The sequence below is a fragment of the Salmo trutta genome, chromosome 16 (assembly GCF_901001165.1).
Source record: "Salmo trutta chromosome 16, fSalTru1.1, whole genome shotgun sequence".
Classification (NCBI taxonomy): Eukaryota; Metazoa; Chordata; class Actinopteri; order Salmoniformes; family Salmonidae; genus Salmo; species Salmo trutta.
The window spans coordinates 18,355,353-18,499,531 of NC_042972.1; the positions used below are offsets into that span (position 1 = coordinate 18,355,353).

At 43.3% G+C, this 144,179-nt stretch overlaps 3 protein-coding genes, 2 non-coding genes and 1 pseudogene across 7 annotated transcripts; 2 read left to right on the plus strand and 4 right to left on the minus strand.

Moving 5' to 3' along the window:
- The first annotated feature begins 414 nt into the window (after positions 1-414).
- LOC115150212 (DDB1- and CUL4-associated factor 12) lies at positions 415-18,126 on the plus strand. 2 transcript variants are annotated; one of them, XM_029693282.1, is made up of 10 exons: positions 415-877; positions 7,493-7,783; positions 7,979-8,254; positions 8,373-8,433; positions 8,569-8,762; positions 8,891-8,956; positions 11,959-12,121; positions 12,288-12,299; positions 13,040-13,218; positions 15,743-18,126. In XM_029693282.1, the coding sequence occupies exons 1-10, from the start codon at positions 812-814 to the stop codon at positions 15,899-15,901; spliced, it is 1,467 nt and encodes a 488-aa protein (XP_029549142.1). In that variant the 5' UTR covers positions 415-811; the 3' UTR covers positions 15,902-18,126. The 2 variants fall into 2 exon arrangements, with proteins under 2 accessions (XP_029549142.1, XP_029549143.1); XM_029693283.1 differs by lacking the exon at positions 12,288-12,299.
- A 250-nt stretch (positions 18,127-18,376) lies between these two features.
- On the plus strand, positions 18,377-53,455 carry LOC115150213 (ubiquitin-associated protein 2). 2 transcript variants are annotated; one of them, XM_029693285.1, is made up of 27 exons: positions 18,377-18,475; positions 20,057-20,194; positions 20,392-20,469; positions 20,995-21,105; positions 28,200-28,368; positions 30,337-30,471; positions 30,569-30,635; positions 30,744-30,841; positions 31,138-31,190; positions 31,474-31,544; positions 32,009-32,159; positions 32,336-32,627; positions 33,025-33,290; positions 38,279-38,466; positions 38,784-39,057; positions 39,372-39,408; positions 39,505-39,673; positions 41,325-41,373; positions 41,476-41,869; positions 42,071-42,162; positions 49,157-49,207; positions 49,310-49,400; positions 49,585-49,953; positions 50,062-50,166; positions 51,811-51,881; positions 52,132-52,314; positions 52,685-53,455. In XM_029693285.1, exons 2-27 carry the CDS (start codon positions 20,099-20,101, stop codon positions 52,778-52,780), a joined length of 3,756 nt encoding a protein of 1,251 aa, XP_029549145.1. In that variant the 5' UTR covers positions 18,377-18,475; positions 20,057-20,098; the 3' UTR covers positions 52,781-53,455. The 2 variants fall into 2 exon arrangements, with proteins under 2 accessions (XP_029549145.1, XP_029549146.1); XM_029693286.1 differs by having other exon boundaries at positions 30,337-30,420.
- A 6,730-nt stretch (positions 53,456-60,185) lies between these two features.
- Positions 60,186-66,294, minus strand: LOC115150214 (nucleolar protein 56-like; annotated as a pseudogene).
- Positions 60,884-61,015, minus strand: LOC115151226 (small nucleolar RNA SNORA42/SNORA80 family). Its single transcript, XR_003867243.1, has one exon. It is a non-coding gene; the product is annotated as a small nucleolar RNA SNORA42/SNORA80 family (small nucleolar RNA).
- LOC115151225 (small nucleolar RNA SNORD57) lies at positions 61,241-61,307 on the minus strand. Its single transcript, XR_003867242.1, has one exon. It is a non-coding gene; the product is annotated as a small nucleolar RNA SNORD57 (small nucleolar RNA).
- A 58,170-nt stretch (positions 66,295-124,464) lies between the features above and the next one.
- LOC115150215 (retinol dehydrogenase 12) lies at positions 124,465-139,910 on the minus strand. Its single transcript, XM_029693287.1, has 6 exons — positions 139,619-139,910; positions 138,111-138,350; positions 130,352-130,441; positions 127,443-127,631; positions 126,705-126,814; positions 124,465-124,732 (listed from the first exon to the last, which is right to left on the minus strand). The coding sequence occupies exons 1-6, from the start codon at positions 139,779-139,781 to the stop codon at positions 124,553-124,555; spliced, it is 972 nt and encodes a 323-aa protein (XP_029549147.1). The 5' UTR covers positions 139,782-139,910; the 3' UTR covers positions 124,465-124,552.
- Positions 139,911-144,179: the final 4,269 nt, after the last annotated feature.

Consider the following 144,179-nt stretch of genomic DNA (forward strand, 5'->3'; position numbering starts at 1 on the left):
CTGCGTGTCGTGATTGCGTTTGGTGTGGGGGGACAAATTACATTTTTGCACGATGGCGCACGGGCGCAGCCGGTTTGGGTTCAGTGTTAGCCCTTGGCAACGCAGACGCTCGTTGGCGCAATAATTGAGTAATATAGATTTCTAAATTTATGTTGCAACGGGTGTAGTCAGCATGTTACTTCACTATCGTTTTTTAGGGGGATTCCCTGTCCAGGAAATATTACAATATCTTCTATGTGATGCACGATCAATGTAATCTGTTAGTCTCATACATTTGATGTTTGCATGAAATCTGAACTCTTGAATTGAAAAAATATTGTGCTTTTTCAAGAAATCATTGGAGCAAAGAGTTCGGAAGCATAAATATGACGCCAATGACAAATGGTTCGCGCACGCTTTAGCGTAAACATGCACGTTCGACCTTGTTTTTGTTGATGTTTAACTTGACTGCGGCTGCGCGCGGCAGAATGTTGTTGCCGTTGGTGACGCGATTTGTAAAGAAAGAACAATTGGATAAAATATAAAAATCGATTTGTACTGTAGGGAGTCGCATATGTTGGCTCCTCGACCGAAACACAGTTTAGTAGGTTACAAACTAATCTACGCGCGTAGCTAGAGTTTGAGTTTCGGAGGCCGGAGTGGAGGGGAAGCCAGCTAGTCAACCTCACCCTTATGTGATCGTCCTTCCACGTCGCCGGGCGCTGCTACACTCAGAGCAAGACAACAAAATAGCTTATCGCCATTATATGACCCAGTACTTAGCGTCATTATTTGGCCTCCATGTGGGTGAGGGATTTGTGTGTGTCAGATTATGGCGAGAAAAACAGTTAGCAGGAAAAGGAAGGCAGGGGAGTCCAAGGACCAACAACAACAACAGGTATGAGGAAACAGACTGGTGTTTCAGTCAATTGCCGTTAGCCATTCGAGCAAATCTTGGTTAGCCTAGTTGGCTAGCTAACGTTACCATTTTGCGTTGACTGGTTGAGCTAGCTAACTACTAACATATTCGTAGCGAATTTAACTCGTTAGCTAACGCCACGCAGATAAAAAGCACGGTCGTTTTTACAGTAACTAGATAACTATTAGTAACGTTAGCTTCCTACGGAACTCGATCCGTGTTACTAGCTAGAATGCCATGGTTAACGTTAGCTAGCTCACTGGCTAGTGTGCTTAGCCTATGTTAGTTCATGTTTCTATTTTAAGTGTTTTATGTCGTTTGACTGTCCTTTTTTTTATTACATGGACCGTTTTTCTAACTGGTTAGCTAGCTAATTTAGTTAGCTGGTTAAATTAGACTTGTGTGAGTGTTTCTGGTTAGGACCTAGGCCTACAACTACTGTTTTTTTCCTAAGCACCGGATGTACTATTGGATCGTAGGGGATGGATGGAAAAAGATATAGAAAAGTCATTCTGAGAATGGAATACAATTTCAGTAGCTGTGTAAAATTAATAGGAATTTTAGCTAGTTTATGTCCTATTCGACTGGTTACGGGTGGTTAAGTCATGTGTTGTATACCGACTGCAGTTGCCTTCAACTCAATTTCAATTCTTATTTTAGACTATATCCATTTGGTTGGTTAGGCAAAACATTTTTGTGAATTAAAATGTATGTAAAAAAGAGAATTGTTAAAGTATTGCCCCCAAATTCAGTGCCACATCCGGCATCGTGTTCCAATGTTGATGTACCACGGCCATATACAAAGCCCCTACTGCAGAAATGTCCAAGTAATAACACCGGTAGTTCCTATGTTACAATGCAAGTATGAATTGACGACCCAGAAATCCAAAGGTGATATGTTAATTGAATTAAGCAAATATATAATTGGCCTGCACAAATGACTCCTGTTTTTATTTAATTTTAAATGGTATTTAACTAGGCAGGTCAGTTAAGAACAAATTCTTATTTACAATGACGGCCAACCCCGGACGACGCTGGGCCAATTGTGTGCCGCCCTATGGGACTCCCACTCACGGCCGGATGTGATGCAGCCTGGATTCGAACCAAGGACTGCAGTGACTACTCTTGCACTGAGATGCAGTTCCTTAGACTGCGTCACTCGGGAGCCAGAAGGAGCTAGCAAGTTTAATAGATAGCTACAGTAGTTGTCATGGTAACCAAACAGACTTGCTAGTTTAGCTAACCAAACCATCGATTTTCATGTCAGTAATGTTTTCAATTTTACTTTTGCTTTCAAAAGCAGCTCAAACATAGAACATGTAAGAATGAACTATAGCTAAAATACTCAAGACAATCAGGAACAAGTATTCAACAATGCCATGGTATAAAGACAATTATAAACTGTGTGGTTCAAGCCCTGAATGCTGAAAGCTGTGGTATATTAGACCGTATACCATGGGTATGACAACATGTATTTTTACTAGGGATGCACCGATATGAAAGTTTTGGCCGATATATATTTTCCTTGCCAAAAAAATGATAACGATATTTACAATTTTACTGGCCTTTTAAGCATTCTAGGACAGTTAAATAGTTGACACACACTGACCAAAAGGTTATTTTGTTGGCATTTACGTATTTAAAAATTAAACTTAAAAGTAACCTTTATTGAACTAGGCAAGTCAGTTAAGAACACATTCTTATTTTCATTGATGGCCTAGGAACGGTGGGTTAACTGCCTTGTTCAGGGCAGAACGACAGATTTTTACCTTGTCAGCTCGGGGATTCAATCTTGCAACCTTACGGTTAACTAGTCCAACGCTCTAACCACCTGCTTTACATTGCACTTCACGAGGAGCCTGCCTGTTATGTGAATGCAGTAAGAAGCCAAGGTAAGTTGCTAGCTAGCATTAAACTTATCTTATAAAAAATCAATCAATCATAATCACTAGTTAACTACACATGGTTGATGATATTACTAGTTTACCTAGCCTGTCCTGCATTGCATATAATTGCTTGGGTACACGTTGCTCCAACCATAAACATCAATGCCTTTCTTAAAATCAATACACAGGTATATATTTTTAAACCTGCATATTTAGTTAATATTGCCTGCTAACATGTATTTCTTTTAACTAGGGAAAATGTGTCACTTCTCTTGCAAACAGAGTCAGGGTATATACAGCAGTTTGGGCCACCTGGCTCGTTGCGAACTGTGAAGACTATTTCTTCCTAATAAAGACAGTCGACTTCGCCAAACGGGGGATGATTTAACAAAAGCTAATTTGCGAAAAAAGCACAATCGTTGCACGACTGTACCTAACCATAAACATCAATGCCTTTCTTAAAATCAATACACAAAAGTATATATTATTAAACCTGCATATTTAGCTAAAAGAAATCCAGGTTAGCAGGCAATATTAACCAGGTGAAATTGTGTCAGTTCTCTTGCGTTCATTGCACGCAGAGTCAGGGTATATGCAACAGTTTGGGCCGCCTGGCTTGTTGCGAACTAATTTGCCTGAATTTTACGTAATTATGACATAACATTGAAGGTTGTGCAATGTAACAGGAATATTTAGACTTAGGGATGCCACCCGTTAGATAAAATACGGAACGGTTCCGTATTTCACTGACAGGAAAACGTTTTGTTTTCGAGATGATAGTTTCTGGATTCGAGCATATTAATGACCTAAGGCTCGTATTTCTGTGTGTTATTATGTTATAATTAAGTCTATGATTTGATAGAGCAGTCTGACTGAGCGATGGTAGGCAGCAGCAACCTCGTAAGCATTCATTCAAACAGCACTTTCGTGCGTTTGCCAGCAGCCCTTCGCAATGCATTGCGCTGTTTATGACTTCAATCCTGTCAACTCCCAAGATTAGTCTGGTGTAACCGATGTGAAATGGCTAGCTAGTTAGCGGGGTGCGCGCTAATAGCGTTTCAAATGTCACTCGCTCTGAGACTTGGAGTAGTTGTTCCCCTTGCTCTACATGGGTAACGCCGCTTCGAGGGTGGCTGTTGTCGATGTGTTCCTGGTTTGAGCCCAGGTAGGAGCGAGGAGAGGGACGGAAGCTATACTGTTACACTGGCAATACTAAAGTGCCTATAAGAACATCCAATAGTCAAAGGTATATGAAATACAAATCGTATAGAGAGAAATAGTCCTATAATTCCTATAATAACTACAACCTAAAACTTCTTACCTGGGAATATTGAAGATTCATGTTAAAAGGAACCACCAGCTTTCATATGTTCTCATGTTCTGAGCAAGGAACTTAAACGTTAGCTTTTTTACATGGCACATATTGCACTTTTACTTCCTTCTCCAACACTTTGTTTTTGCATTATTTAAACCAAATTGAACATGTTTCATTATTTATTTGAGGCTGAATTGATTTTATTGATGTATTATATTAAGTTAAAATAAGTGTTCATTCATTATTGTTGTAATTGGCAATTTTACAAAAAAAATATCAGATTAATCGGTATCGGCTTTTTTTAAATCCCCCCCAATAATCGGCATCAGCGTTGAAAAAGCATAATCGGTCGACCTCTAATGCTTACTGATATATCGTGCATCCCTAATTTTTACTGCTCTAATTACGTTGGTAACCAGTTCATAATAGCAATAAGTCACCTCGGGTTTTTGTGGTATATGGCCAATATACCATGGCTAAGCGCTGTTTCCAGGCACTCCGCATTGCATCGTGCTTAAGAACAGCCCTTAGCCGTGGTGTATTGGTCATATACCACACCCCTCGGGCCTTATTGCTTAATTAACACAGGTCTCATAAACAATATCTCAAGCACAAGCCCACATGCTAGTGAGTAGCCAGATAATCATTATATTTCAAGTTTAGCCTTCTAGGATCTATTTTCTAACTTACAAGGCAGAACAGTTGAATTGTTATGAACACACCCTTCTGTCAGTTTCCAACTGTTTGAACAGCATGGTAGCCTGTCCATGTTGAAATCAAGTAGCCTACCTTATTTCTCAGAATGAGAACAAGTTGACAATTCTGTATATAATTGTGCTTCATGGTTATTGCACATTTAAAACATGCAGACTAAACAGCAAGTATAGCAGTCTTTGGCTAAAATGCTTCTACTGGTACCGCAATGCAGAGTGCGACAAACTGAGGAATTATTTCCCAGAATCAATGTTCATTGATACTCCCATTTTAGTAGTCTGCTCTGCTCGCAATTTGAGTTGAGATATAAGAAGGGTATCGTTAGAAAGGTTATCTTCTCAATAGCTAGGTTTCCATCCATTTGGTGACAGATTTTCATGTGAATATTCTAAAATCTGCATCAAATCAACATGCGCATTTTCTCACCAGAGATGTTTCCATTAAATAGAGTTGTTGCAGGTAAATGGCAGTGCGTGATGACATAGTGCACATAAAAATACCTTTTGCGGTTCAATTCCCATCTACTGAATAAAAAATACAACTTTTCAACTCTACTGATGTTTGTCTCACGTAAAAAAATTGCTTTATATAGCATGTGTCCCCTCTGGTATTGGCACGTGTGCTCTAGTTGAAAGCGTGCAGGTATTTGACTAGAGCGCATGTATAGCCTACATAATGAGATTAAAAAGAGCAAGATTGTTTATTTGCCAAAAGGCAGCCAAGCATCGATGATTTCACCAGAATAAGTCCCTCGATCTTTATTGGAAAGGAGCATCAAGCTCATCACCATGCACTTTCACCACCCTGTGATAACTTATTTCATCTGTAGCCTAATAAACTGCATGCTTTCCTGGCAAGTAGTTGTGGGAGGACCACACGTGATATCAACAGAAAGGTATAAAAGTTCCAGTATATAGTGTATGAGGTCATAGAATAAGTTTTGTAGTGATTCCTTTGTTGTTGATGTAATTAATATTTGTTGGTCTGTGGTGTGTAATGAGGAGCAAGCAGACACTGCACTTGACATATGACATTTCTTATTCCAGTCACTAATAAGCATGCACCCATTTAAGAAATTACTATTGATGAGCAATTAAAAAATTGTATGGTTGAGAGGGATGAGGCAAAATGAATGGCAAATAAGTCTGGCAGCACAATCGGTTGGCAAACATACTGCAAATTGAGAAATTATGAGACTAAGCTGAATAAAAATAATAAACTATTCTATGAAACAAAGATGAATGATAGTAAAAGCTTTGGAGCACCTTAAATGAAATGTTGGGCAAAAGGGCAAACTCATCTGTCATTCATTGAATCAGATGGCTCATTCATCACAAAACCCACGGATATTGCCAATTACTTACATTTCTTTCCCGTGGCAAGATTAGCAAACTTAGGCATGACTTAATGCGGCTTTTGACATTATCGATCATAGTCTGCTGATGGAAAAACGTATGTGTTATGGCTTTACACCCCCTGCTATATTGTGGATAAATGGTTAACTGTCTAACAGTACAGAGTGTGTTCTTTAATGGAAGCTTCCAACATAATCCAGGTAGAATCAGGAATACCCCAGGGCAGCTGTTTAGGCCCCTTACTTTTTTCAATCTTTACTAACGACATGCCACTGGCTTTGAGTAAAGTGTGTCTATGAATGTGGCTGACTCAACACTATACACGTCAGCTACTACAGCGAGTGAAATCTCTGCAACACTTAACAAAAAGCTGCAGTTAGTTTCAGAATGGGTGGAAAGAATAAGTTAGTTCTAACTATTTCTAAAAATAAAAGCATTGTATTTGGGACAAATCATTCACTAAACCCTAAACCTCAACTAACTACTTTAATAAATGTGGTAATCCTGGATTGTTAACTGTCATGCTCAAAGCATGTTGATACAACAGTAACTAAAATGGGGAGAAGTCTCTCCATAATAAATAATTTCTTTGCCCTTTTAACAAGATCAGCAAGGCAGGTCCTACATGCCATATATTTGTCGCACCTGGACTCCTGTTCAGTTGTGTGGTCAGGTGCCACAGAGGGAATTACAATTGGGTCAGAACAGGGCACCACAGCTGGCCCTTAAATGTACACGCAGAGCTAACAATGATATGCATATAAACCTCTCATGGCTCAAAGTGGAGCAGAGATTGACTTCCTCACTACTTGTTTTTGTAAGAAGTGTTGACATGCTGAATGCACCGAGGTGTCTGTTTAAACTACTAGCACGTAGCTCGGACACACATGCATATCACACAAGAAATGCCACTGAAGGGCTCTTCACAATCCCCTAGTCAAGAACAGACTATGGGAGTCGCACAGTACTACATAGAGCCATGGTTATGTGGAACTCTATTCCCACATCAGGTAACTGATGCAAGCAGTAGAATCAGATTTAAAAACCAGATAAAAATACACCTTATGGAACAGCAGGGACTGTGAAGCAACACAGACACATGCACATAAAGTCAAACTGTCAAAGATACGTTCTCTAGCCTAAAATACAATTTTGTTTATTGAATTGCAGGAGCATAGGAAATTTAATGAACATTTTGTTCCATATTCACTTGGAATGACCCTGTTCTAAATAGTCAGTGTTCTTGATTTACTTTGTGCTGTTCATTTCATTTAAACATTGTACTAACCTTTCTCCTTCTCTCTTTTTCTCTCTCCTCCGTCAGGTGGCCTGGTGCCAGTCGGCGAGCAAGCGGACGCGTGTGTCCTCCTCGTCCCGGCACGCTCAGCAGTGGTGGCGTAGTCAGTGCTCGGTGGTGTGTGCGCTCCGGGGCCGAGAGTTTCGGCCGCAGCAGCAGCATGAGTGGCGGCTCCAGCGTAGCCTGCGGGGCTTTGCTGCCGGCCGCCTCCCGGGCATCCTCAAGGAGCGGGAGTTCTCCCTTGGCCGCCTCAACAAGGTGTTTGCCTCCCAGTGGCTCAACCACCGTCAGGTGGTGTGTGGAACCAAGTGCAATACTGTGAGACATTGGCCTCTTGTTTTACTCTACTTTGCTTTCTTCTTTCAAAAAACGGAAAAAAAGTGTATTAACATTTGCTGTTAACCGGAAAACCTTGAACTGACCTATTATGAAGCAAAAAATGCGACCCCCCCCCCAATGATTCCAGACCATTTAACTTTTTCGCTTACCAGATTTCTTTCTTCCTCTACCCAGCTATTTGTGGCAGATGTTCTGACAGGGCAGATCACCCGCATCCCAATGCTTAAGGACCGACATGGCGGAGGAGGGGCCCCCGGGGGGGTTGCGGGGACAATAGGGGCCCCCTTCCTCCCTGGTAGTGGCTCAGTGTCTGGGCTGGACCAGCAAGGCTGTGGGATCCATGCCATAGAGCTTAACCCCTCCGGCACTCTGTTGGCCACCGGCGGAGACAACCCCAACAGCCTGGCCGTCTACCGGCTGCCTACCCTGGATCCTGTCTGCGTGGGGGACGTGAGTGGTTCCCCTCTCTTCTTGGTACTGAGCTACACAAAGTGGGACAGCACTGGTGGCTGAGACAGCCTAAGCAAACCTGATCATACATTGAAACAAGTTGTTCTCTGTTTTTCAGGATGGCCATAAAGACTGGATCTTCTCCATTGCGTGGATCAGCGACAGAATGGCTGTGTCAGGTGGGTGTTAAGTGACACACTGCTAAGCCATAGGAAGACCTTCACACTATTGTTCATCTGCGATAGTTTTTTTATGTGTGTAATATTGTCTCTGTATAAAATCAACCAACCAATCAATCTGCTGCTATTCTACAGGGTCCCGGGACGGTTCAATGGGGCTGTGGGAGGTGTCTGAGGTGGTTCTGAGCCACTCCATGAGACAGCAGGATGAAGAGGGGGTCCCCTGCTACTCCCACATCTCCCACCGTGCCCTGGAGGACATCCCCAAGGAATACACCAACCCGTACAACTGCAAAGTGCGCGCCCTGGCCTTCAACAACAACCACAAGGTCAGACATACCTCCCTCCTAGACCTCTGAGACAAACCACAGCCTGTGTTCTCTAGTAAAAATCTGTGTTGTACTACAGCCCTGTACTTACGGGGACCTACACACTATCTTGTTTTGCCTTCTCTCAGGAGCTTGGTGCAGTGTCCCTGGATGGCTATTTCCACCTTTGGAAGGCAGAGCAAAACTTGAGCAAGGTATGTTTGAGTATATCTGTTTCTGCTCTGCATAGCAGTTTGTTTGGTTCTGTGACTGTGTACTTTCTTGGGGACATTGAAGATTATGAAGACTTGGCTGGTGTCGTCATGAGTCAATATTAAACAGTACTGTATTTTTGTTGAATGTCCTCGCATACCAAACCTTTCTGGTCAAGACGATTGTGTAAATAATATATTTCTGTTTTTTTATTTGAATTTCTAAAAACATGTTTTCGCTTTGTCATTATGGGGTATTGTGTGCAGATTGATGAGGAATTGTATTTATTTAATCCATTTTAGAATAAGGCTTTAATGTAACAAAATGTAGGTTATGCATGCCATAGCAAAGGAATAGGCCATTTGTCGGGGCCTGCTGTGGGCTGCCCGGTCAGCTCTTTACTGCGTGGTACAGACAATTTGAAATTGCCGATGCATCGATGGCTGTCAATCATCTTCGATATCCGATACCATTGTAACATCGCCAAACCCTAACGCACATAGTTGTTCAGTACCTTTGTTATGCGACTCGAATTTGAGCTCAGGTACATCCTATTTCCAGAAACCTGGCACCATCCCTACGGTGGTGGGGTGGAAAAAACTATTTTCTTTAATGTAACAAAGTCTGTAACGTAACAAAATGTGGAAAAAGTCCAGGGGTCTGAATACTTTCCGAATGCACTGTATTTAAATATGTTATAACAATTTACAGAATGCAACTTATTAACAATGTAGACAGAGCTAAGATTTTCACCAAAGCAGCGCAGAATGTCCAGTCAGATAACATTTTTCTCTCAATGTCGGTTGATCTAAAGCCTATTTTAGTTTTTATAGAGGACACTGGTGTCTTATTTTAAAATCCACATTTGGTATTTTCTCTCCATTTGATATGAATATGACTTAATTGTTTATGCATGCTGTCTTTCTCCCGCCGTGCTATTTCATTATTAATCAATGAATTTATCTAACCGAATTCTAGGCTATCTCAAAGTTTGAAGTTGTTTTTGAATAACCTAAAAATATGATAGGCCTAAGGGAATAATGAGAGGTGGATAGCAAGATAGAAAAATCAAACTAGTAGTTTGAACAAACCTTAGTTGGGCAAGGCTTAAGTCTATTATAAAATAAAGGATGCATGCATCCCTCCTTCCCGTTGCGAACCAAACAGCCAAAAGCCAAATCCTACTGATAGCCTATCAAAACCATTAAGACAAGTTAGTTATTTAGAGTATTTCCCAAATAGGCTAATAGTGTCATGTCCAAACATTGCAGCTTTCAAATGGGAACAATTAGAAAATTGCCTATAGACTGGCTTTGCATCACAGCTCTATTTTGAATGGAAAATATTAGGGTGAACAATAAGTGAAATTTAGCAAAAAATATCAAGATGGAACATTTTTATGAGAAGTCAAAAGAACTTACAGTTGAGCAAAGCTTATGAAAGCAGCGACATGTAGAGTAGGCCTATTTAAATAGGCTACATTTCTAATACCGTAATTTCCGGACTATAAGCCGCAACTTTTTTCCCACGCTTTGAACCTCGCGGCTTAAACAATGACGCGGCTAATATATGGATTTTTCCCGCTTTCACATTTTTTTTCTAAAAAAACCCACATTCTGTGACGTGCTCAGTTTTTTGGTGGCATGAAGCTTTCATTAGACCAATGAAATTGCCTAACGGGTTAAGGTCAAACAACTTTTTTGTTTTACTGTTTATATTAAATCGAGCGCTCTCAAACTTCCCATCATTCTGATTATGGTAGTCATTTTGTCACCCTCTTGTCACCCTCATCAGACGATACGAAAGAGGTTGAACAGGCTAGTAATAAGGGTTGCAACAATTTCAGCAGATCATTTTAGAAAGAGAGGGTCCAGATTGTCTAGCCCGGCTGATTTGTATGGGTCCAGATTTCCAGCTCTTTCAGAACATCAGCTATCTGGATTTGGGTGAAGGAGAAATGGTGGGGGCATTGGCGGGTTGCTGTGGAGGGTGCCGGGCTGTTGACCGGGGTAAGGGTAGCCAGGTGGAATGCATGGCCAGCCGTAGAGAAATGCTTATTGAAATTCTCAATTATAGTGGATTTATCGGTGGTAACAGTGTTTCCTAGCCTCAGAGCAGTGGGCAGCTGGGAGGAGGTGCTCTTATTCTCCATGGACTTTACAGTGTCCCAGAACTTTTGAGTTAGTACAACAGGATGCAAATTTCTGTTTGAAAAAGTTAGCCTTAGCTTTTCTAACTGCCTGTGTATATTTGTTCCTAACTTCCCTGAAAAGTTGCATATCACGGGGGCTATTCAATGCTAATGCAGAAAGCCACAGGATGTTTTTGTGCTGATCAAGGGCAGACAGTTCTGGAGTGAACCAAGGACTATATCTATTCCTAGTTCTACATTTTTTGAGTAGGGCATGCTTATTTAAGATGGTAAAGAATAGCCAGGCATCATCTATTGATGGGATGAGGCCAATGTCATTTCAGGATACCCCAGCCAGGTCGATTAGAAAGGCCTGCTCGCAGAAGTGTTTTAGGGAGCGTTTGACAGTGAACTCCCGTACGGACTCGGGAGAGGCGAAGGTCGAGAGCCATGCGTCCTCCGAAACACGACCCCGCCAAGCCGTGCTGCTTCTTGACACAATGCTTGCTTAACCCAGAAGCCAACTGCACCAATGTGTTGGAAGAAACACTGTACACCTGACTACCGTGTGAGCCTGCATTGCGCTCGGCCTGCCATAGGAGTCGCAAGAGCGCGATGGGACAAGGACAACCCGGCCCGCCGGCTAAACCCTCCCCTAACCCCCTGGGCCAATTGTCGCCTCATTGGAATCCCGGTCGCGGTCGGCTGCAACACAGCCTGGGATTGAACCAGGATCTGTGTGACACAGCTAGCACTGCGATTCAGTGCCTTAGACCGCTGCACCACTCGGGAGGTCCCGGTGTGTGCAAACTTTTGACTGGTACTGTACATGTCTATCCCCATCTAACAAGCCTGTGTATCTGTTGTACATAGCTGCTGTCCACAAAGCTGCCTCACTGCAAGGAGAATGTATGTCTGGCATACGGTCAGGACTGGTCGGTGTATGCGGTGGGCTCTCAGGCCCATGTGTCCTTCCTAGACCCCCGGCAGCCCACTCACAACATCAAATCAGTCAGCTCCCGGGAGAGGGGAAGTGGTAAGGAATTGACACCACACTACAATGTTTCTCACACACACACACAGGGTGTATTGGTGAATATATATATATATATAGAGAGAGAGAGAGAGAGAGAGAGAGAGAGAACACTATAGCATATATTCTGTAAACTTTCTGTAACTTTCATTTCATTCCATTTTTCCAGAGGCAACACGAGGTACTACAAACACATTCCATCAAGAAGCAAAACAAAACCCAAACATACGCCAAGACCTGCTCTGCACTTATGCTGCCTTCAAGTGGTGTCGGAATTATCGGAAATAGGAGTTACCGACTCTGAAATTTCACTTGAATGGCCCTCCATGTCGGGATTACGAGTTGGAAAGGCGGGAGAAAATAATGAAATCCTAATTTACGAGTTGTGCCGTTTTATCACTGTCCTTTTCAACCAAAAGATGATTAAACAAATCCATTTACATTATTTGTACATTATTTTAATGTGAATAATGTAGCTAGTTTGGCTATCTTGTCAACGTTAGCCAGCTAGCTAAAATATTATTAGGGACGTTAGCTAGCTAGATTTATTATTAGCAACATTAGCCAGCTAGCTAAATTATTATTATTATTATTAGCAACGTTAGTCAGCTTGCTAAATTATTATTATTATTATTAGCAACGTTAGTCAGCTTGCTAAATTATTATTAGCAACGTTAGCTAACTGGCTAAAATATCATTGGTTGAAGGGTTGTTCCGAATCCAAAAGCACTTGGACACACTGTCGTATTTACGACTTCACCAACTGGGAAATGCGAGTTTCCGAGTAGCATTTGAACGCAGCATTACAATGAAGTGCAGAGGCAGTACTTTTAAAAGGAACATTTATTACAGCTTTTTTTAAAGACGTTTTAAAGCTATTAAAGGCAAGTTATTAACTTGTTTGTGTGTGCTCGTTCACAGGCATCCGCTCGGTGAGTTTCTATGAACACATAGTGACTGTGGGCACAGGCCAGGGCTCCCTGCTGTTCTATGACATCAGAGCCCAGAGGTTCCTGGAGGACCCTTCCAGCCCGGCCGGCGGGTTCCGGCAGCGCCCAGGAGAGGGCATCCTCAAACTCACCACAGGGAAGGGCTGGCTGGTACGATTCTTTTATTGATTATTCCCCTTTTGTACACCCCTCTCAGGAACTTTTAACTTGAAGTGTCCTGCTATTACTATATACACTACATGACCAAAAGTATGTGGACACCTGCTCTTCTCATTCCAAAAGCATGGGCGTTCATATGAAGTTGGTCCCCCCTTTGCTGCTAATACAGCCTCCACTCTTCTGGGAACATACTGAGTATACATACTGGACCTCTGAGACCCTGAAGCGACATTTGTCTGGATTTAGTTTGAGATTAAGAGCTTTTATCCTGTCCGTGATCTGGCGGAGGGGCTCGTCGTGTTCCTGACCAGGATGTCGACCATAATGATTTTGACAGGGTTGTTCTGCCAAGAGCTGCTCCATGCACCTCCTGAAACACTTCACTTCCTGTAGAGATTCCACAGGGCGTGAGTAGGAAGTGATATCTGCCCCCTGGGGTCATGAAGGTGGTGAGCTTTGATGCTTCATCAAGTGTGCTCTGCCAGAACCAAAACTTGGCATTCAACATGAACATCAGGCACGTCTGAGCTCCCCTGCTCCACTGTTTTCATGGGATGATGTGGCCTGAGGAGTGCTTTGTTGAGATGGACTGGATCAATGCATATTCTCACTCTTCTATCCTTTTTCTTTACAGCCACCATGGATGGCTGAGACTAATTCCATGGCCTCTTCTCTCGAGATGAGATCTTGTCCTTCCATTCGGTCCATCTCCTTGATCACTTTTTCCTTCAAGTCAAATTTTATTGGTCACATACATATTTTTAGCAGATGTTATTGCGTGTGTAGCAAAATGCTTGTGTTCCTAGCTCCAACAGTGCAGTAGTATCTTCATGACGAGTGGCACACTTCTGGGAGACCACGCTGTGGGGTAAACAGTCATCCAGCCGCATGTGGTAAACGGCTGGTAGCTTACCCACTGTGCTGCAGTCAAACAGGTCTCTGTATTCAGTCTGCTCAGGGGCTTCATTCTGGACTGCATGCACTTCAGGTTGGAGATGAACTAAGCCCAGTCTGATACTGTCAGAGAGGGCAATGAGTGGTTTGACTTCACGATACACCACATGGAATTGTAATTTTCCACATGTGAAGTCCAGAGTGGCAGTTAGTCTTAATCACCTGTCCTCTATAAGCCACTAGATTCACTGTGTTTGAGTGGTCAACAGGAGCGCTTGGGTCAACGTGTTGTAGCCCCAGTGTACATTTTTTTGTTTAATGTTCTCACTGCTATTGATGGTTGAGAGATCTGTGAATATCTTTCCCCTCTCTGATGTTATATCCACATTTTCACAGTTTAGTAGATCTGCTGGTTCAGGTGTCTCCTGTGTCCCCAGTTCATTAACCCTGTGTGAATACCTGCCTCTGCATGGATTGGGAGGAGCAGCCTGTGCTGGTCTGTTTGTAGTACACTACCTGACCAAAAGTATGTGGACGCCTGCTCTTCAAACATCTCATTCCAAAATCATGGGAATTAATATGGAGTTGATCCCCTCTTTGCTGCTATAACAGCCTCCACAATACTGGGAAGGCTTTCCACTAGATGTTGGAACATTGCTGCAGGGACTTGCATCCATTCAGCCACAAACGCATTAGTGAGGTCGGGAACTGATGTTGGGCGATTAGGCCTGGCTCGCAGTCGGCGTTCCAATTCATCCCAAAGGTGTTCAATGAGGTTGAGGTCAGGGCTCTGTGCAGGCCAGTCAAGTTCTTTCACACTTATCTCCACTAACCATTTCTCCTAGAAGTTACTCCTAGAAGTTTCCACTTCACAATAACAGCCCTTACAGTTGACCGGGGCACCTCTAGCAAGGCAGAAATTTGACGGACTGACTTTTTGGAAAGGTGGCGTCCTGTAACGGTGCCACGTTGAAAGTCACTGAGCTCTTCTGTAAGACCATTCTACTGTCAATGTTTGTCTATGGAGATTGCATGGCTGTGTGCTCAATTTTATACACCTGTCAGCATCGGGTGTGGCTGAAATAGTTGAATCCACTCATTTGAAGGGATGTCCACACACTTTTGTATATAAAGTGTATCTCCTTAATGCTGTTGTAAGAATGACATGAAATACTGGTTACTCCAGCATTTCTAGATTGTGACTATTGACAACACTATCATGACACGGAACATATTTATGAACAGCTGACTTTAGAGTACACTAAAATAAACTGTGATTCAGTGATGCCTGACCTCATGTGTTGGTAGTCTATCTTGGACCTGCCTTGACAAGATGCTAGCACAAGACAAGTACCATTTACCCCTCTGTTCTTTCACCCTTGTTTTCAGCAGCGGTGTTGGGTCTCAAAAAGGATATTTAAAAAAAATAAATATTGCTCCATTATAATTTTTCGACATGCTTTATATCTGGTTTTAGTCGTTAAAGTTTACACTGGAAAACTTTTTACCGTCCTGAAAATATATTCCCTCCCCCCCAGTGGAGGCCACAATTTAAATGCATATAGGGGAAACACTGATGTCACCCCTTCCCCTCACAACTGTTTCTCTCGTTCTCCCTCAGAATCACGACGAGACGTGGAGGAGCTACTTCTCGGACATCAACTCGTTTCCCAACGCTGTGTACACGCACTGCTATGACGACTCCGGCACCAAGCTGTTTGTGGCCGGCGGACCGCTGTGCTCAGGCCTTCACGGCAACTACGCAGCCCTCTGGAGCTAGCCTTCCCTTCTCCTCCTCCTCTGTCTCGCTATTCTCTCTTTACCCCACTACCCCCCCCCCCCCCCCCCCCCCCTTCCTGCTTTTAGCGTTTCACTCACTGTTGTCCCTCCTTAGTGGACTCAGGAGCATGATCTTGGCCCCCCCCTTTTCTTAACACGGCTTCCATATTGCCACTGTGTATCTCGTCAACACCTCCTTGTTGCATCCCTCCATCCTCCCTTGCACTTTGCCCTGTTTATATTCAGTTCTTTCATCTCTGCTCCCTGTTTTTTTTATATAGATGATTAACCAGTGATGATGTAATGAGCTGAGAGGTCCGCTTTTGAAAAACTCAAATGAAAGTTTAACGTTTTATTACAATATTTTTGTCTGTTTTTGGGAGTATGTCATACTGGCATAGACCGTTCCCTTGTGCGGACATTGGCGACACTCTCCTTACTGTTCCCCTTCTCTCTCTCTTTCTCTCTCTCTCCGAAACTGATGGCAATATAAAATATTGAGGATGGGGGGAACATAAGAGACAAAGTTCTGAAGGAAGGAACAGGAGTATAGTTAGACTTTTCTAAGAAACTGAAAAAGGACATGGTCATTGGTTGGTAGCGTACCACCCTGTGCCATAGCAACCAATAAGAGCCGTAGCGATGGAAAAACTACCCAAACAGACGCAAGGTGAGAAGAAGCAGAGGATGAGTACAACCAATCAGACAGCGGCAGCCACTTGTTTTTTTGTTTTTCCCTGACTGATGATGTAAAGGAGTGATGACTGTAGATGCTAAATGCCGTAGGTATTCTGCAATGAATAATAATCCTGAAGAATGCTTATTTTATTTTGATTCTGACTGTGATTTGACATAAACGTACACTTGTTGATATTACTATCTTTATTATAATTTATTTTCCCACTATCACCCTTAGTTATGGTTTACGGCCGGGGCATTCAACGTCAGGGCCGTGCGGAATGCAATGTCTGTTGGTTCTCTTTCTTCCCAGTTACTGGTCCATTCATGTCAGTGGTTGTGTATATCACAAAGCACGATCATTAAGTCAGCTAGCTAACTTGGATAAACATTCATACATGGCTGTTGATGTTGTGGATCATCCCTTACTTAAACCATTTCAAGTTCAACACCCTCTTGCTTTTTGAACTAGGAAATATGGAGTTGTTTGAGGAAATTTTTGAAACATTATCTTGATAACTCTTTGATCCTGCTTTGTGACATAACACCGTGGTTAACATGTTCTAAACCAGCTGCTGATTTAAAAACAAGGATGAAAACCTACAGACATTGCTGACCTTAAGTGCCTGAATCCCAAATCAGACCCTTGCCCTTTCCTCCTAGGCACTTGTGTAGATCTGAGAGAATTTAATAGGTGTAAGCAATATGGTGACAGCTCCATCAATGCCCTCTGATAGGCCAGATGGCATTGTTGCCATTTTGCCAAGACTTTCCCAATACTAACAGATCTCAGGTGTATTCACTAGAAGCCAACAGAAGCAAGCAGAATGAAGCAGGGAGAGACTTACCTGAATTGGTCCAATAGAAACTCTTGTTTTCATTGTAAAGGTTTTTTTGTTTGGAGTAAATGGTTTCCATTGCAAAACAGTTTGCTAAGGTCATGGTCTGAATGAATACATCCCTGGACAAGCGCATAGGATGTAGGGCAAGGGGTTGGAGTTGAATACATCTGGAGGTACCATAGTTTTTGTCACTGTTGGTTCTAATACACTTTTTTTCTCTTTTTTCTTTTTTCTATCAAGGGATGAGTGTAGCTGCTCTTTTCCTTGTGTGCAAAGGCAGGGTATATTTGAGTGACTTTGTTGCCTTTTCTATAGTCTTTCTGTGAAAGACTTGTAGGCTGACATAGTTTTGCTTTTTGGAACTTTGAGAGTTTTCATGATAATGCGAGAACAAAAAGAGACCCAATTAAGACCATAAGTTGAACAAATAACCACTTTTAAAGTGTATTTTATAAATGTGTATGTGTGAAATGCATAGGGACAAATGCATACATTTTTATGTATATGTTCCAGGAAGTGTGTGAACTGACCCTTGTCTTTACTTTGGTGGTGACCTATTTTATACCTTTACACACCTCATGAATGTTTTTAGAAATTATTGAACCTGGGGATATTGTATGATGTCAACAACAGCCGAAACCAACCTATAAATCTTTAAAATGAAAATAATGATAAATTAAAAAAATGTAATATTTCTCTTATTTCATATTGCTGTTTGTGTGTGGTTTATTTCAAATTTGTGCCGTAGTTAAATCACTCAAATTGCTCATTGAGTGATGCTGTAGGCCTTACAGTACTTACGAAGTTCAATTCATTGTACGGACAGGGTTACTGACAAATTACTGATAGACATCATAGGTGACCCTGGCTGTACTCTAAAACGTTTACTTATATCAACGACACTTTATGGCTTGCTGTGAATATCGATTACTCCAAGAGGACGACGCGCGTCTGCGCACTTGTCTCCCACCGAGGAAAGCAACGACGACAGCTACGCCGTATATCACGTGACCTTGTCTGCTGCTGACTGAGTAGAGCGTGTTAGCGGTTAGCAGGTAATACAAAAAACAAATCTCGTTCAGGCACTCAATATTTATCTTTATACTTGAGCTAATTTAAACCCTTGTATAGTCTTGTCCCTCTTTAAGTGTAATATCACCGAATCATTCGTCTCTTTAAACCAGCTTTTCACTGTTTATTTCGTTATTTTCTATTGGCTTGTTCCCTGGCAAGTAATGTCGGAGCTTGGATCATACGCTGTGGCCATTTTCGTCAGAATTGAATTGATAAAGCTTTGTGGTTAGCTAGCAAACTAGCATGATTTGATACCTGAAGAACGGTTGTTTATTATTGTCACTTGGGGAGAACCCCCGTTGGTCAACATTCAATAATGTATGAACAGGAATTTCCGTTCGTCGTGTTTTGGTATATTTCTTTGCAATAAATAGCCATAAATTGCATTGCCAGCTAGCTAGTTAGCTACTTAGCTAACTAGGACAAAGGGGTCCCACTGTCTGTCACTGTTGTGTATTATTTGGCAGCTAGGACTAGAATCCATATTCGTGTATTTGAAACGCTCGCGCTTGCATTTGAGTTAACGTATCGAACGTGTGAAGACAAACGGAATTTAATATATTTTTTTACATTTTACATTTTAGTCATTTAGCAGACGCTCTTATCCAGATAGGTATGCATTATTTTTTAATTCTAACTTAATTATGGCAAGCTATCAATAACAAGTATTGTTTGCGTTGCACCCATTTGATGGCCGTGATTATATTGGCTAACAGTTCTATATTTTTACCGTTCGAGTGTGTCTATGTCATATATTGTGTAGCTAGATTAATGATTTATGAGTAGCCAGCTACTATTAGAGGTGTTGAGGCCAAATTCGATAGCTGCGGTAACTTGTTTTGTTGTTGCACACCAGCAGTGAAATCTCTTGGCGAGTGATATGATCCAATATCTCATTAGCTTTCATGATATTGAACTCGTATGGGCTTTGTAAATACAAATATAGGCCCTGGCAGACTATTTGCTAGGTATCCGAGTCCACTGCTTTCGCAAAGGCAAACTGATGTGGCTGCTCTAAATAATCATGTTTTTGGATGAATTATTGTGAGTTGCCAATGGTAGCCACTGACCTGCAGCTGCATTGTCCGAAATGAACCAAGCAGTGTAATGTGTGAAGATCTCACTATTCAATCTCTGTATTCAACGCTCAGTTTACACAGTCTAGTTTATAAAGTATGTCTAGGGTTACTGTTCACCGTAGATTTATGCCAATACAGTCAGATCACTGTGTGTGTTTAGACTTGGTGTTGCGCAATCCCATCCGACTTTGTTGATGTGTGGATGTCTGATACAGGTTACTCGTGTCCACAGACCAGGGAATGCATTTCAGCTCAAAAGAAACTGCAATAAAATAAAATCAGGTCTATCCTAACAACCTAGGCCTAAATTTAAAGTGTTTGTCTTATACCTGTAATTTATTTGTATTTATTTTTTATTTAACCTTTATTTAACTGTCTACAGTGTGTAGGGAAAATACTTGCGTTATTGGTGTGACTTTATATCCACATTTGACCTTTGTTCCCCCCCACCCAATCCCTCTTTCTCTCTGTTTTGTCTTCCAGATTTTTCTATTTTGTACATACATTGTTTTGTATATACTGTATATGATGACCTCGTTGGGTGGCGACAAAGCCCGGGGCACTCGGGATAAAGTGCTGCCTGCTGCCACCCACACAACTCAACCACAGAAACAGCTCCAGGTGAGGGACACACACACAGTACAATTCACTTGATCATACTTAGCAGGTCTTCCTTCAGGTGTTAATAAATTTCTTCAAAACATTACTTCTCCTCCCTTCTCTTTTCCTCCTCCCCCACCTTCTTCTTTTCCTCCTCCACCACCATCCTCTTTTCCTCCTCATTCATCCTTCCTCGCTCTACCCCTTCTCGCCTGCAGGCGACCGCAGAGCAGATCCGGCTCGCCCAGATGATCTATGACAAGAATGATTCTGATTTTGAGGACAAAGTGAACCAGGTGAATGGGCGGGCATTGCCGAGGCCATTGTGTCAGTACTGAATGCTGGCGTGTTTCTGTTGGGGTGTTTGTTGCCCATTAAGAGGCCTACCTTAATTCCACTTGAATCATCAGGAATGAACACACTTGTGCTGTGCTCTCCTGGTAACTTTGGAAACTATTCTAATCCTGTGAGTGTGTTTGTGACTGCATGTACTAGAAAAAGAGGGTCCGAACTAATATAATAAAACAAAATATATAATATATATATATATATATATATATATATATTATGCAATTTTAGAATAAAATATCCCCCCCCACACACCTCAATTCTAAGAGTGCAGACCTTTTCCTTTTCTAATACTGTCTATGCAACTAGAAGTGACAAATATTTCCTTCTGTGATAGACACACACAAGCTGTACATACTATCAACATACATCAGTATACATAGGGTCCTTGTATATTCTGTCATGTTTTGTTGTGGATTCAAATGAAGCACTCGTGTATATTTGTGTGTGTGCCTGTGTGTGTACGTCCATAGCTGATGGAGGTGACCGGAAAGAACCAGGACGAGTGCATGGTAGCGCTCCACGACTGCAACGAGGATGTCAACAGAGCCATCAACTTCCTCCTTGAGAGCACCTCTGACACGGTAGGGCACAGGGGACTGAAGCTAATGCTACCTTTCAATTTCCTTCAAACACTTTCCTTCCCTCTCTGGGTGATGGGCAGCTAGTCGTAGCTAGCTTAGTTTTGCACAGTCGCCTCAAAGGCTCATTTTTGTTTTCTGGCACAAAACAATGTGCTACATTTTCATGTGTTTTGTGCTCTAATGAATATGACCCTGAAGTAGATGTCTCCCCCGAAACATAACAGCTGAAATCAAATTTTATTGGTCACATGCAGATGTTATTGTGAGTGTAGCGAAATGCTTATTCTTCTAGATCTGACAGTGCAGCAGTATCTAACAGGTAATATCTAACAATTCCACAACAAAACGTAATACACAATCTAGTAAAAGAATGGGATAAGAATATATAAGTATAAAATATATGGATGAGCAGTGACAGAGCGGCTAAGATGCAAAAGATGGTAAAGAATACAGTATACACATATGACATGAGTAATGCGACATATGTAAACATTCTTGAAGTGGCATTTTATTAAAGTGACTAGACATTTATTAAATTGGCCAGTGATATCAAGTCTGTAGATAGGCTGCCACCTCTCTGATAGTAGTGGCTGTTTAACAATCTGATGGCCTTGAGATTGAAAAAAAGCTTCCATCTCTCTGTCCCAGCTTTGATGCACCTGTACTGACCTCGCCTTCTGGATGGAAGCGGGGTGAACAGGCAGTGGCTCGGGTGGTTATTGTCCTTGATGATCTTTTTTGCCTTCGTGTGACATCGGTTGTTGTAGGTGTCCTGGAGGGCAGGTAGTTTGCCCCCGGTGATGCGTTGTGCAGACCGCACCACCCTCTGGAGAGCCCTGTGGTTGAGTACGGTGCAGTTGCCGTACTAGGCGGTGATACAGCCCGACAGGATGCTCTCAATTGTGCACTTGTCAAAGTTAGTGATCGGTGACAAGCCACATTTTTTCAGCCTCCTGAGGTCTGTGTGTGTGGACCATTTCAGTTTGTTGGTGATATGTACACAGAGGAACTTAAAACGTTCCACCTTCTCCACTGCTGTCCCGTCGATGTGGATAGGGGGGTGCTCCCTTTGCTGTTTCCTGAAGTCCACGATCATCTCTTTTGATTTGCTGAAATTGAGTGAGAGGTTATTTTCCTGACACCACACTCCGAGGGCCTTCACCTTCTCCCTGTAGGCTGTCTCGTCGTTGTTGGTAATCAAGGCTACCACTGTAGTGTCATCTGCAAACTTGAGGATTGAGTTGGAGGTGTGCATGGCCACTCAGTTGTGGGTGAACAGGGATTACAGGAGGGGACTGAGAACGCACCCTTGTGTGGACGCAGTGTTGAGGATCAGCGAAGTGGAGATGTTGTTTCCTACCTTCACCACCTGGGGGCGGCCCATCAAGAAGTCCAGGACCCAGTTGCACAGGTCGAGACCCAGAGTCTCAAGCTTAATGAGTTTGGAGGGTACTATGGTGTTGAATGCTGAGCTGTAGTCAATGAACAGCATTCTTACATAGGTATTCCTCTTGTCCAGATGGGATAGGGCAGTGTGCAGTATGATGGCGATTGCATCGTCTGTGGACCTATTGGGACGGTAAGCAAATTGGAGTGGGTCTAAGGTGACCGGTAGGGTGGAGGGGATATGATCCTTGACTAGTCTCTCAAAGCACTTCATGATGACAGAAGTGAGTGCTACGGGGTGATAGTCATTTAGTTCAGTTACCTTACTTTCTTGGGAACAGGAACAATGGTGGCCATCTTGAAGCATGTGGGGACAGCAGACTGGGATAGGGATTGAGCGTGTCTGTAAACACACCAGCCAGCTGGGCTGCGCATGCTCTGAGGATGCGGCTTGGGATGCCGTCTGGGCCGGCAGCCTTGCGAGGGTTGACATATTTAAATGTTTTACTCACGTCGGCCACGGAGAAGGAGAGCCCACAGTCTTTGGTAGCGGGCCGCGTCGGTGGCACTGTATTGTCCTCAAAGTGCGCAAAGAAGTTGTTTAATTTGGTTGGAAGCAAGACGTCGATGACCGCGACAGGGCTGGTTTTCTTTTTGTAATCCGTGATTGTCTGTAGACCCTGCCACATACGTCTCGTGTTTGAGCCATTGAATTGCGACTTCACTTTGTCTCTGTACTGATGCTTTGCTTGTTTGATTGCCTTATGGAGGGAATAACTACACTGATTGTATTCGGCCATGTTTCCAGTCATCTTGCCATGATTAAATGCGGTGGTACATGCTTTCAGTTTTGCGCGAATGCTGACATCAATCCACGGTTTCTGGTTTAGGATGGTTTTAATAGTCAGAGTGGGTACAACATCTCCTATACATTTCCTTATAAACTCGCTCACTGAGTCAGCGTACACGTCAATGTTATTGTCTGAAGCTACCCGGAACATATCCCAGTCCACGTGATCGAAGCAATCTTGACGCGTGGAATCCGATTGGTTAGACCAGCGTTGGATAGACCTAAACATGGGCGCTTGCTGTTTTAGTTTCTGTCTATAGGAGGAGAGCAACAAGATGGAGTCACGGTCGGATTTGCCAAAATGAGGGCGGGGGAGGGCTTTGTATGCATTGCAGAAGGCAGAGTAGCAATTAGACGTCGACCGATTAATCGTAATGGCTTAATTAGGGCCGATTTCAAGTTTTCATAACAATCGGTAATCGGTATCTTTGGCCACCGATTTGGCAAAAAACTATTTTTATATATAATTTTTATTTATTTAAAAAATATATATATATTTTTTAACTAGGCAAGTCAGTTAAGAACACATTCTTATTTTCAATGACGGCCTAGGAACGGTGGGTTAACTGCCTTGTTCAGGGGCAGAACGACAGATGTTTACCTTGTCAGCTTGGGGATTCAATCTTGCAACCTTACGGTTAACTAGTCCAATGCTCTAACCACCTGCTTTACATTGCACTCCACGAGGAGCCTGCCTGTTACGCGAATGCAGTAAGAAGCCAAGGTAAGTTGCTAGCTAGCATTAAACTCATGTTATAAAAAACAATCAATCAATCATAATCACTAGTTAACTACACATGGTTGATGATATTACTAGTTTATCTAGCCTGTCCTGCATTGCATATAATCGATGCGGTGCGCATTCGCGAAAAAGGACTGTCGTTGCGCCAACGTGTACCTAATCATAAACATCAATGTCTTTCTTAAAATCAATACACAAGTATATATTTTTAAACCTGCATATTTAGTTAATATTGCCTGCTAACATGAATTTATTTTAACTAGGGAAAATGTTTCACCTCTGCAACAGAGTCAGGGTATATGCAGCAGTTTGGGCCACCTGGCTCGTTGCGAACTGTGAATACTATTTCTTCCTAACAAAGACAGCCGACTTCGCCAAACGGGGGATGATTTAACCTCTCTAGGGTAGGGGGCAGTATTTTCACATCCGGATAAAAAACGTACCCGATTTAATCTGGTTATTACTACTGCCCAGAAACTAGAATATGCATATAATTGTTTGATTTGGATAGAAAACACCCTAAAGTTTCTAAAACTGTTTGAATGGTGTCTGTGAGTATAACTGAACTCATATGGCAGGCCAAAACCTGAGAAGATTCTGTACAGGAAGTGCCCTCTCTGACCATTTCTTGGCCTTCTATACCATCTTTATCGAAAACAGAGGATCTCTGCTGTAACGTGACACTTTCTAAGGCTCTCAGAAGGCGCCAGAACGTTGAATGATGACTTTGCAGTCCCAGGCTGAAAAACAGTAGCGCATTTGGATAGTGGTCGATCTGAGAACAATGAGACGGGTGCGCGTGTGCACGTGAAGAGTCCATTTTAGATTTTCAGTCTTTGAACGAAAAAGACGTCTCCCAGTCGGAATATTATCGCTTTTTTACGAGAAAAATCGCATAAAAATTGATTTTAAACAGCGTTTGACATGCTTCGAAGTACGGTAATGGAATATTTTGACATTTTTTGTCACGACATGCGTCCGCGCGTCACCGTTCGGATAGTGTCTTGAACGCAAGAACAAAACAGAGGATATTTGAACATAACTATGGATTATTTTTAACCAAAACAACATTTGTGGATGAAGTAGAAGTCCCCTGGGAGTGCATTCTGACGAAGAACAGCAAAGGTAATCCAATTTTTCTTATAGTAATTCTGAGTTTAGTGAACGCCAAACTTGGTGGGTGTCAAATTAGCTAGCCTGTGATGGCGAGCTATCTACTCAGAATATTGCAAAATGTGCTTTTGCCGAAAAGCTATTTTAAAATCTGACACCGCGATTGCATAAAGGAGTTCTGTATCTATAATTCTTAAAATAATTGTTATGTTTTTTGTGAACGTTTATCGTGAGTAATTTAGTAAATTCACCGGAAGTTTTCGGTATGTTTGCTAGTTCTGAACGTCACATGCTAATGTAAAAAGCTGTTTTTTGATAGAAATATGAACTTGATTGAACAAAACATGCATGTATTGTATAACATAATGTCCTAGGAGTGTCATCTGATGAAGATCATCAAAGGTTAGTGCTGCATTTAGCTGTGGTTTTGATTTTTGTGACATTATATGCTAGCTTGAAAAATGGGTGTGTGATTATTTCTGGCTGGGTACTCTCCTGACATAATCTAATGTTTTGCTTTCGGTGTAAGGCCTTTTTGAAATCGGACAATGTGGTTAGATTAACGAGAGTCTTGTCTTTAAAATGGTGTAAAATAGTCATATGTTTGAGAAATTGAAGTAATAGCATTTCTAAGATATTTGAATATCGCACCACTCGATTCCACTGGCTGTTGACTAGGTGGTACGATTTTGTCCCACATACCCTAGAGAGGTTAACAAAAGCGCATTTGCGAAAAAAACACAATCGTTGCACGACTGTACCTAACCATAAACATCAATGCCTTTCTTAAAATCAATACACAGAAGTATATATTTTTAAACCTGCATATTTAGCTAAAAGAAATCCAGGTTAGCAGGCAATATTAACCAGGTGAAATTGTGTCAGTTCTCTTGCGTTCATTGCACGCAGAGTCAGGGTATATGCAACAGTTTGGGCCGCCTGGCTCGTTGTGAACTAATTTGCCAGAATTTTACGTAATTATGACATAACATTGAAGGTTGTGCTATGTAACAGGAATATTTAGACTTAGGGATGCCACCCGTTAGATAAAATACGGAACGGTTCCGTATTTCACTGAAAAAATAAATGTTTTGTTTTCGAGATGAGTTTCCGGATTCGACCATATTAATGACCTAAGGCTCGTATTTCTGTGTGTTTATTATATTATAATTAAGTCTATGATTTGATAGAGCAGTCTGACTGAGCATTGGTAGGCACCAGCAGGCTCGTAAGCATTCATTCAAACAGCACTTTCGTGCGTTTTGCCAGCAGCCCTTCGCAATTCTTCAAGCATTGCGCTGTTTGACTTCAAGCCTATCAACTCCCAATATTAGGCTTGTGTAACCGATGTGAAATGGTTAGCGGGGTGCGCCCTAATAGCATTTCAAACGTCACTCGCTCTGAGACTTGGAGTAGTTGTTCCCCTTGCTCTGCATGGGTAATGCTGCTTCGAGGGTGGCTGTTGTCGATGTGTTCCTGGTTTGAGCCCAGGTAGGAGCGAGGAGAGGGACGGAAGCTATACTCTTACACTGGCAATACTAAAGTGCCTATAAGAACATCCAATAGTCAAAGGTATATGAAATACAAATTGTATAGAGAGAAATAGTCCTATAATTCCTATAATAACTACAACCTAAAACTTCTTACCTGGGAATATTGAAGACTCATGTTAAAAGGAACCACCAGCTTTCATATGTTCACATGTTCTGTGCAAGGAACTTAAACGTTAGCTTTTTTACATGGCACATATTGCACTTTTACTTTCTTCTCCAACACATTCTTTCAGTGAAATACGGAACCGTTCCGTATTTTATCTAACGAATGGCACCCCTAAGTCTAAATATTGCTGTTACATTGTACAACCTTCAATGTTATGTCATAATTATGTACAATTCTGGCAAATTAATTACGGCCTTTGTTAGGAATAAATGGACTTCACACAGTTCGCAATGAGCCAGGCGGCCCAAACTGCTGCATATACCCTGACGGCTTGCACGGAACGCAAGAGAAGTGACACAATTTCCCTAGTTATAAGAAATTCATGTTAGCAGGCAATATTAACTAAATATGCAGGTTTAAAAATATATACTTGTGTATTGACTTTAAAGAAAGGCATTGATGTTTATGGTTAGGTACATAGGTGCAACGACAGTGCTTTTTTCGCAAATGCGCTTGTTAAGTCATCACCCGTTTGTCGAAGTAGGCTGTGATTCAATGAGATTAACAGGCACCGCATCGATTATATGCAACGCAGGACACGCTAGATAACTACACATGGTTGATGATATTACTAGTTTAACTAGTGATTATGTTAAGATTGATTGTTTTTTATAAGATAAGTTTAATGCTAGCTAGCAACTTACCTTGGCTTGTTGCTGCCCTCGCGTAACAGGTATTCAGCCTGCCACGCAGGCTCCTCGTGGAGTGCAATGTAAAGCAGGTGGTTAGAGCGTTGGACTAGTAACCGGAAGGTTGCAAAAACTAATCCCCGAGCTGACAAGGTAAAAATCTGTCGTTCTGCCCCTGAACAAGGCAGTTAACCCACTGTTCCTAGGCCGTCATTGAAAATAAGAATGTGTTCTTAACTGACTTGCCTAGTTAAATAAAAATCTGCAAATCGGTGTCCAAAAATACATATTACCGATTGTTATAACTTGAAATCGGCCCTAATTAATCGGCCATTCCGATTAATCGGTCGACCTCTAGTCACAACCACATGTACTGGTATGTCGATTCCATAAATACATTCTCACATTGACTATTTTGTACTTTGAAGTTCATGGGAAAGGAAGAAGTTCAAGCAGTTGTAGGATCTGACTTGTAGCCTTTTAATCTGTCGTTCTCTTTCCCTTCCTCTACTCTTATCACTCCCTCTAATTCCATCCCTCCACCTCTTGCTCCCATTTCCCTATACACCCCCCCCCCCTTTCAAAGCAAGTGAGGATGTGTCAATAAGGAGAGATCCAACTTTTTAAAACCTCTCTCTCTCTCTCTCTCTCTCAGACCTCATGGGAGACAGTGGGGAAAAAGAAACCCCTAGCGAAGGACGGCCCTGCGGAGGGCAAGGAGAACCGGGAGAAGAGAGGAGGAGAGAGGGAGGTCAGCAGGGGCCGCGGGGGAAGCAACCGGAGAGGCAGAGGGGCCAGCAATCGCAGCCGCCAGGGGGATAGAGGTAGGGGGCCACGGAGTCTCTCAAATCCTATCCATATGTTAATAAACAATGCATTATAACACTGCCTAATTGATCACCTAAGAGTCAGGGTGAATGTTAAGTCAAACTCTGCAGCTCTCTAGGATTTCAGTTGTTTATTACAGGTCTACATCTTTCAAACCAATATGTTTTCCCGCCAACTTTAGCATCCCACCAACTTTTTCCGCCTTTTCTTTATATCTGAATGGTGTTGCCGGTATCAAGGCCTAAACTTTTATTTCCGCGAACTGACCTAGTCATGATTGCGGTAAAGGCCTGCCTTCGGCTTAGTATGAAATGTAGCCGTAATGTTGAGATGGGATTGGCACGCACTATGCTCTTAAGGTCTTGATGGTTGCTAGGCAGTGGCTGTTACTACTATCCTCTAAACTTTGCGAGGCATGTCACCTCACCTATTTCTTTGCATAGCCCACCACATGCGCTGTTTTCTTAGCTACAACCGGATGGCTCCATAGAGAATAACTGGGAATGAATATGACAGAATTACGAAAAATATGGGGATAAAGTAGGCTAATGTCATTGAAGGCATCGAATTGTTGCTTACTGAAACTCAGTCTTCCAATTATTATAATACATTTGAAGCAATAGTCTGACGTGTGGTCAACTATTTGAGCACTGTTTCCTGCCGCTTTGAGACAAGCGTGGGGTCTTGATAAATCAATACATTTCAGATTTTTCTTTTCACTGATTCGCTGTTTGGCTATTGGTTAGGCTACAATTAGGCTGTGGAAATGTTAGCTAAGTTGGGGTGCGTTCTGCTCATGATCATCTTGTCTAGTTGGCTCATTCATTAGCACTGATCAGAACATTTTGCCAGCATGTTATGTAGCTTAACAAGTGGATAATTTTGCTCTTGACTTGCAGTCGTAACCTAGGTCTACTCCCAACCAAAAGCCTGTGACTTGTCTTAATCAACCAATGGGATTTTGTTTAACTGATTCTCCATCTGTATATTTGGTTAAGTCTCTGGCTGAGCCAGTAAGTGGAGGTGGTTTACCTCATCTATAACTGATCAGAAACATTTAGCATTCAATAATGTAGCCTAAATAAAGTTTAGACCTATTATTTTTGCTCGATCGCATATAGTTAACTCCAAAAGCCAGCGGAGGTTGTGAAATGACTTGCATGCTTTTGAAAGTATAGATTGATGATGAAGATACTCTCAATGTAAGACCCTATGCCTGCTCCAGACAAAGTGGAGTGAGGGTAGGAAAGAGAGAAAACGTGTATCAAAAAAGCGGAAGTTGTGTGGGGAAAATATTATTTGTATTTTATTCTGTTACATTATATTCTTATGTGTTGACTGTGATCAGGGTAGCCTAAGTGAGTACTGTTAAAATAACTATTGATTTCATGAGCATGGCGTAGGATGCATAGACCAGTAACATAATTCAACTCAAAATATGCCTTTCTATTCTTTTGAAAATACATTTTTATTAGTCTTATGTTTCTTAGGACCTGCCTAAAACACCATTAATAATGGGTTTCTTTGTGATGGCGTATATTTAATGGATGTATTAAAATAGACGTCCACCCACATCGCTCATGCCTACTCCCATTCCTGAACTTGCCGGCATGTGCATGGGCGATATAAAAGGCTTATCCCAGCAAGGATGTGGTAAAATTGGGACTGTATGGTTTGGGCTCTATAAAACATTGACAGCATTTTTTTATAGCCAACATACCATATAATCTGTCTGTAAAGGGTATTAGAGTCTGTGTGTTTATTTCATTGGCCATACCTTAGATTAGGGAACACTGCATGGAGCATTTACTAAGAATTATTGGCAGCCTATTTGTCACTAAGCCATTATTAGTCATTGATGCACTATTTAGCAGAATTGGTTAAAAGGCAACACATCGTTTTACCCAGTTACTAAGTCCTGTCCCTTCCCCTCTCTCCCTTTCTCTTTCTGTCTCTCTGAGCAGTGCGGCCAGAGGAGAATGGTGTGGAAGCGGTCCCTGTGGACAGAGGGTCAGAGCGAGGCCGCAGGGGGGGGAGAGGGGGTAGAGGTGAGTGTCATTTAGTGGCACTTTCTCATATGTTCCAGTCAACACTCCCAGGTAACTTGTGGCATCTTAACTACGCACAATTTGTTTGGTTCCATGCTTTCTGTGTGTTGACCTAGTGTGTGTGTGTGTCTGTCTGTGTGTGCTACAGTCGGATCTGGAGGCAGAGGAAGGGGCAGGGTGCCAGCGGGAAGCAGGTTCTCAGCCCAGGGAATGGGGTGAGTTATGGAATGCACACACCTACACACACACCAACTCTTACACACACACCTGTCTGGTTCCTCGTACACTGCTTTTTCTTACACCTAGACCCCTCCTCTCCTCAGGACCTTTAACCCAGCAGACTACACTGCAGAACAGAGGACAGGGACCACACAAGATGACTCCTGGGAGTCAGGAGCCATCAACAGCACAGACGGGACAGGTGAGTCCAGGACCGTGAAACACTGGGCTTTCAAAAAATTGTGTGCACACATCCACCAATTTCCTCAGGTGCGGAGTTGAAAAAATATCACATCGTTTTGAACGTTGGTCAGGATGTATTCATTGGTCAGGATGTGTTCATTGTTTTTAATGTTTCTTGTAGACTGGTGCTAGGGAAATGTCCCTGGACTTCAGTTCATATTCTAACGCCTCTCCATAAAGCCTCTGTGTTTTTCCCCCTTCATCTCTGACCTGTATTCAATAACCTCTAACACCTCACTGGTGTTCCCCATGCAGTGGCCTGGAGGAGTACTCTGGAGGACTGGGCTGCTGAGGACTGGAGCGAGGATGTGAGTCTGAGCACTGGGGAGTAGTGGTCAGGGGGTGGAGGGAGCTGTGAGTCTTATGTTCACGTTTTGGAGATTTATCTTCAGATGGAACAAATCCAATATACTAGTTATCATACAGTGTTAGTTGTTTGTTAAAAAGGTTTATGCTAGTTGATATGGAGCTTTTCTTGAAGTGGACAGTTAGATCGGCCATTTTGGATTTTAATTTAACAAAACTATAGATTTGCTTGCATCTCACAACTTTTGTCACCAACTCAGTAACCCTCTCTCTGTCTTCCCTCAGCTCTCTGAGACCAAAGTGTTCACTGCCTCAAGTGCACCGGTACCTCAGAACCACATCACACCTGGGCAAAAGTAACTCCCTGCTCAACATCCGCACAACCAACTAGGGCACATTTCAACACTGATTTTGGTATTGTGTTTGTATATATATGGGCTCCCGAGTGGAGCAGTGGTCTAAGGCACTGCATCTCAGTGCTAGAGGTGTCACTACACACCCTGGTTTGATCCCAGGCTGTATCACAACTGGCTGTGATTGGGACTCCCATAGGGCGGTGCACAAAATATAGGACAATACTAGTGCCCAGTGGTGCACAAAACAACAGTTTTACCTCTTTGCCAGGTTTATTCCATGGAGTGATATGTTTGGCCCAGCTCTATACATGCACAATATCCTGGATGTATGGATCCTTGACCTGTAGACAGGGTTCTCATAGTGGCTGTGATGTGTATCTTTAAAGCAGGTCCCCATTCTGACTGTGTATGTGTATAATAGATACAATTATTACAACATAATACTATATGTGAATCTCCTGTAGCCTGGACCATGCGTCTATGCTGCAGAAGCCAGTGGGAGGAGAAGAGGCCCCCTCCTCTCAGAGCCTGGTCTTCACAAACTCCCACCATCACCCCGCCCGCAATGGGTCGGCCATCGGCACAGGCAGTACCAGCTACGCACATGCCGCCCTGGTGAGCCATACCCTCCCACACACTCGTTTCCTTTACAGTTTTCAGATACATGTTTTCTGTACATGATCGCCATATTTTTCTTGTATTATCATAGCGCCCCATTAATTCTGAAAATATGTCTTAAACAATTTACGAGCACCCCAATCTAACTCTCTGTCTCGCTCGCTCCCTGCCAGTCGTCAGTGCTGGGGGCAGGTTTTGGGGACCTGGGTCAGTCTAAGAGGAGTCAGTCCAGTCCAGGGGCCCAGATCTTGGAGCAGCTGAAGGGCCCAGGCCTGGGTCCTCTCCCCTCCTCCCAGGCAGCCCCCCCCCCCAGCACACAGGGGACCAGCAGCACCTCTCTGGGGAGTAGACTCCCAGGGTTAGGAGTAGCACCCCCGGTCCTCCCTCCGCCTTCCACTTCCAGCTGGGACATCAAGACCCCAGAGCCTAGCACCACCACCACCTCACTCACCTCCCACTTCAGCCGTGAGACACACACACACACACTTGTTTTTCTATTTTCGTGGGGACCTAAACTTTATTTCAATTCAAAATCCTATTTTCTCTAACCTTAACACCTAACCGCTAACCCTAATTGTAGCCCTAACCATAAACCTAACCCCTAAGTTTAAAATAGCCTTTGTCCTAGTTGGAAGAATTGAGTGTGTGGACTTTTGGGGATTTCACATCCCCCAGGAAGATAGAACAACACCCACCACACACTCAAACACTTTTTATCAGATTTAATTAGAGATTTATCAAATTCACCTATCATTTCAAATACCTGGCATATGGCTTCAAAAAATAAATGACCATATGTCTTCATGTGGTGTTTGTGTCCAAATGCCTGGCTGATCTGTGTTTGTGTGTTTTTGCCCTCCAGGGGAGTTTAGGCTGCAGCCTGAGCCGTCCCTGGTGCTGAGCCATCTAATTCAGAGACACGGCACCCCCTCTCTGCCCCTGGCGCGCCAGTCCAGCCCCCCGCCAGCCCAATCCCCCTCCCCCAGCCAGGGACCCCCCCTGGCCGCCATCGGTGCCAAGCCTGCCCCCAGCGCAGGGCCGGACCCTCAGGGCAGCAGCTCGCTGCAGCAGCAGCACCGCGTTCCGCAGCTAAAGGCTCAGAAACGAAGGATACCTCCCACCTCCAAGGTAAGGAACCAAAGTCAAGTCTTTCCTCGATTCCCTGTGTGAAGTCAAGGAATCAAAGAAATACTTTTTAGATTCACCCAGTGTGCAGGTCAGTAATGGTCAACCTTTGCTATTAAGGCTCTTAGCCTAAATTTTATTAGTCACATGGGATGAATACACCAGGTGTAGACCTTACAGTGAAATGCTTATTTACGAGCCCCTAACCAACAATGCAGTTTAAAAAAAAATACAAATAAGAATAAGAAATAAAAGTAGCAGGTAATTAAAGAGCAGCAGTAAAATAGCTATAGCGAGACTATATACGGGGGGTTACCGGTACAGAGTCAATGTGCGGGGACACCGGTTAGTCGAGGTAATTGATGTAATATGTACATGTAGGTATAACACGCCTCTTATAGAGAGTTATTAATGTGACTATGCATAGATGATGATAACACAGAGTAGCAGCGGAGTAAAAGGGGGGAATGCAATTAGTCTGGGTAGCCATTTTTATTAGTTCAGGAGTCTTATTGCTTAGGGGTAGAAGCTGTTTAGAAGCCTCTTGGACCTAGACTTGGCGCTCCGGTACCACTTGCCGTGCGGTAGCAGAGAGAACAGTATATGACTAGGGTGGCTGGAGACTTTGACAATTTTTAAGGCCTTCCTCTGACATCGCCTGTTAGAGGTCCTGGATGGCAGGAAGCTTGGCCCCAGTGATGTACTGGGCCGTACGCAATACCCTCTGTCGTGCCTTGCGGTCGGAGGCCGAGCAGTTGCCATACCGGGCAGTGATGCAACCAGTCAGGATGCTCTCGATGGTGCAGCTGTAGAACCTTTTGAAGATCTGAGGACCCATGCCAAATCTTTTCAATCTCCTGAGGGGGAATAGGTTTTGTCGTTTCCGCTTCACGACTGTCTTGGTGTGCTTGGACCGTGTTAGTTTGTTGGTGATGTGGACACCAAGGAACTTGAAGCTCTCAACCTCCTCCACTACAGCCCCGTCAATGAGAATGGGGGCGTTCTCGGTCCTCTTTTCCCTGTTGTCCACAATCATCTCCTTTGTCTTGATCACGTTGAGGGAGAGGTTGTTGTCCTGGCACCACACGGCCAGGTCTCTGACCTCCTCCCTATATGCTGTCTCGTCGTTGTTGTCGATCAGGCCTACCACTGTTGTCATCGGCAAACTTAATGATGGTGTTGAAGTCGTGCCTGGCCGTGCACCCCTGAGGGGCCCCTGTGTTGAGGATCAGCGTGGCGGATGTTGTTACCTACCCTTACCACCTAGTGGTGGCCCGTCAGGAAGTCCATTATCCAGTTGCAGAGGGAGGTGTTTAGTCCCAGGGTCCTTAGCTTATTGATGAGCTTTGAGGGCACTATGGTGTTGAATGCTGAGCTGTAGTCAATGAATAGCATTCTCACATAGGTGTTCCTTTTGTCCAAGTGGGAAAGGGCAGTGTGGAGTGCAATAGATATTGCATCATCTGTGGATCTGTTAGGGCGGTATGCAAATTGGAGTGGGTCTAGGGCTTCTGGGATAATGGTGTTGATCCGAGTCATGACCAGCCTTTCAAAACACTTCATGGCTACAGACGATAGTTCTACGGGCTGGTAGTCATTTAGGCAGGTTACCTTAGTGTTCTTGGGCATAGGGACTATGGTGCTCTACTAAAAAAATGTTGGTATTACAGACTCAGACAGGGAGAGGTTGAACATGTCAGTGAAGACACTTGCTAGTTGGTCAGCGCATGAACGCAGTACATGTCCTGGTAATCCTTCTAGCCCTGCTTCCTTGTGAATGTTGACCTGTCTAAAGGTCTTACTCACATCGGCTGCGGAGAGCGTGATCACATAGTCTTCCGGTACAGCTGGTGCTCTCATGCATGTTTCAGTGTTATTTGCCTTGAAGCGAGCATAGAAGTAGTTTAGCTCATCTGGTAGGCTCGTGTCACTGGGCAGCTCTCGGCTGTGCTTCCCTTTGTAGTCTGTAATAGTTTGCAAGCCCTGCCACATCCGACGAGCGTCAGAGCCGGTGTAGTACGATTCGATATTAGTCTTGTATTGACGCTTTGGCTGTTTGATGGTTCGTCGGAGGGGATAGCGGGATTTCTTATAAGCTTCCGGGTTAGAGTCCCTCTCCTTGAAAGCGGCAGCTGTAACCTTTAGCTCAGTGCGGATGTTTCCTGTAATCCATGGCTTCTGGTTGGGGTATGTACGTATGGTCACTGTGGGGACGCCGTCATCGATGCACTTATTGATGAAGCCAATGACTGATGTGGTGTACTCAATGCCATCGGAGGAATCCCAGATCATATTCCACTCTGTGCTAGCAAAACAGTCCTGTAGCTTAGCATCTGCTTCGTCTGACCACTTTTTTTATTGATTTAGTCACTGGTGCTTCCTGCTTTAATTTTTGCTTGTCAGGAGGATAGAATTGTGGTCAGATTTGCCAAATGGAGGGCGAGGGAGAGCTTTGTGTGTGGAGTATAGGTGGTCCAGAGTTGTTTTGTTTTTTTCCCCAGCATTTAACATGCTGACAGTTTCCCTGCATTAAAGTACCCGGCCACTAGGAGCGCCAGCTCTTGGTGATCGTCTTCCTGTTTGCTTATGGCGCAATACAGCTCATTTAGTGAGGTCTTAGTGCCAGCATCAGTCTGTGGTGGAATGTAGACCACTATGAAAACTCTCTAGGTAGATAGTGTGGTCTACAGCTTATCATGAGATTACCTAGCTCATGTGAGCAAGACTTCCTTAGATATTGTGCACCAGCTGTTATTTACAAAAAGACAGTCTGCCGCCCCCCTGTCTTACCAGACGCCGCTTTTCTATCCTGCCGGTGCAGTGTATTACCAGCCAGCTGTATGTTGATAACGTCGTCGTTCAGCCACGACTCTGTGAAGCGTAAGATATGAGTTTTGAATGTCCCGCTGGTAGTTTAATCTTCCGTGTAGGTCATTGATTTTATTTTCCAAAGATTGCACGTTTGCTAGCAGAATGGAAGGAGGTGGGGGTTTATTCAATCGCATACGAATTCTCAGAAGGCAACCCGCCCTCCGGCCCCTTTTTCTCCGCCTTCTCTTCACGCAAATGACGGGGATCTGGGCCTGTTCCTGGGAAAGCAGTATATCATTCGCATCGGGCTCGTCACTTGTTAACCTCTCTGTGAAATGTGGGACACTAGCCCGCCAACAGCCAGTGAAATAGCAGAGCGCCATATTCAAAACAACAAAAATGTCATAATTCAAATTTCTTACACATACAAGTATTATACACCATTGTAAAGATTCACTTCTCGTTAATCCAACCACAGTGTCCGATTTTCAAAAAGGCTTTACGGTGAAAGCATACCATTAGATTATGTTGGGACAGCACCTAGACAAGAAAAACCACACAGCCATTTTCCAAGCAAGGAGAGGCGTCACAAAAAACAGAAATACAGCTAAAATTAATCATTAACCTTTGATCTTCATCAGATGGCACTCATAGGACTTCATGTTACACAATACATGTATGTTTTGCTCGATAAAGTTTATATTTATATCCAAAAACCCAAGTTTACATTGGCGTGTAATGTTCAGAAATGTTTTGCCTCCAAAACCTCCGGTGAATGAGCACATCAATTTACAGAAATACTCATCATAAACTTTGATAAAAGATACAAGTGTTATGCACAGAATTATAGATGAACTTCTCCTTAATGCAACCGCTGTGTCAGATTTCAAAAAAGCTTTACGGAGAAAGCACACCTTGCAATAATATGAGTACAGCCCTCAGCCATCAAAACAAGCCATACAGATACCCGCCATGTTGTGGAGTCAACCAAAGTCAGAAATAGCATTATAAATATTCACTTACCTTTGATCTTCATCGGAATGCACTCCCAGGGATTCCAGTTCCACAATAAATGTTAGTTTTGTTCGATAAAGTCCATATTTATGTCCAAATACCTCCATTTTGTTCGCACGTTTAGTCCAGCATTCCAAATTCACTAAACGCGCGAGTTGTCCAGACTAAAATTCAAAATAGTTTGTAGAAACATGTCAAACGATGTATAGAATCAATCTTTAGGATGTTTTTATCATAAATATTCAATAATATTCCAACCGGACAATTCTTTTGTCTTTAGAATTGAAAGGAAAGGCAGCTCGCTCTCACGGCTGTGCGCATGACTGAGCTCATGCCAATTTTCCAGACACCTACAATCAGCTCTTATTCTCTCCCCATTCACAATAGAAGCCTGAAACAACGTTCTAAAGACTGTTGACATCTAGTGGAAGCCGTAGGAAGTGCAATATGACCCCACAGACACTGTATATTGGATAGGCAATCACTTGAAAAACTACAAACCTCAGATTTCCCACTTCCTGGTTGGATTTTTTCTCAGGTTTTTGCCTGCCATATGAGTTCTGTTATACTCACAGACATCATTCAAACAGTTTTAGAAACGTTTTAAAGTGTTTTCTATCCAAATCTACTAATTATATGTATATTCTAGCTTTTGGGCCTGAGTAGCAGGCAGTTTACTTTGGGCACGCTTTTCATCCAAGCTACTCAATACTGCCCCCCTTTCCCAAAGAAGTTAAAGGAAAAAAAGGATTCTGCCAGTCCGTGGTGAGTAATCTCAGTCCTGATGTCTAGAAGTTATTTTCGGTCATAAGAGACGGTAGCAGCAACATTATGTACAGAAACAGTTACAAACAATGCCAAGAAATGAACAAAAAAACTCAATTGGATAGGAACACGTAAAACGTCAGCCTTCTTCTCCGGCGCCATCTAATACACCTGATTGATCTAATCAATGTCTTGATGCTTAATTGATCAATGCCCAGCATTGTAGAGCACTGCTCTCAACCAAGAAGCTAAGGGCGTTTGAGGGTATTGGGGATCAAGATAGGCAAATCTTTGTAGATCCTTACACAGGCTGATTCTTCTCAGATGCAAAGGATTGTAAATGATAATGTTACCAACAGTATGCCACTCTGAGTGAGAGCTTTCCCTCCCCTCCTGTCCAGATCCCATCGTCGGCGGTGGAAATGCCCGGCTCTGCCGACATCCCTGGTCTCAACGTTCAGTTCGGAGCGCTGGACTTTGGCTCGGAGGCGGCTCTGCCGGACTTTGGCCCCGTGGAGACATGTGTCAGCGTGGCCTCCAGGGCCCCCGCCCCACAGAGCCAGACCAACCTCTACTCCAAACCCCTCAGGTGGGTCACAATTTCCACCACAGGTGTATTCAGTTAGGTTAAATGTTGCAGATAGAAAAGTAACAAGTTTACATGATTCCCCTTTGTGCCTGATAGGATTATCTATCTGTTCTGCACAACATTTCTATGTTGTTCTATGTCTAGCTATATGTATTCTGTTATGTTGCACTCTCCTGAACAGATCACAGGGGTGGCCAACAGACTGAAGACCATGCAACCACACCCCTTGGACTAGAAGTCTATTTGAATACTTTATACTATGTACTTGTGCTTATGGCATGTTTATAACTAAAATCTTCTTCTCTGTTTGTCACCAGTGAATCTATGGGCACCCCTCTCTCCATTCCCCTCCCTCTGTCCTCCTCTGAGCCCATCTACCACTCCCCGTCGGTGGCCATGCCCAGCCTCGCCCCCTCCGCTATGGGTATGGTCAGCTCCTCCACTCCCTCCTCCTCCATTTCCTCCTCAGTGCCCTCTTCCTCCTCCACTTCTCCCTTCGTCTCACTGGGAAGCGGTTATGACTGTGGGCCTGTGGCCCCTCACTCACGCCTGGCCTTCTCCCAGAGCAAAGAGGCCCCCGGACCAATCATGGTGAGTCAATGTTTAGGTTATCTATCTAACATTGAAGGCCACCGGAGTCGTATTCGTTCGGCACCAAACGGACTGAAACATGGAGGAACGACCTGAACTTGTCCAATAAGAAGCGTTTGTTTTTATTTTCCATTGCAAAACGTTTTGTAATGACGTGTGCAGTAATGAATAAGACCCTCCCACACAGTGTCATGGCTTGTGTAATTGTGAGACGCACCAGTTGTTGTTGTTGTATGATAAAATAATTTCCCACTGTCGGATAATAAAGATAAGTTGACTTGAGTGAAGAATACAAACTTTCCTCGTCTCAACAGAACGGTCTGAATGGTGTGAGGACATCTGCGATGGACAGTAAGTAACACATTTCATTAAATCATTCATTAATTCAGTGCTGCTACTTTTGTAGTTAAATTATGTGATTGTTTCTCCCCCTCTCTTTCTTCCCAGCTTCATCAGCCTCCTCCACGCCAAAGCCAGAGTCTCCCTCTCCGAGCATCAGTACCAGCAGTGCTCCTGCCCCCTCTGCCCTCATGCCCTCCTCCATACCCCCCCACAGCTCAGCAATTCCCAGTCTGCCACACGACATGCCCTCTGCCAGCTTGGCAACACTGAGCAGGTAACACACACACACACCTACTCACTTTTCCCTTGACGTCTTTGGATATGTGCTTGTATTCACGTGAGTGAGAGGCAATTTATGCATACAGAATTCAAGTGTGCCACTATTGGCTACAAATGCAGTTACCTTCTAGTATCTATTGAGATGAATATACTTGATTGTGAATATATCTAAATCAAGAGCAGAAGGCAAGTGGTGGATATATAAATGAATGAATGTCCTTTATACAGTGCATTCGGAAAGTATTCAGACCCCTTCCCTTTTTCCACATTTTGTTACATTACAGCCTTATTCCAAAATTGATTAAATCGGGGGGGGTTTTCTTATCAATCTACACACAATACCCCATAATGACAAAGCAAAAACAGGCTTTTAGACATTTTTGCAAATGTCTAAAAAATGTAAAACTGATATCACATTTACATAAGTATTCAGACCCTTTACAGAGTACTTTGTTGAAGCACCTTTGGCAGCGATTACAGCCTCAAGTTTTCTTGGATATGACGCTAGAAGCTTGGCACACCTGTATTAGGGGAGTTTCTCCCAATCTTCTCTGCAGATCCTCTCAAGCTCTGTCAGGTTGGATGGGGAGTGCGGCTGCACAGCTATTTTCAGGTCTCTCTGTTTGATCAGGTTCAAGTCCGGGCTCTGGCTGGGCCACTCAAGAACATTCAGAGACTTGTTCCGAAGCCACTCCTGCGTTGTTTTGGCTGTGTGCTTGGGGTCATTGTCCTGTTTGGAAGGTCTGAGGTCCTGAGCAATCAGGAGAAGGTTTTAATCAAGGATCTCTGTACTTTGCTCCGTTCATCTTTGCCTTGATCCTGACTAGTCTCCCAGTCCCTGCTGCTGAAAATCATCCCCATAGCATGATGCTGCCACCACCATGCTTCACCATATGGATGGTGCCAGGTTTCCTCCGGATGTGACGCTTGGCATTCAGGCCAGAGTTCAATCTTTGTTTCATCAGACCAGAGGATTTTGTTTCTCATGGCCTGAGTCCTTCAGGTGCCTTTTGGCAAACTCCAAGTGGGCAGTCATGTTCTTTTTACTGAGGAGTGGCTTCCATCTGGCCACTCTACCATAAAGGCCTGATTGGTGGAGTGCTGCTGAGATGGTTGTCTTTCTGGAAAGTTCTCCCATCTACACAGAAGAACTCTGGAGCTTTGTCAGAAATTTCCCTGACCAAGGCTCTTCTCCCTCGATTACTCAGTTTGGCTGTGTGGCCAGCTCTAAGAAGATTCTTGGTAGTTCCAAACTTCTTCCATTTAAGAATGATGAAGGCAACTGTGTTCTTGGGGACCTTCAATGCTGCAGACATTTTTTGTTACCCTTCCCCCGATTCGTGCCTCCACACAATCTTGTCTCGGCGTTCTACAGACAATTCCTTTGACCTCATGGCTTGGTTTTTGCTCTGACATGCACTGTCAACTGTGGGACTTTTTATATAGACAGGCGTATGTCTTTCCAAATCATGAATTATGTTTTTTATTTTTAATCAATTTGCAAGAATTTCTAAACCTGTTTTCGCTTCGTCATTATGGATTATTGTGTTTAGATTGTGGGGGGAAAAATAATTTAATCTATTTTAGAATAAGGCTGTAACAAAATGTGGAAAAAGTTAAGTGGTCTTCTTCTCTCTACATTGTAGTCATGGCAGCAGTAGTCATTCCTCAGTGCTTGGCTCCAGCTCTCTCACTGTGAGTATGGCTTAACACACACTCACACGCACATTTATTTTAGAGAGGTCTATGCAGAGTACAACCTCCTCCTTAACTGTCTCTCTATCCCTCTCTTTGTAGTACACCAGTGTGGACAGTAGTGTGAGCTCTCCGGCGCCCTCGTCTGGCTCCTACTCAACTGGCCAGGCCCCGGCCCAGTCGCTGCACCAGGCCCAGTCGCTGCACCAGGCCCAGTCGCTGCACCAGGCTCAGTCGCTGCACCAGGCCCAGGCTCAGTCGCTGCACCAGGCTCAGTCGCTGCACCAGGCCCCGGTCCAGTCACTGCACCAGGTCAACAGCAGCATGGCTCACATCATGGGCACCATGAGCCACATGAACAGTATGGTCAGTAGCATGGGTGGCACCAGCGGGCTACACGCCAGCCAAGCACTGGGGCTCAGCGCCAACGGAACCACAGCCCAATCAAACCTTTCCTCGGCCCCCAGGACCGCACCGCTGCTCTCCTCTTCAACTGGTACTCACAAATATATTTGCACACACACACAAATATATTTGCACACACACACACACACACACACACACACACACACACACACACACACACACACACACACACACACACACACACACACACACACAGAGTTAGCCAGAAACATGAAGCATACAAGTGGAACTGTAGTTGTCTAGAAGCAGTGTGTGTCCTTGTATTATCCAGGTAAAGCTCATCCTAACCTGTCCCAGGGAGGGCCCCCACTACTGCCCAACCAGTACATCATGGGCCCAGGAGGCCTGCTGCCAGCCTACCCGGTAATGAGTGAGTGTGTGTGTGTGCGCATTAGTGTTGCACGGCATACCGCAACTTCGGTACTTTTTCAATACTACGACATAAAAAACAGTTTGGAACTAGATTATTTTTTACTTTCAGTACTTCTGTCAAATGTGTCTCATGTCATATACGGATTGAGAGGATCGTGTATGTCTAGTAATTTGTCTGAATCTTCTTAAGGGGGCAGAAGTAAGCTAGCCAGGCTTCTTGAGAATGTGCCACTTTTGAAAAGCAAGCGACGGCATGCCTTCTAATGAAAACATCATACCTCCACGTCCCACAACTTGACAGAACTGGCTCCAGAATGAAATGGAAATGCTTACAGAGCATATGCTGGCCAGCCCACCAAAGAAAGTATTCAAAAGGTGTTGAAAAACAGTGCAGTGCAAGTCTGGTTTATTTGTAAAACAACAAACTATTTTACACATGACATTTGCATTGTAACGCTATTCTACTAGCAACTCAACTGAAATAATTTTTGAGTGACAACATGAACAAATATTCAGCATGACGTTCATGTGAGCATTATAATATGATTACAACCCAAAAGTAATGTAAAATGCACTCATAACTTAGCTATGACGGCAATATATTTAGGCTACTTAGCTTTGCCTGGGCTTGCTAGCGGTAGCCACTAGCCAGCCAGCAGCCCTGGGCGGACCATTGCCCCTGGGAGTTGAAATGCACTCTGGGAGTTGTAGTATGCTGTGTAAAATCCATTGTATTCCAATGGTGTGTAGACTATTGCAATATAGAAGCTATAGAAATTAGCTTCAAAGTGTTTTTATGTAATTTTGGAACTAAACTATTCATTTAATACATTCAATTATTTAGCTATAATGAATCATAGGTCTAATGAATGTAATTTGATCCAATATTATGTTCATAGATGAGCAAATTAACCCTGATATGTATTAGGGCTGACCCCGACAAAGTGAATTCTTGGTCGACCGAAAGTCATCTGTTCTTTTGAACTATCGATTGGTCAAAATGTTTAACCGTGTAGCCTATTTTTCTATATATAGACACACCCTGTGTTTTAATAAAACCAACTATATATGCATTGAGCTTGTCTGATGCTTTAAGCTCACTGTTTGATGAAATGAGACAAAATGACTCACGATAACCAGAAGAAAAAAACCTTAACCTGTCCCGACCATCCTCCTCCAGCTCCTACTGGCTTTCCCAAATTCTGCCAGTACTCTCCTGAAGTTGCCGGTAATAAGCTATACGAGGAGTCGGTGAACTTTCTCATGTGGAATGCCAATTTATCTTACCATTTCTACCGATATGAGTGCCAGTTATGGTTTTCATATGCACATTTTCATGGAACAGTTTTAATTTATAATTATATCTTTGTATCTCAGTCATTAATCTGGTTGATCAAAATTCTATCTAAATGAAAATGATACAAACCAAGAAGTAACTTCTACTGCCATTGCCAACTATATAAAAATAGCGTATGAAGACAAAAAATTAAAACATTGCAGCCTGCAGGTTGAGAATATCCAGATAAAAATAAATATCCTATGAATTATATTGGCTACGCATGTCCTGTCTGCAACAAACTTGAAACATGGTATCAACTATTAACTTGGGTCTGGCCTGAAGCTCCTTGCAACATTGTATAAAATATTCTGGGCCCACAGTGAGCTTGGGAGAGACACAGCTGTAGGCTATTTGTGTTTCCACTGGATCAGAGCATGACTTTTCTGTGGTTAACATAAAGGGATAGAGCTGGAAAGATGTTTCATATACATTGAATAATTATTGTCATTCTCAATGGATGTAAAAATGGACTTTGTTTGTTTGCTGTTTGTGGTGAAGAAAACATTACTTTGAAAAGCTCCACAGCTCATTAGTGGTGGTGCATTAAACCAATCAAAAATACTATCAGATCCCCAAAGATTTATATGGTACATATGCGCTCAGGCCAGGTAGCCTATAAGCCTACTTCTGTGTAATCGGGTGCGCATCCTTACTCAACATTGACAGGAGCGCTCCAAACAAAAGACAATGATTAAATTGACAAAACCCGTTTCTCACAAGTGAAGCGTAGGTTGTTCGCTATGCAAACAATGTGTCCACTCTGACAATGAGAACAGTAAATAATAATATATTGAATGCATTAACAGCCATTACCGTAACCAAACAAACATTGTAGATTAGAAATTATAGGAATTAATGGTAAATGTACTACTGGTGATATATGTAATGGGGAATTGATAGACACTAACAATCAAACAATTCACACAATGAAGTTATGAAACCAGGAAAGTGCACAAATTGGCCGGAGAGAGTGCATTTTGGAGAGAGACGTGCTTTGTGCAGCCACACTCCCCTTAGACTGTGCCATCCCCGCAGCCTCTGCAATGGCTTTATCTCGGCCTCTGCATTCACATTAGTTCACTGAGATGGGTGCGAATAAGACAGGTGTCTCGTGTGCCATAAAAAAAAAAAAAATTATATATATATATATACATATACAATGCATTCATGAAGTAGTACATAAGTAAATGAAATTGATTGGACATGATTTGGAAAGGCACACACCTGTCTATATAAGGTCCCACAGTTGATAGTGCGTGTCAGAGCAAAAACCAAGCCATGAGGTTGAAGGAATTGTCCGTAGAGCTTCGAGACAGGATTGTGTCAAGGCACTGGGGAAGGGTGCCATTTGAAGGTCCCCAAGAACACAGTGGCCTCCATTCTTAACTGGAAGAAGTTGGGAAACACCAAGACTTTTTCTAGATCTGGCTGCCTGGCCAAACTGAGCAATCGGGGGAGAAGGGCCTTGGTCAGGGAGGTGACCAAGAACCCGATGGTCACTCTGACAGGGCTCCAGAGTTCCTCTGTGGAGATGGGAGAACCTTCCAGAATGACAACCATCTCTGCAGCACTCACCAATCAGACCTTTATGGTAGTGGCCAGACTGAAGCCACTCCTCAGTAAAATACACATGACAGCCCGCTTGGAGTTTCAGAAACAAGATTCTCTGGTCTGATGAAACCAAAAATGATCTCTTTGGCCTGAATGCCAAGCATTTGGAGGAAACCTGGCACCATCTCTACGGTGCCAAGTATGGAGTCAAAAGTACATTATTTTATTTCGGAATGTAGTGAAATAAAAGTTAGCAAAAATATAAATAGTAAAGTTCAGATGCCCCAAAAAATGACTTAAGTAGTACTTTAAATTATTTTTACTTAAGTACATTACGCCACTGGACTTAGTGAAAAGCTTACGGGCCCTTCCTAACAATGCAGAGAAAGAAAATGGAGAAATAATAGAAAAGTAATAACATGTAGTAATAAATACACAATGAGTAACGATAACTTGGCTATATATTTGTTATAAGTGTCCGGATTAGTGTCCCACTCCTTTAAAGTGGCAGCTCTAGCCTTTAGCTCAGTGCGGATGTTGCCTGTAATCCATGGCTTCTGGTTGGGATATGTACGTAGTCACTGTGGGGATGACATTGTCAATGCACTTATTAATGAAGCCAGTGACTGATGTGGTAAACTCCTCAATACCACCGGATGAATCCTAGACCATATTCTAGTCTGTACTAACGCAACAGTCCTGTATCTTAGCATCCACTTCATCGGACCACTTCTGTATTGAGCGTGTCATTAGTTTTTGCTTGCAGAAATCAGGAGGATACAGTTGTGGTCAGATTTGCCAAATGAAGAGCTTTGCATGCATATCTGCGTGTAGAGTAAAGGTAATCTAGATTTGTCCTTTAGTTGACAGGTGACATGCTGGTAGAAATTATGTAAAACATATTTTACTTTCCCTGTATTAAAATCACCGGCCACTAGGAGCAATGACTCCTAAGCTACGGACAACAAACACAATGGAATTTTTTGATGGCAATTTGAATTCACAGAGATAAATGTGTGGAGATCCCGAGGCCCAATGTCATGCCATTCATCCACCGCCATCACCTCAGGTTTCAGCATGATAATGCACAGCCCCATGCCGCAAGGATCTGTACACAATTCCAGGAAGCTGAAAATGTCCCAGTTCTTCCATGGCCTGCATACTCACCAGACATGTCCCCCATTGAGCATGTTTGGGATGCTTTGGATCTACATGTATCACAGTGTTCGAGTTCCCGCCAATATCCAGAAACTTCGCATAGCCATTGAAGAGGAGTGGGACAACATTCCACAACCAACTATGCTAAGGAGATGTGTCGCGCTGCATGAGGCAAATTATGGTCACACCAGATAATGACTGGTTTTCTGATCCACCCCCCTACCTTTTTTATTTATTTAAAAAGGTATTGTATCTGTAACCAAAATATGCATATCTGTATTCCCAGTCATGTGAAATCCATAGATTAGGGCATAATGAATTTATTTCAAATTGACAGATTCCCTGATATGAACTGCAACTCAGTAAAATCTTTGAAATTGTTGCATATTGCATTTATATTTCTGTTCAGTGTAAAAAAAAATCTTCAATAAAACACCTTTTTAAACAACAATATACTGCTCAAAAAAATAAAGGGAACACTTAAACAACACATCCTAGATCTGAATGAAAGAAATAATCTTATTAAATACTTTTTTCTTTACATAGTTGAATGTGCTGACAACAAAATCGCACAAAAATAAATCAATGGAAATCCAATTTATCAACCCATGGAGGTCTGGATTTGGAGTCACACTCAAAATTAAAGTGGAAAACCACACTACAGGCTGATCCAACTTTGATGTAATGTCCTTAAAACAAGTCAAAATGAGGCTCAGTAGTGTGTGTGGCCTCCACGTGCCTGTATGACCTCCCTACAACGCCTGGGCATGCTCCTGATGAGGTGGAGCATGGTCTCCTGAGGGATCTCCTCCCAGACCTGGACTAAAGCATCCGCCAACTCCTGGACAGTCTGTGGTGCAACGTGGCGTTGGTGGATGGAACGAGACATGATGTCCCAGATGTGCTCAATTGGATTCAGGTCTGGGGAACGGGAGGGCCAGTCCATAGCATCAATGCGTTCCTCTTGCAGGAACTGCTGACACACTCCAGCCACATGAGGTCTAGCATTGTCTTGCATTAGGAGGAACCCAGGGCCAACCGCACCAGCATATGGTCTCACAAGGGGTCTGAGGATCTCATCTCGGTACCTAATGGCAGTCAGGCTACCTCTGGCGAGCACATGGAGGGCTGTGCGGCCCCCCAAAGAAATGCCACCCCACACCATGACTGACCCACCGCCAAACCGGTCATGCTGGAGGATGTTGCAGGCAGCAGAACGTTCTCCACGGCGTCTCCAGACTCTGTCACGTCTGTCACATGCTCAGTGTGAACCTGATTTCATCTGTGAAGAGCCCAGGGTGCCAGTGGCGAATATGCCAATCTTGGTGTTCTCTGGCAAATGCCAAAACGTCCTGCACGGTGTTGGGCTGTAAGCACAACCCCCACCTGTGGACGTCGAGCCCTCATACCACCCTCATGGAGTCTGTTTCTGACCGTTTGAGCAGACACATGCACATTTGTGGCCTGCTGGAGGTCATTTTGCAGGGCTCTGGCAGTGCTTCTCCTGCTCTTCCTTGCACAAAGGCGGAGGTAGCGGTCCTGCTGCTGGATTGTTGCCCTCCTACGGCCTCCTCCACGTCTCCTGATGTACTGGCCTGTCTCCTGGTAGCGCCTCCATGCTCTGGACACTACGCTGACAGACACAGCAAACCTTCTTGCCACAGCTCGCATTGTTGTGCCATGCTGGATGAGCTGCACTACCTGAGCCACTTGTGTGGGTTGTAGACTCCGTCTCATGCTACCACTAGAGTGAAAGCACCACCAGCATTCAAAAGTGACCAAAACATCAGCCAGGAAGCATAGGAACTGAGAGGTGGTCTGTGGTCCCCACCTGCAGAACCACTCCACTATTCCATTTGCACAACAGCATGTGAAATTTATTGTCAATCAGTGTTGCTTCCTAAGTGGACAGTTTGATTTCACAGAAGTGTGATTGACTTGGAGTTACATTGTGTTGTTTGGAGTTACATTGTGTTGTTTAAGTGTTCCCTTAATTTTTTTGAGCAGTGTATTTAAAATGTTCCTTCGGCAAAACCATATGTGACAATTTTTATCATCTAAACTATTTTAAAATGTAATTTGATACATATTAGGGCTGACCGCAATTATTCAACTTGTCGATTGTTTGTTCGATAGGCTGTTGGTCGACCAATATTTTTTTAGTCGAGCAGTAGCAAATATACAGTGCATTCGGAAAGTATTCAGATGCCTTGACTTTTTCTACATTGATGATGCAGGTTTAGAAATGTTTGCAAATGTATTAAAAATAAAAAAACACTGAAATATCACATTTACATAAGCATTCAGACCCTTTACTCAGTACTTTGTTGAAGCACCTTTGGCGATTACAGGGTATGACACTACAAGCTTGGCACATGTGTATTTGGGGAGTTTCTCCCATTCTTCTCTAAAAATCCTTGCAAACTCTGTCAGGTTGGATGGGGAGCGTTGCTGCACAGTTATTTTCTTACTAAACACAAATGCATCATTTTGTAAATGATGTTGGAGTGTGCCCCTGGCTATCCCTAAAATGTAAAATGAAGTATATTTAAAAAAAAAATTGTATACTTAAGTGTATTTTAGCAATTAGATTTACTTTTGATACTTAAGTATATTTAGAACCAAATACTTTTACTCAAGTAGTATTTTACTGGGTGACTAATTTTTACATGAATAACTTTCAATTAAGGTATCTATACTTTTACTCAAGTTTCACAATTTTTCCACCACTGACTAAGTCAACACCTGTTGTTTACGAAGCATGTGATGAATAACATTTGATTTGAATATTGTGATAATAAACCTGTGATAATAACACTACTGTGCATGCGTGCAACTCTCTCACCTGTCCCATAAACTACTTTGAAAGCATCTGTCTTTTGTTATCTGGATTTACGATTCCTTCAATTGACTGTACTTGCCCTGTGTATTCCACAGCAGATTTATGGCTATGAGGACCTCCACATGCTACAGTCCAGACTGCCTATGGTGAGTCTCAACCCTTTACCCTTCACTAATCAATGGGAGTGTTTGTGAAAAGACAGGACAAGCATTAGGATGTCCTTTCTGATCCTGTGTCTCTGTGTAAAGCCCTCTTTGCAGGATTATTACGGAATCACATTCCCTGGCCCCACAGCACTCTCTGGCAGAGATGGGAGCATCGCCAATAACCCTTACTCAGGTAAGCAACTCTGTCAGCGCTACTCTCAAACTCGTCGGTCAACTTATTGGAATCAGCCTATTGAAATGTTCCAGAGAAACAAGGTCCTGTAATGTTTTTTTATTAGTTTGAAAATAGCATCTGACGCAATCACAGACACTTAGCAGACACCTCCATGTCTCCCACCCTCCCACCCCTTCTGCAGGTGAAGTCACAAAGTTTGGCAGGGGTGACTCCACCTCCCCTGCACCCCCCAGCAGCTTGTCAGCCCAACAGCAGCCACAACAAGGCCAGACCCAGGCCCAGCCTCAACCTCCCCAGCCTCAAGGCCAGCCCCAGCCTCAGGGCCACCACAGCAGCCAGCAGCAGCAGGCCTTCCTCCCGCCGGGCTACAGCTACACGGGCCTGCCCTACTATCCCGGGATGCCCGGCGCTGCCTTCCAGTATGGCCACACCATGTTCATGCCCCAGGGACAAGGGCCAGCCAAACAGCACGGTGTGGGTCTGGGTAACCCCTCAGCAAGCCCCTTCCAGCAGCAGCCCAGCGGCTACGGCCAGCACACTTTCAGCTCAGGTCGGTTACAGTGAGATGGCGAGCGAGACGCACACAAACACCAACAATCTAGTCGACCTCTGAGGAAAGGACAGAGTTGATGTCAGTATGTTGTTGTGGTGTCCTCAGGGTATGAGGACCTGACCCAGGGCCAAGCAGGAGTGGACTACAGCAAAGGCTACAGCAACTCATCCCAGAGCCAGGCCAAATCTGCTGCTACAGGTGCTGGTAAAGGTACATCACCCATCACTTCACTGTCATCTTACCTACCATCTGTCCGTCCCCCTATTGTTACCATGCTTGAACTATTTTGTCTCTTGAGTTGTCCATATTTGTCTTTTTAATTTTTTAAAATTATAACTGGTTCTCAGCTAACTTGCCTGGTTAAATGAAGGTTAAATAAATACATAATATTGTCAGTAACTTGTCATTTCAATAACATCTGATACATTATTTTGAAAGTATAGTGTCATAAGCTGTCATGGTGTGATTTATGAGGCATTATAAACTAGGTAGTTCGAGCCCTGATTGGCTGAAAGCTTTGGTATATCAGACTATATACCATAGGTATGACAAAAATTACTTTTTACTATTCTAATTAAGTTGGTAACCAGTTTATAATAGCAATAAGGGGGGGTATTCAGACCCTTTGCTATGAGACTTGAAATTGAGCTCAGGTGCATTCTGTTTTCATTGATCATCCTTGAGATGTTTCAACAACTTGATTGTAGTTGTGGTAAATCAAGCCATGAAGTCGAAGGAATTGTCTGTACCTCGAAACACGATTGTCTCGAGGTACAGATCTGGTGAAGGGTACCAAAAAATGTCTGCAGCATTGAAGTTCCCCAAGAACACAATGGCCTCCATCATTCTTAAATGGAAGAAGTTTGGAACCATCAAGACTCTTCCTAGAGCTGCCGCCCTTCCAAACTGAGCAATCAGGGGAGAAGGGCCTTGGTCAGGGAGATGACCAAGAACCCATTTTTCCTCTGTGGAGAAGGGAGAACCTTTCAGAATGACAACGATCTTTGCAGTACTCCACCAATCAGGCCTTTTATGGTAGAGTGGCCATACGAAAACCACTCCTCAGTAAAAGGCACATGACCACCCACTTGGGGTTTGCCAAAAGACATCTAAAGACTTTCAGACCATAAGAAACAAGATTATCTGGTCTGATGAAACCAAGATTGAGCAAAGTACAGAGAGATCCTTGATGGACCTGCTCCAGAGTGCTCAGGACCTCAGACTGGGACAAAGTTTCACCTTCCAACAGGACAACGACCCTAAGCACACAGACAAGACAACACAAGAGTGGCTTCGCGACAAGTCTGAATGTCCTTGAGTGGCCCAGCCAGAGCCCGGACTTGAACCTGATCTAATATCTTTGAAGAGACCTAAAAATAGCTGTGCAGCAATGCTTCCCATCCAACCTGACAGAGCTTGAGAGGATCTGCAGAGAAGAATGGGAGAAACTCCCCAAATACAGGTGTGCCAAGCTTGTAGCATCATACCCAAGAAGACTCGAGGCTGTAATCGCTGCTTCAACAAAGTACTGAGTAAAGGGTCTGAATACTTATGTAAATGTGGTATTTCAGGTAATTCTTTTTTTTTTTTTTTTTACATTTTATAAAGCAGCAAACATTTCTAACCCCTGTTTTTGCTTTGTCATTATGGGTTATTGTGTGTAGATTGAGGGGGGAAACAATTTCATCAATTTTAGAAAACGGCTGTAACTTAACAAAATGTGAAAAAGGTCAAGGTGTCTTAATACTTTCCGAAGGCACTGTACCACACCCCCTCAGGCCTCATTGCTTAAGTAATTCTGTGATTTGAATGTTTGTTTTCAACTATAGTATTTTATATTTTGTCGTACGCTAGGTGGCATTTCTGTGACGTCAGGCAACACTGGGATCCCAGAAATCAGTGGCAGTGTTTACAACAAGACCCAGGTGAGATCTTTGACGTAGTCATGTTTGTATTTCTAATTTTGTTTAGTTCATTACGATACCCATTAGTCCACCAGGGCTTATTTTCCTAGGATAAGATACACCAACACATAATAATCTCTTGTCAATTAGGATTGAAATTCAAGTCCTTGCCAGAGCTTAACAGTGATGGTATTTGTTTCTCCACGTTTGTTTTCCACCAGAGAAACCTAATCGCTGACCTCTACTTTGCTCTCCTTCCGTCTTTCTCCAGTCCTTTGATAAGCAGGGTTTCCATACGGGGACTCCCCCTCCCTTCAACCTGCCCTCAGCTCTGGGGGGTCCTGGAGGGGCCCCGGGGGGCTATGCTCCTGCCCCCTTCCTCCACATCCTGCAGCCTGCCCACCAGCAACCCCACTCCCAGATGCTGCACCATCACCTGGCTCAGGACGGACAGGTAACACACACTCCTCTCAAACACTCAGCCGCCTGTAGTGTACAGGGTACTGTATAAACTTGCTTTAACATGCCACACAACGGCACTGGTTAGATGGTGGTGGACAATCCTACATGTGCTGGTGCGGTTGCAGGCTTTTGTTCCAGCCAAGCAGTATCACCTGATTCTACCCGTCAAGTCTTCAATCAAGACTGATTTAGGTCAATCAGATATATTGCTGCTTGAACAAAAGCCTGCACTCACACAAGCCATCACATAGCCCACCTCTGGTTTATATTCCCATTACGTCTTTGTTGTGTATCAGTGTGGTACCTTACTTGTGATGGTTATGTCCAGTTTGTGACGGTGTCCTCGTCTCCTCCGTTTGCAGGGAGGTCCTAGCCAGCGAGGCCAGTCTAGCAGCATCCAGCAGAAGAGCCAGGTCAACAAGTCCAGCTACGGCAGCTCCCCATACTGGGGCAACTGACAGGGCTGTGTGTCTGAGTGTATATACTGCAGCGTGCCCACCTATCTTGACTGATCAGACCATCGAAGGACAAACCATTTTACAGCACCGAGCTAAAACACACTACCACCCATCCCCCCCTACTCAATATTCCCCTTTTCAAATTTATGGCTGTTGTATGTAAAATATATTTATGTATGTATTTATACAGTATATATGTATTGGTAGGACATGAAATGTGGTTTTCTGCATTTGTTTTATTTTTTTGAAGGATGTTTTGTTTTATTTCAAAATGTCAGGAAGATGAGCATCAAAGATCATGAGAAGTAATTATGAAGTTGATGGTGAATATACTTGAACCAGAACAAGCATCATGTGGCGTGGACGATTTTTGTATGCATACATGACCCTGATGTACATTACTGCTAAGCATCATTTTTTTCATGGTGAAGCCTTTTTTTAAAAGCTTTTTATTTTATTTTTTTGTAACTTCGGTCTCTCCCATCTGAGCTCTTTTCTATTGAGGGTGACTTAAGTTGATAGCTTGAGTTTTTTTTATTTTTGGCCCTTTATCCCACCATTTGATTCCCACCTTTAGTTGGCTGACGTGTGACAGCCAGGCATTGGATGTCAATAACATTGGTTTAATCTTCATTGTCCAACAAATAAAAGTTCTGAACAGTTATGAATTATAAATGTATTTTATTGGATTATTATACAAAACATTGCCGGTCCACATGATACCGTACTGTAAACCACTCATAGCATATTCTTGTGATTCACCACATGTACTCAACCATTGGTTTAGTCACTCAACTCACAGGGTGAAATAAACTCCTTTCCCACTTTGAAACTAAGATACAAAGGTTTGATCTTTGGAAGCTTGCTTACATGTAGTCACAACATGCCTTGTACTTTGTTTTGCTATTCAAAGTTCCATTAGCTGTGTTCGGGAATTGTCTACTCCGCATGACACCCCATTTACCTGGCAACAATCTCAAGGATAAGCAAGCAGGGACTGTCCATGATTTGATTCATACATTTTTTTCCCATTAAATTTGCAATCGTTGAGTTTCATGAATACCATTATGCAGAAGGCAGGCTCGTAAAATGTATATTTCCAGTTGTAAACTATTGTTGTAAACAATTCTTATCCCAGTCTGTTGTCCCCACATGCTTCAAGAGGGCCACCATTGTTCCTGTTCCCAAGAAAGCTAAGGTAACTGAGCTAAATGACTACCGCCCTGTAGCACTCACTTCTGTCATCATGAAGTGCTTTGAGAGACTAGTCAAGGACCATATCACCTCCACCCTACCTGACACCCTAGACCCACTCCAATTTGCTTACCAACCCAATAGGTCCACAGACGACGCAATCGCCATCACACTGCACACTTCCCTAACCCATCTGGACAAGGGGAATCCCTATGTAAGAATGCTGTTCGTTGATTAAAGCTCAGCATTTAACACCATAGTACCCTCCAAACTCGGCATTAAGCTCGAGACCCTGGGTCTCGACCCCGCCCTGTGCAACTGGGTCCTGGACTTCCTGATGGGCCGCCCCCAGGTGGTGAGGGTAGGTAACAACATCTCCACCCCGCTGATCCTCAACACTGGGTCCCAACAAGGGTGCGTTCTCAGCCCTCTTCTGTACTCCCTGTTCACCCACGACTGCGTGGCCATGCACGCATCCAACTCAATCATCAAGTTTGCAGACGACACTACAGTGGTAGGCTTGATTACCAACAACGACGAGACGGCCTACAGGGAGGAGGTGAGGGCCCTCGGAGTGTGGTGTCAGGAAAATAACCTCTGACTCAATGTCAACAAAACAAAAGAGATGATCGTGGACTTCAGGAAACAGCAGAGGTAGCACCCCCCTATCTACATTGACGGGACAGTAGTGTAGAGGGTGGAGAGTTTTAAGTTCCTCGGCGTACACATCACAGACAAACTGAAATGGTCCACCCACACAGACAGCGTGGTGAAGAAGGCGCAGCGGCGCCTCTTCAACCTCAGGAGGCTGAAGAAATTCGGCTTGTCACCAAAAACACTCACAATCGAGAGCATCGTGTCAGGCTGTATCACCGCCTGGTACGGCAGCTGCTCCGCCCATAACCGGAAGGCTCTCCAGAGGGTAGTGAGGTTTGCACAACGCATCACCGGGTGCAAACTACCTGCCCTCCAGGACACCTACAGCACCCGATGTCAAAGGAAGGCCAAAAAGATCAAGGACAGCAACCACCCGAGCCACTGCCTGTTCACCCTGCTAACATCCAGAAGGTGAGGTCAGTACAGGTGCATCAAAGCTGGAACCGAGAGACTGAAAAACAGCTTCTATCTCAAGGCCATCAGACTGTTAAACAGCCATCACTAACATTGAGTGGCTGCTGCCAACATACTGACTCATCTCTAGCCACTTTAATAATGTGATAATTGATGTAATCAATTTATCACTTGCCACTTTATATTATTTATATTAGATAATGTTTACATAACCTACATTATTCATCTCCTATGTATATACTGTATGCTATACCATCTACTGGATCTTGCCATCTTGATGTATTAGATGTATCACTAGCCACTTTAAACAATGCCACTTTATATGTTTTCATAATTTACATTACTCATCTCATATGTATATACTGTACTCTATGCCATCCTGATGTAATGTATCACTAGCCACCTTAAACAATGCTGATTTATATGTTTTCATACCCTACAATACTCATCTCATATATGTTTGGCCCTGTCCGGGGGTATCATCGGATGGGGCCACAGTGTCTTCTGATCCCTCCTGTCTCAGCCTCCAGTATTTATGCTGCAGTAGTTTATGTGTCGGGGGGCTAGGGTCAGTCTGTTACATCTGGAGTATTCTCTTGTCTTATCCGGTGTCCTGTGTGAATGTAAATATGCTCTCTCTAATTCTCTCTTTCTTTCTTTCTCTCGGAGGACCTGAGCCCTAGGACTACCTGGCATGATGACTCCTTGCTGTCCCCAGTCCACCTGGCCATGCTGCTGCTCCAGTTTCAACTGTTCTGCCTGCGGCTACGGAACCCTGACCTGTTCACCGGACGTGCTTGTTGCACCCTCGACAATTACTATGATTATTATTATTTGACCATGCTGGTCATTTACGAACATTTTAACATCTTGACCATGTTCTGTTATAATATCCACCCGGCACAGCCAGAAGAGGACTGGCCACCCCTCATAGCCTGGTTCCTCTCTAGGTTTCTTCCTAGGTTTTTGGCCTTTCTCAGGAGTTTTTCCTAGGGAGTTTTTCCCAGCCACCGTGCTTCTTTCACATGCATTGCTTGCTGTTTGGGGTTTTAGGCTGGGTTTCTGTACAGCACTTTGAGATTTCAGCTGATGTACGAAGGGCTATATAAATAAATTTGATTTGATTTGATTTGATTTGATTTATATACTGTACTCCATACCATCTATTACATCTTGCCTACGCCATTTGGCCATCACTCATTTATATATTTTTATGTACATATTCGTATTCATTCCTTTGCACTTGTATGTACAAGGTAGTTGTTGTGGAATTGGTAGATTACTTGTTAGATATTACTACACTTGCATTAACACCTGCTAACCATGTGTATGTGACAAATACATTTGATTTGTACACAACCCAATTACAGAAAAGCAACAATACAGATTGCTAGGGATTCGAGTTGACATGATGCAATGAGCGCGCAACTAGCTGCAGTCATTCCTGGCTCATGGAACTTCAAAGGTAACTATCCCCTTTTACAAAGCATTAGCTGCAGTTCTAGCCACATGGAAATACACTGAACCAAAATAAATGCAATTTGTGACAGATTTGACTGAGTTAGTCAATTGAAATAAGGTATCTGTATTCCATAGATTAGGGCCTAATTTAAGATAGGGGTGTAGATCATAAAAACAGTATCTGGTGACCTCTTCAATGGCTGTGCGAAGTTGCTGGATATTGGTGGGACCTAGAACATGCTGTCGTACACGTATACCCGTCTGCACATTATGCCCTGAATCTATTCTACTATGCCCAGAAATCTTTTATTCTTTGTCCCCAACGCTCCAGACGACCAGTTTTGATAGTCTTTAGCCGTACCCTCATCCTACTCCTCCTCTGTTCCTCGGGTGATGTGGAGGCTAACCCAGGCCCTGCATGTCCCCAGGCACCCTCATTTGTTGACTTCTGTCATACTTTCCAGGTCTATACCCAAACAGTTCGAACTTCTCATTTTAAAAATGAATCTCTCCAGAAATAAGTCTCACTGTTGCCTCCTGTTATCGACCCCTTTCCGCTCCCAGCCTTGCCCTGGACACCATATGTGAATTGATCGTGCCCATCTAGCTTCAGAGTTCGTTCTGTTAGGTGACCTAAACTGGGATATGCTTAACACCCCGGCAGTCCTACAATCTAAGCTAGATGCCCTCAATCTCACACAAATCATCAAGGAACCCACCAGGTAAGACCCTAAATCTGTAAACATGGGCACCCTCATAGACATTATCCTGACCAACTTGCCCTCCAAATAAACCTGCTGTTTTCAGTCAGGATCTCAGCGATCACTGCCTCATTGCCTGCATCCGCTATGGGTCCGCGGTCAAACGACCACCCCTCATCACTGTCAAACGGTCCCTAAAACACTTCTGCGAGCAGGCCTTTCTAATCGACCTGGCTCGAGTATCCTGGAAGGATATTGACCTCATCCCATCAGTCGAGGATGCCTGGTCGTTCTTTAAAAGTAATTTCCTCACCATCTTAGATAAGCATGCCCCTTTCAAAAAATGTAGAACTAAGAACAGATACAGCCCTTGGTTCACTCCAGACCTGACTGCCCTTGACCAGCACAAAAACATCCTGTGGCGGACTGCAATAGCATTGAATAGTCCCCGCGATATGCAACTGTTCAGGGAAGTCAGGAACCAATACACAGTCAGGCAGGAAAGTAAAGGCTAGCTTTTTCAATTAGAAATGTACATCCTGTAGCTCTAACTCCAAAAGGTTTTGGGACACTGTAAAGTCCATGGAGAACAAGAGCACCTCCTCCCAGTTGCCCGCTGCACTGAGGCTAGGTAACACGGTCATCACCGATAAATCCATGATAATCAAAAATTTCAATTTCAACTCCATTTCAAATTTCAACTCCAACCCCGGCCAACAGCTCCGCTGGTCACGGGTGCACCTCAGCCATGCTCAAGGTACTAAACGATATCATAACCGCCATCGATAAAAGACAGTACTGTGCAGCCGTCTTCATCGACCTGGCCAAGGCTTTCGTCTCTGTCAATCATGGTATTCTTATTGACAGACTCAATAGCCTTGGTTTCTCTAATGACTGCCTCGCCTGGTTCACCAACTACTTCTCAGACAGAGTTCAGTGTGTAAAATCGGAGGGCCTGTTGTCCGGACCTCTGGCAGTCTCTATGGGGGTACCCCAGGGTTCAATTCTCGGGCCGACTCTGTTCTCTGTATATATCAATGATGTCACTCTTACTGCGGGTGATTCCCTGATCCACCTCTACGCAGACGACACCATTCTGTATACATCTGGCCCTTCCTTGGACACTGTGCTAACTAACATTCAAACGAGCTTCATTGCCATACAACTCTCCTTCCGTGGCCTCCAACTGCTCTTAAACGCTAGTAAAACCAAATGCATGCTCTTCAACCGTTTGCTGCACGCACCCGCCCGCCCGACCAGCATCACCACTCTGGACGGCTCTGACCTAGAATATGTGGACAACTATAAATACTTAGGTGTCTGGCTAGACTATAAACTCTCCTTCCAGACTCATATTAAACATCTCCAATCCAAAATCAAATCTAGAATCGGCTTTCCATTTCGCAACAAAGACTCCTTCACTCACGCCGCCAAACTTACACTAGTAAAACTGAGTATCCTGTCATCTACAAAATAGCTTCCAATACTCTACTCAGCAAACCGGATGCAGTCTATCACAGTGCCATCCGTTTTGTTACCAAATCACCTTATACCACCCACCACTGCGACCTGTATGCTCTAGTCGCCAGACCCACTGGCTCCAGGTTACCTATAAGTCTATGCTAGGTAAAGCTCCGCCTTATCTCAGCTCACTGGTCACAATAACACCCACCCGTAGCACTCGCTCTAGCAGGTTCTCTGCTGCCAGTGACTGGAACGAATTGCAAAAATCGCTGGAGATTTATATTTCCCTCACTAACTTTAAACATCAGCTATCTGAGCAGCTAACCGATCACTGCAGCTGTATAGTCCATCTGTAAATAGCCCACCCAATCTACCTACCTCATCCCCATAGTGTTTTTTTTTTTTTTTTACTTTTCTGCTCTTTTTTGCACATCATCTGCTCATTTATCACTCCAGTGTTAATCTGCTAAATTGTAACTCTTTGCTACTATGGCCTATTTGCCTACCTCCTCATGCCTTTTGCACACACTGTATAGACTTTTTTCCTACTGTGTCATTGACTTGTTTATTGTGTTATTGGCTTGTTTATTCCATGTGTAACTCTGTTGTCTGTGTCACACTGCTTTGCTTTATCTTGGCCAGGTCGCAGCTGTAAATGAGAACTTGTTCTCAACTAGCCTACCTGGTTAAATAACGGTGAAACAAAAATAATCCAGAGCATCCCAAACATGCTCTGGATTCTTGGTTTTACTAGCGTTTAAGAGCAGTTGGAGGCCACGGAAGGAGAGTTGTATGGCATTGAAGCTCGTTTGGATGTTAGTTAGCACAGTGTCCAAGGAAGGGCCAGATGTATACAGAATGGTGTCGTCTGCGTAGAGGTGGATCAGGGAATCACCCGCAGTAAGAGTGACATCATTGATATATACAGAGAACAGAGTCGGCCCGAGATGGCTAACGAGTATGCGGACCATGGAGGAACTGGGACATTTTCAGCTCCCGTGAATTATGTATAGATCCTTATGACATGAGGCTGCGGATCAATGGCACGATAATGGGGGCTCAGGATAAAATGCAATTGTGCTTGTCTGCCCATACTATGACCCCATGATGGGGCACTGTTGACATCAGCAAACCGCTCACCCACAACGCCAGAATTCAATTGCAGAAGAGCTTCACTGAGAAAGTGTGCGTAGAAATTCTTTGGTTGCGCAAACCCAGATTCATCAGCTGTCCGAGTGACTGCTCTCACAACCCCGCTGGTGAAGAAGCCAGATGTGTTCTGGGCTGGCACAGATACACGTGGTCTACAGTTGAGGCTGGTTGGACATACTTCCAAAATGACACCTGAAGCAGCTTATGGTGGAGAAATGAACATCCCTGCAGTCAGCATGCCAATTGCACACACACTCAAAACTGCACATTTTAGTGGCCTTTAAACACACATGGCGCATCTGTGGAATAAACATGCCATTTAATCAGCTTCTAGATATGCCACACCTGTCACACAGATTGCATAAATGTTCCAGCATTTCTAATCTTTTATTTCAGCTGATGAAACATGTTGCGTTTATATTTTTGTTCAGTATATTTCAGACACATCAGGTAGGTTGCGTATATATTTAGTTGAAAAACTTGCTTTCAACCATTTACGGCGAACAGATTTGATAGAGAAAAATGGACATGAAAGTATTTACACAAGGGGGATGTATAATTACATTAACGTCAAGGCACTGAGCTGAATATTCACTTTCAGTGTGAAGTGTGTTGAGGATAGGGAGGGGAAGGTATAAAATTGAGACAAACACTGATTACACAAGTCAATCTGCTTCCAACCTCATTGGGTGGTTTAAGTAAAAAATAAGCAATACATTTATTTTATTTTTTTAAACTGTACAAAACTAAGACATTTTCAGTCTCATCCAAATCCCCTATTCAACATTTTTCATATTTTTCTTCTCAGTCTGGGGGGTCTCTGGGGCCACTTCAGCCACCCCCTCTATTGCCTCACTTTCGTTCTTTTTGTCTATGGGGTCTCCATTCTGTTGCTGGAGCCTCTTCCTTCATTTGAACAGCTTCCTCTGCTGCATGCTTCTTTATCACAGCGACGTCACCTTCATTCACCCTATTAGCATAAACCCATAATAGAAAACACATTAGGATGTTTCATAATTTCTCCATGGCATAAGTTTTAATTGCAGTATGACAAGAGCTGTAATGTCCGACTCACTTCAGTGATTTGGTCTACAGGAGAAGACCAGCCAATGGTTCGGAGTCAAGTTAGTTTAGCATGTTGTACACTGAGAGAGAACCATGTAGAAGGGTCAAATCCCAAATCTAAACATGCTTTCAGTTTCCAGACAGAGCTAAAGCAATACATACCTCTTCATCCCCTGTGGAAAGGGCTGCCAGCTTCTTCTCCCGCATCCTACATTTCTTCTCCTTTTTCTCCAATTTGATCTTTATCTCAGCTGCCACCTCTCCTGCCTAGGAGTGGTAAGCCAAACAGGATGGTTAAACAGCACATACTTCTAGAAGACTAGGTGCTAGTGGCACTGATGTGTTTGGAGCTGTGTCAGGCTCATTAAATCAGTTAAACCCCCACGTTTGAGTCGGGGAAAGTGTCGTCATCACTCACAGCAGATTAGCTAAACATCTACAAGGAAAGAGTCCTAAAAGCAGGGTTCATACACATTGACAGATGGAATTTCATTAGTTGTAACCAAATTTTCCATGACCAACGCATACAAAAGTAGACGTAATGTATTGACACTGGTCTCTGATCCCATGCTTAAAATTACATTAACAGAAATGTCCATTACATTTCAGATTTGACGATTTTCTAAAACTCTTCCAGGCCTAGAAATCACCATTTTCAAATTCCATTACTTTGCTCTGATTTTTATGACCGTACAAACGCTGTAAAATCATGCTCACAAACCCCAGAAAATTAATCCCATGTCAGTGACATAGCCCACCTGTATCACAACCTCTTTCATGACATCCAGGTTCTTACGAGGCGCCTCGCCCGTCTCGTAGAATGACAGGCGCTCCTCCACCTGGTCACGCAGCTTGTCGCCAAATACACAGGTGGGCACCTCTGTCGGAGGGAGAGGAAACGTCAATACCACTGTAGGAGCACGGGGCAGCAGTAGTCAAGAGACCAAAGCTTTGCTCAGTATTTAGCTAGTCACCATCATCTACCCAGAGGTGGATTACTGTTGACGAAAAATAAGAACATCATTGCAAATAATCCAGAAGGGTCATAATAAACAGGACCCGAAACAGAACGCTGAGGAGGACCTTGATCTACGAGGCCCAAGCGAAGTTTGTCTCTGCTCTCCCCATGGGTAAACAGACATCTTAACACTCACCAGAGAAGGCATCGATTCGTGAGGCGATTGTGCACTTGTTGGCGAGGTACCAGGAGATACGCCCTTTGTTCTTGGCAGCAGCACGGCCGATGAAAGTTGAGTGAAAGATGAGACTGTACTTAGGAGTGTTGCCACGGGTCTTCAGAGCCCTGTGTGTGGGGAATGGATGTAGGGTTTCCAGTGAAAGACACTTTGGAAAAACAGATGTTCCAACCGTTGTTTGTTGATTCTTCTACACAAGAATGTATTGGTTGAGTACGGCATGTAGGTGTTACAGTATCTACCTCTGCACACTAGGCAGCTGCTCAGACTGTGGGGGTGAGTAAGGGAAAGGGATGACTCTGAGGGGGTCACACCCCCAGTCACCGTTCTCTGCTTAGCCCCAGCCCTGCCATCACAGTAGCTGCCAGTTTCCCCAGCAGGGAGTGGGTGCCCCAGTACCTGAACAGGGCCTTCTCAGCACCCAGGATCTGCACGGTGGAGGCTGGGTACTTGGCCAGGTTGGTCAGCATGGGAGATCAGACGTGCTCCCACCTAAAGGAGGAAGAAACACCACGTCAGAGGTTGGCCGATGAACATTTCACCATGAGCTGAGGTGTCAGGGACTGTCAGCACCGATGGAAGACTCAACACAAAGAATTCAGAGGATTGACAGATTTGGTATAAACATCATTCGGTCCCCTTAGGAAGAGTATGTAGATTGGACATTTGCTGAATCTAATTATTACACACCACATCTCCTATAAGGGCAGCCAGGTTGGGGGCCACCTGGCTCATCTTAGAGCACAGGAACTCCTGTAGTTCCAGCCTGTAGGCAGCTAGCGAGACCACACGGTTGGAGAACCTCTCAATGTTGATCAGGTTGATGGGAGAGATGTCCATGCCTACAGAAAGCCAGGGGAAAACAGTTTCAGCGGCAGTCTCGATACCCAGACACAGGAATTCAATGTACAAACATCTCCACTGTGAAGACAAGGGAAGATGACTGAAATATACGTTTTGTATCTCCTGACAGGATCCGCAGGGAGGATTTGAGCCTACACTACAGGTTTATGAGAAAACTATCATACTCTTCCCCTGTGTTGGTTATATAGGACACTTAAAGTCCCAGATGGGCAAAAAAGGGGTTGGTTTTATAAGTGTGTATAATATACTGTGTGGCTTGACTACTGACCCATGGAGCTGCGGGATGCCTCCAGGACAGCCTGGGCCTTAGCACTGTCCATCACTACCTCCTCCAGGCTCTCTAGACTCTCCTGCCTCAGCTCCTTTCTGTTGCCGATCAGCTGGGCCATCTTGCAGAACGTAGAGTTGTCAGTCACTATCTTGATCAGCTCTGGGAAGTGGTAGCCATACCACTCACTATAAAGCAGAAGGGGAGTGGCGAGCAGAAGTTTGGAAATGTTAGGATAGTCTCAACCAGGTTGAAGGCATACCTGACATTTCTACTGCGGGACTGTCAGCACTGATGGAACACTCAACATAAAGAGTTCAGGGGATTGACAGATTTGGTATAATCATCATTTGGTCCCGTTAGCAAGACTGCCGAGTGGATGGTTGTTGGGTCTACTACTACGTACCCTATGAGGGAGACTTGACATTCACTGCAGCTGTACGCACACGCATGGAGAACGTGTTGATGTCCTTGTCCAGCTGATCCAGGAGGGCGATGGACTGGATGATCATGTTGTCGGACCTGTTGACGTTGAACTTGACCTTGGCTCTGGAGTAGCTGTGGCCCAGACCTAGTTGAGCCTTGGAGGCAGCCCCTTTACCAAGGAGTGGAAGTGGAGACGCACACCTTCAGGGGAGAGACGGGTAGTGACGTTGAGTATGACGGTGGAGGCACTTTCACGGCCCTAGGTCATTCGCCCTGGCGGCCTTTCAGATTTTCAGTATAAACCATCACGAGAGTCAGGGGTTGATTATATTGACATCACCACAGGCCAGGTTTCGCCAGCTACAAACAAGTTACTAGTCACAACATAAAAGACGAGATGACAACACCCCCCCCCCCAAAAAAAATTACTTTTACTGTAGTTCATGTGAGTCCTCACCTCTCAGTATCTCTGACACCACTCCACCAGTCTGGATAGACAGGCCCAGCTCCTCCTGCAGAGCTCCTCCTATCTTGGCATCACCCACCCCCAGCATCGCCTTCTTCTTACCCCCTATGGGCAGGTTAGTCTCCAGGAACAGCTTCAGGTCAGTGTGGACCACACCTGAAACAAGTCAGGGTGTCATGAGGAAACGTTTTAATTATTTATAATCGACTAAGATAAGATAATCAGTTGGGGGTGTGTTGAAACATACATACTGACTAATGCCATCTGGTATCATAAAGATAGCCAGGCCCAGATGTTCAGGTTTGATGATGTGTCAGCACAGTGATTCAGTGGATTGACAGATTTTTGATACATCATTACATCTGAGCAAGGACTAGAATGGAGTAAATTAAAGCAAGCAACTCACCTTCCGATATGGCGTTATGTTTTCTAGTGCAGCCTGAGCAGACTTGAATGGGAAGAAAGCGGCTAGGCTCACCATACCATGGAATTTCATGTTTAGAATGCAGTCTTCAACCTGTGGAATATGTGTAATTAGTAACTTGGCCCAACGGTCATCAATTATGGGTAAATCCTAATAAAAATGTACATATTTGGAAGTGGTTATTCGTACCTGAGGCAAAAGCATGCCAACTTCTTCCACCTCCTTGACGACAAAGAGTGCATACCCTACTGCATGCTCAAAGAGCACGTGCAACAGCACCTGCAGAAGACACAGCAGGTTCAAATGTTTGTACAGTATAGAATGTGGCTAACAGTGACAAACAAAACGATGGAATCACAATGCAAGTAGTGAAACATTATGGGGCTTGGGCAATAACGCACCGCTTGCATTTAGCTGAGGAACATGCAACTCAGTTCACACACACAGGCAGTCAAGTTTTGACAACGTCGTTGCCCACACATCCCGCTACCAGGTGAGTTACCATCAGTCGATTTGAATAAAAAATTTAATTCTGAAAACATTTAACTGTACAACTTCAGTCCTTCCGTGGTGTTGAAATTCATACTTTTATTATTATTTTGTAATAGCGAATAGACTTTTCCCCCTCGTGTGCACCTACTTAAACTGAGTCAGTTGGGTCCATGCTATCTGGAATCCTTGTGACAACCATTTTTATTTTAACTAGGCAAGTCAGTTAAGAACAAAATCCTATTTACAATGATGACCTAGGAACAGTGGGTTAACTGCCTTGTTCATGGGCAGAACAGATTTTTACCTTGTCAGCTCAGGGATTCAATCTAGCATCATTTTAATTACTGGCCCAATGCTCTAACCACTAGGCTACCAGCCGCCCAAACCATACCACCCATTGAAGATGAAATAAATGGTTAGAGTAAGGGTATGGATGTCCCAAGGATTCTTTGAATGGGCAGACCGATTGAATTAGCACATGCTGACAAACCGTACAGGTAAGCGTTTTCGGAATCAACCGAAGACAATGCTGCTGCTAGCAAATTGCGCGACCATTTATCAAAACCCATCTCCGCCAGGATATGCCCTCAACTATCACCAAGCCGGTATACTGCCATGATGGAAATAGCCACGCGGCGCAGATAATGCCAAGTGGACAAGAGAAAGGATGTTTAGCGAGAATAAAGTCACATGCCAGAAGTGGACTATGGTCAGCGCAGCCTACGGGTCGTGTGACGTGATAATGTCTACCCAACAAAAATAAATGCAACAAGTTACAGTTCATATAACAAAAATCAGTACATTTAAAGAAATTAATTATGCCCTAATCCCGCCTTTCTTAAAGTATGGGTCGCGACGTGTCAGTGTACATTTATAATCGTTTCATTATTTACTGGAACTGATTTGGCCAAGTGCATCTGCACTCTCTGCTCAGTTTGGCAGCTGTGCGAGTGGGATATGCCCGTGTGCTTCGCAGTTTACCGGATCTTTTTTCTGCATTTTCTTGAAGATCACTCCGTGACACACGATGCAGCGCTGTCGTCCAGGCAGCAGATGCGCTGTCAGCCATTGACTTGTCGTTCCCACTCGCCGGTCATCAAATGGACTCATGCTAGCCACAAGTTCTGACTGACCTCAATTGTCATGAAACACATATACAGCGATGAGTTTCTCTTTCATACAAACTGATAACGAGGAGCGCCCACAATGTGTTTTGTGTGTGGAAGTGCTTAGTAATGAGACTCGCATAACGAAAAAAATGTATAAAAACGACACGTCCTGATCAAACATTCACAGCAACCTGATGGTAAACCCAGGGAGTTCTTTCAGAACAGGGCAGAAAGCGTCAGGAAAGTGCTTCGACAGTGGAAAAGTCAGCTAGCAAGGCATTGGCATTTTATAACTGGTGATAAGGAGTAATAAGGGAGTACTGACTGACTCATAGTAGATGTGAGTTTCTCTTTCAAACAATTCCCTGGCCTTGTACACAGCTAATAGCTAACATTTACCAAAGCAAGCTAGCTACTGATAGTGTAACCCTAGTAACAGTACAGATGATGCAAAGCGATCAGGCCTACTGTACAGCTACTGTAGAAATTATTTACAACTAGTCTAGGTTGGAACTGTTGCTGTTAAAATACAATAATTTTTATTCTTAACTGGAATAAACTGATTGAGGCAAGATGCTTTTTGAGGCAAACACCCAGTTGTGGGTTGTTGATCTACAGCAGGAAGCAGTCTCCTACCTGACTGAGAAAGCAGTAGATGTTCTGGTCCAGTTTGGCACCACATACCTATGTGAGTTAGGGTTCACAACTCTGACATACTTAAAAAACAAGTACAGAAACAGTTTCAAGGCTTAGCATGACCTCAGTGTTGTACTGACAAAAACAGAGCCCAGAATAGACATGCTCTCATTAGGACTGTGTCTGTTTTCTGGTCTACAGAGGTGATCAATCACTTTATTCCAGGTCAGAATAAAACACATGTTGTATTTTAACAGCAACAGTTCCAACCTAGACTTTCTTTCAACAATTATTTCTACAGTAAGATGTACAGTAGGCCTGAACATTTTATCTGTACTGTTACTTAGGGTTGCACTATCAAAAAGCCTGTGTGTGTTCTGTTATTCATCTGTGTGATCAATCTGTTTATTCCAGTTCAGAATGAAAATTATTTATTGTATTTTAATAGCAACAGTACCAACCTAGACAGATATGCAAGAGTGTTTTTAATGGGGGAAAATAGGCTGAAAAAGTTTAAGAACCCATGCCCTAATCTATGGATTTCACATGACTGGGCAGGGGTGCATCATGGGTGGGTCTTGGAGGGTATAGGCCCACCCACTAGGGAGCCAGGCCCAGCCAATCAGAATTAATCCCCGGGTTTATTACAGACAGAGACCCCAATGAGGTGGTCCTGGGCTGGCATGGTTTGTCTGCACTGCAAAATTCTCTCAAACGAGGTAGTTTATGGCAGACACATGAACATTTAATTCTCTGGTAACAGCTCTGGTGGACATTCCTGCAGGCAGCATGACAATTGCACACTCCCTCAATTTGAGACATTTGTGGCATGGTGTTGTGTGACAAAACGGCACATTGTAATGACCATGCTGTTAAAACAGCTTCTTGATATGCTACACCTGTCTGGTGGCTGGATTATTTTGGCAAAGGAAAAATGCTCACTAACTGGGATGTAAACACATTTCTATTCAATTTGAGATAAACTACGGTTAAGGTCTACGGTTAATTTCGGTGATTTTCTATTTCAGCTCATGAAACCAACACTTTACATGTTGCGTTTAGATTTTTTTCAGTGTAGGGACTAGATAGTATTTCTCCAAAATACTGTAACGTGCCCCTATTTGAACTTGCGCATCATTAAACCAAGACTGTCACCACGTGTTGTGGGGATCAATACACAGAACCCATAGCATGCACATTGTAAAGATATTTAAACCTGTTTAGGATAGGGGGCAGTATTTTCACGGCCGGATGAAAAAAACGTACCCGATTTAAACTGGTTACTACTCTTGCCCAGAAACGAGAATATGCATATTATTAGTAGATTTTGATAGAAAACACTCTGACGTTTCTAAAACTGTTTGAATGGTGTCTGAGTATAACAGAACTCATATGGCAGGCAAAAACCTGAGAAAATTCCAAGCAGGAAGTGGACTGTCAGAATTGTAGTTCTTTTGATTCTCTATCGAAACTACAGTATCTGTGGGGTTACATTGCACTTTCTAAGGCTTCCATTAGCTGTCTAAAGCCTTCAGAAAGCAGATTGAGCCTTCTCCTGTCTCTGGGCAGAGTATAGTAGCTCAGTGGTCTGCCTGGGGACGAAGAGATTGGATATGCGCGTTCACACTTATCTTTTCCTCCTTGAATGAATACAATATTATCGCTATTTTACGAGAAAAATACCATAAAAATAGATTTTAAACAGCGTTTGACATGCTTCTAAGTACGGTAATGGAACATTGACTTTTTTTGTCTCGAAATGCGCTCGCGCGTTACCCTTTGGATAGTGACCTGAACGCACAAACAAAATGGAGGTATTTGGACATAACTATGGATTATTTGGAACAAAAACATTTCTTGTGGAAGTAGCAGTCCTGGGAGTGCATTCTGACGAAGAACAGCAAAGGTAATACAATATTTCTAATACTAATTCTGAGTTTAGTTTGCCCCGAACTTGGCGGGTGTCAAAATAGATAGCCGTGATGGCTGAGCTATGTACTCAGAATATTGAAAAATGTGCTTTCGCTGAAAAGCTATTTTAAAACCTGACATAGCGATTGCATAAAGGAGTTCTGTATCTATAATTGTTAAAATAATTGTTATGTATTTTGTCAACGTAATTCACCGGAAGTTTTTCGTGGGAATACATGTTCTGAACATCACACGCCTATGTAAAAAGCTGTTTTTGGATATAAATATGAACTTGATTTAACAAAATATACATGTATTGTATAACATAATGTCCTATGAGTGTCATCTGATGAAGATCAAAGGTTAGTGCTTTATTTAGCTGTGTTTTGGGTTTTTGTGACATATATGCTTGCTTGGAAAATGGCTGTGTGATTATTTTGGTCTATGTACTCTCCTAACAATCTAATGTTTTGCTTTCGCTGTAAAGCCTTTTTGAAAATCGGACAATGTGGTTACATCAAGGACAAGTGTATATATAAAATGGTGATAAATAGTCGTATGTTTGAGAAATTGAAATTATTGGATTTTTGAGGGTTTTGTATTTCGCGCCACGCTGTTCCATTGGATATTGGCTAGACGCCTAGATGCAACAGGTTTTAAACTAGTCCATTACCTACTTAACAGTTATAGCAAATGTTTACCAAATTAGGCTGTTATCAATAGCTATGTTAAATGTGTTCATTAAATCACATGTATGCTTTCCTTTCGCAAATCTGGCTTTTTAACGAGACTGAGGCCTAGTCGAGAGGCCGCCAACACATTTCCAATCTTTGCTGAGAACGCTAACGTTGGGTAATGACCGTCAATTTGGAATAGAACGCTAATTGCATGCAGTAAATGTTTTATTCTGATATGATAAATCAAACACGTTTTTGTAACTATTAACTTGCTAACTCTTCACCTTTCGAACCTGAAATGGAATCTATGCCATATAAGTTAGCTAGTTGGGTAAACTAACGTTATTTTCCAAAGCATGTTTAATCATGAGTAGTTATTTTTTGGTATTTCAAATGCTGAAACGTATAACAAAAAATATATCTTACCATGACTGCACAATCTCTGATGCTATGCGTGTCCTTTCCTCTGCTTCACGAATGTAGAAAGACTTTTAGTTTTCAACACGCGGCTACATGACCGTATTACCGTGGGGTCGACTTTGTATCGCGAGATTCATGAACTCTGCGTCATGTCGTGCACTACCTGTTGATTGGTGAATGATGAGCTCAGTTGGGAGGGACAGAGAAGATGGAAAGGATGCTGTGAGCGAGGCTTATGATGGGCTTTAGGCAAATTATTGCAATGGGGATTTCTATGGAGTATCACAGCCATAATATCAGCCTATATAAATACCTATAGATCTGCAAATGAATACAATCTTTAATAAGTATTTAGCTTAATCTGATTTGAATGTCATTCATTAGTCAGTCATTCAAATTGTATTCTATATTATTATTTGAAATCAATTTTAAATGAGTAATGTCAATGGAGTTATCTTCTGCAATTCAACACTGCTCACACATTGTCAGTACTTGAAATTCATTCACTTTCTATCTTCTTTAAAACATTTACAAGCTAACTGTCAGTGATAGAAAAAACAATGCCCCCTTCAACTTTGTCATGAAAATGTAATAGCAAAAGCAATATCCTCCAACGGTGCTTAATTTGGAAATTGGAGGTGCCAGAATAAAAAGTGAGCCAAGAGGGGGGTGACATGGGTGGTTCTGAGGTATCAGAATGCATTAAAAAAAACTAAACTTTATAATAAAGCTTTGCATGCATTAGCATCGCTTTTGTGTGCTGGCATAGAGCAATAGAGTAGAGGCACTTGGAGAAGTTGCACAGATGAGGAATTTTTTAACGCCTTTTAGGCCTTTTATAAACACATTTCATGTGATACTACATCATTTTAGATGACTGGAGATTTTAGCAGAATCTTGTTTTAATACCTCACAAATAATCGAAATGACAGGCTACTTTGACACTGACAAACTGAGAATCTGAGATCAATAAAAACAACCTTGTCTTGAATCCGTCAATAGCCTTTTGGCCTAGGTGTGTGGAGACACTGTACAATATGAGGAGGGAATTTGGAGCAGCAGGTAGCCTAGTGGTTGGAGCATTGGACTAGTAACTAAAAGGTTGCAAGATCAAATCCCTGAGCTGACAATGTAAAAATCTGTTCTTCTGAACAAGGCAGTTAACACACTATTTCTAGGCTGTCATTGAAAATAAGAATTTGTTTTTAACTGACTTGCCTAGTTAAATAAAGGTATACATTTTTTATTTCAGATTCACCCAATGGTGCTCAGCTCACTCACCAGCGATGGCGATGCGATCATGCCAAAAGCATATTTCTCTCTCTTATTTTACTTTGTCAAACAATGCTGCTCTCTCAATAGGCCTATTTGGAAGTTGATAACATATTTGGTTGCCTACACAGTTTAGTCTTCTCCTTTCAGCAGAATCCATTTGCTTTCCAAATCGATGTTGCACAAGGACTGTTTTTGCTGCATGCTGCTCACTGACATTTGCAGCACATTCCCTACATTAGGCATGCCTTGTGATTGTGCTACACACAATCCACAGCTAGGGTATATATTTTTTCTAAGCTATTGATCCTCTGTGGTTAAATTATAGGCCTACTCCTGGTGTAGTCTTCTGAATTGTAAAGTCATTCTATAACTTTGGCAAATGTATTTCAATTTTTAGGGGTGCTGTGGCACCTCCAACACCCTTCCCGCGGCTATGATTCTATAAGGAAATACATTATTAAGTGCAACTCTGGAGAGATGACAGTTGGCTCATGCCATGTTTATCAGAGCAGAGAGTGGGAGAGAGATCATAAAAAGTTAATCTCATTCAAGTTCTGTGAGAGATAGAGAGAGGCGCCTGTAGCCTCTCTCATCACAGCAATGGCCAGTTGTGGAAAAAGTACCCAATTGTCATACTTCAGTAAAAGTAAAGATACCTTAATAGAAAATGACTCAAGTGAAAGTGAAAGTCTGATTTTATTGAAATTTTTACATTGCACACAGTGTTTGTGCCATGAGAGGTAACGGACCCTGGCAAATGGTTTCCAGAACAAAACAGTCCAAAATGGAAAGATGCCTGATCCTGTTCCAGCAGGATCCAGCTCAACTTAAGCACTGTCATCCAGAATAGGGAATTCAATTTAATTCCAGACTAAATGGGATTCACAGCTGGCAATGGACTGCTGGTAACCACAAGGGACACTGAAGAGTTATGCAAAACACCAAAAGCTGGGTAGAGGGACTCAGTGAATGTGGCCTGGAATGTGCACAGGTGGGTCATGGCGTCAGAGGAGACACTGTAGAAGGACAGAGTGCCATCTGGCCAGTCCAGAAACACTCCTACTCTCTGGGGTTCGGGTCTGGGGGTTGGGTCAAGAATATTAATCTCCGTATTATTGTGGAAGGCGAGGTAACAGTTTTCTTCTTCAAAGTATAGAGACCAAGACTTGTCATTGCTTCCCAGTTTACAATCATTTTCATCTCCACACCTGCTGATACTTTTATATGACATTCCTATATCACACTCCCCAATCAAATCTGCCTCCCAGTAATGGCATTTGGTAAGAGGCTCTCTACACAGCACCTGTGACATATCCTCAAATCTCTCTGGGCCATTTGTGAAGTGCACAAGTCCCTCCTGCAGCAAAGCACCCCCACAACATGATGCTGCCACCCCCATGCTTCACGGTTGGGATGGTGTTCTTTGGCTTGTAAGCCTCCCCCTTTTTCCTCCAAACATAACGATGGTCATTATGGCCAAACAGTTCAATTTTTGTTTCATCAGACTAGAGGACATTTCTCCAAAAAGTACGATCTTTGTCCCCATGTGCAGTTGCAAACCATAGTCTGGCTTTTTTATGGCAGTTTTGGAGCAGTGGCTTCTTCCTTGCTGAGCGGCCTTTCAGGTTATGTCGATATAGGACTCGTTTTACTGTGGATATAGATACTTTTGTACCTGTTTCCTCCAGCATCTTCACACGGTCCTTTGCTGTTGTTCTGGGACTGATTTGCACTTTTCGCACCAAAGTACGTTCATCTCTTGGAGTCAGAACGCGTCTCCTTCCTGAGCGGTAAAATTAAACTCACTGATTGCATCTGGGATCACTGGCATTAGAGCAGTAATCAAAGTTGCACAAGATGGTTCTGTGAGTTTACAGCCAGAGAGTTTACAAAGGCAGAGTCATCAATTGGTTAAAACAGTTGTCTTATTCCATTTATTTATTGTTTGTTTTAAGAAACTCAGCATTGAAAGCATATGTGTGAAATGAAGCTGAACATAAAGCATCATAAATAAATAATTTCATTTATATGTGTGTGCTCATTACTTAAAAGGTGCAATATGCAGAAATCGCTCCGCAATTTCCTGGTTGCTAAGATTCTAATAGTTAGGCTAATTTCAGTTTATGTGACAAAACAGGCAATGTATAGTATAGAGAATCATAAAAATGGCCTTAATGGAGTACATGGAATGGTATCAATCACATGGAAACCACATCTTTGATGTGTTTGATACCATTCCATTGACTCCATTCCAGCCATTATTATTATGACCTGTCGACTTCTCAGCAGCCTATAACTCACATTTCTATGTGAATTTGGTCGGGTCACCCACAAAGTTACATATTGCAGCATTAATGGCCAAAACACGCTCTAAACCTTATGGAACAGTTTGTTAGAGTCAATCTGTGGGTTGTTATCAGGATATCATACTTGGACCCCTCCAAAAGAACTGACCTCAGTGTTTCCAGTTTACAATGTGGAGGTTTTAATCCAGCAAAGAATAACATCTCTTTGCAATCATCAAAGGCATTGTTACTCAGGTCCAGGTCTCTCAGAGGTGAGTCTGCAAATTGGAGAATGGAGGCCAGTAATTCGAAGCACTCATTTGAGAGTACAATGCCAGATAATCTGTAGAAATAAAGAAAATACAACTAATTTAACTTGTGATGTAGTGTATGTCAGGGTCGCTTAACTGATGTTTTGAAGGTAGACTCAGCGAAATAACGTTTCCACGAGCAGCACACACAGTATCTGAGCACTTGCTCGGGTTGGCTTCACACTTTTCACAGCATGGTAACCATGTGACCAAAACAGCAGAGAAGTTGAGCATCAGGCTTCAATGCTCTTAGTTGTTGCAGAAATTGACCCACAATGCTTTTTACTTTCTGCATCTACGTCATAGCGCTGAGTTTACCTTTGAGTATTATTTTGATTTACCAGGTAACTGTAAGCAATTGACAAATGAAAACCCAGTGCTACTAGGTATATCAGAAAGGCTCTCACTATAGTAAAAATGTCAATTCATGGTCAAATCTGATTGTGTGACATGTGTGTGAATTCTGTATTAATACTTGCATTGCCTTTCTGCAGTTCCTCAAAACTAGAAGCAGTCTCACATCACCCGCAATACCCGTGTTGTATCCGTTCATGTCAAACTCATCCAGCACCTCGTCTGACATTTCAAGCATGTAGGCCAGTGCTGTGCAATGACAGGTAACAGTTCTGTTTACAATCAATCCTTAGGGTCTTTTTAACATAAAACGTCAATAATATTCCAACCGGACAATAGCGTATTCATTACAGAGGAAAAAGAAGGAGAGGTGCGCCAACGTGCCTGCGTAGTAAACAACTCACTGGTCCCAGGCAGTCTACTGATTGACTGAGCTCCTATTCTCTGCCCAGTAACAGTAGACGGATGAAACAAGTTTCTAAAGGCTGTTTACAGCCAATGGAAGCATTAGGAAGTGCAAAAGGACACCACAGACACTGTAGTTTGAATAGGGATTAGATAGAAGAACTACAAGTCACTTCCTGGTTGGATTTTTTCTCAGGTTTTTGCCTGCCATATGAGTTCTGTTATACTCACAGACATTATTTAAACAGTTTTAGAAACTCCAGAGTGTTTTTTTATCCAATTCTACGCATATTCTAGCTTCTGGGCCTGAGTAACAGGCAGTTTACTTTGGGCACGTCAAACAGGCGGAAATTCAGGATTACTGCCCCCTAGCCCTAAGACGGTGTACCGTACAACACCACTCTGAACCTAATATAACCCAACGTAACCTTAGAAAGTACAACACCACTCTGAACCTAATATAATCCAACGTCTCTCTCTTTCTCTCTCTCTCCGTCTCTCTTTCTTTAACGCCTCCAGTTTGAGCTGCAATGAAGTTTGGGAGAGGGGCTGGTCTGTGCTCCTCAACACACAAGTACCCTGTTTTGACACACACACACACAAAAAACGAGACTCTACTTGCCAACAGAACCTCACATAAGATGGGCCTGGATTCAATCCGTAGAGCACCGTCAACAAAGCGCCATTCACAGGCAATGTTATGCGTTCACGGAGATGGCATTCACAGGAAACGCTGAAGATGTTGGCTCAATCGTAAATTACCTTTAAATGTCAAGCGTGCTACAATGCGGCATCGGATTGAATCCGGACCAAGATTTGCAACTTAGCCGACTTTTAAATTAACTTTTTGTTCTCATAAAGAATCTGTCTTACTCTCTTGTTGTCTAACAACAGATTGCTTGTTGGATGTAGGTTCAATTCAGGATGTGTTCTGGATCTCTTTCCACACTGAGGACAGGCAGGGTCTCATAATGGACCAGGCTGGTCCCAGTAGCTGCCAATGCACTGTCTGCACACTATGTGCCGGCAGATGAAAGACACTGAGTTTCTCAGCCCCTGTTCGCACACTGGACAGACGAGACCAGCCCTCAACTCACTAGAGAGAGGGAGGGATTTAACCACAATTGCACATTCAGTTTGACATAATTAAGAACAGTCCTAACACATAATTAAGAAAGGTCCTGTTTTTAAGGTTACAGGCTGACATGAAAACTGAACACAAGAGTGTGAGCTTTCGTGTTAGTCAGAGGTAGTTAAAGAGAGATTACAATGTTTGTATAAATGCAGTACAAAAACTCACCTTTTTATCCCCCTCTCTTGCTCCAGCACCCAATCATTGCGGCAGCTCTTCTGATTCTGCTCCAGGTCATCCAATAGATCAAGGGAGAATGCCATGGTCACAAGCTGAAACACACACACAGTATTGTCATGGCAGTCAATTTAATTTAGTATATTACACAACTGGCATTTAGACTTTCATGGACTTTACTTACTCTATTTATTCCTTTCAGCTCCAAAGGTCCTCAACGGTGCATATTCAGCAAACTCTGTTCTTTGCGGTTTTCTTGACCTCATTCCAGGTGGTTCCTGCCTTCTTTATCTCTTCCTCATTCGTCCTTCTCAATGTCTTCTTTGGGCAGCCAACCTTTCTTTTGTCTTGTGGGTTTCACTCAAGCGCCTGCCTGGTATTGGTGTTTTGAGGCTTCCTTAGTGATGAATAGTGATCATGGAGGCTGTCATTTTCATTGCTTTGCATTGCTTGTGACGTACATTTGACTTCAGAGCAAAATCGGACCTTTGATATTTTGTAACGTTGAGAGTTACATAGGGTACAGGGCTGTAGTTTTCTTTGAATATCATATGTAACATAATACAAAATATTACTGTAACTCTTCACCTGGCATATAAAAAGTGCATTCGGAAAGTATGAAGACCCCTTCCCTTTTTCAACAATTTGCTACGTTACAGCCTAATTCTAAAAATTATAAAATTAATGTATTTCCTCATCTATCTTCCCACAATACCCCATAATGACAAAGTAAAAACAGGCTTTTAGATTTTTTTTGCAAATGTATAATTATTACAAAGGTTTTAAACCTTATTTACATATTCAGACCATTTGCTATGAGACTTGAAATGGAGCTCAGGTGCATCCTGTTTCCATTGATCGTCCTTGAGATGTTTCTACAATTTGATTGGAGTCTACCGGTGGTAAATTCAATTGATTGGACATGATTTGGAAAGGCACACAACTGTTTATATAAGGTCCCACAGTTGACAGTGCATGTCAGAGCAACAACCAAGCCATGAGGTCGAAGAAATTGTCCGTAGAGCTCCGAGACAGGATTGTGTCAAGGCACAGATCTGGAGAAGGGTACCAAAAAATGTCTGCAGCATTGAAGGTCCCCAAGAACACAGTGGCCTCCATCATTCTTAAATGGAAGAAGTTTGAAACGACCACAACTCTTCCTAGAGCTGGCTGCCCGGCCAAACTGAGCAATCAGGGGAGAAGGGCTTTGGTCAGGGAGTAGACCAAGAACCCGATGGTCACTCTGACAGAGATCCAGAATTCCTCTGTGGAAATGGGAGAACCTTCCAGAAGGGAAGCACCACCAATCAGGCCTTTATGGTAGAGTGATGGAAACCAGATGGAAACCACTCCAGCCAGCTTGGAGTTTGCCAAAAGGCACCTAAAGGACTCTCAGACCATGAGAAACAAAATTCTCTGGTCTGATGAAACCAAGATTCAACTCTTTGGCCTTAATGCCAAGCGTCACATCTGGAGGAAACCTGGCACCATCCCTACGGTGAAGCATGGTGGTGGCAGCATCATGCTGTGGTGATGTTTTTCAGCGGCAGGGACTGGGAGACTAGTCAGGATCGAGAGAAAGATTTACAGAGCAAAGTACAGAGAGGTCCTTGATGGAAATCTGCTCCAGAGCGCTCAGGACCTCAGACTGGGGCAAAGGTTCACCTTCCAACAGGACAAGCACACAGACAAGACAATTCAGGAGTGGCTTCGGGACAAGTCTCTGAATGTCCTTGAGTGGCCCAGCCAGAGCCCGGACTTGAACCCGATCGAACATCTCTGGAGAAACCTGAAAATAGTTGTGCAGCAACGCTCCCCAACCAACCTGACAGAGCTTGAGAGGATCTGCAGAGAAGATTGGGAGAAACTCCCCAAATATAGGTGTGCCAAGCTTGTAGAGTCTTACCCAAGAAAACCTGAGGCTGTAATCGCTGCTAAAGGTGCTTCAACAAAGTACAGAGTAAAGGGTCTGAATACTTATGTAAATGTAATATTTCCAGGGTTTTTTTGGTCTACAAAACAGTTTTTGCTTTGTCATTATGTCGCATTGTGTGTAGATTAATGAAGAAAAAACTATTTATTCCATTTTAGAATAAGGCTGTAATGTAACAAAATGTAGAAAAAGTCATGGATTCTGAATACTTTCCGAATGCACTGTATGCTCAGGGTGCACCCTACAACCTATATGCTAAGAACGTCACAGGATTTGGGTACATCAGGGTTGGGGCCAATTCCATTTAAATTCCAGTAAATTCATACAGTAAACCAAATCCTAATTCCAAATGTTCCTTATTGAAAAGCATTGAAGATTATTTAAAATGGAATTGTACTTGTACTTATTGAATTGAAATGGAATTGACCCCAACTCTGAGGTACATGTAGCTATACCAGCTTGAAATGAAATATCTCTGGTTCTGTCATGTGGGCTACAGGTTGTCATGCAACGTTTCCTTATTCCTGTTCTAGTTTCGACTGCCACCCTGGTGACTTTGAGGTTTTCTATGGCTCAAATCCCTTCCTGACAGAGAGTTTGTTAATTAGTGCTGCTATTCTACCGGCCAGTAGGCTGGTCAAATTGGTCTTTCAAATCACAGATAACAGCTTTACAATTCCTACTTTATGAGTTTTGGAGCACTACTACTTCACATAATTGAGGTATTACTACATTATCTCAACATCAGTGATCAGTGCTTCATAGTATTTGGCCAATAACCCATTTTAGTATATGCGCACAACTTATTTCCAAAGACAAAGGATAGCCTAGTGAGTCAATTTATATCAAAACAACATGTTTAATTTTTAAGTAAGAAAACAATAACTCACCAAGTGTATATTTATATGGATGTCATCGCTGGTCTCCTCTGCTCACCCTCTGTTCGTCTAATGGTCATGCTCCTCCCAAGTCTAGCTGGACCAGTTCTTTTAGTGAGAATGGGTTTATGTGTGTGTGTGTGTGTGTGTGTGTGTGTGTGTGTGTGTGTGTGTGTGTGTGTGTGTGTGTGTGTGTGTGTGTGTGTGTGTGTGTGTGTGTGTGTGTGTGTGTGTGTGTGTGTGTGTGTGTGTGTGTGTGTGTCTCTATATGATTGGGTGTAATAGTTTCAGCTTGCCTGGTGCCCGTGTAACTTTCCCAAAATTCCCAGGTTTTCCAGACCTCCAGGTTTCCAAGTTTTCCAGGGTGGAAGATTCCCGGGATCAGGAGGGAATAAGCAGGAATTCCGCAATTCTCCAACCAGAATTTCTTAAAAACCTGAGAAAGTTGCCAGAATCTTTCAACCCTCATGGATATAAGGTTTTTTGCTTTTCATCCCATGTTGGTTAAGATTAGGATTAGAGCAGTTGAACTGATCTGAGACCAGAAGTTGACGACATGCTCTTCTACCCTCAGTGCCTCAATGTAGCAGACTTAAAGATCCATTCATGCCACAAGCTTGTCTGAACAGTGGTTGTTTGGGAGGGAATATAGGGGGGCAGTAACAGGGTAAATACAATTGTAGAGGAGAGTGGGGTAAATTGAGCAAACCCTCAGTCAAGGGAAATATAGTATTTTTTCTAACAAAGATATTTAAATATATTTCAAGATGTTGTGTATCCCTGGAAATAATCTGAATTTATAGAAAACAGGACAGTTTTTAAAACATAGACTGTCCAAAAAAATTGGTCTCTTGGCACAATTTACCCCGGGCATGTTGATCCGCAGGACAAGGTAAGTTAAGTCGCCTAGAAATCTCTGTACTGAATTAAATATTACCCCTACCTTTTAAAAACCATGTCTGTCTTTATTTCCCAAACACAATTCTACACAATCACTTTGTTGTATTTTAATCATTTTAAGGATATTTTAACACAGGCTTAACACCTAACAAACAGTTTGTACTTGTTTTGTACACATTTAACGCTGCAATATGTAACTTTTTGGGTGACCCCACCAAATTCACATAGAAATGGGATTTATAGATCTGTCATTCTCATTGAAAGCAAGACTAAGAAGGGGTAGATCTGTTTTATGTGTGTTATTCAATGCTTCCCGTTCTTAAGTTCCATTTTAGTGTCTTTTACTTTCGGTTTTGTACACCAGCTTCAAACAACTGAAAATGCTATATTTTGCTTATTGAAAAGATATTTCACAGTGGTTTAGATGGTACAATGATTCACATAAACGTACATTTCACTGAAATTAGGCAAACTATTAGAATTTTAGCATCCATGAAATTGCGGAGCGATTTCTGTATATTGCACCTTAAACCTAGGCCCTTTTGTTACCTCATATCCCAGCGATAATGCCTTGGGAAGAAAACACTTACATTTCCTTGCCATTGGCTCAATTTGCCCTGTTATCTTCTGTTAATTACTGATATCCCCTTTAAGAATGGAGCACCCTTGGTCATGCGCAGTCTTGTTCTATGTTATTCTGGTACTAACTCGTTTTAGTAAATGTGAAGCTCCAGTTAATTTCCTTGTATTCGGAGTCTTTCTTATTATATAAATAAGTAATAAGAGCTAAGACACTACATACCCCATGGCCATTTGCTCAACTTACCCAAAGGCAAAAAGGTTGACTATATTATCCCACACAGCTACAAGGATGCACTTTCATTCTAGGTTTAGGACCTCATATTGAAGCTTATAGAGACCCCAACTGATGTATAGAACAATCTTAAAAGTATATACATTGGTTTAGATACAAGCAAAATGAAACCTCTAACACAATACATTAATTTAACTTGGTGAAAATATTTCTTTGGGAACTAAGTTGCTTACCACTTTTTCCATGTGGTTTCTTCCTTCACAGACTCCATGAAATGATAACCACTTTGTAGATATTTGGTCAACCAGAAAAGTCATTTTTCTGGTTCAGTACCTTTTTAAAACGTAACAACTATGTGTACCTCTACTGCTGTTTCCCATAATTGGTTGGCTACTATTCCAAAAAAATATTACTGTAACTTTTCAACTGACTTCCTATTTTGCAACAAAGCATCCTTCACTCATGCTGCCAAACATACCCTCGTAAAACTGACTATCCTACCAATCCTTGACTTAGGCGATGTGATTTACAAAACAGCCTCCAACACTCTACTCAGTAAATTGGATGCAGTCTATCACAGTGCCATCCATTTTGTGACCAAAGCTCCATATACTACCCACCACTGCGACCTGTATGCTCTCATTGGCTGGCCCTCGCTTCAAATTCGTCAGCAAACCCACTGGCTCCAGGTCATCTATAAGTCTTTGCTAGGGAAAGCCCCGCCTTATCTCAGCTCACTGGTCACCATAGCAGCACCCACCCGTAGCACGTGCTTCAGCAGGTATATTTCACTGGTCACCCCAAAGCCAACTCCTCCTTTGGTTGCCTTTCCTTCCAGTTCTCTGCTGCCAATGACTGGAACGAATTGCAAAAAATCACTGAAGCTGGAGACTCATATCTCCCTCACTAATTTTAAGCATCAGCTGTCAGAGCAGCTTACAGATCATTGCACCCGTACATAGCCCATCTATAAATAGCCTTCCCAACAACCTCATCCTCATATTGTTTTTTTATCCTTTGCACCCCAGTATCTCTACTTGCACATTCATCTTCTGCACATCTATCACTCCAGTGTTTAATTGCTAAATTGTAATTTCACCACTATGGCCTATTTATTGCCTTACCTCCCTAATCTTACTTCATTTGCACACACTGTATTGTCGGGTCGCGTCAATTCGAATCCGGTATCAGAACAAAATAGTCAGCACATAGTAACTTCTGATTTCTTTGTACTTTAATTAATGCAAACACTTGAATGGTAAATAGGTGGTTCGTATATACGGGCTCCCTGTAACACCTCGCAGGGCAAACAGAGAACTGAAAATGACATCATAAGTTCTTCCTTAAATACTTCTTGACAGACGTAGTTCCCTCTCCCTGAGGGCCTGTCATAGTAGAGGCTTGGGTGTGGTTTAGACTTACTCCAGCCGATCGTTGGCGTGCAGGCTGGTCCCAGCCTCTAGACGCATCTTTGTTGCCAAGCATAGTTATTATCTTTGGCAGTCGATTTATCTTGTGACTGCACAAGGCACAGTTCTCTAAAACCCTGACACCCCTCCGCGTATACATTTCACCCATATCCTGCCCTTATCTTTTAACAAGCTCTTCCACATCCCTGATTCACAGCATCTGCATTCTTTCCATATGACTCACCATCCCATGATCCCCTTCCTCTCACACAGCAGTATGCTCTTATCATATAGAGTATAAACTTAATATTATAGCATAGCTTCTTTGTTATATTATATAGGTTATGCAAACAAATAGTTGGTCAAACCCTAACAATCCCCCTTTTCACACCTGATAGGTGTGAATACATAAGTTCTTAAAATTTCAGGGAAATTTTGAGATTCCCCCTTTTGACACCCCCTAGGGTGTCACTCAACACAATTTTAAATGCCCATTTTAATGATTAAATGATTAGTTTAAAAAACCCTCAAGTCCTTCCAGCTACACCTCACTTGTACTAGGTTGACTACCAGCCACCCAGGAACTTCAAACATTCACATAAGGAAAGACAAATAGTACACAGGATTCATTCAGAACATATTAATTAAAAAACGTATAAAAAGAAGACTTTCCTGCAGCAGTGGCTACACCTAACATGTATGGGACAGACTTTTTGTCCCAGTACTTAAAACCTTCTCATCCACCTGCCACTACATTCAATACATATGAGAACACTGTGGATAAGCTTTATTCAACCACTTCCCCAACAGCAAACCAAGGATCGTCCTCAGACAGACCCGTCTTTTGCCCAGAGGTTGATTCAGTATCCACTGGGGTCACTTCCATCAAAGGCATCATTCCGGTTGCTCTGACAACTTCTGTAAGATATTTTCTCAAGCAAGGGATTATACAGGCAACACAACACATCAATAATAGGAACACAAGCACTAGGGTCAGAAATCCAGTAACCACCATAGATGTGTACTTACCAAAAAAGATGTTCAGCCAATTCTCCTCGTATACCCCTGCTACACACTTCATTTCAGCAGATAGCTTGTCAAGTCCCATTAGGGCTTTGGTAATGCTTATCATCAGGGCTAGTGTTATTCGGGATAAAAGTACAGCATTGTTCACCAAACATTTTACACCCCCCCATTATTAGCCAATATCATATCCAACTCCAATCTATTTCGTCTAGCGGTTCTAGTGGTAGCCTCTAGCTGCTCAGCCATACTTGTCAGTGCAGTGCAAGTATAGTTAACAAATCTCTGTTGGTTATAATATATCCTTCTATATTAACACACACACATCAGTAAAGAACTCAACCCATCTTTAGGCAGCTGTATTTTTCCCACAGTACACATACATTCCTTATCAACCTTGCCACCTGTCTTCTAATCTCCTGCCCACTAGCCGTTCCCAGGTCGTTGCTACTCTCCCTAACTTAGGGAGTCTTCTTCTCCTGTTCCCTTCCCAAGGTCGTCTTATCAACTCTGCCCTGCTCATTCTGGTAACAGTGTCTTACTCACACAGTATTGGAATATAGTTTTTAACCCATTATTATAGCTGTATTTCGAATTCATTTTACCAGGTTATAAGGTTTCTGAGTTAAATCTTTTAGTCAAACCTTTCATTACATCCACCCGATTGGCTAAATATTTCACATACATTATAACACATCTATTTTTATTGGATTCAGAAATTTCACACAAAATCAAACTAATTCAGGAAACTCTAAAGATGGTCTCATCTAACATGGGCTCCTCATAATTGAATGAATCCTCCACCAGGCTCGGCGGTAGGTATTTGTCGTCCCACTGGTCTGAACTTTGACTCGGTCCGTATCTCACCATCTGCTCCGTTATCGATCTCTAGAGTTCTGGAAATGAGACCTCTCGCACAAGGGACCAAACAACAACCACACAACGCAAACACACTCATACAGGTGAAAGCAGCCCATAATACAGTTCTTACAACACTTTTCCATTTTCCCAAACATGAGATGTGTTATCAGGAATGTACGTGCAGCGATGAACCTAATCATTCTACATACACTGCCCACTTCTGCCAATAACATATCGAGAGTCAGTCTATTTTACCAGGTCATGAGGGAGGTGGCGGATAATTGGTCAGAGAACCTCTTTACTGCATCCCCGGTTTCATTCATGAATCTCTGTTGATTATAAAAGATGTCAATAATCCCTTCCACATTTTTATTTATTGTCAACCACCAAAATAATGTAGTGTTAAAGCCTTCACATATTTGATTCATAGCTTTGTACTCATTTGGAACTTCCCTGAGGATGCCAATAGCATCCATCTAGACAAAGCTACTCCCATCCTGGTCAAAACTCCTCCTGTGCCTACTTTAGCCTCCTATAACTTGAACTGGTTGGACCTATAACCCCAGGGCGCAAGCTCCTAACCACCCTTTGTGGTAATTTCTGTCGTATGCGTCCTTTGCTGGTACTAGCCCACCCTACATCAGTTATAGGTGCTGTGAGGTTAAGAATTGTCTATTCATCTTTCAAACCTAAGTCAGTCACATTAACAATTACTTTCCATCTATTAAAATCATCCAAGTTCTCGGTGCCATTCTTGTATCTATAACACTGGTGCTCATCAGGAGTTAAGGTGCACCGAGGTGGGTTGGCTGAGTACTTCAATCTGGCCAACCCCAATTCCTGTACAGTTGTCTTCTTTCCCAGGAAATTGTTTAATGTTTACCTTAAACCTACATCCTGATCTTTTTTGATTCCTCATTCTGTACGTCACTCATTAGTGTATTATATAGTTTATCTTCTACTTCTTCTCAATGACAATGGTATCGTATGATTAGTACCGGAAGGTGGTGGATCTGAATGTATCATAAAGATTAGACTATGATGCAGCTCAGAGTCTCTACTCTTCCCAAAAACCGCCAACCCTCTCCTGCCCTTAGTCTCTCTGCTAGGTACCACCCCATACTCACACCTCTAGGAGCACACACAGTGATGGACGGTTGGGATAGGAAATCTTCGTTAAGGAGGTAACCCCCGGACCCTGTTGGTACTCGGTTCTTCTCCTAACTCTGTGTGTGATCAGCAGTGCTCATATGTGTACATACCTTCTTGCAGTGGATAACGTGGACCCAAGTGACTCTCTCAGCTTTTCTAATGGCAAAGGCAGTGGTTTAACAGAACCTGGTATGGGCTCTCCCCACGGGGCTGCTCCCAGTCTTTTCTCCTCAGGGACTGGATCCACACCCAGTCTCCTGGTTGGATTGAGTGAATCACCTTCTCCTGTAATTCACCTGTTGGACACAAAATCTTGGACATACGGGTTTGGTTAACAAACAGTCTTCTCATGTGTTCTGTTAGTATTACTTCAACTTCTATGTCTACCTGTTCTGGTATCTCTATTCTCCCTAACTCTGGCATTCTATAGGCTCTACCTGATTAGCTAAAATGTCATCCATCATTTAAAGAGATAGATCCCAGTAAACCAACTCTAGGGATAATATCTTGACCTCCATTTTTTTGTTACCATAATCATGTCCACCAAGTAAGTTGGAAACGCTTCTACCCATTTGCTATACTTATCTATTATTGTTAAACACCCCTTCTTCCCCTCAAATCGGAATAGTTCACTAAGTCCATTTCCAAATGTTGGAATGGATATTCTACAAAAAATGTTTTGTTTAAGTAACTATCCTTGTTTAAGTAATTATCCTAACCTGTTCTATCACCTGCTCTACCATACTCTCTACCATACTCCCCCTATTTATACATGGCTCAAGCCATGTATCAATTTTGCTGCATATCTAAACAGTGTCTTTGGTAAGGTTAGTAAATTATCCTTATGTCATCCCTTCTTGTCACGTCCTGACCAGCAGAGGGCGTATTGTGTTAGTCTTGGTCAGGATGTGGTTTGTGTTTGTTAAATGTTGGGTTGGTGATTGGGACTTCCAATTGAAGGCAGGTGTGTTGAGTTGCCTTTGATTGGAAGTCCTATATAGGTGTGTGTGTTTTTCTTTGGGGTTGTGGGTGGTTGTCCTTGCACTGCGTTGTATGTGCCTGCAAGACTGTTGCTGTTGTCTTTATTGTTTTTTGTCCAGTGGATACTTTACTCCTTTTTTTAAAATTAAAAAACATGAGTATCCACATACCTGCTGCGCCTTGGTCCGATTCTCTCCATGACAACTACTGTGACAGAACCACCCACCACCAAACCAGGACCAAGCAGCGGAAGAGGAAGGAGCAGCGCCAGGAGGAACGTAAGGAATGGACCTGGCAGGACGAAAGACAATTCTGGGAGGACAAGTTAAGGGCGCTTAGGAAACCCTAGAGGCAGCCCCAAGATTTTTTTTGGGGGGGGCACACGGGTAGTTTGGCCAGGACAAGGAAGAGCCGTAAGCCAGCTACCCGTGACTACAGGGAGGTGCGTATGAGGTGGAGGGCGCCATGTTATGCTGAGGTACGCACCATCTCGCCTATACGGACGCACAGCCCAGTCCACCCGGTACCAGCGCCCCGCAGGTGCCAGGGCAAGGTGAGCATCGAGCCGGAAGGGGTGATGCCAACCCTGCACTCAAGACCGCCAGTGCGCCCTTTCGGTCCGGTGTTTCCCGCTAGACGCACTAGCATGGAGGTGCGTGTCTCCAGGCTGGCACGTCCAGTACCAGCCCCATGCATCAGGAATCTAGTGCGTCAGCCCAGCCTCGCCAGTCAACAGTCACCAGAGCTTCCCGCCAGTCGTAAGTCGCCAGAGCTGCCCGCCAGTCGTAAGTTGCCAGAGCTGCCCGCCAGTCGTAAGTCGCCAGAGCTGCCCGCCAGTCGTAAGTCGCCAGAGCTGCCCGCCAGTCGTAAGTCGCCAGAGCTGCCCGCCAGTCGTAAGTCGCCAGAGCTGCCCGCCAGTCGTAAGTCGCCAGAGCTGCCCGCCAGTCGTAAGTCGCCAGAGCTGCCCGCCAGTCGTAAGTCGCCAGAGCTGCCCGCCAGTCGTAAGTCACCAGAGCTGCCCGCCAGTCGTAAGTCGCCAGAGCTGCCCGCCAGTCAGGAGATGCCCGAGTGGCCCGACTGCCCGGAACTGCCAGAGTGGCCCGACTGCCCGGAACTGCCAGAGTGGCCCGACTGCCCGGAACTGCCAGAGTGGCCCGACTGCCCGGAACTGCCAGAGTGGCCCGACTGCCCGGAGCTGCCAGAGTGGCCCGACTGCCCGGAGCTGCCAGAGTGGCCCGACTGCCCGGAGCTGCCAGAGTGGCCCGACTGCCCGGAGCTGCCAGAGTGGCCCGACTGCCCGGAGCTGCCAGAGTGGCCCGACTGCCCGGAGCTGCCAGAGTGGCCCGACTGCCCGGAGCTGCCAGAGTGGCCCGACTGCCCGGAGCTGCCAGAGTGGCCCGACTGCCCGGAGCTGCCAGAGTGGCCCGACTGCCCGGAGCTGCCAGAGTGGCCCGACTGCCCGGAACTGCCAGAGTGCCCTGCCTGTTCGGGGCTGCCAGAGTGCCCTGCTTGTTCCGGGCTGCCAGAGTGCCCTGCCTGTTCGGAGCTGCCAGAGTGGCCCTCCTGTCCTCCGGCCCAGGCCGAGTGGCCCTCCGGTCCTCCGGCCCAGCCCGAGTGGCCCTCCTGTCCTCCGGCCCAGCCCGAGTGGCCCTCCTGTCCTCCGGCCCAGCCCGAGTGGCCCTCCTGTCCTCCGGCTCAGCCCGAGTGGTCCGCCTGTCCGCCGGCCCAGCCCGAGTGGCCCGCATGTCTTCCGACCCAGCCAGAGTGGTCCGTCTGCCAGGGTCAGCCCGAGTGGCCCGTCTGCCCGGCGCAGCTATCGGCGCCACCAAAGTGGGCGACGCTGAAGGTGGAGCGAGGTCCACATCCTTCACCTGAGCCACCTCCAGGATAGGTGGGTTGGGGAGGGAGGGTGTAGCACAGTGCCGTCGGTGACGGCAGCCACCCTCCCTTCCCTCCCTTATTGTTTAGGGGTTATTGTTTGTTGGTTTTGTTGGGGTATTGGGGATTTTCTTGTTTTCTTTTTTTAGGTGCATCCCGGGGTCTGCACCTTGAGCGGGGGTACTGTCACGTCCTGACCAGCAGAGGGCGTATTGTGTTAGTCTTGGTCAGGATGTGGTTTGTGTTTGTTAAATGTTGGGTTGGTGATTGGGACTTCCAATTGAAGGCAGGTGTGTTGAGTTGCCTTTGATTGGAAGTCCTATATAGGTGTGTGTGTTTTTCTTTGGGGTTGTGGGTGGTTGTCCTTGCACTGCGTTGTATGTGCCTGCAAGGCTGTTGTCTTTATTGTTTTTTGTCCAGTGGATACTTTACTCCTTTTTTTTAATTAAAAAACATGAATATCCACATACCTGCTGCGCCTTGGTCCGATTCTCTCCATGACAACTACTGTGACACTTGTCTTGTAGGATTGCCCCCTATTTTCCACATGTCCAATTCTCCCTTGGGCATTCATCCTTAGCTACCCTGTAACAATTCTCTGTCTTATCTTCTTTAAGATTTAACAACTACTTTCAACAAAATTCTAATATCTTTTCCTAGCGAATTTTACCAAACATAACTTAAAATCAAAACTAAAATACATGCCTATGGAGCCGATAATCTCTCCATGAATTAATATCCTAAAGCTAAGCAAACCAAACTAAATTCTCTTCCTATCTTCTATTCTTATTATGTCTTTTCTGTCTGTCACAGTATTATTTCTGTCCTCACCTGTTTATAATTTAACTATGCTGGTCTCCACTCACTAACTGTTATCTAATTCTTCTGTGTCCCCTTTATCTTCTCTTCCTTGCTTATGCTCTCCTCCTGCTACTTCCAACCCATCAAGGTCTCAGCAGTGTAGGGGAGGACTTCTCCGTCTGCTGTCTTATTCCATAGCTACTTAAATTTATCTCGATACCCTCAATGATCCCGGGTTACCTACAGATGTCATATATTCCTGTCCTGTTGGCTTAGAATATATCCTAATGCTTGACATAAGTCTACCATTATTAAACTTATTCAACAACAAAATATAATAATACTATTATATTAATTCCACAGCCTTGTGTTAAATCTCTTCCACTGAATACAACCACAGCTGACTTCCTACGGGAAAATAAACTTATCTAGATAATGTAAAAAGTACCCCTAATTATCAAACGATATTCACATAATCAGATCAAAACGACTAATCTGAACTACTCCACAAAGAAATCTTATTGTACCCTTATCGTCATTCTGTCTTCTCATTGGTTCAAATTATCAATTGTGTCTAAGAACTTTAACTTCATCATAATTATCAGTTCTACAAATTTCCTTAAAGTCAGTATCACAAATGACCTTAAATTCACCATTCAAATGGCTTTTCATTGCGGCTGATCAGACCACAAAAGGAAAAGTCACCAGAGGGGTCAAAAGTCATACCACCCTTTCAGGCCCGTATTTCTTACTACATTAGACAAATGAAGGCTAAGAACTTTATCTACATTTTGTATCCCAGGTTCCCAGAACATTCCCTATCAAAATAATTTCACGTGCTTAATTAAAACTCAGAAAACAAAACTTAAACGATTCCATGGGTGTATAACTTCTAAGATTCCATATGTGTGTATACCCCTTTAAGATATCCTGTCCCTAGGAATTTTCCAAAGAGAACTAAGCGCTCCTTTTTTCCATAAAATAACCACTTGGTCAGCATTTCCTCATACTACACCGATTCAAAAACTCAAAAGTTAACTACAAACAAAACCTAATAACTCCCCTGTACTTCCTCAACTCATTAATCAGTTGTTTTAAACTTCCTCGATGGTTCTGTGTACTTTAATTGAACATACACTACCCTTTGATAAAATATTTTACTTCCAATCTATGAAACCCCATATTTTAACGTACTATTTGACTAATTTGACCCAAGATTGCTTAAAACCTTAAAACCCCTTCAGTTTGTCTGCAAACCGGCCCATTCTGTTTGCTAGGAATACCCTGCCATTATACACAACTGTGTTTAATGTGCACCGTCCTTGTAAAAATAAAATTAACTCCACCTGTAATTCACTTTAATGACTTGATATTTTTCCATGCGATGTTCAATTCACTGGTGTTACTAAACAATCAATACCCCGAATCAATAACCAGAATTTATCACAGAACTTTTACGATTCCATTATTCAGACCAGAATCGCTTCCAGCCACATACTCATAGGAAAAAATATTACCTCTTTTCAAACAGCGTTCTGGCTTTCCTCTATCGCAAGATTAAAACCAATGTTCCAACTGTATCTCTCTTTCGGCTCCACATACCTTATGATAGCAAATTTCAATTTAAAAAAAAAAACGGCGTTTTCGTCTTTTGAGCTTCTAGTCATGTAATCTATGCAGCCTACCCAATCACTTTTTATAGCTACTGTTTACAGGCCTCCTGGGCCATATACAGTGTTCCTCACTGAGTTCCCTGAATTCCTATTGGACCTTGTAGTCATAGCAGATAATATTCAAATTTTTGGTGACTTTAATATTCACATGGAAAAGTCCACAGACCCACTCCAAAAGGCTTTCGGAGCCATCATCAACTCAGTGGGTTTTGTCCAACATGTCTCTGGACCTACTCACTGCCACAGTCATACTCTGGACCTAGTTTTGTCCCATGGAATAAATGTTGTGGATCTTAATGTTTTTCCTCATAACCCTGGACTATCGGACCACCATTTTATTACGTTTGCAATCGCAACAAATAATCTGCTCAGACCTCAACCAAGGAGCATCAAAACTCATGCTATAAATTCTCAGACAACACAAAGATTCCTTGATGCCCTTCCAGACTCCCTCTGCCTACCCAAGGACGTCAGAGGACAAAAATCAGTTAACCACCTAACTGAGGAACTCAGTTTAACCTTGCGCAATACCCTAGATGCAGTTGCACCCCTAAAAACTAAAAACATTTGTCATAACTAGCTCCCTGGTATACAGAAAATACCCGAGCTCTGAAGCAAGCTTCCAGAAAATTGGAACGGAAATGGCGCCACATCAAACTGGAAGTCTTCCGACTAGCTTGGAAAGACAGTACCGTGCAGTATCGAAGAGCCCTCACTGCTGCTTGATCGTCCTATTTTTCCAACTTAATTGGGGAAAATAAGAACAATCTGAAATGTATTTTTGATACCTCAATCTTTAAGTTTTTACTGAAGACTCAACTCTTCAGTAGGTCATATGATTGAGTGTAGTCTGGCCCAGGAGTGTGAAGGTGAACGGAAAGGCTCTGGAGCAACGAACCGCCCTTGCTGTCTCTGCCTGGCCGGTTCCCCTCTCTCCACTGGGATTCTCTGCCTCTAACCCTATTACAGGGGCTGAGTCACTGGCTTACTGGTGCTCTTCCATGCCGTCCCTAAGAGGGGTGCGTCACTTGAGTGGTTTGAGTCGATGACGTGGTCTTCCTGTCTGGGTTGGCGCCCCCCCCCTTGGGTTGTGCCGTGGCGGAGATCTTTGTGGGCTATACTCAGCCTTGTCTCAGGATGGTAAGTTAGTGGTTTAAGGTATCCCTCTAGTGGTGTGGGGGCGGTGCTTTGACAAAGTGGGTGGGGTTATATCCTGCCTGTTTGGCCCTGTCCGGGGGTATCATCGGATGGGGCCACAGTGTCTCTTGACCCCTCCTGTCTCAGCCTCCAGTATTTATGCTGCAGTAGTTTATGTGTCGGGGGGCTAAAGTCAGTCTGTTATATCTGGAGTATTTCTCCTGTCTTATCCAGTGTCCTGTGTGAACTTAAGTATGCTCTCTCTAATTCTTTCTTTCTTTCTCTCAGACGACCTGAGCCCTATGACCATGCCTCCGGACTATCTGGCATGATGACTCCTTGCTGTCCCCAGTCCACCTGGCCCTGCTGCTGCTCCAGTTTCAACTGTTCTGCCTGCGGCTATGGAATCCTGACCTGTTCACCGGACGTGCTACCTGTCCCAGACCTGCTTTCAACTCTCTAGAGACAGCAGGAGCGGTAGAGATACTCTCAATGATAGGCTATGAAAACCCAACTGATATTTACTCCTGAGGTGCTGACCTGCTGCACCCTCGACAACTACTGTGGTTATTATTATTTGACCATGCTGGTCATTTATGAACATTTGAACATCTTGGCCATGTTCTGTTTTAATCTCCACCCGGCACAGCCAGAAGAGGACTGGCCACCCCTCATTGCCTGGTTCCTCTCTAGGTTTCTTCCTAGGTTCTGGCCTTTCTATGGAGTTTTTCCTAGCCACGGTGCTTCTACACCTGCGTTGCTTGCTGTTTGGGGTTTTAGGCTGGGTTTCTGTACAGCACTTTGATATATCAGCTGATGTAAGAAGGGCTATATAAATGAATGTGGTTTGATATTTCAAGGCCTACCTTCAAACTCAGTGGCTCTTTGCTTGACATCATGGGAAAATCAAAAGAAATCAGCCAAGACCTCAGAAAAGAATTGTAGATCTCCACAAGTCTGCTTCATCCTTGGGAGCAATTTTCAAACACCTGAAGGTACCACATTCATCTGTACAAACAATAGTTTGCAAGTATAAACACCATGGGACCACGCAGCTGTCATACCGCTCAGGAAGGAGATGCGTTCTGTCTCCTAGAGATGAATGTGCTTTGGTGCGAAAAGTGCAAATCAATCCCAGAACAACAGCAAAGGACCTTGTGAAGATGCTGGAGGAAACAGATACAAAGTATCTATATCCACAGTAAAACGAGTCCTACATCGACATAACCTGAAAGGCCGCTCAGCAAGGAAGAAGCCAATGCTCCAAAACCGCCATAAAAAAGCCAGACTACGGTTTGCAACCGCACATGGGGACAAAGATCATACTTTTTGGAGAAATGTCCTCTGGTCTGATGAAACAAAAATTGAACTGTTTGGCCATAATGACCATCGCTATGTTTGGAGGAAAAAGGGGGAGGCTTGCATGCCAAAGAACACCATCCCAACCGTGAAGCACGGAGGTGGCAGCATCATGTTGTGGGGGTGTTTGCTGCAGGAGGGACTTGTGCACTTCACAAAATAGATGGCGTCATGAGGATGGAAAATTATGTGGATATATTGAAGCAACATCTCAAGACATCAGTCAGGAAGTTAAAGCTTGGTCCCAAGTGGGTCTTCCAAATGGACAAAGACCCCAAGCATACTTCCAAAGTTGTGGCAAAATGGCTTAAGGACAACAAAGTCAAGGTATTGGAGTGGCCATCACAAAGACCTGACCTCAATCCTTTTTTTTATTTTTTATTTCACCTTTATTTAACCAGGTAGGCAAGTTGAGAACAAGTTCTCATTTACAATTGCGACCTGGACAAGATAAAGCAAAGCAGTTTGACACATACAACAACACAGAGTTACACATGGATTAAAACAAACCTACAGTCAATAATATAGTACAAAAATAAGTCTATATACAAAGTGAGCAAATAAGGTGAGTTAAGGGAGGTAAAGGCAAAAAGGCCATGGTGGGGAAGTAAATACAATATAGCAAGTAAAACACTGGAATGGTAGATTTGCAGTGGAAGAAAGTGCAAAGTAGAAATAGAAATAAGGGGGTGCAAAGGAGCAAAATAAATAAATAAAAACAGTAGGGGAAGAGGTAGTTGTTTGGGCTAAATTATAGATGGGCTATGTACAGGTGCAGTAATCTATGAGCTGCTCTGACAGCTGGTGATTAAAGGTAGTGAGGGAGATAAGTGTTTCCAGTTTTAGAGATTTTTGTAGTTCGTTCCAGTCATTGGCAGCAGAGAACTGGAAGGAGAGGCGGCCGAAGGAGGAATTGGCTTTGGGGGTGACCAGAGAGATATACCTGCTGGAGCGCGTGCTACAGGTGGGTGCTGCTATGGTGACCAGTGAGCTGAGATAAGGGGGAACTTTACCTAGCAGGGTCTTGTAGATGACCTGGAGCCAGTGGGTTTGGAAATGAGTATGAAGCGAGGGCCAGCCAATGAGAGCGGACAGGTCGCAGTGGTGGGTAGTATATGGGGCTTTGGTGACAAAACGGATGGCACTGTGATAGACTGCATCCAATTTATTGAGTAGGGTATTGGAGGCTATTTTGTAAATGACGTCGCCGAAGTCGAGGATCGGTAGGATGATCAGTTTTACGAGGGTATGTTTGGCAGCATGAGTGAAAGATGCTTTGTTGTGAAATAGGAAGCCAATTCTTGATTTAACTTTGGATTGGAGATGTTTGATGTGAGTCTGGAAGGAGAGGTTACAGTCTAACCAGACACCTAGGTATTTGTAGTTGTCCACATATTCTAAGTCAGAACCGTCCAGAGTAGTGATGCTGGATGGGAGGGCAGGTGCAGGTAGCGATCGTTTGAAGAGTATGCATTTAGTTTTACTTGTATTTAAGAGCAGTTGGAGGCCACGGAAGGAGAGTTGTATGGCATTGAAGCTCGTCTGGAGGGTAGTTAACTTCTCTAGGGCCAGTGGGACGAAATCGTCCCACCTACGTAACAGCCAGTGGAATCCTGTGGCGCGTTATTCAAATACCTTAGAAATGCTATTACTTCAATTTCTCAAACATATGACTATTTTACACCATTTTAAAGACAAGACTCTCATTAATCTAACCACACTGTCCGATTTCAAAAAGGCTTTACAACGAAAGCAAAACATTAGATTATGTCAGCAGAGTACCCAGCCAGAAATAATCAGACACCCATTTTTCAAGCTAGCATATAATGTCACATAAACCCAAACCACAGCTAAATGTAGCACTAACCTTTGATGATCTTCATCAGATGACAACCCTAGGACATTATGTTATACAATACATGCATGTTTTGTTCAATCAAGTTCATATTTATATCAAAAACCAGCTTTTTACATTAGCATGTGACGTTCAGAACTAGCATACCCCCCGCAAACTTCCGGTGAATTTACTAAATTACTCACGATAAATGTTCACAAAAAACATAACAATTATTTTAAGAATTATAGATAAAGAACTCCTCTATGCACTCGCTATGTCCGATTTTAAAATAGCTCTTCGGTGAAAGCACATTTTGCAATATTCTGAGTAGATAGCCCGGCATCACACGGCTAGCTATTTAGACACCCACCAAGTTTAGCCCTGACCAAAGTCAGATTTACTATAAGAAAAATGTTATTACCTTTGCTGTTCTTATTACCTTTGCTGTCAGAATGCACTCCCAGGACTTCTACTTCAATAACAAATGTTGGTTTGGTTCAAAATAATCCATAGTTATGTTCAAATATCCTCTGTTTTGTTCGTGCGGTCAAGACACTATCCGAAGTGTAAAGAAGGGTGATGCGCACGACGCATTTCGTGACAAAAAATTCTAAATATTCCATTACCGTACTTCGAAGCATGTCAACCGCTGTTTAAAATCAATTTTTATGCCATTTTTCTCGTAAAAAAGCGATAATATTCCGACCGGGAAAGCGTGTTTACGTTCAAAGAGAGAGAAAATAAAAACATGGGATTCCCTCGTGCACGAGCCTCAGTCTGATGGTCCTCTGATAGAGCACTTACCAGAGGCGCTAATGTGTTTCAGCCTGGGGCTGGAATTACATCATTCAGCATTTTCCCGGGTTCTGAGAGCCTATGGGAGCCGTAGGAAGTGTCACGTTACAGCAAAGATCCTAAATGTTCAATAAACAGAGCCAAGAAGCCCAAGGAATGGTCAGAGAGGGTACTTCCTGTTTGGAATCTTCTCAGGTTTTTGCCTGCCATATGAGTTCTGTTATACTCACAGACACCATTCAAACAGTTTTAGAAACTTTAGGGTGTTTTCTATCCAAAGCCAATAATTATATGCATATTCTAGTTTCTGGGCAGTAGTAATAACCAGATTAAATCGGGTACGTTTTTTATCCGGCCGTGTAAATACTGCCCCCTAGCCCTAAGATGTTAACACAGTGTCCAAAGAAGTATACAGAATGGTGTCGTCTGCGTAGAGGTGGATCAGAGACTCACCAGCAGCAAGAGCGACATCATTGATGTATACAGAGAAAAGAGTCGGCCCAAGAATTGAACCCTGTGGCACCCCCATAGAGACAGCCAGAGGCCCGGACAACAGGCCCTCCGATTTGACACACTGAACACTATCAGAGAAGTAGTTGGTGAACCAGGCGAGGCAATCATTTGAGAAACCAAGGCTATTGAGTCTGCCGATGAGGATGTGGTGATTGACAGAGTCGAAAGCCTTGTCCAAGTCAATGAATACGGCTGCACAGTATTGTTTCTTATCGATGGCGGTTAAGATATCGTTTAGGACCTTGAGCGTGGCTGAGGTGCACCCATGACCAGCTCTGAAACCAGATTGCATAGCGGAGAAGGTGCGGTGGGATTCGAAATGGTCGGTAATCTGTTTGTTGACTTGGCTTTCAAAGACTTTAGAAAGGCAGGGTAGGATAGATATAGGTCTGTATGTCACGATTGTCGTCGGTGAAAGAGGACCAAGGCGCAGCGGAAGTGTGGATACTCATGTTTTTAATGTTGAAAACAAAAGGAGTAGAGCATCCACTGAAAACCAATAAACAAAACAATGAACGGTACTCACAATGTGACGGTGTGGCAGGCTATACCAAACACAGCAGTGCTCACAACAATTCCCCACAACCCCAAAGACAAACACACACACCTATATAGGACTTCCAATCAAAGGCAACTATACACACCTGCCTTCAATTGGAAGTCCCAATCATCCAACATTAAACAAACACAAACCACCTGCCACATCCTGACCTAGACTAAGCAATATGCCCTCTGCTGGTCAGGACGTGACAGTACCCCCCTCTCAAGGTGCAGACTCCGGGATGCACCTAAAAAAGAAAAACACAAGAAAATCCCCAATACCCCAACAAAACCAACAAACAATACCCCCTAAACAAAAAGGGAGGGAAGGGAGGGTGGCTGCCGTCACCGACGGCACTGTGCTACACCCTTCCTCCCCAACCCACCTATCCTGGAGGTGGCTCAGGTGCTGGCCGTTCCAGGCAGTCGGGGCAGTCCGGCCAGTCTGGCGGCTCGGGGCAGTCTGGCAGCTCGGGACAGTCGGGGCAGTCTGGCAGCTCGGGACAGTCGGGGCAGTCCGGCCAGTCTGGCGGCTCGGGACAGTCGGGGCAGTCTGGCAGCTCGGGACAGTCGGGGCAGTCTGGCAGCTCGGGACAGTCGGGGCAGTCTGGCAGCTCGGGACAGTCGGGGCAGTCTGGCAGCTCGGGACAGTCGGGGCAGTCTGGCAGCTCGGGACTGTCGGGGCAGTCTGGCAGCTCGGGACTGTCGGGGCAGTCTGGCAGCTCGGGGCGGTCTGGGCAGTCTGGCAGCTCGGGGCGGTCTGGGCAGTCTGTCAGCTCGGGGCGGTCAGGGCAGTCTGGCCACTCCGGCAGGTCAGGGCAGTCTGGCCACTCCGGCAGGTCAGGGCAGTCTGGCCACTCCGGCAGTTCAGCGCAGTCTGGCCACTCCGGCAGTTCAGCGCAGTCTGGCCACTCCGGCAGTTCAGCGCAGTCTGGCCACTCCGGCAGTTCAGGGCAGTCTGGCTACTCCGGCAGTTCAGGGCAGTCTGGCCACTCCGGCAGTTCAGGGCAGTCTGGCCACTCCGGCAGTTCAGGGCAGTCTGGCCACTCCGGCAGTTCAGGGCAGTCTGGCCACTCCGGCAGTTCAGCGCAGTCTGGCCACTCCGGCAGTTCAGCGCAGTCTGGCCACTCCGGCAGTTCAGCGCAGTCTGGCCACTCCGGCAGTTCAGCGCAGTCTGGCCACTCCGGCAGTTCAGCGCAGTCTGACCTCTCTGGCGACTGTTGACTGACGGGCAGCTCTGACGACTGTTGACTGGCGGGCAGCTCTGACGACTGTTGACTGGCGGGCAGCTCTGACGACTGTTGACTGGCGGGCAGCTCTGACGACTGTTGACTGGCGGGCAGCTCTGACGACTGTTGACTGGCGGGCAGCTCTGGTGATGGTTGACTGGCGGGCAGCTCTGACGACTGTTGACTGGCGGGCAGCTCTGACGACAGTTGACTGGCGGGCAGCTCTGACGACTGTTGACTGGCGGGCAGCTCTGACGACTGTTGACTGGCGGGCCGCACTGACGACTGTTGACTGACGAGGCTGGGTTCACGCACTTGAAGCCTGGTGCGTGGTGCTGGTACTGGGCGTACCCGATTGTGACCACGCACCTCCATGCTAGTGCGGGGAGCTGGCCTGGGGCTCCATACTTGCCCCGCAACACTCCCCTTGTGCCCCCCCCTAAAAAATTCTTGGGGGTGCCTCTCGGTCTCCCTTACCTCGCCAGCCTTCTTCCGCTGCTTGGTCCTTTGTAGGTGGGGAATTCTGTCACGATTGTCGTCGGTGAAAGAGGACCAAGGCGCAGCGGAAGTGTGGATACTCATGTTTTTAATGTTGAAAACAAAAGGAGTAGAGCATCCACTGAAAACCAATAAACAAAACAATGAACGGTACTCACAATGTGACGGTGTGGCAGGCTATACCAAACACAGCAGTGCTCACAACAATTCCCCACAACCCCAAAGACAAACACACACACCTATATAGGACTTCCAATCAAAGGCAACTATACACACCTGCCTTCAATTGGAAGTCCCAATCATCCAACATTAAACAAACACAAACCACCTGCCACATCCTGACCTAGACTAAGCAATATGCCCTCTGCTGGTCAGGACGTGACACTGTAGCAGTTTGGGTCAAGAGTGTCCACCCCTTTGAAGAGGGGGATGACCGCAGCTGCTTTCCAATCTTTGGGAATCTCAGACGAAACAAATAAGAGGTTGAACAGGCTAGTAATAGGGGTTTGCAACAATTTCGGCAGATAATCTTAGAAAGAAAGGGTCCAGATTGTCTAGCCCGGCTGATTTGTAGGGGTCCAGATTTTGCAGCTCTTTCAGAACATCAGCTGACTAGATTTGGGAGAAGGAGAAATGGGGAAGGCTTGGGGGAGTTGCTGTGTGGGGTGCAGTGCTGTTGACCGGGGTAGGGGTAGCCAGGTGGAAAGCATGGCCAGCCGTAGAAAAATGCTTATTGAAATTCTCAATTATAGTGGATTTATCGGTGGTGACAGAGTTTCCTATCCTCAGTGCCGTGGGCAGATGGGAGGAGGTGCTCTTATTCTCCAAGGACTTTACAGTATCCCAGAACTTTTTTGAGTTTGTGTTGCAGGAAGTAAATTTCTGCTTGAAAAAGCTAGCCTTTGCTTTTCTAACTGACTGTGTATATTGGTTTCTAACTTCCCTGAAAAGTTGCATATCACGGGGGCTGTTCGATGCTAATGCAGAACGCCACAGGATGATTTTGTGTTGGTTAAGGGCAGTCAGGTCTGGAGAGAACCAAGGGCTATATCTGTTCCTGGTTCTAAATTTCTTGAATGGGGCATGCTTATTTAAGATGGTGAGAAAGGCATTTAAAAAAAATAACCAGGCATCCTCTACTGACGGGATGAGGTCAATATTCTTCCAAGATACCCAGGCCAGGTCAATTAGAAAGGCCTGCTCGCTGAAGTGTTCTATTCCTATAGAACATTTGTGGACAGAACTGAAAAAGTGTGTGCGAGCAAGGAGGCCTACAAACCTGACTCAGTTACACCAGCTCTGTCAGGAGGAATGGGCCAAAATTCACCCAACTTATTGTGGGAAGCTTGTGGAAGGCTACCTGAAACATTTGAGCCAAGTTAAACATTTTAAAGGCAATGCTACCAAATACTAATTGAGTGTATGTAAACTTTTGACCCACTGGGAATGTGATGAAAGAAATAAAAGCTGAAATAAATCATTCTCTCTACTAATATTCTGACATTTCACATTCTTAAAATAAAGTGGTGATCCTAACTGACCTAAAACAGGGAATTTTTACGAGGATTAAATGTCAGGAATTGCGAAAAACAGAGTTTAAATGTATTTGCCTAAGGTGTATGTAAACTTCCAACTTCAACTGTATATTAGGAACAGAAGCTTAGTCCTATCCCCAGAGAGATAGAGAGAAATAGAGATATGCTTGTGGCATGCTATGACACCGACATTCATTTCTTTATGTCAGATGGCTACTGCGTCTGCTATACAGATATAGACGTACAGAAGTAGGCAAATTTGTTAATGTTCGATCAGAATTTTTTGTATAAAGATGAGCATTATATTTTTAGATTATAGGATTAACTCTGGTAGGCCTGAAACAGTCTTCTGAAACAGTCACTAACCACTCAGCAAAAAATGTAACTGGCCAAATCTAGACATTAAAGGATTCCTCATGCTCAGTCAATCACGCTTATTGCATAAAAATAAATAGAGAAAGTTACAACACTGTCAGAACAAGCAAAGGATAGCCTACAACAAAGACCAGTCACTTTAAACACATTTTACATTTATCTCTATGAATTTATTATGTCCATCTACGGTCCATTTAGACAAGGTCCACGTCACATGAAGGATATCTAAAATGTTTTTTTTTCTAAAATACCATGCAAGAATGATTGATTAAATAGTAAACAAGTGAAGTGTTACAGCAGGGAAAGGTATGGTAAAAGCCATCCACGGTAACCTGTTACCAAGAAATGAATGTATGTGGTGCCATGTGTGGAGCTGAGTGTTACAATGCCAGGTCATAAACGTCATGGTAGACAGGATATTACTGAAGAGCTGAGAATGTATTATTCGCTATAACTGAAGCAGCCCCCCCCCCTCCCCCCACACATACATGCACACACACAAACAAACATAGTCAAAAACAGCATGCACATTTGGCATAGAATTTTCTCTCTCAAAACATCCTCTTTAATCAGAATTGTCTGTGCTCTGACATTATCTAGCAGTAAGACAATATATATATGTCCAATATGTCCTATAAAAACATGACACTACTTTTCGACTCTTTTTTCCACAGTAACCCCCTTTGCTACTGTTATTTTTCAGTCTTTTTACTGTTTTTATTTCTTTACTTACCTATTGTTCACCTAAACCTTTTTTTTTAACTTAGAAGTTGCACTGTTGGATACAGCCTGTACGTAAGCATTTCACTGTAAGGTCTACACCTGTTGTATTTGGCACACGTGACAAATAAACTTTGATTTGATTTGATTCAAGAAGAAAGGCAGCCCGTTCCCATTAAGACATGCCTGTGTTTCTGGGAGCTGGAGGAGAGTGGCTGGTAGATCTGTTGAGGAGCAGACGTCAGAGGGGACAGTAAAAGAGACCGAGGGATGAGGATGGGGATCCATATAAAGAGCAGAGTCTCTAGCAGGGTGACAGAACAACAGGACACAGCCAGTTAGCTCATCACCAGCAGGGACTCACACAGGAAAACAGAGTGGGTAGTACAACAAGTTGGCGATATGGATCTGTCTGTCTCTGTGTCTGTCTGTCTCTCTTTCTCTGTTGGTCTCTCTTTTTCTGTCTGTCTGTTTGTCTGTCTGTCTTTATCTATCTCTGTCTCTATTTGTCAGTCTCATTTTCTGTTTGTCTTTCTGTATTTATCTCCCTCTCTCTCTCTCTCTCTGTGTGTCTCTGTATCTGTCTCTCTGTATATTTGTCAATCTTTGCTTGGTAAGTCTATCTTTCAGTGTGCATTGTCTGTTTTCCACTTCTTATCTATATCTGCTTGCAGACTTCCCTGCAGCATCTCTTTTCTTCTCTTAGCCTTTGCTCTTCTCTCGCTCTTTAATTGAGTGCTAGAACCATGTTCAGTATCCAGCTATAGATATGAATACATAAGTGTAGAAAAATGTGTTGAGTGTGGACAGATATGATCTGTTGAGACTTTTTGTTGCGTAACAACCGATGTAAAAAATGATAATAATCCCACTTCTGGAAGGAGTTTACTCACCGTGTGTGTGTTTTTGTGTGCCTGTCTGCATATGTACGTGCTTGTGTTTGAGTGTTTGTGTGAGCAGCCATCTGTGCAATCAATTTTCTTTCATTACATGATGTTTACATTACACAAGTCAATTGTGTTGGTCAGCATCATTATTCTTTAATGGTCAAACAACATCGTACAAACATGTTTGTGTTGGACAGGACTAAGCAGGATGACCATGCGTGGAGTGGTGACGGGCTGTGTGGTGCTGGTGTGTCTGGTGGCCATGCTGGGTGAACGGGCAGAGGGACACTTTTCCTTCTTCAGCCCCAAAGAGATGAGGGAGATGAAGGTGAGAAGCGGGAAGTGAGTCACAGGAAGGGGGGGGGGACAGAGGTAAACAAAACAGCCAACTCACTGGGAAAAAACTGTTTGAATCAACCAAACAATGGGATGACGTTGAATCAACGTGGAAAAATCCGGGAATTTTGTCTTTTTTTCTAACCTAAAACCAATGACAGAGTGACATTTGTTGTTGATTTCATGTTAGTTGATAACTCAACCAAATGTAAATCAAAATTCGATGTTGAACTGATGTCTGTGCCCAGTGGGAAGATACCAGTGTCACGTTAAGAAGGGTGCGCTGTACTGTATTTTGCAGATAGAAATGCCATGACCAGAGCTGATATGATTTCTAAAGCTGAGGCATGTCTGTTCTACACAATATTTTTATATCTGTGTCAGACCTGGGTTCAAATACTATTTAGGGTATTCAAAGACATTTGAAAGTAAGTATTTTGATATTTTTGATTTGAAAACAAGTAGTTGAATATTGAAATATATATAAAAAAATACTCAAATACACAATATGAATACATTCTCCCATGAATTTGAACCCATGTCTATTTGGTATTTGATATAAGTATTTAAAAATGTTTTCAAACAGTAGGCTTTTTCCAGAAATTATTTGAAAATGCTTTAAATTATTTCCAATAGAAGTAGTTGATTCAGACACATTATTTGAAAATATGTGTGTTTGTGTATGTGTTTAGGCCCTACAGGATAAGTTGGGAAGGAAGTACATGGAGCCTCGGTCAGAGGATGGACAGTTTCAGGATGTCACCATCCAACAGCTTCCTGAGGACGATGGTGGAACTCCTGTAAGTACACACACACACACACACACACACACACACACACACACACACACACACACACACACACACACACACACACACACACACACACACACACACACACACACACACACGGAGATACAGTATGTGTGAATGTTTTTTGTTGTTGACTATTTTGTGTTATAAAAGTGTAATAAATGTGTGTGGACAGGGGAAGACAGTGGAGATAAGTGTTCGACTGACAGCCAAACAGCTGGAGCATGTGGCCCCCGTGCTGGAAGAGATCATCCATGAAATGGTGGAGCAGGCAGAGAAGAAAGGTACCCATGACCATAGAGATATAACACATGAAATTAACAGCCACAACTGTCTGTCATCATGGGTGATTACAGGACATTTACAGCCTGGTTCAAATGCATACAGTACCAGTCAAAAGTTTGGACACACCTACTCATTCAAGGGTTTTTCTTTATTTTTTCTATTTTCTACATTGCAGAATAATAGTGAAGACATCACAAATATTAAATTGCACATATGGAATCATGTAGTAACCAAAAAAGTGTTAAACAAATCAAAATATATTTTAGATTACTCAAAGCTGTCATCAAGGCAAAGGAGGTTAACCTTTTGCCTTGATGACAGCTTTGCACACACTTGGCATTCTTACAACCAGCTTCATGAGGTAGTCACCTGGAATGCTTGAAGGAGTTCCCACGTATGCTGAGCACTTGTTGGTTGCTTTTCCTTCACTCTGCGGTCCAACTCATCCCAAACCATCTCAATTGGGTTGAGGTCGGGTGATTGTGGGGCCAGGTCATCTGATGAAGCACTCCATCACTCTCCTTCTTGGTCAAAAAGCCCTTACACAGCCTGAAGGTGTGTTGGGTCATTGCCCTGTTGAAAAACAAATGATAGTCCCACTAAGCCCAAACCAGATGGGATGGCGTAACGTTGCTGTGGTAGCCATGCTGGTTAAGTGTGCCTTGAATTCGAAATATATCACAAACAGTGCCACCAGCAAAGCACCCCCCACCATCACACCTCTATGCTTCACAGTGGGAACCACACATGCAGAGATCATCCGTTCACCTACTCTGCGTCTCACAAAGACACAGCGGTTGGAAACAAAATTCTCAAATTTGGACTCATCAGACCAAAGGACAGGTTTCAACCAGTCTAATGTCCATTACTTGTGTTTCTTGGCCCAAGCAAGTCTCCTCTTGTTATTGGTGTCCTTTGGTAGTGGTTTCTTTGCAGCAATTTGACCATGAAGGCCTGATTCACACAGTCTCCTCTGAACAGTTGATGTTGAGATGTGTCTATTACTTGAACTCTGTGAAGTATTTATTTGGGCTGCAATATGAGGTGCAGTTAATTGCCAATTTCTGAGGCTGGTAACTCTAATGAACTTATCCTCTTCAGCAGAGGTAACTCTTGGTGTTCCTTTCCTGTGGCGGTCCTCATGAGAGCCAGTTTCATCATAGCGCTTGATGGTTTTTGCGACTGCACTTGAAGAAACTTTCAAAGTTCTTTACATTTTCCAGATTGACTGACCTTCATGTCTTAAAGTAATGATGGACTGTCATTTCTCTTTGCTTATTTGAGCTGTTCTTGCCAGAATATGTACTTGGTATTTTACCAAATAGGGCTATCTTCTGTATACCACCCCCAACCTTGCCACAACACAACTGATTGGCTCAAACGCATTAAGAAGGAAAGACATTCCACAAATTAACTTTTAACAAGGCACACCTGTTAATTGAAATGCATTCCAGGTGACTACCTCATGAAGCTGGTTGAGAGAATGCCAAAGGTGTGCAAAGCTGACATCAAGACAAAGGGTGGCTGCTTTGAAGAATCTCAAATATAAAATATATTTTGATTTGTTTAACCCTTTTTTGGTTACTACATGATTCCATGTGTGTTATTTTATAGTTTTGATGTCTTCACTATTTTTCTACAATGTAGAAAATAGTAAAACTAAAGAAAAACCCTTGAATCAGTAGGTGTGTCGAAACTTCTGACTGGTCTGTATTTCAAATACAGACCAATGAGGTGTGCTTAATTTCCCTGGTGAGACCAACGGAATAGTCCCCCAAAAACTGTATAGTTACAACAACAAAAAACAAAGCTGAAACGTCACCCTTTCTTTGTTTAGACAAGGTTAAATGTTTTAAATATTACTTTTGTAATACCTTAAATATACAGTTGAAGTTGGAAGTTTACATACACCTTAGCCAAATACATTTAAACTCTGTTTTTCACAATTCCTGACATTTAATCCTTGTAAAAATTCCCTGTCTTAAGTCAGTTAGAATCAGCACTTTATTTTAAGAATGTCAAATGTCAGAATAATAGCAGAGAGAATGATTTATTTCAGCTTATATTTCTTTCATCACATTCCCAGTGGGTCAGAAGTTTACATACACTCAATTAGTATTTGGTAGCATTGCCTTTAAAATGTTTAACTTGGGTCAAACGTTTCGGGTAGCCTTCCACAAGCTTCCCACAATAAGTTGGGTGAATTTTGGCCCATTCTTCCTGACAGAGATGGTGTAACTGAGTCAGGTTTATAGGCCTCCTTGTTTGCACACGCTTTTTTCCTTAAGCCATTTTGCCACAACTTTGGAAGTATGTTTGGGGTCATTGTCCATTTGGAAGACCCATTTGCGACCAAGCTTTAACTTCCTGACTGATGTCTTGAGATGTTGCTTCAATATATCCACATAATTTTCCATCCTCATGATGCCATCTATTTTGTGAAGTGCACCAGTCCCTCCTGCAGCAAAGCACCCCCACAACATGATGCTGCCACCCCCGTGCTTCACGGTTGGGATGGTGTTCTTTGGCTTGCAAGCCTCCCCCTTATCCTCCAAACATAACGATGGTCATTATGGCCAAACAGTTCAATTTTTGTTTCATCAGACCAGATGACATTTCTCCAAAAGTACGATCTTTGTCCCCATGTGCAGTTGCAAACCGTAGTCTGACTTTTTTATGGCGGTTTTAGAGCATTGGCTTCTTCCTTGCTGAGCGGCCTTTCAGGTTATGTTGATATAGGACTCGTTTTACTGTGGATATAGATACTTTTGTATCTGTTTCCTGCAGCATCTTCACAAGGTCCTTTGCTGTTGTTCTGGGATTGGTTTGCACTTTTCGCACCAAAGTACGTTCATCTCTAGGAGACAGAACGCACCTCCTTCCTGAGCGGTATGATGGCTGCGTGGTCCCATGGTGTTTATACTTGCGTACTATTTTTTGTACAGATGAACGTGGTATCTTCAGGCGTTTGGAAATTGCTCCCAAGGATGAAACAGACTTGTGGAGGCCTACAATTTGTTTTTTCTGAGGTCTTGGCTGATTTCTTTTGATTTTCAAATGATGTCAAGCATGGAGGCACTGAGTTTGAAGTTAGGCCTTGAAATACATCCACAGGTACACCTCCAATTGACTCACATGATGTCAATTAGCCTATCAGAAGCTTCTAATGCCATGACATCATTTTCTGGAATTTTCTAAGCTGTTTAAAGGCACAGTCAACTTAGTGTATGTAAACTGTGAACTTCTGACCCACTGAAATTGTGATACAGTGGAATAAGTTAATCTGTCTGTAAACAATTGTTGGAAAATTACTTGTGTCATGCACAAAGTAGATGTCCTAACCGACTTGCCAAAACTAGTTTGTTAAACAAGAAATTTGTGGAGTGGTTGAAAAACGAGTTTTCATGTCTCCAACCTAAGTGCATGTAAACTTCCGACTTGAAATGTATATGTATATTGTGCAATGCATGTTCAAACGTTGTAACGAGTTTTCATGTCTCCAACCTAAGTGCATGTAAACTTCCGACTTGAAATGTATATGTATATTGTGCAATGCATGTTCAAACGTTGTACTATATTGCGAGGTACAAAATCAGGTAAAAACACAAATCAGGTATACAGTGATTAAAGTTGAGAAGCTCTTACATGTTTGTACTATCTCTCCCTCTCTTGTTCTCTCTCTCTCGCTTTCCGCTCCTTTTCTCTTTCTATCTCTCAGCCAAATGAGGAGACAGAAAACCACAGGAGACATCAAAGGTGCCAATATACTATAATTGACCAGGAATACATGCACAGATAGTTTGTGTCAATGATATGAATAAAGGGAAACAATCATTTCAACATTACTTTGCTTGTCTTGTGAAATTGCTGTTTATCCATATGTGCCACACTTACACACCCTATATTCTAGATTGCAGTGTTTATGTAATGTAAAGAAACAACCACTCATTTCTGGTAGTGAGTTAATAGACAACATTCCCTCTTCTTTACACATAAGCATGCACAAATGTGCATGCATGAGCACACACACACACGAGCACATACATTTACGTCATTTAGCAGACGCTCTTATCCAGAGCAACTTACAGGAGCAATTAGGGCTGAGTGCCTTGCTCAAGGGCACAGACAGATTTTTCACCTATTCGGCTCGGGGATTCAGACCAGCAACCTCTCGGTTACTGGCCCAACACTCTTAACCACTAGGACACACACACACACACACACACACACACACACACACACACACACACACACACACACACACACACACACACAGTATGTGAGGATGGCCGGAGGGGTGCTAGGCCCCCCGCCTGGAAGTTGGAGTATTTTGCATTTGAAACAGCTTTTTCCTGCAATCTAGAGATATCATTATGCTTAATTCTATGTAAAAACTGTTAATTTTTCTGCATAGCTAAAATCGAATCATATCAAATTTTATTTGTCACATGCGCCGAATTCAACAGGTGTAGTCCTTACTGTGAAATGCTTACTTACAAGCCCTTACCCAACTGCAGTTCAAGAAATTGTCACACCCTGATCTGTTTCACCTGTCCTTGTGCTTGTCCCCACCCTCCCAGGTGTTGCCCATCTTCCCCTGGGTATTTATACCTGTGTTTTCTGTCTGTCTGTGCCAGTTTGTCTTGCTTGCCAAGTCAACCAGCAGTTTTCTCTTAGCTCCTGGTTTCCCCCCAGTCTCTCGTTTTCTCGTCCTCCTGGTTCTGACCCTTGCCTGTCCTGACTCTGAGCCCGCCTGACCCCTCTGCCTGCCCCTGACCTCGAGCCTGCCTGCTGCTCAGTACTGTTTTGGACTGTGCCCTAGCTATGAACTCTTGCCTGTCCCCGACCTGCCTTTTGTCTATCCGTTGTTCTATAATAAATATCAGAACTTAAACCATCTGCCTCCTGTGTCTGCATCTGGGTCTCGCATTGTGTCGTTATAGAAATAGAGTTAAGAAAATCTTTACTAAATAAACCAAAGTAAAAAATATTATGTTACAATAATGAGGCTATATACAGGACTGAGTCAATGTGCGGTGGTACAGGTTCGTCAAGGTAATTTGTAAAGTGACTATGGATAGATAATAAACAGCGAGTAGCAGCAGTGTAAAAACAAAAAAGGGGGGTGTCAATGTAAATAGTCCGGGTGTCCATTTGATTAATTGTTCAGCAGTCTTATGGCTTGGGGGTAGAAGCTGTTAAGGAGCTTTTTGGTCCTAGACTTGGCCCTCTGGTACCGCTTGCCGTGCGATGGAAGAGAGAACAATCTATGACTTGGGTGACTTGAGTCATTGACAATTTTTTGGGCCTTCCTCTGACACCGCCTAGTATATAGGTCCTGGATGGCAGGAAGCTTGACCCCAGTGATGTACTGGGCCATACAGACCACCCTCTGTAGCTCCTTATGGTCAGATGCTGAGCAGTTGCCATACCAGGCGGTGATGCAACTGGTCAGGATGCTCTCGATGGTGCAGCTGTAGAACTTTTTGAAGATCTGGGGACCCATGGAAAATCTTTTCAGTCTCCCTCTTCACAACTGTCTTGGTGTGTTTGGACCATGATAGTTTGTTGGTGATGTGGACACCAAGGAACTTAACTCTCGACCCGCTCCACTTCAGCTCCGTCAATGTTAACCTCCCTGGGCAAGGTGGGACGTTTGCGTCCCACCTAGGCAACAGCCAGTGGAATCGTGTGGCGTGAAATACAAATACCTCATAAATGCTATAACTTCAATTTCTCAAACATATGACTATTTTACACAATTTTAAAGACAAGACTCTCGTTAATCTAACCACACTGTCCGATTTCAAAAAGGCTTTTCAACGAAAGCAAAACATTAGATTATGTCAGGAGAGTACCCTGCCAAAAATAATCACACAGCCATTTTCAAAGCATGCATATATGTCACAAAAACCAAAACCACAGCTAAATGCAGCACTAACCTTTGATGATCTTCATCAGATGACACTCCTAGGACATTATGTTATACAATACATGCATGTTTTGTTCAATCAAGTTCATATTTATATCAAAAAACAGCTTTTTACATTAGCATGTGATGTTCAGAACTAGCATACCCACCGCAAACTTCCGGTGAATTTACTAAATTACTCACGATTAACGTTCAATTATTTTAAGAATTATAGATACAGAACTCCTTTATGCAATCGCGGTGTCAGATTTTAAAATAGCTTTTCGGCGAAAGCACATTTTGCAATATTCTGAATAGATAGCCCGGCCATCACGGCTAGCTAATTTGACACCCACCAAGTTTGGCTCTCACCAAACTCAGATTTACTATTAGAAAAATTGGATTACCTTTGCTGTTCTTCGTCAGAATGCACTCCCAGGACTTCTACTTCAACAACAAATGTTGTTTTGGTTCCAAATAATCCATAGTTATAATGAAATAGCTCCGTTTTGTTCGTGTGTTGAGGTCAGTATCTGAAGGGTGATGTGCGGGCGCATTTCGTGACAAAAAAAATCAAAATATTCCATTACCATACTTCGAAGCATGTCAAACGCTGTTTAAAATAAATTTTTCAGCGATTTTTCTCGTAAAATAGCGATAATATTCTAACCGGGCGACGTTGTATTCATTCAAAGAGAGAAAGAAAAAAATGGAGTCCTCTCGTGCACTCGCGCTCCAGTGTCAGTGTTCCCTGCCTGACCACTCACAAACACTCCTGCTGTTTTTCGCCCAGAGACTGCAGAGCTCTTATTCCACTTTCTGGCGCCTTCTTAGAGCCAATGGAAGCCTTAGAAAATGTCACGTTACAGCAGAGATGCTGTATTTTTGATAGAGATGCCCTAGAAGGACAACAAATTGTCAGATAGGGCACTTCCTGCAAGGAATCTTCTCAGGTTTTGGCCTGCCATATGAGTTTTGTTATACTCACAGACACCATTCAAACAGTTTTAGAAACTTTAGAGTGTTTTCTATCCAAATCCACTAATTATATGCATATTCTCGTTTCTGGGTAAGAGTAGTAAGCAGTTTAAATCGGGTACGTTTTTTATCCGGCCGTGAAAATACTGCCCCCTAGCCCCAACAGGTTAATGGGGGCCTATTCGGCCCTCCTTTTCCTATAGTCCACGATCAGCTCCTTTGTCTTGCTCACATTGAGGGAGAGGTTATTGTCCTGGCATTACACTGCCAGGTCTCTGACCTCCTCCCTATAGGCTGTCTCATCTGTCGGTGATCAGGTCTACCACTGTTGTGTCGTCAGCAAACTTAATATGTTGGAGTCGTGCTTAGCCACAGAGTTGTGGGGCAACAGGGAGTACAGGGGGGGACTGAGCATGCACCCGAGGGTCCCCGTGTTGAGGATCAGCGTTGCAGATGTGTTGTTGCCTACTGTTACGGATACAGGTATCCTGTGTGTGTATTTGTTTTCTTTCCTTCTGCCCTAGTCACAGGTGTCAGTCATCAGTCGCCATTTAGTCACCACTGAAGACACACCTGCTCCTTTTCCCTTACCCAATCACATCCCCTTTCCCTTGGTTTAAAATTATCCCAATCAGTTCTCTCTGCAGATCTTGCTTTTGCACCTACCTGTCACTTTGTCCATTATCGTGTGTTGTGTTGTGTTGTGTTGTGTTGTGTTGTGTTGTGTTGTGTTGCATGACTCTTTTTTTTGTTGGTGGGAAAAAGGGATAACCAGCCAAGTCGCCCATGGGCCTACATTACCCGTAGGAAAACAGTGTCTAAATACCCTAGTTAAAACTGGGCGGACCACCCACTATATTTTTGGTTAGTTAACTAGCTGTTCTTAAAGCAGGCTAGACTAGCTTAGGGGTTTGTTTGGATATTTATTATTTCTTTCCTTGGGTCCAGCTCAGCCCCTTTTCCCCACACCCCATTTCCGTGTGTTTAAAATAAACCTGAAGTGTTTGATGGTAGATTTAGGTTGTCTGTGGTTTTTAGTTCTCACTGTTACTTTTTCACTGGTGTGATTTGCATGAGATGTTATGGGTCTTGTTTCCATCCCCCTAGACAGCAGGGCCAAAGGGGTTTGTAACATAAGTGGGGGCTCATCCGGGATACTGTCTTTACTGACACCCATGCTGCTCGTGCAAATTATTGTAGTGGTCTAGTTCAGTGTTGAGCATCACTGCTGGGAATAGCTGATGTAGCATTAGAGTTTGCTATTTGTTGGCTCTTGTGTTTTACTGGCAGTTCAAAAGGGCTACTTTTGATTTGAAATCCTTTTTGGAAAACCCTACGTGGGAGGTTTTTGACAAATGTCGTGGAGTTGATTTACAGAACCTTAGTTGACCATTATTGTGTATCGATTACGCAGAGTGTAGGTAAAGCGGAGGTTAAACAACTGGTGTTAAATGTTATGTTGGAAGAGCAAGTGCTTGTGTTACCGCTGCCTGAGCCTACTACTCCTGTAAGCCCATTTGGTGTCTGAGAACGAGGGCGAGGCTAAAGCTCCAGCAACATTGCCTCATTTTGATCCACTCTCCCCACTGTCAAACGGTGATGCCAGGAGGGATGTCCGTTCGACACAATTCCAACTGGAGGTGGAAGAGAGCCCAAATTAGGCTAGGAAATCTCCAGTTGGAGATGTGTAAAGTTGAGGCAGAAAGAGAATAGCGGCATTTGGAGATGTGTAAAATGGAGGAAGAAATGTGCCAGATGGAGCTGGAGGCAGAGACAGCGAGGCTAGCCTTTGTTCCTGTTGTGCCTGTTAGTGAGCCGTCCTCCAGCTGTGTCTTCCAACACTTTTGACATTAGTAGGCAGATTGCCTTGGTACCTTTGTTCAGAGAGTCAGAGGTTGACTCCTATTTTTGTGTTTTTGAACGTATAGCTATAGCATTGAAAAGGCCTGAAGAGGTATGGTGCCTATTACTTCAGTGTAAATTAACCTGTTTGGGGTAGGGGGCAGTATTGAGAATTTTGGAAAAAATATGTTCCCATTTTTAACTGCCTCCTACACCAACTCAGAAGCTAGAATATGCATATTATTGTTCAGGTTTGGATAGAAAACACTCTGAATTTTCTAAAACTGTTTGAATGGTGTCTGTGAGTATAACAGAACTCCTATGGCAGGCAAAAACCTGACAAGGTTTCAAGCAGGAAGTACCCTGTCTGACAAGGAGTCGTGCGTCTTGCATCTTTTTATTGAAAAGTAAGGATCTTAGCTGTAACGTGACAATTCCCAGGGCTCCAATAGGCTCTCAGAGCCCGCGAAAACCCTGAAGGTTTACGAGGGAGCCTCAGGTTGAAACATATTATCGCCTTTTGTAAGTGGATGCTGAGAGGACCTTTGAATGATGCGCGTGCATGAGTCGCTTCTGAGGAGAAATTTTATTCGGCTGTTTAGGCTCAATGCATACTCCCGGTCGGAATATTATCACTTCCCTACGACATAAATGGCATAAAAATTGGTTTTAAACAGCGGTTGACATGCTTCGAAGTACGGTAATGGAATATTTAGACATTTTTGACACGCCAATGCGCCATGCGCGACACCGCGAAGAAGCATTCTAGAACTCACGAACAAAACGTCGCTGTTTGGATATAACGATGGATTATTTGGGACCAAACCAACATTTGTTATTGAAGTAGAAGTCCTGGCAGTGTATTCTGATGAAGAACAAGCAAGGTAAGAACATTTTTCTTATAGGAAATTTGATTTTGGTGGAGGCTGACCTGGGTGGGTATCTAAATAGCTAGCCCTGTAATGCCGGGCTATGTACTTAGATTATTGCAAAATGTGCTTCATCCGAAAAGCTATTTTAAAATCGGACATATCGAGTGCATAGAGGGGTAATGTATCTATAATTCTTAAAATAATTGTTATGCTTTTTGTGAACGTTTATCGTGAGTAATTTAGCAAACTGTTAGTAAATTCCCCGGAAGTTTGCGGTGGTCATGCTTTTTCTGAACGTCACATGCTAATGTAAAAAGCTGGTTTTTGATATAAATATGAACTTGATTGAACAGACATGCATGTATTGTATAACACAATGTCCTAGGTGTGTCATCTGATGAAGATCATAAAAGGTTAGTGCTGCATTTAGCTGGGGTTTGGGTTTATGTGACATGATATGCTAGCTTGAAAAATGGGTGTCAGATTTTTTCTGGCTGGGCACTCTGCTGACATAATCTAATGTTTTGCTTTCGTTGTAAAGCCTTTTTGAAATCGGACAGTGGGGTTAGATTAACGAGATTCTTGTCTTTAAATAGCTGTGAAATAGTCATATGTTTGAGAAATTGAAGTTATAGTATTTCTAACGATTCAAAAATCGCGCCACTGGATTTCAGTGGCTGTTACGTAGGTGGGACGAAATCGTCCCACATACCCCAGAGAGGTTAACTTGTAAAGCCCAAGAGGTTTTGTCCGCGCTACCTCCTGAAGACAGTTTGAATTATGAAGTGGTCAAAGCTACTGTTCTTTGCGCCTATGAGCTTGTACCTGAGGCATACCAACAGATATTTAGGTCTCATAGATAGTCTACTGGTAAGACTTATGTGGAATTTGCTAGAGACAAGGGAAATATGTTTGATAAATGGCATGCTGCTAGCAAGGTAACTGATTTCAACTCTCTCCGGGAGTTAATCTTGTTGGAAGAGTTTAAAAATTGCTTACCGAACGCATTGTAGTATACCTAAACGAACAGAAGCGTCTGTTGGCAGACGAGTTTGTGTTGACGCACAAGAGCGTGTTTTCGGCTCATACTGAGAGTAGAGCCACTGAATTGCCTACTTTTAGCCCTAGTCAGCCAGCAGTACATCAAGCACGCCAGAAAAATGAGCGTCCCTGTTTCTATTGTCAGAAGATGGGACATATGATTGATTGCTTCCTGCTAAAACGCAAACAAGGGATGCCTCTTCGTGCCAAGCCGCCAACAGGTGTTGGGCTAATTCGTACGGTTTGGAGGTCTGAAACTAAACATGTTCCTCAGGGTAAATGTAGTTTGAAAATCCCAGTCCCAAACCGCAGTTGTGAACCGTTCATCTTCGAGGGGTTTGTTTCCCTAACGAATGACGAAGCGTCTCAGCGTCCGGTTAAAATCCTTAGAGATACTGGTGCGGCGCAGTCGTTTATATTGTCTGATGTGTTGCCCTTATCCGACAATACATACTGTGGTTCCAGTGTGTTAGTTCAGGGTATTGAAATGGGTTTTGTGCCATTGCACTTTGTGAATGTACACTCTGAGTTAATCAGTGGAATACTCAGAGTGGGGGTACGTCCTATGTTGGCAGTAAAAGGTGTGACCTTTATAATGGGTAACAATATTGCCGAAGGAAAGGTGGTACCGTACCCGTATTAGACAAAAGTGACCACTCTCTCTCCAATGAGCTGACACAGAGTTATCCGCATATCACCCAGAGTCTCAGGGTGCGCTTGAACGTTGGCATCAGACACTGAAGTCTATGCTACGTAAATATTGTTTGGAATCTGAGAAAGATTGGGATGAGGGAGTTCCTCTAGTTTTGTTTGCTACTCGTGAAACTGTACAGGAGTCCCTAGGGTTCAGCCCGGCTGAACTAGTGTTTGGTCACACAGTGAGAGGACCAATGAAAGTCCTTAAAGAACAGTTTTTGTCCAAAGAGTTGTTTGCGGGAGATGAGAATGTGTTGGACTATGTTAGTCGCTTTCATGAGCGCCTACACCAAGCCTGTGCTCTCGCAAAGGAAGCTCTGTCTTCCTCACATAGGAGTATGAAAAGACAATAGGATATGAACAGGTTGTTTCTCGTCCACTACAGCCAGGTGACCAAGTACTGGTGTTATGCCTGTTCCAGGATCTTCACTGTCAGCTTGTTTCTCTGGTCCTTATTTGATTGAAAAGAAATTAAGTGAAACTGATTATGTGCTTCAAACTCCTGATAGAAAACGCCAATCTCGTGTGTATCACATTAACATGTTGAAAGCATACCACACCCGACCCATCACCCAGTTGGCTAGCTCAAAAACAGCGGCAGGTACTACTGTCTCCTCTGCTTCTGCTGCTATGATAGTGGACTGTCATATTAATGATGTTGATGGAGATGGATTAGAGTTGCGCAATACTCAGCAGCAGTGTGTTAGATTGCCCAACTCAGAAATGCTGCTCTCTCTCCAGTCAGGTCTGGTTCATTTAACGGACGGACAGGACGACGATATTGTGAGGCTATTACACAGTTTTCCATGTCTCTTTAATGACGTTCCAACTCGCACAAATGTGTTGGAACATGACATTAATGTTGGAAATGCTGCTCCTATCAAGCAACAGCCATATCGGGTCAATGCTTCTAAGAGGAAGATAATGAGGGATGAGGTGAGGTATTTGTTGGAGAATGACCTGGCTACGCCAAGTTCAAGCCCTTGGAGTTCTCCTTGCATTCTGGTTCCTAAACCTGATGGTACATCCAGGTTATGTACGGATTATCGAAAGGTAAATTCTGTCACCAATGCCAGATTCACTCCCATTACCCAGACTGGACGACTGTATCGACACTGTTGGTGCTGCTACTTATGTAACTAAGTTAGACCTCTTAAAAGGTTACTGGCAAGTTCCGTTAACCTCACGAGCTTCTGAGATTTCTGCCTTTGTGACCCCAGACAACTTCCTACAATATTCGGTCATGGCTTTTGGGATGTGGAATGCAGCAGCCACTTTCCAACGACTGGTTAACTCCATATTAGCTGCCGTTCCTAATTGTAGTGCCTACCTTGATGATCTAGTGATTTATTCGTCTGCGTGGTCAGATCATGTTAACTCTCTAAGGGTAGTATATGAGCGTTTGGCAGCTGCTTCTCTAACCCTGAATTTGGCAAAGTGCGAGTTTGGGAAGGCTACTGTTACCTATCTCGGCAAAGAGGTCAGCCATGGACAGGTGCGCCCTGTTGATGCCAAGGTCTTGGCTATAACTGCATTCCCCACACCTACCACCAGATGAGAGCTATGCCGCTTTTTAGGGATGGTTGGCTACTACCGTAGTTTTTGTAAAACTTTCTCTGCAGTCGTTGCTCCATTGACTGATTTGCTCAGTCCGGCTAGATCGTTTGAGTGGTCCCCTGATTGTCAGGTAGCTTTTGATACTGCTAAAGCACTCTTATGTAATACCCCTGCACTTGCTGCTCCGGATTTTGAACGACCGTTTCAACTTGAGGTAGATGCTAGTGCCAGAGGTGCTGGTGCTGTTCTACTGCAGCAGGACAAGAGTGGACTGGATCATCCTGTGTTTTATTTTTCACGGAAATTTAACAAATATCAGGCTAACTATGCAACCATCGAACAAGAAGCTCTAGCTTTGTTGTTAGCTCTGCAATACTTTGAAGTATATATTGGTTCTAGTGCCCTACCTGTGATTGTATATACGGACCATAACCCCTTAGTGTTTCTCCACCGTATGTACAACCAGAACCAGCATCTTATGCGTTGGGCGCTTATTGTGCAGAATTATAATTTGGCGATCTGCCACAAAGGGTTCTGAAAATGTATTGGCAGATGCTTTGTCTCGTGTTTAAAAATGATGATTTTTATATGTCTCATTAGGTTGCCTTTGCTTGATAAACTTGTTGGTCTTCGTTGTAAATACTTCGGTCGCAATCCTTATAGGGTTGCTCTTTTAACCTGTTACATCTAGGGGGCAGTAATTTCACGGCTGGATAAAAAACGTACCCGATTTAATCTGATTATTAGTCCTGCCCAGAAACTGGAATATGCATATAATTATTAGCTTTGGAGAGAAAACACTCCAAAGTTTCTGAAACTGTTTGAATGGTGTCTGTGAGTATAACAGAACTCCTATGGCAGGCAAAAACCTGAGATGCTTCTGTTCAGGAAGTACCCTGTCTGAACATTTCTTGCCCTTCTTTATTATCTCTGTCGTTTACAAAGGATCTCTGCTCTTACGTGACACTTCTCACGTCAACAATGGAGTCTCACAGCCCGGGAAAAACAGGAATGATGTCATTCAAAGCCCTGGCTGAAGCACACGAGAGCAAATGCTGAGTGGTCAGTCAATGGACTAAGCCTTAGGCGCGTGACACGCCCCGCCCCCGGCTTTCGGTTTTTTCCTCAGTTTACAGACAGGCAGATTCCCGGTCGGAATATTATCGCTTCTCTACGAGATAAATTGCATAAATATTGGTTTTAAACAGCGGTTGACATGCTTCGAAGTACGGTAATGGAATATTTCGAAATTTTTTGTCATATTTTGCGTCATGCTCGTGGCCGAGATTTAGCGTTGGGATAGTGTCTAGAACGCACGAACAAAACGTCGCTGTTTGGATATAACGATGGATTATTTGGGACCAAACCTACATTTGTTATTGAAGTAGAAGTCCTGGCAGTGTATTCTGATGAAGAACAAGCAAGGTAAGAACATTTTTCTTATAGGAAATGTGATTTTGGTGAAGGCTACACTGGGTGGGTGTCTAAATAGCTAGCCCTGTAACGCCGGGCTATGTACTTACATTATTGCAAAATGTGCTTCATCCGAAAAGCTATTTTAAAATCGGACATATCGAGTGCATAGAGGAGTTCTGTATCTATAATTCTTAAAATAATTGTTATGCTTTTTGTGAACGTTTATCGTGAGTAATTTAGTAAAATCACCGGAAGTGTTCGGTGGGAATGCTAGTTCTGAACGTCACATGCTAATGTAAAAAGCTGGTTTTTGATATAAATATGAACTTGATTGAACAGACATGCATGTATTGTATAACACAATGTCCTAGGTGTGTCATCTGATGAAGATCATCAAAGGTTAGTGCTGCATTTAGATATGGTTTGGGTTTATGTGACATGATATGCTAGCTTGAAAAATGGCTGTGTGATTATTCCTGGCTGGGTACTCTGCTGACATAATCTAATGTTTTGCTTTCGCTGTAAAGCCTTTTTGAAATCGGACAGTTTGGTTAGATAAAGGAGAGTCTTGTCTTTAAATAGCTGTAACATAGTCATATGTTTGAAAAGTGTAAGTTTTCGGATTTAGAGGAGTTTGAATTTCGCGCCCCGCCCATCATTGGATATTGGAGCAGACGTTCCGCTAGCGGAACGTGTAGATGTAAGAGGTTGGGTGGGAGTGTTACGGATATAGGTATCCTGTGTGTGTATTTGTTTTCTTTCCTTCTGCGCTAGTCACAGGTGTCACTCATCAGTCGCCAATCAGTTGCCACTGAAGACACACATGAGATATGTTACGGTCTCGTTTCCATCCCCCCTAGACTGCAGGGCCAAAGGGGTTCGTAACACCTACTCTTACCACCTGGGAGCGGCCCATCAGAATGTCCAGGATCCAGTTGCAGAGGGAGGTGTTTAGTCCCAGGGTCCTTAGCTTAATGATGAGCTTTGTGGACACTATGGTGTTGAACGCTGAGCTGTAGTCAATTAACAGCATTCTCACATCCTTTTGTCCAGGAGGGAAAGGGTAGTGTGGAGTGCGATTGAGATTGTGTCATCTGTTGGGACAGTATGCGAATTCCGGCATGGTGTTGATGTGAGCTATGACCAGCCTTTCAAAGCACTTCATGGCTACTGACGTTAGTGCTACGGGTCGGAGATCATTTAGGCAGGTTACCTTTGCTTTCTTGGGCACAGGGACTATGGTGGTCTGTTTGAAACATGTAGGTATTACAGACTCGGTCAGTAGAGGTTGAAAATATCAGTGAAGACACTTGCCTTTGTAGTCCTTAATATTCATCAGACGAGCGTCAGAGCCTTTGCAGTAGGATTTCATGTTAATCCTGTATTGACGCTTTGCCTGTTTGATGGTTCGTCTGAGAGCATAGCTGTTACGCTCGTTGATGGAAGGATTGGACCTTGGTAGGCGTACATCTTAATTTATTAACTGAACACCGAAAAACCAACAGAATACAAACAAAACGTAAAGTTCTGGGCTGCTCACAGGCAGCTAACCAAAAACATGATCCCACAAACAACAGGTGGGGAAAAAGCTGCCTATATATGATCCCCAATCAGAGACAACGAAAGACAGCTGCCTCTGATTGGGAACCATATCAGGCCAACCTAGAAATAAAGAAACTAGAATGCCCACTCTAGTCACCCCCCCGACCTAACCAGAATAAAGGATCTCCAAGGTCAGGGCGTGACAATAGCGGGATTTCTTAGAAGCATACGGATTAGTGTCCCGCTGCTTGAAAGCGTCAGCTCTAGCCTTTAGCTCGGTGCGGATGTTGCCTGTAAGCCATGGCTTCTGGTTAGGAAATGTACATAGTCTCTGTGGGGACAACGTTGTCAACTCACTTATTGATGAAGCCGGTGACTGAGGTGGTATACTCCTCAATGCCATTGGATAAATCCCGGAACATATTCCAGTCTGTGCTAGCTAAACAGTCCTGTAGCATACACTACATGACCAAAAGTATGTGGACACCTGCTCGTTGATCACCTAACACCTTTTGTGCACTATTGGTTAGAGCCTGTAAGTAAGCATTTCACTGTAAGGTCTACACCTGTTGTATTCGGCGCATGTGACAAATAAACTTTGATTTGATCTCATTCCAAAATCATGGGCATGAATACGGAGTTGGTCCCCCCTTTGCTGCTATAACACTCTTTGAGGAAAACTTTCCACTAGACATTGAAACATTGCTGCGGAGACTTGCTTCCATTCAGCCACAAGAGCATTGGTAAGATCGGGCACTGATGTTGGCCTGGCTCGCAGTCGGCGTTCCAATTCATCCCAAAAGTGTTCAATGGGGTTGAGGTCAGGGCTCTGTGCAGGCCAGTCAAGTTCTTTCACACAGATCTCAACAAACCATTTCTGTATGGACCTCGCTTTGTGCATGGGGCACTGTCATGCTGAAACAGGAAATGGCCTTCCCCAAACTGTTGCTACAAAGTTGGAAGCAAAGAATCATCTAGAATGTCATTGTATTCTGTAGCGTAAAGATTTCCCTTCACTGGAACTAAGGAGCCTGAACCATGAAAAACACCCCCAGACCATTATTCCTCCCCCACCAAACTTCAGAGTTGGCACTATGCATTGGGGCAGGTAGTGTTCTTGTCGTGGAAATATTCAGTCAATCATATTTCTCAAATACCGGAGCCTGTGAGTTCAAATAGACTTTTATTACAACATAATAAAAGCAGAGCTGGTTCATGAAAAACAACTACTTTCCAGTCTTAACACATACTACTTATACATTTTTCCTCCTGTCGTCACTTCCATGGTAACTCTTCTTAATGACTCCTCCCCTCTGGCATTTAGCCACCGTTATCTTATTGCCTTGCACTAATTTTCATTTGGTTTCATATTAGGGCATGGAAACTAGAGCCACACCAATAGTTCAAAAATATAGACATGTACTCGCCTTAAGACAGGTTCATGCATGTAGGACCATAGCAACAGTCCTTGGCAATTTACAGAAATAACCAGACATGTCATCCTGCTAACTCCTCTGAAAGGGACACCCATGTTCTGGAAAAGACCCAAGAGGTGTAACCATAGCAACAGTACATATTAGGCCAAAACACAGTAACTGGAATAACCTTTGTGTACACTCCCTAGACAGGTGCATGTCTAATGCTGTCTAATGACCCAGAGCACATGTAGAGTGCACTCATCTTACTAGCTCTTCTGCAATTAATAATTAACACACACGGTCTGGAAAATTCTCAATATTCTCCTGGCATCCACCAAACCCAGATTCATCCGTCGGACTGCCAGATGGTGAAGCGTGATTCATAACTCCAGAGAACGCGTTTCCACTGTCAAGAGTCCAATGGCGGCGAGCTTTACACCACTCCAGCCGACGCTTGGCATTGTGCATGGTGATCTTAGGCTTGTGTGTGGCTGCTCGGCCATGGAAACCCATTTCAAGAAGCTCCTGATGAACAGTTCTTATGCTGACGTTGCTTCCAGAGGCAGTTTAGAACTCTGTAGTAACTGTTGCAACCGAGGACAGACAATTTTTACACGCTACGTACTTCAGCACTCGGCCGTCCCGTTCTGTGAGCTTGTGTGGCCTACCACTTCACGGCTGAGCTGTTGCTCCTAGACGTGTCCACTTCACACTTACTTGTTGGAAAAGTGTCATCCTATGACAATGCCATGTTGAAAATCACTGAGCTCTTCAGTAAGGCCATTCTATTGCGAATGTTTGTCTATGGAGATTACATGGCAGTGTGCTCGATTTTATACACCTGTCAGCAACGGGTGTGGCTGAAGTGGCAGAATCCACTAATTTGAAGGGGTGTCCACATACTTTTGTATAAATAAAATGTTATTTGTCACATGCGCAGAATACAACAGGTGTATACCTTACAGTGAAATTACAGGAACGGAATCTGAACAGGTTGGAAGAGCCAGTGCACAGTGAGTGTGTACCCTCCACATCTGCTATAGCATCCCTGAGATAAGATGCTGCCACCACCTTTCAGCAGAGAACAAACAAGATGACCATGCATGAAAAGTTAGCCAGAGAATTTCATGAGCATAAAATGAAATATCTGATGGAAGAACATGAAAAGAAAATTAGAATTCAACAGGTTGAATTGGATATGAAGTTGGAAGAGAGAGGTATGATCCTAAAAAGAGACAGTAATGAGACAATAGTGATGACCAGCCATGGTGAATACTATGATATGTAAAAAATACATGTTTTGTCATTTGGATATTCATGAGTGAGAGTATTTTAATCCCCACAAACTACATTTTAAACCAGCCTTGGTTTTGTCACACATTTAATTTTGCTGCAAACTATTTGAATTTTGTACAGAACAAACATTATCAAAGCAAAAATAAGCCATAATGAATACATTCCATATTTAAATGCATCTCATCTAGTTGAAGTGCTGCAATGTGAAAGCAACTCTGTGTGCAAGTCCTCGTTGGTCATTGCCTGTCTCAGCCATGGGCACATCTGCTTGATCCTGATCTGAGTTGATCCTGATAGAGTTGAGAAGAATCATCAGTTGCACCTTTCCAATGGGCAACAATGTTTGAAAACTCTAAATTAGGAGTGCATACACCCTGAACATTGAAAACAATTATTACGGTTCCTGTACTCCTCAGCATCAGGAGTTGATGGACAATTGATGGGAACATGACATCAATCTATGCAGCCAATCACTCCTGGGAAGTGCCCATATTCATAGAATTGCACTTTATAGTTGGTTTGGCCAGCAGCATCAGGAAACTTGATGTAAAGACGCCTCAGTTCACAAATTGCCCTGCAGACTTTGAACTATTCTACACACAGTTGCTTCACTGGCACCACACGAATCCCCAGTTTCATTAGGAAAGATTCCAGATGCCAAAAACCTCAATCAGAACTTGGGTAAAGGCCTTCCTTTTTGAGACGGAGAGGAAAGTCTAGGCTCAAGCAAAGATATTATCTCCAATGCATTTTCTTTGTAAGTACGAAAGCGGTCTCAAAAAGCTATTTCAGCAAAGTAATTTAATGGATTACTCCTATCCACAAGTACTCATCTGGCTGGCCTCTGTAGTGCATGTTGGTCTTCATTTAGATATTCCAAATAGTCCATGCTCCCTCACAAACAGTACTGAGCAGAAGTTAAACCTGCCTCCTGAAGTTTTAATTTAAGCTTCAATTTAGTCCTTGAGTAGCTCTAATCCTCCCTCTTGCAATCGGCTTTGTTTAATCCAGAACAGTCTAAATCTACAACTATTTTAAGATACAGTTGAAGTCGGAAGTTTACATACACCTTAGCCAAATACATTTAAACTCAGTTTTTCACAATTCCTGACATTTAATCTGAGTAAAAATTCCCCGTCTTAGGTCAATTAGGATCACCACTTTATTTTAAGAATGTGAAATATCAGAATAATAATAGAGTTATTTATTTCAACTTTTATTTCTTTCATCACATTCCCAGTGGGTCAGAAGTTTACATACACTCAGTTAGTATTTGGTTGCATTGTCTTTAAAATGTTTAACTTGGGTCAAATGTTTCGGGTAGCCTTCCACAAGCTTCCCACAATAAGTTGGGTGAATTTTGGCCCATTCCTTCTGACAGAGCTGGTGTAACTGAGTCAGGTTTGTAGGCCTCCTTGCTCGCACACACTTTTTCAGTTCTGCCCACACATTTTCTATGGGATTGAGATCAGTACTTTGTGATGGCCACTCCAATACCTTGACTTTGTTGTCCTTAAGTGATTTTGCCACAACTTTGGAAGCATGCTTGGGGTCATTGTCCATTTGGAAGACCCATTTGCGACCAAGCTTTAACTTCCTGACTGATGTCTTGAGATGTTGCTTCAATATATCCACATAATTTTCCATCCTCATGATGCCATCTATTTTGTGAAGTGCACCAGTCCCTCCTGCAGCAAAGCACCCCCACAACATGATGCTGCCACCCCAGTGCTTCACGGTTGGGATGGTGTTCTTTGGCTTGCAAGCATCCCCCTTTATCCTCCATACATAACGATTGTCATTATGGCCAAACAATTTGATTTTTGTTTCATCAGACCAGAGGACATTTCTCCAAAAAGTACGATCTTGGTCCCCATGTGCAGTTGCAAACCGTAGTCTGGCTTTTTTATGGCGGTGCTGGAGCAGTGGCTTCTTCCTTGCTGAGCGGCCTTTCAGGTTATGTCGATTATAGGACTCGTTTTGCTGTGGATATAGATACTTTTGTATCTGTTTCCTCCAGCATCTTCACAAGGTCCTTTGCTGTTCTGGGATTGATTTGCACTTTTTGCACCAAAGTATGTTCATCTCTAGGAGACAGAACGCGTCTCCTTCCTGAGCAGTATGACGGCTGCGTGGTCCCATGGTGTTTATACTTGCATACCACTGTTTGTACAGATGAACGTGGTATCTTCAGGCGTTTGGAAATTGCTCCCAAGGATGAACCAGACATGTGGAGATCTACAATTCTTTTCTGAGGTCTTGGCTGATTTCTTTTGATTTTCCCATGATGTCAAGCAAAGAGCCACTGAGTTTGAAGGTAGGCCTTGAAATACATCCACAGGGACACCTCCAATTGACTCAAATTATGTCAATTAGCCTATCAGAAGCTTCTAAAGCCTTTACATAATTTTTTGGAATATTCCAATCTGTTTAAAGGCACAGTCAAATTACTGTATGTAAACTTCTGACCCACTGGAATTGTGATACGGTGAATTATAAGTGAAATAATTTGTCTGTAAACAATTGTTGAAAAAATCACTTGTGTTATGCACAAAGTAGATGTCCTAACCGACTTGCCAAAACTATAGTTTTGTTAACAAGAAATTTGTGGAGTGGTTGAAAAACGAGTTTTAATGACTCCAACCTAAGTGTATGTAAACTTCCGACTTCAACTGTATTTTATATAGTCTGTTATTGAATAATACACTTAAGATAGAAACCGAATTTATAGATATATTGGACCCTGCATTTTTTTAATTAATTCTTCATAGTAACAAGGGTAAATGGAGTTCAAAAGGAATTTAACCCCACTGCAAACTAGCCTCCTCTCTCTCTCTCTCGCCCTCTCTCTCTCTCTCTCGCTCTCTCCCTCTCTCTCGCCCTCTCTCTCGCCCTCTCTCTCGCCCTCTCTCTCGCTCTCTCTCTCTCGCCCTCTCTCTCTCGCCCTCTCTCTCGCCCTCTCTCTCGCCCTCTCTCGCGCCCTCTCTCGCTCTCTCTCTCTCTCTCTCTCTCGCCCTCTCTCTCGCCCTCTCTCTCGTTCCCTCTCTCGCTCCCTCTCTCTCGCCCTCTCTCTCGCCCTCTCTCTCTCTCGCCCTCTGGTAATTATTCAGAGCTTGGATGCCAATCTCTCGCAGAACTCAAAGTCCTTGACTGCGAGGGCGGGGTCTCTGGCCAGGGGGGCGGGGAGAACCAGGGAACAGTCGCTGTCAATGTACTTTCCTGTTATTCCCTCCATCTCCTCGGCGACAGCACAGTAGATGGTGCTCACTGCCCCTTCTTCAGAAGACTGTGGACAGAGATGGGAGAAGGGGGTGAGAGCATAAACATTAACATCCTCTGCACAAAAGAGACAACAATGTGTAAGCACATTGAGTGCTAGTAAATAACTTTGTCGGGACTTTGTTTCTTTGAGTAATGCCAGGAAGGGGAGTGTCCCTTAACTTGGAGCTCAGAACTTTTACACAATTGCCATGTTTACTCAGAGACATCTGCTAAAGAGATTTTGTGAAACTGCTATAAATAAATAAGTGCACACGCGCGCGCCCACACACACAGGTTTCAATAGCAAACATGTTGTAGCTGTTACAGTTGTTCTGCTGGCTTTATAACAAAGGCCAGCTCTTTCAATCTGACTGGCCTTTAGACCTATAAATCACTCATTCATTCCAACCAATCAGCCGATTAGACACACTCAACATCATGTTCTATCCGGACAGCACTATAGTGGATAGAACCAAAACCAATCAGCATTAATAGAAGGTGAGGTCATATCCCGAGTGGCGTAGCGGTCTAACACACTGCATCTCATGCTAGAGGCGTCACTACAGACCCTGGTTTGATTCCAGTGTCCCAAAATATCCAGCCAACCGCGCAGCGAGCTCCAGCTAGCTGTTTTTTCAGGTTTATTGAGTGAACTTGTTTGTGAACTTGTTTGTTAACTCATTATATGCTGTAGTGTGCCACTGCTCTGTTGGGTCCCCACCGAAGCAAACCATCTTTCAGATCATGACAAATGATCAGAGACTCTTCTCTGTCCCAAAGACCCACCTAAAAATGATGGACCAAGCATTCTGCTCCTTTGGGCCCCAACAAGCCTCCATCTCTGCATAGCCCATAACATCACTGCCTTGAAGTCTGGGCCAAAGACACATTTTTACCACCTGGCTTTTGCTTAAATGTGGCCTATTGTTGTGGTGTCCTTGGTTGGTCTCCACTCTAATTGAGTTTAATTGAATCTCATCAGCACACGCACACACGTTCACCTTTGGTTTCCTTGAAGTGAGACATAACACATCCTGTTCGCACACACTAACCAACCAGGATGAGAACAAATCTTCATCTGTTTGGCTAGGATTCAATCCGATCACACTCGTAGACATTGCAGCTTTTAAAGGTAATGTTACTGAGTTTGTGTAGATTACATTCAAGTTAACTGTTTCTGATTCAAGGTAAACGCTGAATTGGAAATTACCTTAATGTCAAGTGTGCTATAGCGCGGTTCCAGATTGAATCCAGGCACTTGTCTCACACATTCTTCCTAGCTACAGACCTTTCCAGAAACCCACTTTCCCTCTCTTTCAGTTCAGACAAACAGAAAATATTCATTACACTTTATTTTACAGTTCATTATGTACTTGTTATTTATTTAGCAGTTACAGTTTAAAATGGTTATTATATAAGGGATTAACAACGAGGGGCTATGAGTTTTATGGAAATAATGCACAACGCGGGTGTGCCATGCCGTGCAGCGGAGTGGCATTAACCTTCTGCGGAGATGCATGATTTTGCTAACACTCAAACACTAACACTCACATTTGCCAGTAGAAATTTGAGTTGAAATCTTTAAAGTAAGGGCTCTAATTCAATGCGTATTGCGGAAATTCAGCGTTGCAACGTGATTGAAATTTAAAGGCAATGATCCCAAATCCCGCGTTAGCGGAGACTGCATTCACGGTAAATGCTGCATATGTTGGCTCAATATGAAATTACCTTTAAATGTCTACCGCACAATCTGTGACGCTTCAGTGATACAGATTGAATAGAGCCCCAAGAACCAGAAAGTTAGCCTGGTCACAGATGTTTGTGCTGTCGTATTATGACCATAGAAGTTGGCAAGACAACACAAACAGATCTGGGAACAGGGTCACCAGAAATGTTCCACTGTTAACTTCTTATATGAAACAGGACTGTAAAATGGCGTTAAAAGCATTTTTTTCCCTTCTAATTTTCTCCAGAGTGTTATGATACAAAGTATTCACCTTAAAGAAAAAGATTCCAATCAGGTTGAATAGGAACCGAACCAGGAAGTTATAGTGTCTCATCACTTCTGTCATCACCACCCCAGGGTGGAGGGAGTTGGCTGTCACCCCTGTGAGAGACACACACACACACACACACACACACACACACACACTATAACACATTATAAACCCCACTAAAGCCCTTATCCCTATCCCTCCATTACCCTGCGTTGCTATCCCTGAGTCTGATTTCATGGGAAGTTTGACTCACACAGGGAAACTCAATCTCCAGCTGCACAGAAGATGTTTGGTGCCTAACTTTCGATATATCACCACGTTCCCCGTTAGACCCCTCAGGAATGATGCTCATTGTATAATGTTACTTATGCATTTATACAGTTGTTTTAGCAGCAGTGAAAGATCTTATGGCTATACTATGTGTTCTAAATAAGGACTGGAGCACTTTTCCAAACATTACCAATATGCACGTCGGTCATATAGCCAAATCAGTATCAGATGTGCTATGAATGAGATTCAACTGTGGGGTAAGGGGCCAGGATAGAGCAATTGTCTACAAGCTAAATGGAACCAGGGCCCTTATTCCAAAACCATTTCAGACTAGGCTTGTTGATATAGGATCAGGTACTCCCTGTCCATGTAATCTTATTCATTATGATCTAATGCCATAACTGATCCTAGATCAGCACTCCTACTCTGAGACGCTTTATGAAAACTTGCTGAGGCATTCCTACCCACCTGTGCCTTGTAGCCTTCGCGCCAGCTCATTAGTGCAGATGATGTTGTGCAGCTTGGTGTGGTTGTACACGCTGTCCATGGTGTAGGCCAGGTTTTCGCCCTTGAAGTGTGAAAAGTTGACCACACCCCTCCAGTGGTTCACAGATGACACGTTGACGATGCGCGCTGGCGCCGATCGCTTTAGCAGGTCTGGACAGGGGTAAGGAGAGAGGGGAGGGACACGGGGGAGAGGATAGAGAGAGAGAGGGGTAGGGAGAGGGGAAGTGAGGAAGGGATGGGAGGGAGCAAGGGAAAGAAAGGAGCAGGGAAGAGAGGTGGGAGGGGAAGTACATACAGTAATACAATGTAAGGTGTGGAATGTAACATGAAAAAACATTCCTTACCGGGCCATGACACTTTAATGGGTGACTCTCCAGGAAAAAAATATAAACGCAACATGTAAGGTGTTGTTTCTTGAGCTGAAATGAAAGATCCCAGAAATGTTCCATACCCACAAAAACGTATTTCTCTCACATTTTGTGCACAAATTTGTTTACATCCCTGTTAGTGAGCATTTTTCCTTTTCCAAGATTATCCATCCACCTGACATGTGTGGCATATCAAGAAGCTGATTAAAACCTCTTACATCTACACGTTCCGCTAGCGGAACGTCTGCTCCAATATCCAATGATGGGCGGGGCGCGAAATTCAAACTCCTCTAAATCCGAAAACTTACACTTTTCAAACATATGACTATGTTACAGCTATTTAAAGACAAGACTCTCCTTTATCTAACCAAACTGTCCGATTTCAAAAAGGCTTTACAGCGAAAGCAAAACATTAGATTATGTCAGCAGAGTACCCAGCCAGGAATAATCACACAGCCATTTTTCAAGCTAGCATATCATGTCACATAAACCCAAACCATATCTAAATGCAGCACTAACCTTTGATGATCTTCATCAGATGACACACCTAGGACATTGTGTTATACAATACATGCATGTCTGTTCAATCAAGTTCATATTTATATCAAAAACCAGCTTTTTACATTAGCATGTGACGTTCAGAACTAGCATTCCCACCGAACACTTCCGGTGATTTTACTAAATTACTCACGATAAACGTTCACAAAAAGCATAACAATTATTTTAAGAATTATAGATACAGAACTCCTCTATGCACTCGATATGTCCGATTTTAAAATAGCTTTTCGGATGAAGCACATTTTGCAATAATGTAAGTACATAGCCCGGCGTTACAGGGCTAGCTATTTAGACACCCACCCAGTGTAGCCTTCACCAAAATCACATTTCCTATAAGAAAAATGTTCTTACCTTGCTTGTTCTTCATCAGAATACACTGCCAGGACTTCTACTTCAATAACAAATGTAGGTTTGGTCCCAAATAATCCATCGTTATATCCAAACAGCGACGTTTTGTTCGTGCGTTCTAGACACTATCCCAACGCTAAATCTCGGCCACGAGCATGACGCAAAATATGACAAAAAATTTCGAAATATTCCATTACCGTACTTCGAAGCATGTCAAACGCTGTTTAAAACCAATATTTATGCAATTTATCTCGTAGAGAAGCGATAATATTCCGACCGGGAATCTGCCTGTCTGTAAACTGAGGAAAAAACCGAAAGCCGGGGGCGGGGCGTGTCACGCGCCTAAGGCTTAGTCCATTGACTGACCACTCAGCTTTTGCTCTCGTGTGCTTCAGCCAGGGCTTTGAATGACATCATTCCTGTTTTTCCCGGGCTGTGAGACTCCATTGTTGACGTGAGAAGTGTCACGTAAGAGCAGAGATCCTTTGTAAACGATAGAGAGAATCAAGAAGGGCAAGAAATGTTCAGACAGGGTACTTCCTGAACAGAAGCATCTCAGGTTTTTGCCTGCCATAGGAGTTCTGTTATACTCACAGACACCATTCAAACAGTTTCAGAAACTTTGGAGTGTTTTCTCTCCAAAGCTAATAATTATATGCATATTCCAGTTTCTGGGCAGGACTAATAATCAGATTAAATCGGGTACGTTTTTTATCCAGCCGTGAAAATACTGCCCCCTAGATGTAACAGGTTAAACAGTATGATCATTACACAGGTGCATGTTGTCCTGGGGACAATAAAATGCCACTCTAAAATGTGCAGTTTTGTCACACAACACAATGCCACAGATGTCTCAAGTTTTGAGGGAGTGTGCAATTGGCATGCTGACTGCAGGAATGTCCACCAGAGCTGTTGCCAGATAATTTTATGTTAATTTCTCTACCAATGTTGTTTTAGAGAATTTGGAAGTACTTTCAACCGGCCTTACAACCACAGACCACTTGTAACCACGCCAGCCCAGGACCTCCACATCTGGCTTCTTCACCAGCGGGATCGTCTGAGACCAGCCACCAGGACAGCTGATGAAACTGAGTAGTATTTTTATCTATAATAAAACTCTTTTGTCAGGAAAAACTCATTCTGATTGGCTTCAGCCTTACTCCCAAGTGGGCCTGGCTCCCATTCATGTGAAATCCATAGATTAGGGCCTAATGAGTTTATTTCAATTGACTGATTTCCTTATATGAACTGTAACTCAGTAAAATCGTTGCAATTGTTGCATGTTGCGTTTATATTTTTGTTCAGTACATAAAGAATGTTTTTGAAGTGTAAGAATTGCCTTTTGTTCAAGCTGGGCTGAATCACTTCTTTCAATTGGGATATTCTTATCCAGAAGATATGTGTTGTTTTACCCAGAGGATATGTGTTGTCTTACCCAGAAGATATGTGTTGTCTTACCCAGAAGATATGTGTTGTCTTACCCAGAAGATACGCGGTGTCTTACCCAGAAGATACGCGGTATCTTACCCAGAAGATACGCGGTGTCTTACACAGAAGATACGCGGTGTCTTACCCAGAAGATATGTGGTGTCTTACCCAGAAGCAGGTTGGTGAGGAGGAAAGGACCCACATGATTGGTAGCGAAGGACACCTCTAGACCATCTGAGGTGATATCTCCAGGCAGGCCTGTGTACAGACACAATATAACCAAACCTAGATGATAAGGCACACACACACACACACACACAGATACAGAGACACACACCACAAATGATGTGCATGTTGCAAACCGTAGCCCAAATAGACACAGCGTCAAAGACAAACATTCACAATAGTAATAGGTTTAATACTTTACCCCAGGATACGCATTATGGACAGTAACTATAGAAACAAGGTAGCTTAATTCATGTCAGGAGAATTTTGCGAAACAAGGTTGCTATATTCACGTCAGGGGAAGTGTCAGCCTACTTGCAATGTACTTCCTTGTTACTGTGTTTCCATTTTCGTGTGTTGCACTTGCATTCAGTAGGCATAAAGGCATAAATGTATGAAACCGTGTATTCTTATTTTTAATGTATGTAGTTCTGTCCTTGGATGTACTTGTCTATTCATGGTCTGTATTATGTCATGTTTTGTGTGGACCCCAGGAAGAGTAGCTGCTGCTTTAGCAGTAACTAATGGGGATCCTAATATAATACTGAATAGGTAATGAATAGGAATTTGTTTAAGTAAGAAACTGACAAGTGAACAAGACAACATGATGATTGCTATGATCTGGACAATTATTTTTTAACGCTTCCCAGCCAATAGGCTATAAAGGCCTGAGTGGGTGGAAATAATTTAAGAGATCAAATGTCAAACCGCCTAAGACGCTGAAATTGTAAGCACTTATTTCCATTGGTCTCTCTCTCCTGGGAAACATTATATTATCATTATATTATCACGTGTCGATTATCCTTTTAGTACAATTGATAAAGTTTATAAAAGAGAGAGACAAACAAGCCCGCTATGTGCGCGAAGCCCACAACTATGCACCTTTCAATAATTATTTCCAGCTCTTTGTTGGAAAATTATATGGAAAATAATTCATTAACTGAATCACAAGGTGGGAATGTACAAGAAATGTAGCTAGGCCAACTGAACATGTAGCCCTTAAACTGAAAAATCAAGTGAATAAATTGCACTCGCTTTGGCTCTACTGGTGCCCCGATCAGAATGGATGTTGCATTCATGTTAATAAAGTCACCATACTACCCTGTTCATCTGCCCGCTCAGTCCCCCGGTAGTTTTAAAGGTGTGCGCACCACATGTGGTTGCATGCAGTTCAATGGAAATGTAGGCTACTCCAGTGGTTATAGGCCTGCATGAATTTCTCTTTTTAATATACTATAATGATGCCTAATGCCTAAATAATCGAATTAATTTTATTCTTAATTAACACAGTGATGGCAAGTGCCCTTCTTTTGGCTTAAAGAAAACAAGAGGTACACGTATACCGATCATGCTGGCAAGGACAACATTTTTTTACAAAAAAGGATGATTACATCCACAAATAACAAACTGTAGCAACTCTGTGTTAGAAAAATGGATATGGACTTGACCACTTCAGCATAGTTTTGTAGCACAGTCGATGCCATAGACCTACATGGTAATTATGACGACTTCCGGAGGACGACCTCCAACCAATCAAAGCTTTTTCAGTATGTACTGACATGTTGTCCATTCAATCATAGGATTAGGATCAGAGAATGAACCTAGTGTGTTGTATTGGGGTTATGCCGCAAAGCATTATGGGGGGGGGGTTCTAAACTCAGCAAAAAAATAAACGTCCCTTTTCCAGGACCCTGTCTTTCAAAGATAATTCATACAAATCCAAATAACAGATCTTCATTGCAAAGGGTTTAAACACTGTTTCTCATGCTTGTTCAATGAACCCTAAACAATTAATTAACATGCACCTGTGGAAGGGTCGTTAAGACACTAACAGCTTACAGACGGTAGGCAATTATGAAAACTTTGGACACTAAAGAGGCCTTTCTACTGACTCTGAAAAACACCAAAAGACAGATTCACAGGGTCCCTGCTCATCTGCAGGAACGTGCCTTAGGCATGCTGCAACGAGGCATGAGGACTGCAGATGTGGCCAGCGCAATAAATTGCATGTCCGTACTGTGGGACGCCTAAGACAGCGCTACAGAGCGTCAGGACGGACAGTTGATCGTCCTCACAGTGGCAGACCACGTGTAACAACACCTGCACAGGATCGGTACATTCGAACATCACACCTGCGGGACAGGTACAGGATGGCAACAACAACTGTCTGAGTTACAACAGGAATGCACAATCCTTCCATCAGTGCGATGACTGTCTTCCTGACATGACCCTCCAGCATGACAATGCCACCAGCCATACTGCTCGTTCTGTGCGTGATTTCCTGCAAGACAGGAATGTCAGTGTTCTGTCATGGCCAGCGAAGAGCCCGGATCTCAATCCCATTGAGCATGTCTGGGACCTGTTGGATCGGAGGGTGAGGGCTAGGGCCATTACCCCCAGAAATGTCCGGGAACTTGCAGGTGCCTTGGTGGAAGAGTGGGGAAACATCTCACAGCAAGAACTGGCTAATCTGGTGCAGTCCATGAGGAGGAGATGCACTGCAGTACTTAATGCAGCTGGTGGCCACACAAGATACTGACTGTTATTTTTTTTTTTTCAGGGACACATTATTCTATTTCTGTTAGTCACATGTCTGTGAAACTTGTTCGGTTTATGTCTCAGTTGATGAATGTTGTTATGATCATACAAATGTTTACACATGTTAAGTTTGCTGAAAATAAAGGCAGTTGACAGTGAGAGGACGCTTCCTTTTTTGCTGAGTTCATGTGTTGAGAAGCTTGATGAGTTTGTGACATTATTGGATAGAGATTGAAAAGTGGTAGTTGAGCATTTATTGGATATTATTCAATTGAAATTAGTTTCTTCAAATTGCAAGAGACGGAGGAGGTAGATTATAAATTGTTTTCTTGGTTTTAGAACTCTATTTTGTGTCCAGTTAGTGCAATTTATTTTAATTTGCCTTGCTAACTTCAGTAGCAAGTAGCAGTAGCTAGCTAGCTACCAACTCCAGTGTGCAATTTTCACCAGCAACGCTACAGCAAATTTTGTTGACTTTTTGTTGAAGAACCACTTTCATTCTCTGGGGTACACAGAAAAGATGCGAATTAAAACCAAGGGTCAACCTCTGCCTGAGATCAGTTTCATGAAGAAGGATGAAAAGGTGAGGGCATTCAATACCAACTGGTATCAAAAGTATAGCTGGTTAACAGGGAGCCTTTCATCAAGCCGCCTGTACTGCTGGCCTTGTCTGCATTTTGGAAAGTCTGAGCCTTGGGCGAAAGAGGGGTACAGTGACCTGAAGAACATCGATCATTCAGCTAAACGGCAAAACAAAAGCAGGGAGCATATAAATGCCCACATCAGATTCAAGCTTCTGGGAAAAAGCTGCATCTATCATGACGAAGGTCTACATATTCAAACTGCGCGACACAATGAGAAAGTAAGAAGAAACAGAGATGTTCTCAAGCGGCTTATCAACAACACTGCATTTTCGGACATGCAATAATTGGCTTTTAGAGGACAAGACAAGAGGGAAAGTTCCGCTAACAAGTGAAACTACAAGAAGCTTGCAGCGGTAATTGTACATTACTTGCTGAACATATGGAACTTTCTACTGTCTTCTCTGGGATGTCAAAATCAATTCAGAAAGATTTGATAGCTTCCATTGCACCATCCATTAAAAGTTAGATTAAAGAGAGGTTGACGGAGCGCATTTGTTCGCTCGCGCTCAAGTAGGCTTTCCACTTTTCTCCGGTATTTACTTAGCAAAGATGATAATACAATCACTCTGGACAGACACAAGCAGAAACTCATTGCATAAATGTTACAGCAGCCTGGGCTACACCTAAACATTAGAGATCTGACATGCTGTATGGAATGAACACGAGACTATTTTTCAGTCTGATCAACTGTAGGCTACTAATAATAGCAGTTGCATACAGCCTATGTGTAACCGATGTGAAATGGCTAGTTAGTTAGCGGTGGTACGCACTAATAGCGTTTCAATCCGGTGATGTCACTCGCTCTGAGACCTGAAGTAGTTGTTCCCCTTGCTCTGTAAGGGCTGTGGCTTTTGTGGCGCGATGGGTAACGATGCTTCGTGGGTGTCAGTTGTTGATGTGTGCAGAGGGTCCCTGGTTCAAGCCCAGGTTGGGGCGAGGAGAGGGACGGAAGTTAAACTGTTACATTGATGCTGTAGACCCGGATCACTGGTTGCTGCGGAAAAGGAGGAGGTCGAAAGGGCAGTGAGTGTAACCGATGTGAAATGGCTAGTTAGTTAGCGGTGGTGCGCACTAATAGCATTTCAATCGGGTGACGTCACTCGCTCTGAGACCTGAAGTAGTTGTTCCCCTTGCTCTGTAAGGGCTGTGGCTTTTGTGGCGCGATGGGTAACGATGCTTCGTGGGTGTCAGTTGTTGATGTGTGCAGAGGGTCCCTGGTTCAAGCCCAGGTTGGGGCGAGGAGAGGGACAGAAGTTAAACTGTTGCATATGCACCCTGTTCATCTGGTCAGGGTAACTAATTATTAACTGGAATGAATCAGTCAACATAATAGTGATGACGCAAACATTCATAAAGCAAGCTCAGTCCTGTGAGTTCTATTGTCTATCAGTTGTTGTCTCTGTGTCTGGGTAGAGGAATCCCCCTCCTAATCTAGTCTAAGTATAAGGTTGCTGGAGGTTTTTTTTCAGTTTCATGTGACCTGATTATAAAACCTTTTTACAACTGATTAATCACTGACATACCTTATAGGGTCCAGAGTTTTCCTGGTTAGGTTAACAGATAAGGAAAAACTCTGGGCCCCAGGGGGTAAAAATTACCCCCCCCCACTCTGGGACCTATAGTGCCACTAGTCTGCTTGCAGTTGTCAGTTATCATCAGTTATGGGGATGATCAGGGCTTAATTCAGGAACGTTTGTTGGGCTACTTTGATGTGTCAAGTGGGCGAGATGCGCAGTCTGTTTAACGTCATGGAGAAACTTGTTGTTCGAACCTACGATTGGATTGAGGTCTGGGCTTTGACTAGGCTGGGCTTTGACTAGGCCAATGTTTCCCTTTAAACCACTCGAGTGTTGCTTTATCAGTATGCTTAGGGTCATTGTCCTGCTGGAAGGTGAACCTACGTCCCAGCCTCAAGAATTTCCCTGTATTTAGCGCCATCCATCATTCCTTCAATTCTGACCAGTTTCCCAGTCCCTGCCGATGAAAACATCCCCACAGCATGATTCTGCCACCACCATGGTGTTCTCGGGGTGATGAGAAGTGTTGGGTTTGCGCCAAACATAGCATTTTCCTTGATGGCCAAAAAGCTCAATTTAGTCTCATCTAACCAGAGTACCTTCTTCCATATGTTTGGGGAGTCTCCCACATGCCTTTTGGCGAACACCAAACATGTTTGCTTATTTTATTCTTAAGCAATGGCTTTTTTCTGGCCACTCTTCTGTAAAGCCCAACTCTGTGGAGTGTACACCTTAAAGTGGTCCTTTGGACAGATACTCCAATCTGCTCTGTGGAGCTTTGCAGCTCCTTCAGGGTTATCTTTGGTCTCTTTGTTGCCTCTGATTAATGCCCTCCTTGCTTGGTCCGTGAGTTTTGGTGGGCGGCCCTCTCTTGGCAGGTTTGTTGTGGTGCCATATTCTTTACATTTTTAAATAATGGATTTAATGGTTCTACGTGGGATGTTCAAAGTTTCTGCTATTTTTTTATAACCCAACCCTGATCTGTACTTCTCCACAACTTTGTCCCTGACCTATTTGGAGAGCTCCTTGGTCTTCATGGTGCCACTTGCTTGGTGGTGCCCCTTGCTTAGTGGTGTTGCAGACTCTGGGGCCTTTCAGAACAGTTGCATATCTACTGAGATCATGTGACAGATCATGTGACACTTAGATTGCACACAGGTGGACTTTATTTAACTAATTATTTTACTTCTGAAGGTAATTGGTTGCACCAGATCTTATTTAGGGGCTTCATAACAAAGGGGGTGAATACACATGCACGCACCACTTTTCCGTTTTTAATTGTTTGTGATTTTTTAAACAAGTTATTTTTTTCATTTCACTTCACCAATTTGCACTATTTTGTGTATGTCCATTACATGAAATCCAAATAAAAATCAATTTAAATTACAGGTTATAATGAAACAGAATAGGAAAAATGCCAAGGGGGTGAATACTTTTTCAAGGCACTGTATCTGTTGGGAAATGTACATATTGGCGATCAATTGGAAAGCCTCATACCCATCCTAAATAACAAACTTGTCACATCTGGCCAGTAAAGGGGTTATTTGTTCTTATAGTTTGGTCAGGATGTGGCAGGGGGTATTTGTTTTATGAGGTTCAGGGTGTGTTTGTGTATGTGTTCATGTAGAGGGCGTATTTGGTTATATGGTTCGGGGTGGTTGTGTATGTAGAGGGGTATTTGATTTATTAGTCCAGGGTTTTGGTTATTGTTCTATGTTAGTTTATTTCTATGTACAGTCTAGTCGTTTGTTTTCTATGTTTAGCTAATTGGTGTTGGGGCCTTCAGTTGGAGGCAGCTGTCTATCGTTGCCTCTGATTGAAGGTCCTATAAATAGGTATGTGTTTGTCATGGGATTTTGTGGGAGATTGTTTTTGCACTGCTGTGTATAGCCTGCAAGACTGTTTTGCTGTCAGACGTTTATTGTTTTTTTTCGTGTTTTTTTTGGATTAAATAAAAATGAGCATTCACGTACCCGCTGCGTATTGGTCCGATACTGATTTCTCCTCATCAGAAGACGAAGCTTATGACAAAACTGGAGGGCTGAACTATCTAGCTACATACTGTTTTGTATATTTTGTATATTATTTTGTATATTATAAAATTAAACAAGAACCGGAAGTGTTTGACAAAATTTGGAAATCATATGTTGATCACCTTGGGGAATGTGTTTTGTTTGTGGGGTGCTGTAAAAAAAACTATAGAAAACATTTCCCCCCCAAAATATAGTAATTTGTCAGCCAAATATTGTAATTGGGTGGCAAGGCATGTTAGTAAGGTTTTTATCAAACAAGCAATGCTGTTCCTCTTGTGGACATTGTCATTGGATACAGATGCGAAACCAGACCCATGCTTTGGTTCATTGAACAACGCTTGCGTGACAAGTAACCTTGCCTAAGACCTGGGCCCAGTTTTTCAAAAGTTATCTATGTGGATTTTGCCTATTGGATAGGATTAAATGCACAGAGTTAGAATGAATAGAACAGGTTTCCCCATTCAAGTCAATGATACAGCCATTATATTTTTAAAATTGTTCTATGCGTTTAATCCTGTCCAATTGCCGAAATCTGACCAGATAACGTTTGAAAAACTGGGCCCTGAAGACTTACATTAACTCTCGTCATGCCCGGGCTTTAGCTCTATGAGCTACCACAGCCTGATGGCGACTAGAAGCCCCGGGTCACACTAGTATTATGGCTGTTGACGTCCACCCCGGTTGACTGTCTCATAGCCTGGAATCCACATAACCTGGAATCTTCCCTGGATATCGCTCTGTTTCATTATTGTTCCGCTTCAGGTGAATAGTGAAAATATTGCGATATTCAGTGTGGATTCCAGGCTGACTCTGGACGTGGTGCCCAGCTGAAGGGCTTGGTTTGTTGACCAGGATGTGGAGCTGTTTCACTATTGTCTATTGTTTTAAGTGAAACAGTAGTGAACACTGAGGGATATTCAGTGTGGATTCCAGCCCAACTGTCTTTGAATCTTGACCTGAAGCTACCCACCTGAAGCCCCAGCGTTGTTGACCAGGATGTGGAGCTCCTTCTCCTCTCGCAGGACGCCCTCTACAAACGCCCTCACCGACGCCAGGGACGAGGTGTCCACCAGGCGCAGGTGCACGTTGGCATTCCCACTCCTCTTCCGGATCTCCTGCAGGGCGGCGCTACCGCGCGCCTCGCTCCGGCACGCCATGATAACACGAGCCCCGCGCCGGGCAAAGTCTAGGGCAATGAACTTCCCTATCCCTGAGGGAGTGAGAGAGAGGAGAAGGGTCTGTCTGTCTGTCTGTCTGTCTGTCTGTCTGTCACTCTGTCTGTCTGTCTGTCTGTCTGTCTGTCTGTCTGTCTGTCTGTCTGTCTGTCTGTCTGTCTGTCTGTCTGTCTGTCTGTCTCTCTGTCACTCTGTCTATCTGTATGAATATCACTCTGTCTGCTTGTCTGTCTGAAATTTTTTGAGTGTGTCTATGTGTGTATGTCTATGTGCAAAGTTCATGGACATGGCAGTCAAAAATAATTGTGTCAAACAGTAAATGGTCTACATCTAGTAACCCCTATATCCAGTTCAGTAGACTGAAGATCCATGAGAAATACTCTTTTCATGCCACTTTGATTGCGCTATGACCAGAAGTGACTTATTCATAGCAGGTTAGGAGAATTAGGTTAAGGTTATGAAAAGGGTTAGGGTTAGCAAAAATGCTCTCCTAACCTGCTACTTCCGGTCATAGCTGTGTCGAAGTGGAGTGAAAAGAGTGTGTCCCGAAGTTCCACAGGGTCAAGGTGTATTTGTTTGAGGTTTAGCATTGATCAGGCTATAAGCTAGAGCTGTAAAACACAGGAGTTTCCTTAACATGAGCGTGTGCATGTCTTAGCTCTGGCTAACTGACATGCACTGCTTTAAGTCATATTGGTCCAATTGTTTATGTAGTTAGCATAAGTAGGAACCCTTTTACATTAAATAACTTTAGTTTTCCCAGAGAAAAGTCAAGCGGATGAGGGTTTCTCAGATAGAGAGAGAACCCTCCATTTACACACACTCTCTCTCTCTGGAATTTGTTTTCTTTCTTTACTTCTTTAAAGAGGGATTCCAAAAGCATATCATTAACTACATTCTGAAGTCTATTTGAGACACTTTGAGGGTGAAAGGTTCAAGTGAGAGAAATGCACCATGATTGGAATGGAAAAGTTGAATTACTAAATTTGACACTTAAAGGGAATGCTTACTGGAAGTCATCATTGGATTTGTTTTGTTGGTATTACAGTGTGTATAAATTAAAAAAGATTTCCTCTTGACTGCTGTGTGGAAAAACTGTTTCAATTTGAGAAGTAAAAATTGTCAAGAGTAATTGCCAATTCTGACTTATAAAAAGTGTTGATTTTGTTGTATTTCCAGTTGGTTAACATGCTTGTCTGTGCAGCGTGCAAATGCTGGAGGGATATTCTTATTGAATCTAATTGGATAAACCATTCCAAGCAAAACAAGTCAAGCAAGAATTTAGCCCATGCAAAACCGTTACCTGTGTTAGCTCCAGTAACTATGGCGGTCTTGCCCTTCAGTTGCACAAGACAGGCTCGGGTGTCCCAGGACCCTCTCTGCTGTGACCGCAAGAGGAGTCCCAAAATCACAGTCGATACTGCCCATAACGGGTGAGAGAAGACATCAGTCCAAACCCAAGACATTTAAAAGTCCACTGAGCCCCAATGAAGAACAAAAATATTTCTGGCTACAACTTTGCTGTTGTCAGATACCTTCACCGACTTCAATTAGATTTACGACCCAAAGCTCCGTTCTGAGGGCTATTTGCTGGGCTAAGTCCAGCACTTGATCAAATTTCAAGGCTACAGGTTACATCATTTAAATCTCCCTACACCGCCAGGTCTTAATGTCTGAAGAGTATAGTTTCAAAATGTTTCAGTTGTTTAAAGTTATTTTCCCATTAGATGTTTTCCCCCACAGCCAATTTTAGGCTATATTAACACAATTTGAAATATATATGTTTATAGACCAAAGTACACTACATATACAAAAATATGTGGACACCCCTTCAAATGAGTTGATTTGTCTATTTCAGCCACTCACAGAACGGGACCGCCGAGAGCTTATGCGCGTAGCGCGTAAAGATCGCCTGTCCTCGGTTGCAACACTCACTACCGAGTTCCAAACTGCCTCTGGAAGCAATATCAGCACAATAACTGTTCGTTGGGAGATTCATGAAATGGGTTTCCATGGCTGATCACCATGCGCAATGCCAAGCCTCGGCTGGAGTGGTGAAATCTCGCCGCCATTGGATTCTGGCGCAGTGGAAACGTGTTCTCTGGAGTGATGAATCACGCTTCACCATCTGGCAGTCCGACAGACAAATCTGGGTTTGGTGGATGCCAGGAGAACGCTACCTGCCTCAATGCATAGTGCCAACTCTGAAGCCTGACAATGCCCCCGTGCACAAATCGAGGTCCACACAGAAATGTTTTGTCGAGATCGGTGTAGAAGAACTTGACTGGCCTGCACAGAGCCCTGACCTCAACCCCATCAAACACCTTTGGGATGAATTGGAACGTCAACTGAGAGCCAGGCCTAATCAACACCAGTGCCCGACCTCACTAATGCTCTTGTGGCAGAATGGAAGCAAATCCCCGCAGCAAATGTTCCAACATCTAGTGGAAAGTCTTCCCAGAAGAGGGGAGGCTGTTATAGTAGCAAAGGAGGGACCAACTCCTTATTAATGCCCATTATTTTGGAATGAGATGTTTGACAAGCAGGTGTCTACATACTTTTGGTCATGCAGTGTATCTTCTATGACACCATGTAAAAGAATAACCTCCAAATGTTTTCATTTTTTTCTCTCCATAAAATGCATTTATGTCTTTCTCCGTCAGACAACATAAAGGCACTTCATTTTTACAGCTGTATGATCTAAATTTTATCAGTCTTTGGTTGCTGAGAATTTTCCTGCACAGCAGGAAATGCAAACGTGTATTTTATTCAAGGTTTAAAAAGGCTTCTAAAGTGTGTAATTTCCATTTCAAATTTCAGACTTGATTTGCCCTAACGAAAAATGTATTAACCCCAACAAAAAAATTCCATTAATTGTAATCCACATAAAAATTCACATTTCCTGTTGCTGTAGGATCATTTTCCTGCTGTAGCAAACTGGCTGAAATTACGATCATACATTTGTATGTATTGTCCAACAAGTTTTTAAAGACCTTGATTGTTTAATTAATTCTAACATTAGATTATTCAAATAGCTAACATTAATACAAATCTCCCCCCAAACCTGCTTTGTTTTCTACTACTAGGGCTATAATTCTGGAGGTCTCAATTCGTTAGCATTTTGGTATGTTTTTCTAGATTCAGAACATAAAACAACATTTATAAAGCACACATTCTCTCTTAGGTCTAGCACAGCAAATACTTCAATAGTTTACACAATTATTGCAGAACATGGACTAATATATTTTTCAAAACATTGACAAAAAAGGTTATACAATCATGGACGGAGTTGACAGCAACTGATGGAGGTGACAATAATTGTTAACATTTCGTTGGAAATCACTTAAACCGTATGCAGTTGTCAATGGTTTTAGCGGAGCTGGGGGTCTCCTTGCCCCCCAGAAGGCAAATCGAAAGTTCTGTACCTTGCTGTGACGTTTATTGATAACAACCTATTCTATTTTATTATTCGGCCCATCATCATGTGCACCAATTTGTCATGGCTATTGATCTGTAGTCTCTGGATATCTGCGCTAGGGATAGAGGACACACAAACATATTATTCAAAAGTGTTGTTATTTGTTTTCTTTTCCAAACTTTTTCAACCTCAGTTTTCCTATTTTTATTTTTTTTAACCTTTATTTAACCAGGTAGGCTAGGTGAGAACAAGTTTTCATTTGCAACTGCGACCTGGCCAAGATCAAGCATAGCAATTTGACACATACAACAACACAGAGTTACACATGGAATAAACAAAACATACAGTCAATAATACAGTAGAACAAAATAAAACAAAAAGTCTATATACAGTGATTGCAAATTAGTTAAGTTAAGGCAATAAATAGGCCATGGTGGCGAAGTAATTACAATATAGCAATTAAACACTGGAATGATAGATGTGCAGAAGATGAATGTGCAAGTAGAGATACTGGGGTGCAAAGGAGCAAGATTAATAAATAAATACAGTATGGGGATGAGGTAGGTAGATAGATGGGCTGTTTACAGATGGGCTATGTACAGGTGCAGTGATCTGTGAGCTGCTCTGACAGCTGGTGCTTAAAGCTAGTGAGGGAGATATGAGTCTGCAGCTTCAGAGATTTTTGCAGTTCGTTCCAGTCATTGGCATCAGAGAACGGGAAGGAGAGGCGGCCGAAGGAGGAATTGGCTTTGGGGGTGACCAGTGAGATATACCTGCTGGAGCGCGTGCTGCGAGTGGGTGCTGCTATGGTGACCAGTGAGCTGAGATAAGGCGGGGCTTTACCTAGCAGAGACTTGTAGATAACCTGTAGCCAGTGGGCTTGGCGACGAGTATGAAGCGAGGGCCAACCAACGAGAGCGTACAGGTCGCAATCGTGGGTAGTGTATGGGGCTTTGGTGACAAAACGGATGGCACTGTGATAGACTGCATCCAGTTTGTTGAGTAGAGTGTTGGAGGCTATTTTATAGATGACATCCTCGAAGTCGAGAATCGATAGGATGGTCAGTTTTACGAGGGTATGTTTGGCAGCATGAGTGAAGGATGCTTTGTTGCGATATAGGAAGCCAATTCTAGATTTAATTTTGGATTGGAGATGCCTAATGTGAGTCTGGAAGGAGAGTTTACAGTCTAACCAGACACCCAGCTATTTGTAGTTGTCCACGTATTCTAAGTCAGAGCAGTCCAGAGTAGTGATGCTGGACGGGCGAGCAGGTGCAGGCAGTGATCGATTGAATAGCACGCATTTAGTTTTACTTGCGTTTAAGAGCAGTTGGAGGCCATGGAAGGAGAGTTGTATGGCATTAAAGCTCGTCTGGAGGTTAGTTAACACAGTGTCCAAAGAGGGGCCAGAAGTGTACAGAATGGTGTCGTCTGCGTAGAGGTGGATCAGAGAATCACCAGCAGCAAGAGCAACATCATTGATGTATACAGAGAAGAGAGTCGGCCCGAGATATGAACCCTGTGGCACACCCATAGAGACTGCCAGAGGTCCGGACAACAGGCCCTCCGATTTGACACACTGAACTGTATCAGAGAAATAGTTGCTAAACCAGGCGAGGCAATCATTTGAGAAACCAAGGCTGTCGAGTCTGCCAATAAGAATGTGGTGATTGACAGAGTCGAAAGCCTTGGCCAGGTTAATGAATACGGCTGCACAGTAATGTCTCTTATCGATGGCAGTTATGATGTCGTTTTGGACCTTGAGCGTGGCTGAGGTGCACCCATTACCAGCTCTGAAACCAGATTGCATAGCAGAGAAGGTACGGTGGGATTCGAAATGGTCGGTAATCTGTTTGTTAACTTGGCTTTCGAAGTCCTTAGAAAGACAGGGTAGAATAGATATAGGTCTGTAGCAGTTTGGGTCTAGAGTGTCACACCCTTTAAAGAGGGGGATGACCGCAGCAGCTTTCCAATCTTTGGGAATCTCAGACGATACGAAAGAGAGGTTGAACAGGCTAGTAATAGGGGTTGCAACAATTTCGGGCAGATCATTTTAGAAAAAAGGGTCCAGATTGTCTAGCCCGGCTGATTTGTATGGGTCCAGATTTTGCAGCTCTTTCAGAACATCAGCTATCTGGATTTGGGTGAAGGAGAAATGGTGGGGGCATTGGCGGGTTGCTGTGGAGGGTGCCAGGCAGTTGACCGGGGTAGGGGTAGCCAGGTGGATGGCCAGCCGTAGAGAAATGCTTATTGAAATTCTCAATTATAGTGGATTTATTGGTGTTAACAGTGTTTCCTAGCCTCAGAGCAGTGGGCAGCTGGGAGGAGGTGCTCTTATTCTCCATTGACTTTACAGTGTCCCAGAACTTTTTTGAGTTAGTACTACAGGATGCAAATTTCTGTTTGAAAAAGCTAGCCTTAGCTTTTCTAACTGTCTGTGTATATT

What these genes read in the sequence shown, in the direction of transcription:
- LOC115150215 (XM_029693287.1), bottom strand. Translation starts at nt 139,781, where the DNA reads ATGTCTTGGGTTTGGACTGATGTCTTCTCTCACCCGTTATGGGCAGTA. An exon ending in AGTTACTGGAGCTAACACAG is followed by an intron (nt 138,351 to 139,618) that starts GTAACGGTTTTG and finishes TCACTCCCTCAG; the next exon opens with GGATAGGGAAGTTCATTGCC. An exon ending in CAACAACGCTGGGGCTTCAG is followed by an intron (nt 130,442 to 138,110) that starts GTGGGTAGCTTC and finishes GTCTGTACACAG; the next exon opens with GCCTGCCTGGAGATATCACC.
- LOC115150212 (XM_029693282.1), top strand. Translation starts at nt 812, where the DNA reads ATGGCGAGAAAAACAGTTAGCAGGAAAAGGAAGGCAGGGGAGTCCAAG. An exon ending in AGGACCAACAACAACAACAG is followed by an intron (nt 878 to 7,492) that starts GTATGAGGAAAC and finishes CTCCTCCGTCAG; the next exon opens with GTGGCCTGGTGCCAGTCGGC. An exon ending in GTGGAACCAAGTGCAATACT is followed by an intron (nt 7,784 to 7,978) that starts GTGAGACATTGG and finishes TCCTCTACCCAG; the next exon opens with CTATTTGTGGCAGATGTTCT.
- LOC115150213 (XM_029693285.1), top strand. Translation starts at nt 20,099, where the DNA reads ATGATGACCTCGTTGGGTGGCGACAAAGCCCGGGGCACTCGGGATAAA. An exon ending in CTGAGGACTGGAGCGAGGAT is followed by an intron (nt 31,191 to 31,473) that starts GTGAGTCTGAGC and finishes GTCTTCCCTCAG; the next exon opens with CTCTCTGAGACCAAAGTGTT. An exon ending in GCTACGCACATGCCGCCCTG is followed by an intron (nt 32,160 to 32,335) that starts GTGAGCCATACC and finishes GCTCCCTGCCAG; the next exon opens with TCGTCAGTGCTGGGGGCAGG.